Source organism: Amphiprion ocellaris, chromosome 4, assembly GCF_022539595.1.
Source record: "Amphiprion ocellaris isolate individual 3 ecotype Okinawa chromosome 4, ASM2253959v1, whole genome shotgun sequence".
Taxonomy (NCBI): Eukaryota; Metazoa; Chordata; class Actinopteri; family Pomacentridae; genus Amphiprion; species Amphiprion ocellaris.
In genome coordinates this window covers 22,881,301-23,005,903 of record NC_072769.1, presented here as the reverse complement: position 1 = coordinate 23,005,903, position 124,603 = coordinate 22,881,301, and the positions used below count along the sequence as shown (strand labels likewise).

The 124,603-nt window shown below is 40.4% G+C and overlaps 4 protein-coding genes and 1 long non-coding RNA gene across 15 annotated transcripts; 2 read left to right on the top strand and 3 right to left on the bottom strand.

The window, feature by feature from the left end:
- Positions 1-5,072: 5,072 nt before the first annotated feature.
- Positions 5,073-9,649, bottom strand: LOC129348676 (uncharacterized). Of its 2 annotated transcripts, XR_008601304.1 has the most exons (3): positions 6,875-9,649; positions 6,341-6,517; positions 5,073-5,450 (listed from the first exon to the last, which is right to left on the bottom strand). It is a non-coding gene; the product is annotated as an uncharacterized LOC129348676 (long non-coding RNA). The 2 variants fall into 2 exon arrangements; XR_008601303.1 differs by having other exon boundaries at positions 6,341-9,649.
- Positions 9,650-11,514: 1,865 nt separating this feature from the next.
- LOC111567268 (CREB3 regulatory factor-like) lies at positions 11,515-57,977 on the top strand. 8 transcript variants are annotated; one of them, XM_035947232.2, is made up of 11 exons: positions 11,515-11,647; positions 12,093-12,313; positions 20,039-20,101; positions 20,218-20,282; positions 20,409-20,525; positions 21,072-21,846; positions 29,577-29,750; positions 31,647-31,836; positions 37,281-37,354; positions 40,438-40,566; positions 50,776-57,977. In XM_035947232.2, the coding sequence occupies exons 4-11, from the start codon at positions 20,274-20,276 to the stop codon at positions 50,787-50,789; spliced, it is 1,482 nt and encodes a 493-aa protein (XP_035803125.2). In that variant the 5' UTR covers positions 11,515-11,647; positions 12,093-12,313; positions 20,039-20,101; positions 20,218-20,273; the 3' UTR covers positions 50,790-57,977. The 8 variants fall into 8 exon arrangements, with proteins under 8 accessions (XP_035803125.2, XP_023124026.2, XP_023124024.2 ...); XM_023268258.3 differs by lacking the exon at positions 50,776-57,977 and adding an exon at positions 41,343-48,537 and having other exon boundaries at positions 20,221-20,282; XM_023268256.3 differs by lacking the exon at positions 50,776-57,977 and adding an exon at positions 41,343-48,537.
- On the bottom strand, positions 54,869-71,861 carry LOC111567266 (ectonucleoside triphosphate diphosphohydrolase 7-like). Of its 3 annotated transcripts, XM_023268254.3 has the most exons (14): positions 71,437-71,848; positions 70,257-70,362; positions 69,961-70,140; positions 67,959-68,164; positions 66,130-66,280; positions 65,641-65,744; positions 65,410-65,469; positions 65,052-65,200; positions 64,753-64,919; positions 63,336-63,537; positions 62,445-62,564; positions 62,270-62,355; positions 60,603-60,764; positions 54,869-60,142 (listed from the first exon to the last, which is right to left on the bottom strand). In XM_023268254.3, exons 2-14 carry the CDS (start codon positions 70,262-70,264, stop codon positions 59,926-59,928), a joined length of 1,812 nt encoding a protein of 603 aa, XP_023124022.1. In that variant the 5' UTR covers positions 70,265-70,362; positions 71,437-71,848; the 3' UTR covers positions 54,869-59,925. The 3 variants fall into 3 exon arrangements, with proteins under 3 accessions (XP_023124022.1, XP_054865566.1, XP_035803137.1); XM_055009591.1 differs by lacking the exon at positions 65,410-65,469 and having other exon boundaries at positions 71,437-71,861; XM_035947244.2 differs by lacking the exons at positions 70,257-70,362; positions 71,437-71,848 and having other exon boundaries at positions 69,707-70,098.
- Positions 71,862-74,749: 2,888 nt separating this feature from the next.
- Positions 74,750-85,325, top strand: LOC111567263 (mitoferrin-2-like). Its single transcript, XM_023268250.3, has 4 exons — positions 74,750-75,250; positions 79,552-79,780; positions 81,078-81,134; positions 82,297-85,325. Exons 1-4 carry the CDS (start codon positions 74,909-74,911, stop codon positions 82,887-82,889), a joined length of 1,221 nt encoding a protein of 406 aa, XP_023124018.1. The 5' UTR covers positions 74,750-74,908; the 3' UTR covers positions 82,890-85,325.
- A 16,789-nt stretch (positions 85,326-102,114) lies between these two features.
- Positions 102,115-105,068, bottom strand: LOC111567264 (homeobox protein Nkx-2.5-like). Its single transcript, XM_023268251.3, has 2 exons — positions 104,391-105,068; positions 102,115-103,226 (listed from the first exon to the last, which is right to left on the bottom strand). Exons 1-2 carry the CDS (start codon positions 104,806-104,808, stop codon positions 102,586-102,588), a joined length of 1,059 nt encoding a protein of 352 aa, XP_023124019.2. The 5' UTR covers positions 104,809-105,068; the 3' UTR covers positions 102,115-102,585.
- Between the last annotated feature and the right edge of the window lie 19,535 nt (positions 105,069-124,603).

Sequence of the window (124,603 nt, the reverse complement as noted above, 5' to 3'; positions counted from 1 at the left end):
AACTGGTAATTGTATATGGGTCATTCCAGAATTGGAGGATATTTTACCATCAAATATCAAATAATCCATGTACAAAATACTAAAACAGGCAGTTGTTGTGTGAATGTACTTGTCCTGAGACCAAATATAAAACACGAGGAGAAAAGAATGTTTGAAAAATGTTTTTTAAAATGCCAAATAAATCTGGAGTTCTACCTAAAATACCATTTTTCTCGTCCTGCCCCCCGATGACCAAATTGAATCTCAAATAAAACAGTTAAAAGGAAATTTAAACCTCCTTTTTTGGTTTTTTTTTTTTTTTATTGACGTCTCTTGTAATTGTGGGAACATTTTTTTAATCAACAAAATACTTTAAATGATAGCTAGCTAGCAAGTTAACTAAATATCTAGCTTCAACTCCTGAGAAAAAGCTAACATTAGCATGGATTAGCAACCCTGTTACTGTGATTAGAGTAGGGTTAGCGAACAACAAATAAAACATGGAATAAAAATGGTACCATTGTTGTGTAAGCTGGGCCAATCCAGCCTTTGATAGTTTATTATCTATTATTGATGAATATGAGGCAGAAAACTGTAAAAAAGAAGGATTATTTTTCAAACATTTTGAAGCCCAAATGTCCTCCAATTCTGGAATGAATCATAATGTAATTGTACTGATTTATATCCACTGTAGCATCAATCAAAAACTTCCTGAAATCCAGTCATCTTCTACTTTTTATTTTCAGATTTCACAGCCTATAAACATGAGTTCTTTTAAAGTAGATGGATTGTCACTCAACTTATTAAATTAGCTTTAACAGATTCCCCAGCATGCATTTTTTCAGTCAAAACTCTCCATCGATGCTTTAAATGATGGAAACCCGCTGTGCGTCTTTAACATGTGTTAGTTAATCACTGTTGTTCATGAAAATGCAAACCAAGAACAATGATGGATGTTAATTTGAATTCAGCCCCTACAGCTTTAAGCTTAATGAATTCAGTGTGAGCAGCTTCTCCTATTTTCAGGACTGACACTGATGCAGAATGGCTCCACAAGTGACTCTTCAAACTGAGACATTTAACTGGAAGGTAAATCTATCTGTACCTGTATCATTGTTAATTCCATTTGAGGTTTTTGAACTCATTTCTTTGGTTTAGTATTTCTACAAACTCATAAAATTATGTTAAACAAGTGCAAACTGTATTTATATGGCACTGTTCAAGCAAATCAGATGCAGTTTAAAGTACTTTACAAGCTGAAGTTGAATAAGATTAAACAAGCAGTAGGTAGTGGTAAATGTTTTGGAAAATCAATTATGTAAATGTTAATGGATCAGAGAATAATGGGTGTTTTTGGCTGATACACTGGGGATTTGAAAATCCTACATAGAAACAACAATGCCACACATGAGTACTGATGATTCATTTAATGATTGTTTTGCATCTTTTGGTCATTTTTCTGTCTCTTTGTAGTCATTTTTTTTTGTCTGTTTTTGCAAATATTTTTCCAATTAGCTGTTATTGTTGCATCTCTGTCTTTTCATTTTTCACCGGTCTGTGGTCATTTTGCATCTCTTTGTGTCTCTTTGTAGTTGTTTTGCAACTCTTTCAAACCTCTTTGCAGTCATGTTTCGTCTTTGTTTTAATTTTTTGTCTCTTTGGGTTTGTTTTGTGTCTTTTGGTCATTTTGTGTCTCATTATGGTAGTTTTGCATCTTTGCAGTTTCTTTGTGGTTATTTTGTGTTGTGGTTTCTTTTGCATCTCTTGTTTTTTGTCTGTGTTCGGCTTATTTTTTTCAACTAGTGGTCATTTCACATCTCTCTTTGTTCGGTTTTAAATACTTCAAACTAAATGACTGAGATCATATATGGGTCATTTTTGATCCATGTCTGTAAATGTGACATAGAAATACAAAAGCTGTTTATGCTCATGAGAGTTAAAAAAAAAAAAAGAAGAAGGAAGTGGAAAAACAAAGACTTGTGATAACCAAAAACAAGACACTTAATGATCACTTGTATTCTGAAATGATAAATTAAATTGATTTCAAAAGATGGAACAAAGAAAAGCTCAGTTGTATATGAAATTACATAGGAAACCTACACTGCCGTTCAAAAGTTTGTCGTCACCCAGACAATTTCATGTTTTAAATGAAAACTCACACTTTTATTCATGTGCTAACATAACTGCACAAGGGTTTTCTAATCATCAATTAGCCTTTCAACACCATTAGCTAACACAGTGTAGCATTAGAACACAGGAGTGGTGGTTGCTGGAAATGTTCCTCTGTACCCCTATGGCAGGGGTCACCAACCTTTTTGAACCTGAGAGCAACTTCAAGGGTACTGAGTAGTACAAAGGGCACCTTGTTTGATACAAACTTCCTCAATAGCAAATGTGTGCCATCATCTTTACACAATAATAATAATAATGAAAATAATATGTAAAAAGACTGTCTGATCACATTTATGTTAATTATTCCTTACAATAATTATTAACAACGATTTCCACAACAATGACGGTAGGAAACACACACACACACACACACACATATATGGAAATCTGTTCCAATATTTAAAAGTCAGAGGTATCCCATCTCTGAAACTTTGGTAAATATCTTTCTTGGCAGTTGTGTATGAATCAGCATATTTGCAGCATTTTGTTCAAAATCACACCAGTTACATTTCTGTGCAAATTGTCACTTGTAACATTTTTAGGAAATCATTAACTGTCATCAAATCATGCTTCATTTGTGCAAACCCCTACCTTTGTAAGATTTTTAAACAATTCATGAACTCTGTCCCATGTTTGTATAAATTATCAGTTATGTAAGAAAAAAAATCAACTCTTTCACATTTTGAAATGAATCCTATCACATTAGTTCTAATCACCAGCATTTTTCACCAGCATTGCAACATTTTTAAAAGATCATAAAAACAAATCATTACATGTTTTCAACAAATTATTTTTCACATTTTTGTGTAATGGCACAGTGTTTTGAATGACAACATATGTCACCTCTTTCTCTGTCTGTAAATGTGTGTTAGTGGGAAGCCTGGCATTGCAGAGCTTATCATGTCTTACCTTTACCTTGCAGCTCACACTTCAGATGGTTCAGTTTCCCAGTGATGTCCGTTAAAAATGCCAGGGCAAGAATCCACTCAGTGTCCTCAAGCAGCAAGGTGTCTTCCCCTTTGGATTGCATGAACTCTTTGATTTCGGCCAAAAGTGACAAAAAACGCTGCAAAACTGGTCCCCTGCTGATCCATGGGGTTTCTGTGTGTAGTAACAGGTCACCATGTTCAGCTAACAGCTCCTCCAGCAGCACCTTCAATGTCCTGGTTGTCTGGCTTTGGAGCCATTTATGATCTTCAGGACACGAGTCATCACATGATCAAATCCAGCCACTTTTGTACATACATATGTCCAGCTGGTGAATGATGCAGTGGTAATGTAGGAATGTTGGGAAGTCTGGATCACCTCTGCATCATACAATGAAGCCTGTGTTCCAGTTTAACTTGTGATCAGGTTAACTGGCGATAGTTTCCGTCTCCAGATGATTCGTCCGCAGATTCGTCACGATCAGACCTGGATTTACGTGAAATAAAGATACCAGATAAAGAAGACCTCGCCGAAAAACGTCGGCATCACTACTTAATAAAGTCTGTATCCATGTGAATATTATCTACAGACAGTAAAAAGAAATGTGCGGGCCGAAATAAAAAACACGTATTTTTCAAGTACGGTGAGAGGATTCGAAACCACGTAATCCAGCGATAAAATTATAAGAGCACCGTTTTACTCGTTGTGCTACCGATCAGCTCGACAAGTGTTCTGCTTCATCCATATGGATCACTGTCATTCTGTCAGGTGTTTAACACCTGGTGAGTGTTCAGGAAACACGTCCATGTCAACTGGGGATAATCACAACTTAACACAGGCTGCATGGTTAAGAACGATTCAGAAAACTATTTATTGTCTCACCAAGAAAACCCACAACACAGAAGCACGTCCACTGCTGTGTTGTGTGTTAGTTTGTGTGTTCAGTGGAACAGATCCAGAGCAGAACTTCTGGTTTAACTCGGGTTTGTTCTCAGAAACACTCAGACCCTCAGCAGCCTCCCATCAGAACAACACGCGGCACGACATTAGCTTTATTTGCTAAAATGCATCGGAACAAACTGAGACCGCGTTGTCAAAACTAGTCACTCAGAAAACAATAAAAACTCGTTCAGTCATCCAAAGTCCCTTAACGTCATTTGTGTGCGACACAAACGCAACATAACGGAGGCGATGGTTCACCTGCTGCTCGGTCTGTGGCTTTCTCTCAGATTCAAAGTAATAGAAAAGTCGGAGAAAGCTGAGAGCGGTGAGTCGAAACACTCAGGAGACACTCAGGAGAGTTTGGGAGGGGATGCAGCAGTATCAAGCTGAAGACAGGAGGATATGAACGAGACGACATATGAGGTAAGCTAATGCTAGTTCGCTAGCTATCGTGTATCAGTCCTGTGAACGACCCTGTAATGGCTGCTGTTTGTCGCTATTAGGTATTAAAATATGTATGCTGTGTATGTGTTTCAGATGCTCTCTTATGAGACTTCATGGGATTTACCTGAAGCAGCAGCACATGAGCCTGCAGTGGCACAAGGTGTAGAGGAGGAGGACAAAGATGTACAGGATGCACCGATGCAGTACATGCCATGCAAAAGTTAAGTTATTCTTCTTGTTATACTTCTGTTTGTCTGTCCCCGGACCGCTATTGTTTTCTTTAATGCAATTCTGACAATAAACTTTTGTACCTTTTGCAGATGTGTCTATTGTTTTATTTGTGAAGGTTATCAAGATTACATGACAAATTAAACACCAAAACGTTAAAACAGCTGTTTTAAGAATATTCCAGTTTGATAAATCAGTGTTGCTTTGGTGTAATTCAGTCAACGGAATTATGAACCATAAAGGAGTTTGTGTTAAAACATGTTAAATCCCATTACACATAAATGCATTATTAGGGAATACAGAACTGTTTGGTTCAGACTGTTGACTCTTTCCCTACCAGTGTCTTAACAGACAAAATGAAAAGTTATGATGCAATCACATAAGTCACAAAATAGTTTATTAGTCAGCAGCAAAATCAAAACTATTTACAATGTGCAAAGTACAAACTGTGGTGGGCCTGTCCTACAGTGGAGGGCTAAAAGTAAAACTATATACAACTAAATCTCAAGTCTCTGGGAGGTGGACTCGCTGGCTGCCCACTACCTGCACCAGCTGCCCCAGTACACCCAGGAACGACTGGTTGAAGGCAGCATTCTGGGCCATCTCCTCCCACTGCAAGGCCGCTTCATTCTCTCTTGCCTCGCTGAGGAGCAACCAAATGTTCTCATCATGCTGGGCACGGTTCCACTCCTCCTCAGCCTGCATCTCCACAAGTATGCTAGGAAGATCCAATTTTCTGTTGCCCCTTTTCCTCTTGCCTAGACCAAAGACAGAAAAGTGATCAGAATCACCTTTAATGGCCAAGTAAGTACACAACATACAAGGAATTGGTTTCGGCTGTTGGTGTCACACTAGGGATATGGAAAAGAATAATAAAAAATAAAGAAACTATAGAAAGAGGAACAGGGAGGAAAAAGAAATAGCAAAATTAAATAAAACAATATATACAGAAATTTAGAGCTAGACTGGAATAAACACATTAGCAAAACGATAATTGCTATAAACACAGTAGTGCAAAAAGCAGAGAATGCTGTTCATGGTGAAAAAAATGCTGTACATGTCCACAGGAATACTGACTATTGTACAGGTGTGTAGGAATGGCTCAGCTGTTTATTTAGCTGTCCATTGATTTTCAATCATGATCATGTCTTTGATTGTTTTACTTTAATAAATTTTTGGCACTCTTTACTTTAACTGAAGCACAAATAGTATCTCCTCCACCACAACTAAAAACAACGTGGTGTGAGCTTCATTTCATCTTGTGCACATTTTGGAGTTGCTAAGAACAGCTGTGTTTTCTTACTTCTATGTATATTTTCATCCAGTCATTCAGTTTCACAGCTACCTAGTGACTATAAGAAGAATGGTTGCAATACTACATTGCACGAGAAAGTAAATTAATTATAGTGACTTGCTTGTTAAGTCAATGGAAAAAAATGCAGCTGCATCTGTTCTGTTTATGTGTCACTGTAGCTACATGTAGCTTTCATCAGGCGTTCCTGAGCTGGCTGCTGCACAGTTTGCATTTACACCTGCCTGAATTCTTGGTCGTTGGTCTCGCTGTTCTGATCATGCTTGCAGGCATTTACACCTGTAGTAATAATAATAATGCGAAAATCAACCATGCTCTCTGTTTACCGTGTCTTACCAGTGATAAGACGTTGCTGTTACGTGCTGGAGGTTGCTGTTGACAGGGTCGGTGTCCGAGTTGGTACTGGTGTCGAAGCTGGTGCTGGAGAGGAACCGCTGCTGGTGGTGGAGAGGAGGCAGGGGAGCTGGGGGCTCCGCGACGGAGGTGGAGTAGGCTTTGTACGTGGAAAGGATTCTTGAACAGAAATAAACACTCACCCTAAGTACATGAAAAACACGACATTGTAACTTGTGAAAAAAATAAACCTGTACGACCACTACCTTAGTTCGTCATGCTGACTGATGTATTAGATTCTGAGAGCTAAACGTCAGAAACAGCAGCACGAAATACAAGCGGAGCACGGAGTTAGCGCTGATGGCTAACTAGCTAGCGCCGATGGCTAACTAGATACGCTGATGGCTAACTAACTAGCTTATTGTCTGCTACAGGAGACAACAACGTTACTTTCTAAATATACTTGTTTGCTTAAAAGAACCTCGCCACCAATTGGATATATGATGTAAAAGTTTCCTGAAGTCACAAAACACTCACCGTCCTCGAACGTCTCCAATAATGCAGCAGCTGAGTCTCCCTCTTGTTGCTCGCCGGTGCAGTGCCAGTAAATAGCTTCTATTAAACCTCTTCCAACACCTCCTGGTTGACCCACACCGGCCGCTGTGGTCCTTGGTGGACCGATAGTTACTTTTGAGCTTTTTCAGCTTCTCCCTACACTGCTTCTGTCCTCTTTATATACAGTCTACTGTATACGTGGGTGGCCATCCGCTCTGAGACCTCCTGATAAACTTTCTATGTCCAGCTCCCTCTGTATTCTTTGGTCCGCCACCAAAGACAGAAAAGTCTCGACCTCTTCATTCACCCACGGTACAGGTCTGGCTGTCATATTAAAATTATGAAGAACAGAGAGTTCCGTGAAGAGCAATGCACACCGTCGCTGTTTAATTTTTTTTAAATGTCGGTTTTGTTTTCGTGCTGGAGTCGCTCTCGTGTGTCGTCACTCCCTGGTCCAATCAGTGGCCTGCACTTCTGTCCAATCAGTGGCCTGCACTATGTAGACGTCACATCTCGGCTCACTTCATCTCGCTTGGAACCTCAGCCGAGAAGGTACGGAAAATCGTGCCTGATACCATGCACTAATCCATATGGAAACGCTCGCAAACAAAGACGAGCCCAGCCGCACCGCGCCGAGTAGGTGCTTGTGGAATCGCGGCTTAAGTCCCGGGTTTTTCCTGTCCGTAGTGCGTATTTGCCGACGCAATAGTCGCCCCGCAATACGACACATACATTTATCTTTCACTGTCGTGAAAAATAACTCTTCCTCCCAATCGCCGTGAAAATAGTGTTTTCTCTTTCACTTCTCTGTCATGTTTTGGGGGGTAAAAACCACATCTAACTTCCCAAAGAGTCTGCACCCGGACGCGTCAGCAGAGTGACGTGTGGTTTGGCATGCGCAGTGAACTTTGACTCGGACAAGGTCAAAGTTCATTTACACAGAAGACATTTTTGTTTTTTAAATAAATGATAATAAATATTGTAATTTAAAATCTGCATTAATGTAAGTATTTTTGATTTAAAAAGAACAGCAACTATAATTTTTTATAAGGAATTTCATGGTGACTAGTGTTACTTTTAGAACGTGTGGTGGGCAACTCACATGGTCTCTGCGGGCAACCAGGCGCGGGCGCCGTGTTGGCTACCCCTGCCCTATGGAGATATTCCATTAAAAATCAGCCATATCCAGCTAGAATAGTTATTTAGCACATTAACAATGTCTAGGCTGTATTTCTGATTCATTGAATGTTATCTTAAATAAGGACATTTCTAAGTGACCCCAAATTTTTGAATGGTGTGTATATGTTTGTTTTGATCCATGTTGTGCATTAGAGCAGTAGTGATAGAAAAAATATTTTTCTTTAAAAGTCCAAACTAAATTTTTCTTTTAAAAGGAAAGAAAATCTCATCCAGGCGACATTGGACCCATGTTGTGCATCAGTTGGTCAAAAATGACCCGGTGAGGTCATTTTCTTGCAATATCTTTGTAATGACAAGTTTTTATCACTTCATTTTCCAGCTATTCCTCAAAAAATATGTTTTTTATATCATAACATTTACATTTTTAAGTTACCTTTTATACTTTTAAAGAAATTGTAATATTTGTATTACTACCGCAAGCTCTTTATCACTGATAATATCATACAAGAGGGAGGGAGTGCAGCAACAGCTGGAGGAAAAGAGTGAAAAAATGTCAACAAAAAAATGGATGTTGACATTCTTCTACTGCTGTTCTGTGTAATATTCTTCTTTTTCAATTATCAAAATATTCAAAATTTGTTATAAAGTGAAAATTAAACATATTTCAAACATGGAATCATTCTTGTGTGGACAGAAATATGATACAAGCAATAATACAAATTATTATTCTCAACCAAAATGACAAAAATGGTACAAAAACATACTGATTCTTATACTTATACTTATCCTTTTTGACCCACTTATAGAAGAGTGTAGGGTTCCAAACACTGGAGTATCTAAGGGTCAAGTGGATTTTACTAATATTTGGTTATCCCCATTTTATCAGCTATTACTATCACAAAGGAAACCACGAGCACCCGCATGCACAGTGCGTGTACAGAGGTTAAGGGTAGTTGCGTAACGGCAGCGTGGCTGCAGTCGGCTGTGGTTCCGCCTCTCTTTTAACATGTTGGTCTGGGGGATGAAGCGATTCCAGCGGGGCTCGGCTCTGAAGCTGCCCGGGGACGCGCAGAGGTCAGCGGGTTCGCAGCCTCAGTCTTCCCGGTGTCCTTAAAGACGGGTCATGTGACCCCGCCCCTCTGACGTCCTAATGCAAACCATATCCGTTTTCAGCGCTTCAACACAGTCAAGGTAGCGTCAGTGAACCAGCGCGCACAAGCGAACATGGAAGGAGGCTTTTCACAACAAAAGAGGACAGTTCTGAGGCTTTGATACTCAAACGGACACTACCGTTTTCTAAGTTTGGGGCCACTTAGAAATCTCTTTATATGTGTCCCTGGTATAGAGCAATTTGAACTCATTGAGAGCAACTTCAGCTAATTTAGAGCGACTTTAATATATAACAACTTTAACTAAAAATGTCAACTTTAGCTAAAGTAGGGCAACTTTAACTCATTTTTGAGCAACTTTAAATATTTTAGAACAACTTTATTCCATATACACTCCCATTCAAAAGTTTGGGGTCACTTAGAAATGTCCTTATTTTTGAAAGAAAAGCAGTTTTTCCAATGAAGATAACATTAAATGAAACAGAAATCCAGTCTAGACGTTAATGTGGTAAAGGACTATTCTAGCTGGAAATATCTGATTTTTAATGGAATATCTACATAGAGGGCTGCACAGTGGCGTAGTGGTTAGCACTTTCGCCTTGCAACGAGAAGATCCCTGGTTCTTCCTCCCACAGTCCAAAAATATGCTGAGGTTAATTGATTACTCTAAATTGCCCATAGGTGTGAATGTGTGAGTGCTTGTTTGTCTATATATGTAGCCCTGCGACAGACTGGCAACCTGTCTAGGGTGTCCCCTGCCTTCACCCGAGTCAGCTGGGATAGGCTCCAGCCCCCCCCCCCCGTGACCCTAGTGAGGATTAAGCGGTGTATAGATAATGGATGGATGGATGGATATCTACATAGAGGTACAGAGGAACATTTTCAGCAACCATTACTCCTGTGTTCTAATGCTACATTGTGTTAGCTAATGGTGCTGAAAGGCTAACTGATGATTAGAAAACTCTTAAGCAATTATGTTAACACATGAATCAAAGCGTCAGTTTTCATGGAAAACATGAAATTGTCTGGGTGACCCCAAACTTTTGAACGATAGTGTATATACTCAGACATCCTACACATCATAAGTCAGAGCTCTCATATGGTAACACTACACCTATTTTATCCACATTAAGATTTTGAAGTTAGGGTGAGCATGTTCTGCTTCTGTCGCCTGGCCTGGTATCTTCTGCATGTCCTACCTTGACAAATCCTGAACCTATAGACGGCACGACCCTCTGAACATATAAACAGTGTCCCAGGAATTTCAATTCCATAGTGGCTGCTCTGATAGAAATGCAGGTGGAGAAATTGAGTTTCTCAAAAAGTTCCTGTTGCCTGGTAGTAACTCATTTTTAAACATGAACAAAGTTCTTTTAAGATGTATTTTACGAACACTGGGCTGCACAGTGACTCAGTGGTTAGCACCGTTGCCTCCCAGCTAGAAGATTCACATCCTGGCCTGGGATCTTTCTGTGTTGAGTTTGTATGTTCTAACTGTACATGCGTGGGTTTTCTCCGGGCTGGATCAATGTTCTGCTTTTTGTGTCATTGGTAGTATAGTTTTAATCCATACATCCAATCATTATCTATACACCGCTTAATCCAAATTAGGGTCATGGGGGGCAGGAGTCTATCCCAACTGACTTAGGGTGAAGGCAGGAGACACCCTGGACAGGTCACCAGTCTATCACAGGGCTACATAGAGACAATCACACTCACAATCACACCGAAGGAAAATTTAGAGATATTAATTAACCTCAGCATGTTTTTGAACTGTGGGAGGAAGCCGGAGTACCCAGAGAAAACCCACACATGCACAGGGAGAACATGCAAACTCCATGCAGAAAGATCCCAGGAAAACCGAAACATGAACCGAGGATCTTCTAGCTGCAAGACGGCAGTGCTAACCACCACGCCACTGTGAAGCCGTCCAAAAACCTGCTGGTGACTTGTCCAGATGTCTCTTGTCTTCACCCTAAGTCAGTTGGGATAGACTCCAGCCCCCCATGACCCTAATGAGGATTAAGCGTGTATAGATAATGGATGGGGTGACTGGGTGTTCTCTGCAACAAGCTTTGATTTTTTTCCGTCCTAACTTTTAGATGTATATTTTAGTGTGTTTCATTGCTATTTATTTTAATTGTTTTATTGTATATTTTACTGCTGTCTCTGTTATAAGTTATTGTATTGCTTTAAAGTTTTCACTGTGAAGCACTTTGGTCACCCTTTGGGCTGTTGTAAAGGGCTGTAAAAAATACATTTTGACTGATTGATTGACCATCATTTTTAAAAATTTGTATTTGCATTAAAAAGTGTTAAATCATAGACCATTAATGAGCGCCTTACACCACTTTTATTTTGAAATCCTCCCGCAGCAGTGTGACAGTGTAACGTGCGCGCACTGACGCTCAGCCTGTGGGATTATTCGTAAACTCAAGTGCCCCCCAATCCTCCGAGAGAACTCTGCAACTGTTGTTACAGCTGACACACTTCCCGTTTGGACCAGGTCAGTCACTTACCGCTGCTTTCTGCACCTTTAAAGAACCCTGGAACATGTAGGGAACCTCTGCGTAACCAACAACAACAACAACAACAACCAGCCACACAGTGACAGCACACAAACCACATCCAGCAGCGCGGATCCACGCCCTCCATCTCTCTCTTTATGTCTCCAAAAAAAGTGGTTTTAACGCGCGGAGCCGGTGCACCGAGAGTCCTGTGTGGTTGTTTGTCCCGCATAGAGGAGCTCTGCTGCAGCAGGCCGGTAAACTTTATTAATAAAGCTCTAGGGGGGAGAGATGAGGGCTTTTATTCTCCCACCCTCTCATCTCTAAAACGGTAGGCTTGTGCACCAATGGAGGGGAGGGAGAGGCATGAGCAGGAGGAGGAGGAGGAGGGGGTGTTTTACAGTTCTACAACCATCTTTTCTGTCCCGTTTATCCGCCATACAGGCCAGCAGCTCCGCACCACTGTCAACTAACTTCCTGCATGCGGCTGTAGGTTCAACGGGGTTTCGGGGCTGAGCGGCCGCCGCTGCCGTCCATGCGTGATCCCCTGCTCTCCCCTCCGTGGATGGTGCGGAATAATATCATCTGGAGAGGCCGAGGCCGACATTTTACCCCGGTCCGGAGGAGCCTTAACTCCGAGGGGACATCCGAGGACACGCGTTGAGGTAAAGCCAGTCTCTTGAGTTTTACGCATTTGGGCAAATAAATAAAGTTTAACGACTCAGAAGTCACAGTACGTTTAGAAACCATGTCCAGGAAAAAAAAAACGTGCGCTTTTAATGGTGTCCTATGATACAAAAAAATGGCCACTTTCACATGGATACAGCAGCATGCGTGACACACACTTGATATTTTTAATATTCAAACATTAATTGGAAAGAGTGGGCTACTCCTGAATGTCGGCTTTATTTCCAAACCGGTGCGCAATTCCACTTTATACAGCCTTCTTTCTACTTAAAGCTACACTATTCCACTGTATTTACCATATTTTTGCGTGCACACAGGCGGATAACATTACAGGCTTTTTTGTTTGTTTAACAGCCAAACTGTGCAGTTTCACGGTGATAAAGCTGCATTTTGCACCGAGTAGAAGTTGCCTCGGCCTGCAGGCTAAAACTACCAGCAGCACCTGCAGGTGGACGAACAGCAGCCAAAGTTGTTCTGCGGTTTATTCTTCGCCTCAACTTAACTGAAGTCCGAGGCGGTGTTGGTCAGGAAAAAGCAGCCGTTCCACCTGGATGCAGCTGGAGCCGCTGCGGCCGATCCACATGCTCACAAATCGGCCGTATTAACAATTAATATTGGACATCCGGTGGCAGTGCCAGCTGCGCCCCATTTTTATTGTTGTCTGTGCGCTGAAAGGATCCCTGTTGTCTCGGCTGGATACTCCTCGAAGCGTGGTGGCCGCTTTTTGGTAAGAATTTACGCGTTATTATTTTTTTTTAAAAAAAACCCTAAATAAAGTAGAAATGCAGGAGATGAGAATGTGCAGCGGGAAGCAGAGCGGAGGGGCTGGATGTGGAAGCGCGGCTCCTCGGCTCGCCGTGCCATGCGGGACACACTGCTGGCTGCCACCATGGCACCTTCCCTTCGTGCTCTGGCTCTGCTGCTGTTCATTCCAGCTGTGCGGACACCGTCGTGCCCCATCGGCTCGCTCGCACCGATCGGTTCATGGCCAAATTGAAAGCTTTATTGTGGGGGGATATTGTGGACGCGCACCGGAGGGACAGGGAGCGAGGCGAGGGGCGGCGAACGGGGCCACTTTTGCTCTCCATCGTTACGGGAAACGGAGCTCCAAGGACACAGAGAGGCGGGGGCGCATCCAGGTCGTTAAGGATGTTTGTTCATTTTTGTTCTCCTTTGTAGTTATTCAGATGTTTTTACTAAATTAGTGCAGAAAAGGGAAGGTTTCCCAGGCGAAACGGAGCGTTGTTCGCCGCCCAGATTTTTTGGAGCTTTAATTTGGCAAATTGGCTTCCCAGACAGACTGACAGCCAGGCCGTCTCTCCTCCCTGCTCTCCCGCCTCCTCCTCGCTGTTTTCGGCCACACTCTCTGCCATCACAGCCTCTCCGCGGGCTTCTGCTTCATTTACTTTTTCCTTGTCAGTCCCCGTTCTCTTCTCTTCGTGCGTAACCTCCATCCATCCGTAACAGGCTGCCCGCGATCATACTGGAGTTTTGTTCTTCTTTCTTTCATTTTTTTGAAGAGGCCTCCAGCTGCTAAAGGTTCATTGTCTGGTCAGACTGCTCATGCTCTAAATCTAACCTTTGGTCTACTGTCAGTGTTTTGTGTTTGGCACATGTTTGGATTAGATGATTTGTGCGTTATCTTCAGCTATAATAGACTACCAATATTTAGAAAGTTTTTTTTTGAAGAAAGTAGTGATACTACATGTGGCAGAAACACCTTAAAATACTACTTGGTTACTAGAAAACTCATCAGACTACTAATGATAAAGTGTATAAACTCACTTTAATTTACTTTTTACTTCTTGCTGGGCCTATATTTGACCACAAACACACTGTATAGACACCTCATTTGAACACAATGGGGATTAATAATTAGTCAATTATTCAATAATGTCATCAGCAACAATTCTTCTGATAAGTGAGGAGTCATTTTTACACTAACCTACTAAACATCTCCTCATTCCAGCAGCATGTCATTGATAGTAAATGGAATCCTCTGCTGTTCATTTGACAAAACGAGAACTTTGAAGACTTCACTTTTTATTTAACGAAATGTAAAAGGCTTTTTAAACTTAAAAATCAATAAAAATGTAATCACTGGTTACAGATCTTGAGTATAGCGATGTTTTGATGCAGATTCTTTTGTCCTGTGTTGCATAACAAGCTGTTGCAAGGATATGGGTTCATTTTTATTTTCTGTGCCCACATGGTGTTCGCAATAATTGTTCCAGTGCATTAATAAGTCACTAATAGAGGAGTCATTTGCAAGTATAGCTGTGGCTGGAAAAGGACTGCAGTTGTTGTCAGGTGGAGGAGTCCTTTAGAATGAGGAAAAATGACTTCTGTCAGTCACAAACTCCACTGCGCCAACCGTAATCTCACCACGCTACGAGTGTTAGCATATATGTTTGCTCTTTCCGTGTGTACTGGTGTCGTTACATAAGCTGCAGTTGTGTTGGCATCCACTTTGCTTGCAGAGTCTTGTTTACAGAGGACTAAATGGATCGTTGGCTGAATATAAAGCCACTAGTTATTGGTGGTTATTGACCTAGCATGGTTTGAGATGTAGTGCTTTCATTTTGTGTCCCTGTTGCCTTACCATGAACTCTGCCTGTCAGTGTGTTTATGAGCAAGGAGACCTTTGGACCGAGCCCTATGTTGAACTAACGAAACGACTGCAAGGTTGTTATTGCAGAAAGGCACGCCTGGCTTCTATATCAGCCGCAGCATGAACAAATACAAACAAGAATGTGTCGTAGTGCATCGGTTTTACTGTGTAAATTTACCTCGTGAATGCAGCAAATACCTAGAAGAGCACTGTGATCACATAACAGATGAAAGGAAAATGTAAATGTAAAGAACGTCATTAACCCTTAGATGCATAAGTGGGTCAAAAATGACATTGTTTTCTTGTAAAGTCTTTGTAATGAAAAGTTTCTATCATTTCATATTCCAGCTATTCCTCAAAAACATCACTTTGATATCATTCCATTTAAATTTTTAAGTTACCTTTTATACTTTTAAAGAAACTGTAATATTTATATTACTATCCCAAGCTCTTTATCACTGATAATATCATACAAGAGGTGATGCACAAACTTGGAGGAAAAGAGTGGAAAAATGTCAACAAAATGGATGTTGACATTTTTCTACTGCTGTTCTGTGTAATATTCGTGTTTTCAATTCAAAATCTGTTATAAAATGAAAAATAAACACGTTTCAAACATGAAATCATTCTTGTGTGGACAAAAAAAAATAATACAAACAATAATACAAATTATTATTCTGAACCAAAATGGCATAAAAACACGTTGATTCTTATTTTTGACCCACTTATGGAAGAGCGTAGGGTCCATTCACTCGTGTATCTAAGGGTTAAGGTGAACAGATTTGTTCTTGTTTGCACTATGAGACATAAAATAATAGGTGGCTGCTAATAACAGAGTGATAGCTGGCACTGGAACAAGTTATTTTGCTCTTACAGGCAAACTACTGATATAAAAATGTGCAAACTCACAGTGCTTTGTGTCTCAAATAGTCCTGTTGTAATGTTATGATATAAATGTGCATCATTTGTGCATCTGTAGCTTTGCTGGGATTATTTAATTCATTCCACCACTTGGTTATGTACTTCAAAACTCTGCATGTGTCTGATAAGTGTTTGTGTACACAGTATGTTGGTAGCTGGCTTGCTTTGTGTGCCAAATTCCAGTTTTCCGTGTGGCGTGCCAAGGCAGTGTCATAACCGCTCAGCCAATCCTCATTTCCTCATTCTTGTGTGCCTGAGGTCAATCCACGGAGAACATATCATGGCATTGTTCTCAAATCACTGAACCCGAGTCTGTGTGAGCTGCTTTTCCTTGGGTTTTCCACAGGTATTGAACAGTAGGTCCGCATTGTTCCCGCAGTAAGTGTGTGTGTGTGTGTGTGTGTGTGTGTGTGTGTGTGTGTGTGTGTGTGTGTGTGTGTGTGTGTTGGTGTTGCTCGGTGTTTCATCATGTTGCCATCTGAACGGAGCCCAGTCTGTTCACTGCTTGCAACGTGGCTTCCTTTCTTCTCCTTTAAGGCAGAATTGGAGTTTTGGTTGCACAAACATTAACTGATGCAGTGCGGCTCAAAAACAATGTCATTGGTTGAGTTTGACCGTATTGGGCGGAGTTAACGAAGCAGTTCTTTGAGAGGGCAACTTAGCTAGGTTAAAGAATAAGGTCGGCCATATTGTACAATTTTCTTACTGGCAACGACTCCTGTGAAAAGACCGAAGCCAACAATGAGTGGATCCTAGAACACATTGTGTGTGTGTCTATCCAAGGCTAGTTATGTATCACTCCTCAGTGCCACAGAGCTGGTTTGTTGCTCAAAAACATTTAAAAACATGGCAGTTAGTCACACTATTGCACTCGGTGATATTTTTCTTCATTCTCACGGACAAACTCGCCGTTATTATTTTGTCTCAGTTTCACATCCACTGAAAATAGTAACCAACAAACACTATTTCTTCCTGTTTAAGCCACATTTTCTTAAAAACTACAGTGTCCATCTGTTGAACACTGAGCTACCGGGTCATTCCAGAATTGGATGACATTTGGGCTTCAAAATGTTTGAAAAATGAACCTTCTCTTTTACAGTTTTCTGTTCCATATTCATCAATAATAGGTAATAAACTATACAAGGCTTGATTGGCTCAGCTTACACATCAATGGTGCCATTTTTATTCCATGTTTTATTTGTTGTTTGCTAACCCTACTCTAATCACAGTAACAGGGTTGCTAATCCATGCTAATGTTAGCTTTTTCTCAGGAGTAGAAGCTAGATATTTAGCTAGCTGTTACTGCTGACCAATAGGACAAACTGATGGACTGATGGAAAACAGTCAAAAAAATTAGTCTTATCCTGATAATATGAGGTAGAGTGAGACATTCAATCAAGGCTGAGAATGTTATCAAAGTCTGAAAAATAGAAGAGAGTAGATAGCTTTGCTCTACCAATTCTTTTGGAAAACTGTTTGTTGATGTTAATTCCAGCATTTCATGTTTCACAGTTTTCTTCTTCTACCAGCTAAAAGGTTATGCTAACAGGGTAGCATGCATAAAAATTATTACGTAAAATATTATGTTGATTAAAAAAATATTCCCACAATTACAAGAGACATCAATGAAAAAATAATACCAAAAAAAGGAGATTTAAATTTAATTTTAACTGTTTTATTTGAGATTCAATTTGGTCATCAGGGGGGTGGGACAAGAGAAAAATGGTATTTTAGGGGGAACTCCAGACTTACTTGGTATTTTAAAAAAATATTTTCCAACATTCTTTTCTTGAAGTTTTTTTTTTAGATTTGGTCTCAGGACAAGTAAATTTACACAGCAATTGCATGTTTTAGTATTTTGTATGTGGATTATTTGAAATTTGATGGGTGGGACGTAAAATGTCCTCCACTTCTGGAAGGACCCATAGCACAGGAGGAAATACTGGTTTGTGTCTTTTTCATTGGATATATCAAGAAACACCAGTTTTCTCATTCCCAACTGTGTTTTTAAGACCAAAGTTTGAATGGTAATGAGTTGTTTTCTGTTTTTTCAGGACAGCGATAGCTATGGTACAAGCTAACAGGGCTAAATTCAACGTTTCAGCTAAGCTGGCTTGCTTTGCACATTTTCCAGTTAGCTGGAGAAGAGCTAATGTTTAGCCTCACAATATTAGCTTCCCTCCTTCACTCTGCCTGCTTTATCCTGTGACTGGACAGCATTACTAAGCAGAAAAACTGGACTCCTTCTACAGAGTTTTTGCCTGACTAGTGAACTGAATTTTTCCTCTGAGAAATATTTAGCTTCAGCTCTAATCTATTTGAATGCTCTTGCAGATATTTCTAAACTCTTCTCCATTCCAGCGCCTTCATTTCGTCCTCTATGGGTCATGTATTTTTTTAAACAAATTAACATCAAAGTTATCCTTCTTCACTGCATCATGTGAGAATAAGAACACATAGTATTAAAATAGCAAACGTTATCTGATAATTATTCAAATTGAATCTACAAATGCCACATGAGTGCCGTGCCACACAATGAAATCCAACCTTTATCTACCGCATGAAAGCTTTTGCATTTGCTATTTTAAATACACATTGTTGGCAGTGCTTTCTCAGGAAGTGATATGTCCTACATTCCTGGCAGCAGCAAGTTTTTTCATGTTGAATAAATGGATGTATTAATAGAAAAACTAGGCAGCTAATGTAAGCAACGATGGCCACGGTGGTTGAACAGACAATAAAGAGTTCTGAATGTTTCGCTTCACACGCTGAACATATAAGAAAGAACATGTCGCAAAAAAACAAACAAAGCAAAATAGAATTTCACAGATTGCTCCTGTGAAATGTTTTCTGTCAAAGAAGTGCATTGGTCTCGGAAGAACACCAAGGTTTGTTGTTAAAATGACACATTTTAGAACCTGCACTTTATCATCGTCACTGCTGTCATCTCTTCTTATTGCGCTGATCAAACAAACTAAATTCAGCAGTAACCAGCCAACGACTTGTGCTGCATCTCGCCAAGAAAATAAAATATTTTAGCTGACAGTGTGCATGTTATGCTCATACTTAAGTCTTGCCATCGATACACATTACACCCTTATATACACTACCGTTCAAAAGTTTGGAGTCACTTAGAAATGGCCTTATTTTTAAAAGAAAAGCATTTTTTTCAATGAAGATAACATTAAATGAATCAAAAATTCAATTTAGACATAGTTAATGTGGTAAATGACTATTCTAGCTGGAAACGGCTGATTTTTAATGGAATATCTCCATAGGGGTACGGATGAACATTTCCAGCAACCATCACTCCTGTGTTCTAATGCTACATTGTGTTAGCTAATGGTGTTGAAAGGCTAATAGACGATTAGAAAACCCTTGTGCAGTTATGTTAGCACATGAATAAAAGTGTGAGTTTTCATGGAAAACATGATATCGCCTGGGTGACCCCAAACTTTTGAACGGTAGTGTTCTCATATGCACTTAATCTTTCACCCTAGCAGTCTGTGGATATTTGCATGTCTGTAGCAGCTCATGGGTGAACAGTGGGAGGCCATAGATCTGAAACACAGATGCTTATTTCTTTGTTGCAGATGTAATGATGATAAACTGGCAGCTGAGACGCACCTCATGGCTCTAACAAAACAAAGTCAGTCGTTTCTGTCCAGAGTCGAAACCAAAGCCAGGTCGTTGACATGAGCAGGAAAAAGACTAAAGAAAAAGTCTTAATAGATATTAAATAACTGTCTGCGTGACCCCAAACCTTTGAACAGCTTGATGGTTAGCACTTTCACCTTGTAGCTATAAGATCCCTGGTTCGTGTTCCGGCCTTCCTGGGATCTTTCTGCATGGAGTTTGCATGTTTTCCTAGTACATGAGTGGATTTTCTCCGGGTACTCCGTCTTCCTCCCACAGTCCAAAAACATGCTGAGGTTAATTGTTAACTCTAAATTGTCCATAGGTGTGATTGTTTGTCTTTATGTGTAGCTCTGTAACAGACTGGCTTCGCCCCAAGCCAGCTGGGATAGACTCCAGCCCCCCGCGACCCTAATGAGTATTAAGCGATGTTTAGATAATGGATGGATGATTTAACAGTGTGCTTTTCATCACTTTTTGCTGTTCTACTTTGCCTGCATTGAACTTCCTCCCTCCTCTCGGTTTTTTCTTTCAGGCTGAGAGATTGCGACATGTGAAAAGAGCTCGACCCCTTCACCTTCTCAACTATCAACCCTAGGTAAGTAGCATCCTCGCCTCCTCCTTGCCTCCTCTCATTCCTCCATCTTTTCCTCCCATGTCTCCCCTTTGACGCCTCTCAATGCTCTTATCTGAATTTGGATACGTTATTTGCAGCAGAACTCACTTAAGCTGACGTTGTGACCGCGACCTGACACCCTCCTGCCTCGGGCATGCCTCAGGTAAAGTACGAACGCTGCTGCAGCCTTAAAGTGGTTCTTACCCAGCGTCTCTGGATTATAGTCCTCCTTGTCTCCGTGTTGGATGTGTGTCTTACATTTTGTCTTTGTGTGCTTCTTTGCTTTTAGCCGGGTATGAACGGGATGGAGCCTGCGTTTGGCGAGGCCTACGGGGGACACAGGGGTCTTCTGAGCCCCTACCCCCTGGCCATGTCGCCACAGGGGGGCAGGACTGAGTTTGATCAGGTGAGACAAATGCTAAAATTTCACCAGAAACATAGCTCATTTTAAGACTTCTCGAGGGCTTTGAATGTCATTGAAAACATTTCTTTCTTTGTGAACAGCAAAATATGTCCCTTTGTTTTCTGGAGAATGTAGCAGCTTTTTAGGTCGTCAATTTTTTTTCATAAAAATTTGAATCCAGAGTCCTTCAAATCATTTGTAAGCATCATTCCTTACCTTACAATCCTTGAATTTCACCAGCAAGACCTTGAAAGAAACAGAAACCCATAAATGAGGCACAGTGGATGTTTTGCACCTTTGCTGGTTAGCCTGGCAGTGTTTGTAATTGCAGCTAATTTAATCCACCAGGTGTGACTCTGTATATGAGGGCCAGCTGTTCAACAAATACCGCATTAGGCTCTATTCGTTTGACTTGTTACAGCAGGGAATGTAATAAAAATACAACACACAACGTGGTTCAGGGGTAATGTCAAAAATACAGTATGTTGCAAAAAGTTTATATTTGGTTCCAGATCAGCCGTTTTTAAGCATACCTCTGCCCTCTTTCAGAGTGTGCTCCTTATGCTGGGCTCCCCAGCATCGCCAAGGAAACGGCCCTTTGAGTTGCTAAGCGACCTGGTGGACGACGGAGGCTTTGGCGAGGACCTTCACCCGGAGCGCTGGGATGTGTCTGCGCTGGACGAGATGGCTCGCTACACCAAGCTCGGTCTGGGGGTCGGGGGGGAGCTGCTGGCCTGCTCCGAGGAGGCGGTCCTGATCGGCCGCTGGGGGAGGAGCCGGGAGGAGCAGGAGGAGGAAGAGGAAGAGGAGAGGAGGAGGAGCAGACAGGCATCCCCTCCTGTCACCCAGGAAGTCCAGGGGCCTGCTGCAGCTGCAGGGGAAAAGGAGGGGCATGTCTCTGTTGCCACGACAACAGAGAGGGAGTTATGTGTTGCAGGAAGGGCGGCAGGAGGAGGACAGGATGGGGGGATGTCACGGGAGCGCACGGTGGAGGTGTATCAGGTGGCGCAGGAGGAAGAGGAAGTGGTGGCGGCGGCAGCGGCGGCTGGGCTGGCTCTGGAGCACTGTAGCGAGGAGCACAACTACTCCCTGAGCCAGGGGGGCGAGCTGGGGGCAGGACCTGGTCACAGCTCCCAGTCAGAGGAGGTGCAGGAGGTGGAGACACAGCAGGAGATGCACAGGGAGGAAAACCAGGCTAAGACTGAGCTGGAGGAAGAGGACGAGGAGCAGGAGGAGGAGGAAGAGGAGGAGGAGGAAGGAGAGGAGGGAGCAGAGGAGACGGCGGTGGAGGCCGAACTCTCAAGTTCCTCAGAAACTGAATGTGGTGAGTTCTGGCTTGAGTTTGTGTGTGTCAGTGAGGACATCTCAGCTCATCACGGCGCTGCCAGCAGCCCGTCTGCCCACTCAGAAGCCATTTAAATCTGTCTCCGGTTCAGACAAGACCTCAGACCGCCTCGTCTGACTGGGCTGGCTGAGCAGAGGCGCATTAAATACCAAATTTGCGGGTGTAATTCCCAGACATCATACAGTGTTACTGTTATGAAATGGCTGTGAGGGTTGGAGTCTTCTCATGTATTGAAACACCATCTGTAAGAGTTTTTTTTTTTTTTTGCTTTGTCCTGAGGATGAGGTGGGGGGCTTGTAGTTGAACATGTTAAATAGGGTATGAAATTTGGTACAGATTGTTAAACAACCGTTACAGAAGAACTGGGTTTTTAAGCAGCTTCAAAAGCAACACAAACATTCCAGACTGCAGCTGGTGGCTCATTATAGAATATTTTTCTTGCCTCATTATTTCTTTACGCCTCACTTATCATTCACAAATATTGAAGATACATAGACTAACTGAAGCAGTAACTTAAACAGTTAAATCGACAGATATTTTAACAATTACTTAACTGTAGGGATGCCAACCATTTGATTGTTCCAGTTTTTTAATGTGACGATTTGTGGCTTTTCTGTGTTGTGTCCTGGTAAACTGCTAATAACTCCACCAAGGAACACGGCAGAGTTATGTGACAATCGGTGTTGGTTTGTCTGTCTGTCTGTCTGTCTGTCTGTCTGTCTGTTACCAACATTACTCAAAGACGGACAAATGAATTTGGATGAAATTTTCAGGGAAGGTCAGAAATGACACAAGGACCAAGTGACTAGATTTTGGCAGTGATGCAGCTTATAGTCTGGATCCACAGATTTGTTAAAGATTTTATGCATCATTGTGAGATAGCGGCATGGCGTCACTGTAACTACGACAACAAGTGAACACTACATCAGCTGCCTGGTGACGATCACATGACTGCGATCCTACTACAAATCTACTGCTGCGGACTTATCAGAAATGATACAAGGAACAATTGATTAAATTGTGGGGGTGTTTCCGAGTCCCATCAATTCCCGCCGCCCGCTACAGATTTAGGTCACATGATTCGGTGGCTACATCTATATCAAATGGCTGCATTCTATGTTGCCATGATTTATGCCACGGTTTTTGTCAAGATTTCATCAGTCTGAAATGATATGACTGAGCAGCCCTGGTGGAGTACTGCGCTCACGGAGTGCTTTTCTAGTTTTGTCTTTGTTTTGGTTTGAAATGCTGTTGCTCTTGTGACATTCTGAATGTGAAGCCTACCATTCCCATAATGCAACCTGACAAAATCTTTCATTACAGCCTTCATCTGTGGTAAACACAGAAATGTTTTAACAAGAATCTGTAAGGAATTTGACGTCTTCCAGAGCCACACGAGACGTTATACAACAGTTTTCACTACCCAAACAATCTAATCCACGTTGTTGGTAGACTGATTCACATCTGAGTGCACCTTAAATCAAAATCAGTGAAGCCATGAGTCAGATAAGTGGTCGATTGACAGGATGTTTTTGAAGACTATTGTCTAATTAAGTACTACAGTTGCTGGTATGTATAAAAGTACATCTTGTGTAATCACTATGCCTAGTTTTCCAAGTCTGAGGGGAGTATTTACTTTTAAGGATGTAGAGAGGATTTTAGAAATGTGTAGGTCATGGTACCAATTCCTTCTATGCACTACAAAAAAAATAAAGTTCTGGTGTAAAAAATATGGATTTATTTATGGCCATCAAAGTTTTTAAACTTTTGATGTAAAAGACAGAACTGTAATCATGTAAGGCAAAAAATATTCACATTCGTAGGGGAAATCCTGAGGCCTCAATGGTAACTATTGCCCTAAAATCCACCTTAACATGTGGCAAATGTGGGTTTTATAACCAGAGAGGATCTCAATTTTGTTCACTACTTTAGCTCAAACCTAGTTTTTGAAATCTGACAAAAGCAACCACAGATTCAGTCAGTAACAGCTCCACAGTTTGGCCATCATGACAACTCTGTGCTCTTTGTATAATGAGTGTCTGTGTTCCCGTCACCAGACCAGAGTGAGATTTGACAAACTTCAGCAAAAAGTGACAGTTTCTCATCATCCGCCTACTCAAAACTGTAAATTAGAGAGTAAATCACAGCCTCATAACAATGAGTCAGCGACACTGATGTTATTGAACCTGTTCTAATAATTCTCAGCTGCAACTCGACCAAAGTTGATGCGACAGAAAAGAAGCTGAACACTGTTTTATTCAGTTTAGTCACAGTAGTAATAGGCAGCCTCTGCAGTGAACGTGACATGTTTGGCAACCTTCAGAAAACAGTGCCTGGTTGCATTTTAATAACAGATACAGTTCAGTCTCAGTACAGAGAAATCCAACAGCAACTGTTTATGTAGAGACATAGAAGTACACCTGCATAATGCAAGTGTCTACACTACCGTTCAAAAGTTTGGGATCACTTTGAAATATCCTTATTTTTGAAAGAAAAGCTTTTTTTTCAATGACGATAACATTAAATGAATCAGAAATACTTTGCTAGAATAGTCATTTACCACGTTACCAATGTGCTAAATGACTATTCTAGCTGGAAACAGCTGATTTTTAATGGAATATCTACATAGAGGTACAGAGGAACATTTCCAGCAACCATCACTCCTGTGTCCTAATGCTACATTGTGTTAGCTAATGGTGTTGAAAGGCTAATTGATGATTAGAAAACCCTTATGCAATTATGTTAGCACATGAAAGAAAGTGTGAGTTTTCATGGAGAACATAAAATTGTCTGGGTGACCCCAAAATTTTGAACGGTAGTGTATATTTGATCATATCTGTGTGAAGTCTCCCAACCCTCTGGATATACAATAATAAATCGCTTTATTTCTTTTATGATATTGTACAAATTAACATTCAGACAGAATTGTAGGCATCTTAGCAGAGTTAATGCGATGTTCTAATACAACTGTTAGCACGTTACACCAGACTAATCCCATCATGATGAACTGCAAGCTGCTGTACATATGAGGCCATTGGTAGCTGCTAGCATAGAGCGTTAGCAGACTACAGGACATGAACTATATATAAACATGTACATTCAGTGACACACACATAAACCGACTTCACTTCAGATTACCATCTTTTCCCAGGCTCTCTCTGCTCTGATCGTCCTTGCGTTGGATAAACAAATCTCAGGCATCTTGTTGCAAGGTAATGGAGAGGTCGCTGACTCGCTCTCAGAGACCAGTGTGGGTCATATTTCAACAGTCGCAGGACACCATTGTTGCTCTCTATTGTTACAGCGGTGTGTGTTTTTGTGTTTTTGTGTGTGTTTGCCCGGTCAAGCTATTCTTACCATTAGCCCATGGCGACTGCAGCGGCCTGGATGATGGATGGAAACGTACGTAGTGTGTTCTCAGAGAGGGGTAGTTTAGGAGATTGTAAGAGTGTGTGTGTGTGTGTCTGTACGCATTTGTGTGTGTGTGTGTGTGTCTGTACGCATTTGTGTGTGTGTGTGTCTGTGTGCGTGTGTGTGCATTTGTGTGTGTATGAGTGACCGTGTACATGTGTGTGTGCATGTGTCTTGGTGCGTGCGTGTTTGAGTGTGTCTCTGAGTGTGTGCGTGTCTGCGTGTTTGTGTGTGTGTGCGTGCGTGTCCATGCGTGTTTGAGTGCGTGTGTGTGTGTGTATAGACACGTACACAGAAAGCCATGGTGCAAAAGATGGAGTTGAGGGGAGAGTGCAGACAATGGCGTTATCTGTAGACTGGACCAGATAACATGATTTTACATAAGCCATATGTGTGTGTGTGTGTGTGTGTGTGCGTGTGTGTGCGTGTGTGTGTGTGCGTGCGTGCGTGCGTGCGTGCGTGCGTGCGTGCGTGCGTGCGTGCGTGCGTGCGTGCGTGCGTGCGTGTGCGTGCGTGTGCGTGTGTGTGCGTTTGTGTGTCCATGGACTGACCAGGCTTGACTAATGGAGATTCGGACTTCATGGTTATTGGGTCTGAGTGTGATTTAATCCATCTGAAAATTACTTATTTTCATTACAGCGGCGTATTGTTTATTTTTTGAACGCTGTAGCTCTGGTGGTTTCGAAGAAGCATCTCTTCTGTCCTCCTGCTGGTGGAGCTTTGCACGTTGTATTATTTATGATGCCATTATTCATGGCTCTGCGCGCCTGAGGCTAATCCTCTGTGACGTGTGTGTGTGTGTGTGTGTGTGTGTGTGTGTGAGTGAAACAGCATACATGCATACAGTTTTGGCTGGTGGCGCCTTTGTCATTAGGACATACAGCATGTGCTGGTGGATTAGGGCTCACCGCGTGATTTCATAGCAGGCAAACGTAAGCATTAATACCTGTCAGTTATGATTACGGTTCATCTGTCATTTTAAGTTGCAGGGTATTTTTCTGATAATAAGTATCTTGTACACGGCCGTCAATGCTGTCCACCTCCGCAGTAACGGATGAGATTCAGTTTTCCTCCTAATAAACGATAAATTGGCTTGGAGCATTGATTCTGTGTTTGGATAATTTCATTACAGTCTCTCTATATTAGTTTCCAAATCTCAAGTGATGCTGCTGCAACATCTGGACCAAATTAGATTCCATTTTTGGGTCAAAATAATGGGGATTAATAGGATATTGCACTTTTCAAAAATGGTAATTGTAACGCTTTAAATTTGTGCTTTTTGGCATTATAAGGGGTGTCAAACTCATTTTTGTTCAGGGACCACATTCAGCACAATCTGATCTCCAGTGGGCCGAACCAATAAAATCACAGTATAAGAACCCATAAATAACCACAACTCCCAATCTTACCTTTTTTTTAGTGTAAAAAAAATACATTCTGAAAATATTCACATTTGAGGAATTATCTTTTTACAAAACATCATGAGAAACCTGAAATTTGTGAAGAAAAATAAATTCAATTTCAACAACATTATGCCTCAGTTTATCATTTACACATTACAACTTACAGATCACAGTGTCTACAAAGACACAAAACATTTAGTCACAGATATTTGGAACTAAATGATATAGTATTTTACTGTATGATCGAAACGACCAGTCAGACAAAGAAAAGACAAATTATTACAAAAACAAGACACAAAGCAACACAAAAATGGACGAACGACACAAGTGAGACAAAAAACAACGCATAAAGCAAAACACAAAATGATAAAAATAAGACAAAAAACAGAAGCGAGACAAAGGGAAACATAAAACGACAAAAGCGAGAAAAAAACAACAAATACATGAGACACATAACAAAAGTCAGACAAAAAGCATGACAAAGGCAACAAGACAAAATATGACAAAAATGAGACACAAAGTGACAAAAATGAGACACAACAGCAAAAGCGAGAAACAAAATGACAAAAAATGAGACAAACAACATGAAACTAAACAAAAGAGACCAAAAATTAGACAAATGACACAAGCGAGACAAAAAAAAGACAAAATGACAAAAACGATACACAAAACAACGAATAAAGCAAAACACAAAACGATAAAAACAATACAAAAAACACAAGCCAGACAAAAAGGAAACGCAAAATGACGAAAACAAGAAACAAAATGACTAAAACAAGAAAAAAAAAGTGAGACAAATGACAAGTCAGACAAAAAAAACACAAAAGACCACAAAAACATGACAAAATATTACAAAAATGAGACACAAAATGACAAAAGAACAATGAACAATCTAGTATTTTACTTTATGATCAAAACAACTTGTCATGGTCTAGAAATTATTTTAAATTTATAGTTTTACAAATTTATAGTTTGCAGTTAATGTCTTCTCTGTAATTTTTACACTTTACAAAGTCGTCCCACGGGCCAGATTGGACCCTCTGGAGGGCTGGTTTTGGCCCACGGGCCTCATGTTTGACACCCCTGGCCTTAATGATTAAAGTTGCACCAGTGATGCAGTGTGACGAGTTTGACGTCAGTCGGTGTTTAAAGAAACTCTTTGATGGTTCAACAGTTCTGTCACTTGTATTCGTAGTTCTGTGTAATTTAGTGTCTCACTGTGAAATTAAACCAGTAGATAAGATCAGACAAGACAAGAGAAATAGAGCAAAACAGAGCTGGTGTCGACTTCCAGAACGAGACTAAATCACTTTTACCCGATGAGCAGTGATGTGCCTGTTTCGGGGGCAGCACCAGAGGGAAATACTGGATCTCAACCACTGCTTGATGGATTGCCTTGAAACCTGATCCAGACATTCATGCTGCCCAGAGGATGAATTCTCATCATTCTGATGATGCAATGACTTGTGAAAACATGGAATCCCAATCGTTTTATTACGTTTCTTCTTGCCTTTCCTCACTCATGTCAGACAAGAGAAGACTCCCTGCTAATTCCATAATTTTGCTCGATCTCAATCTGTTGTACGTGCAAACGTGGTCTTTTTATTTTCATTACTATTTATGCTGCAGAGTCTCACTAAAGGCACTGATGATCAGAAATCACGGCACTATAGAATGTGACCATTTAATATAGATGTACCCACAAACAAAATGATGTTGCGCTGAGCACAGGTGTGTGTTATGCATGTGTACGTTATGTACAGATACTGAATCACGTGACCTAAACATGTTGCGGGTGGCCGGAATTGATGGAACTCAGAAACACCCCCACAATTTCATCAGTTGTTCCTTGTATAATTTCTGACAGATAAGTCCTGATAAGTCGGCAGCGGGAGGATCGCAATTTTGTGATCATCAGCAGGCAGCTGACGTAGTGTTCACTTGTTGTCATGGTTACAGTGACGCCATGCCACTATCTCACAATGATACAGAAATCTTTAACAAATCTTTGGATCCAGACTATAAGCTGCATCACTGCCAAAATCTAATCACTTGGTCTTTGTGTCATTTCTGACCTTCCCTGAACATTTTTATTCAAATCTGTTTTTGGATAATACTGCAAACAGACAGACAAACATGCCCCGATCATCACGTAACTCCACCACATTCCTTGGCAGAGTAATTATGTAGTAAACACAAAGTGTGAAATAAGTCTAAACATGTTATTTATATTTTGGATTCTATAAAACAGCCGCCCTTTGCTTTGATTACTGCTTTGCACACTCTTACCTTTCTCTCCATGAGCTTCATGAGGTAGTCACCTGAAATGGTTTTCCAACAGTCTTGAAGGAGTTCCCAGAGATGCTGAGCACTTGTTGGACCTTTTTCCTTCACTCTGTGGTCCATCTCATCCCAAACCATCTGGATTGGGTTTAGGTCAGGTGACTGTGGAGGCCAGGTCGTCTGACCTAAGCAGCACTCCATCACTCTCCTTCTTGGTCAAATAGTCCTTCCACAGCCTGGAGGTGTGTTTGGGGTCATTGTCCTGTTGAAAAATAAATGATGGTCCAACTAAACACAAACCAGATGGGATGGCATGTCGCTGCAGGATGCTGTGGTAGCCATGCTGGTTCAGTGTGTCTTGAGTTTTGAATAAATCCCCAACAGTGTCACCAGCAAAGCAGCCCCCCCCCCCCCCCCCCCCCCCCCCCCCGCCCCCCCAACAACCTTCACACTTTGGTTTTTCAAAATGTCTGTTAGCAATAATCACATAATAAAAATCTAGTAAGCTACATTGAAATTATAGAAAGCAAATTTCCAGTCTGTTGCTTGCAAAACTGAAACGTGTTGTCCTTGTGCACAAATTACCAATCCTGTGTCTGTCTGTACCTCCAGAGGTGGAGGCGGAGCCAGCCAGGCAGCCAGGCGAGCGTCCATCGAAGCGTCGCTGTTTCTGGGAGTACAGACGCGCTCGGGAGTCGGCCACGAAGAAGAAGCTGGGTGGTGACGTCCACTGGTCCCTGTCCTGGAGCTCCAGCACTCTACCCAGCACACTGTACCGCAGAGAGGGTGAGAATGGTTGTTTTTTTGGGGGGTCAGACAGATTAATTGATATGAAACATAATTGTTAGATTGATTGGTAATTGCAGCCCTAATCACAGAGGAAGAAGCCAGACGTGAAAGTTCAAAGCTCCACTGAATGAGAGCCTATTAGCAGCAGGAGTCGTTATTAACCGACACTCACGGTGCCGTTCAGAGCGTCCCATTTCTTTTCCCTCATGCGACACAAATCAGTTCAGGACCCTCAGGTGTGTGCCCTACATATAACTTTCATGTCAAAATGTGAATTTTTCAGCACTCCTCTGATAAGTGAATCTTGTGTCAAGCGCAACTGTGGCTGTGCAGCAGTTTGGCAGCTTGTGTTCTGCAGAACAAGCCAATATGACACGGCCCATTAATCTAACCCAGCAGAGCAAAATCACAAACTACTGCTTCAAAAATTAACATTCAGCACTGTCATCCATTCTGTCAGTATTATATATCACTCTATTGAAATCTAGAAAGTCGTTTCTGTAGCTGCTCTGTTGCAGCAAATGGAAGAGAATTTGCATGTATTGTGCACGTTTATACAAATATACTACCGTTCAAAAGTTTGGGGTCAACCAGACAATTTCATGTTTTCCATGAAAACTCACACTTTTATTCATGTGCTAACATAACTCCACAAAGATTTTCTAATCATCAATTAGCCTTTCAACACCATTATCTAACACAATGTAGCATTAGAACACAGGAGTGATGGTTGCTGGAAATGTTCCTCTGTACCCCTATGTAGATATTCCATTAAAAATCAGCTGTTTCCAGCTAGAATAGTCATTTACCACGTTAACAATGTATAGACTGGATTTCTGATTCATTTAATGTTATCTTCATTGGGGAAAAAAATGCTTTTCTTTCAAAAATAAGGACATTTCTTCCAAACGTTTGAAAGGTAGTGTACAAGAATTGAAGTTCCTCTATATTAGCTTCAGTTGCTCCATATTAGTTAAAGTTGCTCTAAATGAGTTAAAGTTCCTCTATATTAAAGTTGCTCCATATTAGCTAAAGTTGCTCTATATTCAGTAAAGGTGCTCTATATGAGTTAAAGTTGCTCTATATTAGCTAAAGTTGATATTATTAAAGTGACTCCATATTAGTTAAAGTTGCTCTAAATAAGTTGAAGTTGCTCCATATTAGCTAAAGTTGATATCATAAGTTAAAATTGCTCCATATTAGTTAAAGTTGCTCTAAACTGAGTTAAAGTTGCTCTTTATTAGCTAAAGTTGATATTATTAATTCAAGTTGCTCTAAATAAGTTAAAGATGCTCCATATTAGTTAGAGCTGCTCTAAAGGAGTTGAAGTTGCTCTAAAATGAGTTAAAGTTGGCCTACAGTATACACGGTGATCAGCCACAACATTATAACCTCTGGAAACTTTTGTCCTGGCATTCATGTGGATCACACGTTGACCACCCATCTAAACTAAATGTTGCAAACCAAGGACAGCCTTTGACGACAATGTTCCCTGCCACACAGTAAAAACTGCTCAAGAATGGTTCTCCGGATACAATAAAGAGGCCAAGGTTCTGACAAGGCCTCCAAACTCCCCAGATCAGAATTTGATTGAGCATCTACAGCATGAACAGATCCACTAAAGGCCCCACAGGACCCAAAGAATCCACTGCCAATGTCTAATAAAGTCCAATGTTCATAAAGGTCACTACTGTATTAGCAACATGATGTGGAAGTTCGCTGGTGGTTTCAATGCTGTGGCTGATCGACACATTTGGAATCTTAAGAAAAAGTTTGGTGACGCTGTATAGTATTTGTCTGCACAGCATGATGGTGGGTTTATGGAAAAAAAAACTGAACAGTGGAAGGTCTTTACAGACAGCCAGTGAATTCATTCTACTGTCCTTTGTTCAGGCAAAAAAGGGCGCCGCAAAGCACGCAAAACCGACGCCAGCGACCTGACACCGAACCCCCAGAAGCTCCACAACATCGGGGAGCAGTTGCAGAAGCTCAACACTGCCATCGATGGCATGGGTCCAGTCAACGACCTGCCTGCCGTGGCCCGAGCCCGGTCCCGCAAGGAGAAGAACAAGCTGGCCTCGAGGTACCAGAAGCTTTCTGCCGCCCTCCTACATCTTCTGCACCAAGTCAGATCCTCGGAAACTTTCTGTTATTGATTTATGAGGCATGAGTGGGAATTTTGAGAGGTTTTCTGTGTTTTTAAATAGTTGGCAGAAAAGAGAATCCTGGAGGGCTCTGTGGTTTAGTGTGTGCAGTCTTTAGCCTTGTCAAGATTGGTTTTCAAATATGTTGTGCATTTAATGGTTGACCCGCTAATGCTGTTTCTGGAGGCCGTGGACAGAGGAGGACACAGCGAGGAAAACATCTGTGTGGAGTTTAAGGCATTACTTAAACCGATTTGATTGAAAATCTGAGGAAATTAGTCTGCCCAGTGCCATTTACTTTTGCTTTCACATGTCAGTAAAGATTTGATTGCAACTCTCTATGACAGGGGTGTCAAACATGAGGCCCGCGGACCAAAACCGGCCCTCCAGAGGGTCCAATCCGGCCTGTGGGGCGACTTAATGAAGTGTAAAAATTACAGAGAAGACATTAACTGCCAATTGTAAATTTGTAAAACCTTAAATTTAAAGTAATTCATAGATCTTGACAAGTTGTTTTGATCATAAAGTAAAATACTAAATTGTTCATTGTTCTTTTGTTGATGTGTCTCATTTTGTAATATTTTGTCTTGTTTTTGTTGTTTTTTGTCTGACTTTTGTAGTTTGTCTCATGTTTTGTCGTTTTGTTTCTAGTTTTTGTCGTTTTGTGTTTCTTTTTTGTCTCGCTTTTTTGTCTTTTTTTTATCATTTTGTGTTTGCTTTATTCATTGTTTTGTGTAATGTTTTTGACATTTTGTGTTTTTTGTGTCGCTTGTGTCGTTTGTCACATTTTTTGTCACTTTGTAACTTCTTTGTCTAATTTTTTGTCTCTTTTTTTGTGTTGTTTTGTATTGTTTGTCTCATTTTGTTTCTTGCTTTTGCCATTTTCTGTCTCGTTTTTTAACGTTTTGTCTGGTTTTGTTGTCTTTTGTCATGTTTTTTGTCTGACTTGTCGTTTGTCTCATGTTTTTATCGTTTTGTTTCTCATTTTTGTTGTTTTGTCTTTCCTTTTCGTCTCGCTCGTGTTTTTTGTCCTATTTTTCTCATTTTGTATTTTGCTTTATTCGTTGTTTTTATGTGTCATTTTTGTCATTTTGGATCTTTTTTTGCCTTGCTTGTGTCGTTTGTCCATCTTTTTGTTGCTTTGTGTCTCGTTTTTGTAATATTTAGTCTTGTTTTTTTGTTTTTTGTCTTTTTTGTTGTTATTTTGATCATAAAGTAAAATACTATATTATTTAGTTCATACCTGTAAGTGAATTTTTTGTGCCTTTATAGACAATCTGTGATCTGTTTGTTGTAAGGCACATGTAAACAAGAAAAGCACTCAGAGAGCGCAGTACTTTGCCAAGGCTGCTCAGTCATTGTGTCATTTCCGACGGATGAAATCTTTAAAAAATTTGAGGCAGAAATCATGGCAACGTAGAATGTGTCCATTTAATATAGATGCACCCACAAACAAAATGACCTTGCGCTGAGCACAGGAGTGTGTTATGCATGTGTACGTTATGTACGGATACTGAATCACCTGACCTAAATATGTAGCGGGCGGCTGGAAATGATGGGACTCAGAAACACCTCCACAATTTAATCATTTGTTCCTTGTATCGTTTCTGACAGATAAGTCCTGATAAGTCCACAGCAGTGGATTTGTAGTAGGATCACAATCATGTGATCGTCAGCAGGTAGCTGACGTAGTGTTCACTTGTTGTCATAGTTACAGTGACGCTGTGCCGCTATCTCGCAATGATACAGAAATCTTTAACAAATTCGTGGATTCAAGTAATGTCAGGTCATAATGTTTTGTGAAAAGCTAATTCCTTAAATGTGAACATTTTCAGGTAGAACTTTTTTGCACTGAATCAAAGGGAAACATTACTCTTTGTTATTTCTCGGTTACTTTGCAGTGGTTTTACTGGTCATCAAATTGGACTGAATGTGGCCCCTGACCTGAAATCAGTTTGACACCCCTGGACTATGTGAAACACAGCAGATGACCTTTAAAAACCTTCCTCTGAAGAAGCTGCCATAATATGCTTTTATACATTTCAAGATATTTAAATATGTCCCCAAGAATAACACATACAACATGTATGATTTAAGACGGTACATCGTGGATGGAATTTTCAGTTGTTGGCTCTTTTTAATGGATTGAACTTGGACATTGTCATGAAAGAGTAGGGGAAGGAAGGATGGAGGGAAGCAAGATGAAACGCTGAATAGGAGGAAATCAGTCAGGATTGAAGAGGCAGACGAGGAGTTAGATGTGGAGGAAAAGATGGGTCATATGAAGTTCATCTGTGCAGGGAGGAGGGAGCGTTCAGAATCCAGGACATTATTACAGGCAGTTTAAAGAGGAGAGGGACTTTGGGAATATCTTGTTATTCCAAACGACACAAACACACCATCAAATAGAAAGTTGACAAGGAAACAAGACTAGAAAGATAAAGACAGAAGCAGCGAGGGGAGAGGAGGAAGTGTGTCTTCCACTCATACGGGAACATGGCTGAGTTCATGCTCTAATTTAATATGCAGGAATTTCTCCTGTGAAGATTAGCTTTTTCTATACTGTCATACTTGTGGCTGCCAGTGTTAGCCTTGGGATTATCCTGACCGCTTCAAGACCTTCCCTCTCTTTCTTTTCCGTAATCATGCTCACACTAGTTCTTAGCGGTGACGCCTGTAGCTTCACTGAATGCTTCAAGATCAAGTCCTGGATGCCGACCTGCTGACTAGTCCGAACAGGAATGCGCCAACTTTTTTGGAAATAATTGCTTGCTTTCTTTGTGAGGTGAATGCCGTCGATTTCACCTCGGTGTCTTCAGTCCAAAGGCTAATATGTTTAATGCAATGGTGCTTTGAGGTTTAATCTTCGGATGCACCGATAGCTCATCTGGTTGCGGTGAATACATAAAGGCTGAAGGCTTGATTCCTCACAGGGCTACATGCTGCATGTCATCCCTCCCACGTTCCCTTTTATGTGTGTCTTCAGCTGCCTCTCAACAATAAAGGCCTGAAAAGGCCTTCATTCGTGTTTCATTTAGCTTAGCTTAGCGAAAAGACTGGCTGCAGGTCGAAACAGTTCAATCACAGTGCTGAACAGTTACACTGCATGCTACGCACACGAATGTTCAAAAGTTTGGGGTCACTTAGAAATGTGGTAAATGACTATTCTGGCTGGAAATGGCTGATTTTTAATGGAATATCTACATAGGGATACAGAGGAACATTTCCAGCAACCATCACTCCTGTGTTCTAATGCTACATTGTGTTAGCTAATGATGTTGAAAGGCTAATTGGTGATTAGAAAACCCTTGTGCAATTATGTTAGCACATGAATAAAATCATGAGTTTTCATGGAAAACGTGAAATTGCCTGGGTGAGCCCAAACTTTTGAACGGTAGTGTCTGTATTTGAGCTAATTCCATAGTCAGTAACCACAGCTTGCACGGCATTTTGTGTCCACCTAAGAGTCCGTCTGATCTTATTTATTAATTTTCAGCTGATATTTTACTGCAGATATTTTTCAGATGTCTTGCAGGTGCATCATATTTAAGATCTAATCACATATTTTAGACATGTTCAAATCAGCGGACTGCGAGGAACACTTCTGAAGCGTCAGTCAGTGTTTCTTGAAGCGTTTCATGGTAGATGTTGAGGTCTATAGTAGTGTGATGGTAGTGTACATATGAGGTTTGTTCTAATAGTCAGCAGAGGGTGACTCCTCTGGTGTTTGACAGTCGCTAAGTATCGTCTTGTACAGTGTCCTCGAGTTCTCAGTCTGATCCACTCCTCACCAGTTATGTTCGGTTCTAAAGACCCAGCTTGCAATGGCCAAATGTCAAACTTGAGGCTTCACAACAGCAGTCCACAAACCATCAGAATTCCTATGTTCAACTTTTGTATATAGTCTCTGGTTGATATTTAGCTAGGTGACGTGTACACTACCGTTCAAAAGTTAGCCTTTCAACACTATTAGCTAACACAATGTAGCATTAGAACACAGGAGTGATGGTTGCTGGAAATGTTCCTCTGTACCTCTATGTAGATATTCCATTAAAAATCAGATGTTTCCAGCTAGAATAGTCCTTTACCACATTAACAATGTCTAGACTGGATTTCTGATTAATTTATTGTTATCTTCATTAAAAAAATCTGCTTTTCTTTCAAAAATAAGGACAATTCTGAGTGACCCCAAACTTTTGAACAGTAGTGTAGTCTCTGGCTGATATTTAGCTAGGAGACATATGTAAAGTAGTCAGTATATGTCAGATTTACATTCCCTCTTATTCCCACTGCCCTGTTCTTCTCCCATGCTTTTCATGTTCCTGTTCATAAAGTCAGGGCTGGGTACAAACACCACTTTTGGCTTTTAGTGCACACACAGAACACACACCTAGAAGGCCATGAGGAGATGTTCAGTTGGTCTATTACACTGCAGTGTGGCAGCCGTGTCATCATTGTCCTAAAAACACAGTTAGCTTCCATCATGTGATTTGTTACTAGGTTCATCTCTAAAGAAGGTAAAGCCTTAAGTTTGCATAGGCTTCCTGGCATCTTAAGACAAACCTGCTGAAACCCTTTTTCCAAAGCTGTGCAAGTAGCAGAAGCTTTTAACTTGGTGAATGTATTTTTCCTACCCTCAGGCAGCCGTTGTTTTTTTTTTTTTTTTACTTTCAGGGCACCAATTAAATCAATTTGCAGCTGCAGGTAATCCATCACAATGAACAGCATGGCTTCTGTGGGGCTATTTTTAGATTCACATTGAGAGCTGGGACTGTTTCAAATACTCTATACCCCATAATCACATATACAAATCTAAAAACCTGCGGTACATGTTGGAACATCATCAGTGCTTTGATTAGGGACAGTTTTTGGTGGTGTGGTCGTCCACATCGTCCTCAAACCAGCAGGTTTTGTGTGGTACAAAAAGAAAAACCTGGCAGAGGCAGAACCCAACATGTGGAGGGAATATTCTGTCCAGCACTACTGACCTGCAAGTATTTAGTTTCCTCAACTTTCATTTAGCTGACTCACAGCTGCAGGAAAAGAGAAATTCTCTGCAAAGAATAGTCCCCATGAGACGCATTAATATTTAACACGCATTGATTGTTTTACTCTCAGCTGCCTTTTTTTCCACCAAATACTCTGAAACCAAGCCGGCCGTATCCCTTCGGTGCCGCGGTGTCAAATGGTGCTTCAGAGGGGTGAGGGAGGTTTCCAGTCAATCTCCCTCACAGTTTGGAAATACATCCTCCACTCATCGCTCTCCAGCTGCTCTCAGTGTGAGCCTGCCGACTCCTTAACAGGATCATGTGGAGAATGGGAATGCTAGAGCAGAGTTTCCTGTTCCACAGAATGACAGTGTTTTATTTTCCTCTGTTTTCAGGGCCTGTCGGCTGAAGAAGAAGGCCCAGCATGAAGCCAACAAGATCAAGCTCTGGGGGCTCAACCAGGAGTACGGTCAGTACCGGACTCATACAGTAGCTCTTTCCCATTTTGATGAGTTTAAGGTTGAAGGATTGTGTTCTGCCAAGCCTCTTTATTAGTTTTTTTAGAAGATTTTTCAAGAACTCAAAAAGAGCATGTTTACGAATAAGACATTTTATCATGATGGCATGGATTTGTAAAATATGAAACAAGAAAAGCACTCAGAGAGTGCAGTACTCCACCAAGGCTGCTCAGTCATTGTATGATTTTCAATGGATGAAGTCTTTAAAATATTCGTGGCAGAAATAACGGCAACATAGAAGGTGGCCATTTATATAGATGTACCCACAAACAAAATGATCTTGCGTTGAGCACAGGCATGTGTTATGCATGTGTACGTTATGTACGGATACAGAATTGCGTGACCTAAACATGTAGCGGGTGGCGGGAATTGATGGGACTCAGAAACACCCCCACAATTTAATCAGTTGTTCCTTGTATCATTTCCAGCGGATAAGTCCCGATAAGTCCGCAGTGGTGGATTTGTAGTAGGATCACAATCATGTGATCGTCAGCAGGCAGCTGACGTAGTGTTCATTTGTTGTCATAGTTACAGTGACACTGTGCCACTATCTGGCAATGATACAGAAATCTTTAACAAATCCGTGAATCAAGACTATAAGCTGCATCACTGCCAAAATCTAATCACTTGGTCTTTGTGTCATTTCTGACCTTCGCTGAAAATTTCATCGAAATCTGTTAGTCCGTTTTTGAGTGATGTTGCTGACAGACGGACAGACGGACAAGCCAACACCAATCATCACATAATTCTGCCGTTCCTTGGCGGAGGAACAATACTGCAAAAAGTGATTTATGTCTGAATGATAGAATGCCATCACTTAAACAGGTTGATGAAGTTGGAACACCATGGTCATGTAGTTGTTGTTATTGCATTAGTTTGTAGTTCGCTGTAGTTTTCTTAGACCTACTGGGCCTTAAACACAGGACCTCAGGTTGTGTACTGTAGTGTCTGCCACCCAGGACGTTGGCAGCTGATGCTTTTAGTCTTGTGGGTTGTCAGGTGGAGTCTCTGTGGAGAGGGCTTCTTCCAGCTTTGTCATGTTCCTGGAGTTGTTTCAGAGCAGTTTTTGTGGCATGGCAGGGAGCATTGTCCTGTTGAGGGAGTGCTTGGTCTGCAACAATGTTTTAGGGGTTGGAAAGAGTCAAGGTAGCATGCACATGTATGCCACGCGTCAAGGTTTCCCAGCAGAACATCACATTGCAACAAGCGATCAGCATCTATCGTCAGCTGTAATGTGTCAGGTCGGTGTAGACATGGATGGAGACACCAGGCGTCTTCTACAGAAACTGAACTGTGGTTTTCAGGATGTTTGTTTGATTGAGAAGCAGCAAAAAATCACAACAGAGCATACAGCAAATAACTGTAGAGTGGTAAAGCCGACATGTTCACAATATAAATATAAACTATGAATCAAGCTAAAAGACCGTGGAACCATGTTTTCAAGACACTTTGACGACGATCTGTTTAAGAAGCCAGTTTCGTGCAGAAAGCTGGTAGTAACAAGACCACTGAGGAGCATGTAAACACTCTGAGGGAAAACCTAAGAAGTGTGAAGTCACCTCTTTCCCGATAATCAACACCTCGACTTTGCCAAACCTGTCAGCCCAGTCCTGCCTACCTCCTCCTCCTTGGTTCCACCTCTTCCAACTTTACCAGCATCCAACTTGCTTTGTCCTTTTCTTCTCTGAATTTTTTAGCATTCCAGTCATTCCTGATCCCAGCCTGGCATTTCATTGCAAAGGCTTTAGTCGTGGCTCCCACAAATTTTTGTCCTCCTGGCAAGAAGCCAAAATACACAGGGCTTAACCTCACACATTCCCCTGCTTCCTCTTTCCCTCCTCTCCCTCGTCTCCTCGTGCAACTCTTAAAAAAAAAAATAAATAAAATTATTATTCTCTCCCATTCACTCGCTGTCTCTGTCCTCTCTCCCCATCACTGGAATTTGCATCTATACAAAATACACTTTACATACTTAGCCGCGGATTCTACAGGAAACTTCAAACAAATAGGATGTTGGCATCGGGCCAGCGCTTTGAAGCCTCCAGACTTTCTGTTTGTGTGTGTGTGTGTGTGTGTGTGTGTGTGTGTGTGTGTGTGTGTGTGTGTGTGTGTGTGTGTGTGTGTGTGTGTGTGTGAGTGCGTGAGTGCGTGCGCGTGCGTGCGTGTGTGCGTGTGCATGTGTGTGTGTGCAGCTGGTCAGACCCACTGTGGTCTTTCGCCCACACACACTCCCTGCTGAGACAAGAGCTGGGCAAAAGAGAAATCACATCAGTACGAGAACAATGCACACTGACAGAAGAGGTGTCCTGGCAGCATCGGGTCACATGAGCTCACAAGGGGAGAATCACAGGATGATGATTCACACCTTCAGCATCGGCGATAAGCCTCAAACAATTTATGTTTTGTAGATGAACAGATAGCTCATGTGGAAAAAATACTACTGATCAAAAGTTTGGGGTCACCTAGAAATGTCCTTTTCTTTGAAAGAAAAGCATTTTCTTCCAATGAAAATAACATTAAATGAATCAGAAATCCAATCTAGACATTGTTAATGTGGTAAATGACTGTTCTAGCTGGAAACGGCTGATTTTTAACGGAATATCTACATAGAGGTGCAGAGGAACATTTCCAGCAACCATCACTCCTGTGTTCTAATGCTACATTGTGTTAGCTAATGGTGTTGAAAGGCTGATTGATGATTAGAAAACCCTTGTGCAGTTATGTTAGCACATGAATAAAAGTGTGAGTTTTCATGGAAAACATGAAATTGTCTGGGTGACCCCAAACTTTTGACGGGTAGTGTATGTGGCCAGTGATGTAGCCTGAAGTCCCAAACAAACTGTGTTCCCGTGAAAAGGTTAAACGTTGTAGTTTGACTTGTATGGGTGAAGAAAAAAACATTGGCTTCAGTGGTGTTGGCACAGATGTTGAAAAATCATTGCAAATGTTCTCCATCAAATTTCAGATAAAGAATTCCAGCTTTGGCATCATGTTTCTTACACACAGAGCTGATTTTTTTAAAATTTGTTTACAGAAAACCTGTTGGGGGCACTGCTGAGGATCAAGGAGGTGATCAGACGACGCGTGGAGAGCAGCGAGGAAGAGGACACAGACGAACGAGGGATGACCCAACGCCTGGAAGGCATCCTCAGGGAGTCCAGCGGTGAGAAACACACTAACACCACTAATCAGTAGTTAGCGAGTTTAAGCCGCTTCACTGTCATGACTGACCTCACTAGCATGTTAGCTACACTGTGTTCACTGAGGATTAGCAGTCTGAGCCACCTCAACAGGGAATCTAGTGAATAATCTTAAATGATGCACAACCATTCAAACATTTAGGGTCACCCAAACAATTTCGGATTTTCAATAAAAACTTGCACTTTTATTCATGTGTCTTGTGTTAAGTTGATAGTATTTGTTAAAGCTGCTCTATATAATTTAAAGTTGCTAAAAAATGACTTCAAGTTGCTCTATATTAGCTAAAGTTGCTTCATATTAAAGTTGCTCTATATTAGCCAAATTTGATATTATTAGTTAAAAGTTGCTCTGTATTAAAGTTGCTCCATATTAAAGTTACTCTAAATGAATTAAAGTTGCTCTATATTAGTTAAAGTTGTTTTAGAGGAGTTAAAGTTGCTCTATATTAGCTAAAGTTGCTCTAAATGTAAGAAGGAAATTTCTAAGCAACCTCAAACTTTTGAACGGTAGTGTACATGTGCTATAAAACTCTTTGATTTAAAATGTTTTCTTTATTTTCTGTTTTTTTTGTATTTCTGTTTCTGGTTTAGTTTTGTGGTTTTGACCGCAGAGAGTTTACGTATAAAACAACTATTCTGAGACATTTTCCCTCAGGTTTTGCTTTGCTTTAAGAGTTATTCCCGTCTCGTCCCTTTCTTTTGGTCACTCTGCCCCGATTTGTTTCCATGATGCCTTCAGGTCCCTTAGTTGCTGGGCGGACCAAAGACTTTGTGCAGAGGATTTTGGCAGCGAGCGCTGGCGGTCAGAACCAGCGTAAAGATCCCCAGCAGGGAGGAGACGAGGCAGCGGGGTAAACCTCATCCAGGTCCCGTCTTCTTCCACGCCCTCCCCTCCCAGCACCACCAACATGACCAGACCGAGCTTCTGCACGCCGTCTCCACTCACACCGAGAGTGACGAGACGGAGAGGTGGAGAGGCTGGGGAATAAGAAGAGGAAGGAGTAGCCTAAACAAAATGGTGGTAAATTGCCACCTTTCTCCTGGTCCTCTCCAAACAGCAGCTGTCTTCACCGCTCTGTCTCTGCAGGCTGCACCACAACCACCGCCAGGCCAGAGCTGCTGCTGCTGCTGCTGCTGCTGCTGACGTCTCTGTGTTCCGTGTTCTGTCTGTGCGTGCGTGCGTGTAACATACTGTATGAGCGTGCATAGTGTTCCTCTTTCCCTCCGTGTGCTGTATTTGTATCCCATTGTGCCTATGAATAGACATTGCACTGTTTTGTAGATGGTCGTAGTTGTCGGCAGGGGACCGGTAGTGAGCCGAGGGTGAGGGGGCATTTGAGGATAGAGGAAGTTCTAAAATAAGGAAGTGGGAGGAGCCCGAGCCTGGAAAACAAAGAAGCGGGTGTGGGTTTTTTTCGTTTGGCTGGGCTCCTGCAGAAGCACTGCATACCATTTGGATTGCATTGGCATCTGAAATGTCAGTAAGTGTTGCGACACACAACAAATACACAACAGCCTGCTGCTTGTTGCGGAAAAGTCCTTGGAGCTTTAATAGACCCCCAACCACCCCTTCTTTAACATCCCCTTCACCCCCATCAAAATGTAAGCAAAGTTTAAAAACGAAAGAGAAAACTGCACCTTAATTCAAACTGACCAAAGATGTTGCTGAACCACTCGGACACCAAAACCTCTCACTGCTTCAGATGCTGCCAACCATTAACCCGTCATTAAGTTTTGCAAAGTGAGGGATGAAGTGACTGGTTGTTGTCATGTTCATCCACATGCATCCTTTAAAGACCATTGATTCCCTTCATGTAAATGCACTACCGCCGCAGATCTATGAGGCCGTGGTGTGGCAGGAAGGAAAGGACTGACGGGTCATTATTGGGTCAGCCTTCCAGCTCTGCAGCCCGGTGCTCCTTCACTTCATCTGCAGTGGCTTTATGTTCACCCACAAAAGGGAAGTGTCCTCAATGCCTTCCCCAAGCCCTCTCCTCAACCCCTGACCTGATTATGTAGCGCAACTTCCTGAATTGCAATGACAAATAGAGAAAAACACTTGTAGATCTAGAGAGCAAATAAGTCTAATTTGTTTTGTTTTTGAATGATTTCTGTTGTTGTTTGGCGATGCCACAGCCCACAAAGTGGGCGTTAGTCTTGAGAGTTTTGAAATCTGCCTTTCTTCTGTGGTCTTTGCTTGAAGCTGTAGACCAACTTGTCCACGCTCTCTAAATATTGTTGGACGTAAAAAAAATAGTCAAGGACCCTTTGAATTGCACTGTGGTAAGAGCAACCAAGCACCTTCGAAGAGGGCTTCAGATCCTCCAAAAGAGAAAAATAAGAGACTCTTGGCACCTTTTTCTAAAGACAGTTATTGATTGAGAGACTTGAGGATGCCCAGCGCTTTGTGACCGACTGGTGGTTTCGGTTTGTTGCAGTATGGTGCTACTATATGTTAAAAAAATTGTAAAAAGCAATGCAAACCTGCGAGGAGACATCAGGCAGTAACTGCTGACTGGGTTTTGGCCTGCGAGCACGTCCTGTTGTAATAGGCAGTTTGTTTGCATAATGACGCCTTTCTAAAGTGCCTGGAGCTTAAAGCCACAGGGACCTGTGTTATTATGCCTGATCTCAAATCCAATTACAAGGTAACCCATGACTACTGCTCCAAGCTCGGCCTCGCTTCACTTTAGTTGGAAGGAAAAAAAAACTGCAGGCTGTGTAGGATATCATCACTGATTCAGCTGAAAAAAAGTGAGCCAAAATATTTTCCTTACAGATTGAACCTACACATGGAAACAGAAGCTGGTTTCTGTGAACATCATCTCTGGGAAACATACATGGAGGAGTGACTGTTAGCTGAGCTGAACCCTTTTGTTCTTCAGCCTTGACAAGCTCCCATCTGGGCTGCATTCCAAAGCTGCTGTTCTATAACACACTGTTCTCCTCCTATGGAAGATCCATTTCCTGTTTGGCCCAGGAGAGGAGGAGTTGACCTTGAACCTTCACGTCCTGGAGGTCTTGCTTGCGGTCATTTTGAAAGCTGTGGAGTGCTGGGGTGTTTAGTGGTGCTCCGGTTTCAGTATCCTTTTCATTCTGGGAAGTGTTGCTCATAAGCATGAAGCTGTACTGTAAACAGAGGATTCCTGTCGCTCAGCTGGAATGGTTTTACCGTGGAAGTCTGCTGCTGGTGAACGGAGCTTTTAAGCTCTGATGCCAAACACCGATAGTCTGCGGCTTCACAAAAAAATAAAGATGCAGCAGCAGGAGGCTCTGGTGTCACTGCGGCCTCTTAAGCGTTACCACAGAAACCCCATCAGGGTTTCATGCGATCATTTTACAGAGGAGAAAGATGGATGATCGAGGACAAACTCATTACTGTCAGCCTGTTTGGTTAAAGGTGTGCGCTACACTTTCTCTGCTGCTTACCTCCCTCCTCCCACTTTGTCTTGAGGGTTAGGAAGCTGGCGGCGCTGCCAGCCGAGTCACAGGATCTCATGCTGGCGGCGGCTCGTGCAAAAAAAAAAAAAAGAGACGAAACAACAGAAAACAACTGTACATATCATCGAGGTTTAAAATGTTGTACAACCCATCTGTCATGTCAGACGAAGGCGACGGGTTTAAGAGAGATTCCCCTTTGATTTCACAAGTTTATCCAGATATTTTCCTTCCTCCAAAGCGGTGTTATGTAACGCAAAACACCATCTGCTGTGTACATTCATCTATATGCCAAGAACTGAACTGAAGCGAAAACTGTTGTGACACAGTGAATTCCTGCCTCAGATCCAAACAGCAAACAAGACATGACGGCAGATTTAATGCAACTTGTGAGCTCATACACGAGCTTTAATTGATACTGTAGCATTCACCCCTTTTCAAAAAACATACATTGACACTTTTGAGTCAATGTGGAATATCCCTTTAACTGTAAAGCTTTAATGGGGAGTGGCCAGTCTTGGCAAGGTCACTTGTCTCTGCTCACATTCCTGATTCAGTTTCCCAGAAAGTCTCTATTTATGTGCACCTGGAAGCAGGAGGCAGGAAATGAAATGACCCAAAGACATCAGCTGTTGGGTCACTTCTCTGTAGCTGTTTTCCTGATCCTGGCTCAGGCCAACCAAGGAACAGCTGAGGTTTCAAGAACACAAAACTAATTCTCTCAGCTTACAAATTTGGCCAGCTCTGACCTAATATGGATGATGACTCTGCATAAACTGGACGATTCTTATCTGAGTTGCTTCCTTGTTGGGTGTCACCGTCTGCTGGAGACACAGAGAAGTAAACAATTGGTCTCTGATGTGGCCATTGGGATTTTCTGAGAAAGTGAAAGTTTGTTGGAAAGGGGAAGTTTTGTATTGATCTCTATCTTCATGGTAAAAGCTGCTGAAGGGACAGTGATAGGTGGAAGCTGTACACCAACAGAACAGATTTAACTCACAATCTACTCCGGATGTCAGGTATATTAGGGAGGATGCTAATGAAAACATCTGGCAACAACAAAAGCACTCAGAGCACAGTACTCCTCCAAGGCTGCTCATTCCCCCATATGGCATTGTCAGAAATGAAGCATTTTTTTTAAAAGAAATGCAGCATTTGTTTTTAGTTATTGATGATCAGAAATCACAGCAGCATAGAATGTGTCCATTTAATATAGACGTACCCACAAACAAAATGACCTTGCGCTGAGCACAGGCGTGTGTTATGCATGTGTATGTTATGTACGGATACCGAATGACATGACTAAATATGTAGCGGGCGGCGGGAACTGATGGGACTCAGAAACGCCCCCACAATTTAATCTATTGTTCCTTGTATCATTTCTGATGGATAAGTCCCGATAAGTCCACAGCGGTGGATTTGTAGTTGGATCACAATCGTGTCAACAGGCAGCTGACATAGTGTTCACTTGTTGTCATAGTTACAGTGACGCTGTGCTGCTATCTCACAATGATACAGAAATCTTTAACAAATCTGTGGATCCAGACTATAAGCCGCATCACTGCCAAAATGTAATCACTTGGTCCTTGTGTCATTTCTGACCATCTCTGAGAATTTCATCCAAATCAGTTATTCCGTTTTTGAGTAATGTTGCGAACAGACAGACAAACTAATGCCAATCGTCACATAATAATGAAAGGACAGCAGCTTCCATTACTTCCTGTGTGCAAATGCCCACTGGATGCATGATAGAACAGCTCATACTGGTTGTGATTGCCTTGTGAAACCTGACGTTTGACAGTGCTTGGATTCATTGAAAGCTGACATAAATTTCACATTTAATGATGCATTACTGAATTTGAGAAGGGTTCTTCTTCTCTCGCTGCACATTATTTCAGAAATACGGATTAAAAATGAGTAAAAGATGGTATGCTGCTGCGTGCCGTAATTACGACGAGAATTGCATCTGCAGAACAAAATAAAATCACTGCAAATGTCTATTCAATATGCTTTTAAAACACAGTAAAAAATGTAATTGATATTGAGGAAAATAGCTGCTGAAGGACATACTGCTCTGAAGTGCTCTGCTTTAAAAGGCCTCCAGTGGATATTTGAAGTGCAAAGACATGATGAAATTATTCAACAGCAATTCTGATCATCAAAAAGGTAATTTAACAAGCAAATAGTCCAGCTTCTGTGGACAGGATTTGCTGCCGTTCTCCATTTACATCTGTGTAAATTGAATATCTGTGGAAGGTTCTTAATTTGGCTCTCATTTTCTACAATTTTCAGACATTTTCTAGACTGAATAATCAATAGATGAGTAGACTGTGAGCATCCTGGCTGGCTTGAAAGATTTGACATTTGACTGAAAGATGCATTGTGCCCATGCTGATATGTTTGGGGTAACTGCTTGGAGACGGTGTCGGAGGCAGAAACGGTTCACTTTCCCCAGCTTTCATGGTGGGTTTTTGGTCGAGGCGCTGAGGCGTGGTGGGCCTGGCGGGGCTGAATAGACCCATCAGTAAGCCTACACTGGTGGGACGCCGCTGACCTGCGGGTGCCCGTCCCCACTCTGCTCCAGTGCTCACATTGTTGGAGACACTCAGGCTTCTCTGGTTTCAAAGGCGAAGGGCCTCCAGGCAGAGGAGGCCGGGGAAGCAGCACTTAGCCGGGGCCCCTGAGTAGTTTATCCAAAACCTTTTAATCCCCACCGCCCCCTCCACCTCCACCCACTGTCGCTCTCTGACAGCTGCAGAGGAGGACTTCAGTCGCTGCACCTCCATGCCCTCGCCTCCTTTGTCACTGATCTGGAAACCTCCATCTGATGGGGGTAAGGTGTCAGCTTAGAACCTGCGGTTCGATGGTTGGGTTTGCGGCTAGCTCCACTTAGCACCTCTCATGCTTTATCATTACGTTTAAATCACAGAGCTTAACATCTGCCTCTGCAGAAGATTAAAAGCCCACAAGGTTGCTTACAGACCCTGAAAACCCATTTCCTTAATCAGCTTCTTGCTAAGAACAACATGGGTGCACCATGTTCTGCCAAATTTAGAGCAGTTTAATTATATTACGAGAGATTATACTATACAGTGGGATAGAAAAGGCTGGATCGATGCATCACCAGTGAAAAGCATTAATTGAGATAAACAAACCTAATTACATTTTGTCCAGGAAGCAAGATACCATAGTTTAAATGTTTAAGGGATTAGGGGAATATTTTTTTTCATTTTCTTGCCAAGAGTTATATAAGAAGGTTGATGCTGCTCTCATATTTCCCATTGAAGTTACAGCCAGCAGCCAGTTAGCTTAGCTTTGACTAGAAACCAAAATCTGCCCACTAGCACCTCTGGATCTCATTAGTTGATGCGCTGTATTTCATTTGTGTAATCTTACAAAATAGAAGTGTAACCTACACATGCACTACTGTTCAAAACTTTGGGGTCACTTAGAAATGTCCTTATTTTTGAAAGAAAAGCAGGTTTTTTTAAATGAAGACAACAATAAACTAATCAGAAATCCAGTCTAGACATTGTTAATGTGGTAAATGACTATTCTAGCTGGAAACAGCTGATTTTTAATGGAATATCTACATAGGGGTACAGAGGAACATTTCCAGCAACCATCACTCCTGTGTTCTAATGCTACATTGTGTTAGCTAATGGTGTTGAAAGGCTAATTAAGGATTAGAAAACCCTTGTGCAATTATGTTAGCAGGAAAACCTGAAATTTTCTGGGTGACCCCAAACTTCTGAGCGGTAGTGTATTCACATACACTTAATCTTTCACCCTAGCAGTCTGTGGATATTTGCATGTCGGTAGCAGCCCATGGGTGAACAGTGGGAGGCCAGAGATCTGAAACACAGATGCTTAGTTCTTTATTGCAGATGTAATGATGATAAACTGGCAGCTGAGACGCACCTCATGGCTTTAACCAAAACCAAGTCAGTCGTTTCTGTCCAGATTCGAAACCAAAGGCCGGTCGTTGACATGAGCAGCAAAAGAAAAAGTCTCACTAGATATGAAACGATACTTTGGTATCCGAAAGAGAAATCCTGTGGCGAGAGTAAAGACTGAATAATCACATCCCCGCTGGTTCTTTAATCTGTCTGAAAACACGCTGAATGACGGGAAGAAAGGAAAACCAAGAGACGAGCAAACATTCCACAATGCCATGTCATATACTGTACAGCAATCCTTTCTCCTCCTCCCTTTTCCTCCCCCTCTGTCTGTCTCTCAGTAACCCAGTAATCACAATACTACAGTACTACTTTGGACCTGTTAACACATTAACACATCTTTATGTACAACTCCTTTGTCAGTAAGTAACCTTTAAGAAAATAATACAAAAACAAAAAAAAATACAAGAAGTGCCGTACAAATAGAAGCCTAATATTTTTTGTTTTTGTTTTGTGTGAGTGTACTGTACACCTGTATAATGTATATTTTAATATTTATATGCAGCTGTTGTATTAAAGTATATTTTTAAAATAAAATTCGTGAGTCGTGTTCTTTTAACATACAGCATAAAACACTGAGCATCGACTATGTGTTGATGTTTTCCTTTTATAAATTCTTCATTTAATTATCAGAATCAACCTTTTTGTGAATTTTGGAACACAAAGTGATGTTTTACCCGATAATTACGTTTGCAACTTGTTAGTGTTAGCTGTTGCACACTGAGGTGAAAGTGTGACCAATTTAAAGTGTTGCTTTTTATCGGTTTCTGTTCACATCTTGTGGCAATAGGAGTCAGGATTCAGCGGCTGATAAATGATGCACAGCTCCACCATCAGGTATCACAGAGTTACAGCAGCAGTCATAACTAGATTTTACATAACTTCCTCCTGAAGACGAGGGTTTTTGGCGTGCACCGACCGGCAGCCACTGCCTGTGATTCTCACTGCAGGATCCAGCTCATGTCAGTTTTACGTGGACTCAGCTTGTGGGGCCTTTCAGCCCTCAGTGTCACCTTACAAAGTGCTCTGTCCGGCTGGACGGCCTCCAACTGTCACCATCTCGGCTAATTTACTTACCAAAATCTTCACCCTGAGCAAAACTCACTGAACCCAACTTAGAGGATCAATTCACCAAATGTACACTACTGTTTAAAAGTCTGGGATCACTTAGAAATGTCCTTATTTTTGAAAGAAAAGCATTTTTTTTCAGTGAAGATAACATTAAAGTAATCAGAAATCCAGTCTAGACATTGTTAATGTGTTAAATGACTATTCTAGCTAGAAACGGCTGATTTTTAATGGAATATCTCCATAGGGGTACAGAGGAACATTTCCAGTAACCATCACTCCTGTGTTCTAATGCTACATTGTGTTAGCTAATGGTGTTGAAAGGCTAATTGATGATTAGAAAACCCTTGTGTAGTTATGTCAGCACATGAATAAAAGTGTGAGTTTTCATGGAAGACATGAAATTGTCTGGGTGACCCCAAGCTTTTGAACGGTAGAGTACATGACACTTGTGTTGACATATGCATTTTTAAGGGTGGTGTTGTGACTTTAGTCTACCTGCCAAAGACTAGTGATGATCAGGAAGCTTTGTCAAACATGTAGTCAAAAATCAATTCTGGATCAAAAGTTGGAGTCTTCAAAAAGTTCTCAAGGAAGAGTCTTCAAGTAATTGTCAGAGTCCGATGCGAATAATGTTTTTTCAATACAGAGGCTGTAAGAACAAACATGAGCAAAATCTTGAGATTTTATATGACCACACAAAGTGTTACATCATCTTTTATACCGATGCAAGCTTATCCTAAACACTCCTCTTCCGTTACGGAAGGCCACAACCCAATCAGGATGTGTATGATTTATTCGTATGAAAAGTTTAAACCACCTCCTCTTTTTTTTATTTCTCCTAAGTTGGCATTAATTAAACTTAGCTCAGCGTTATCTTGGTTTCAATTCCCGAGTGCAGACGAAGATAGGCCATGCACTTCTGCCTTATATAGGCTCCATGGGCTTCCATTGGGTTGCCTTTTTCCACAGGATTATTTAGTGTATTCATAAATTCAGTTGACACGTTAGGTCTTCCAGTAGTATCAATGGTTGTTCTTAAATCTCATTTACACATCCTATTTGCCTGGTTTTAACATTTGTTCCATCTCAAAATGCCACTACAGTGACTTCAGCATCCAGATACTGCTGTGGCTGCACAGAAACGCCACACTAAAAGGCAGCTTTCCCTCACAGGCGTTCATCGTGTTGCACTCAGTTCTGTGCATTAAAAGTGATGCAAGTAAATGTATAAAAGATGAAAGAAGAGTGAGTTCAAACGCTGCCTCATCTCTAACCTTCACAATCACTGATTGAAGCCGACATGCTTGTCAGATTGTTCAGTTACTCTTCAGATGAAACTCTCTGAAACATTGGGGGATGTCTGCAGAAAATCCAAACCCTTTTACTAAAAAACACGAGAGGTGAAGGAAGCTTTTGATCATAGAACATAAATCTTCATGAGCAGATGCAGCTGTCAAATCGTAGATGTTCCCTTGTTCACTTCTCATTCATGTTACCTTAAAACACCCTAGAAACTCACCGTCTGGGTCCTCTGGATGGTATCGCTTTGGCCTCCAGTCCTCCTGTGCAGAACCTTGGAGTTATTTTAGCCAGGATGTGTCCTCTAACTTGGCTGTATAGTCATGTTCAGGAGGCCTCTCTACTTCTAGGATTTTCTTTTTGATAAACCTGACCCTGAACCATCCATTACTTATGCTGTTACAGGCGGTTTCCCATGATGCACTGAGCACCTCTCCTCCACCCTCCGGCTGTACGACCTCCAACTGTCACCATCTCGGCTATTTTCCAAAACCTTTACACCTGAGCAAAACTCACTGAACCCAACTTAAAGGGTCATTTCACCCAAATGTACACTACCTTTCAAAAGTTTGGGGTCAATCAGACAATTTCATGTTTTCCATGAAAACTGACACTTTTATTCATGTGCTAACTTAATTGCACAAGGGTTTTCTAATCATCAATTAGCCTTTCAACACCATTAGCTAACACAGGGGTGGGCAATTAATTTTCATACGGGGCCACATGAGAAACTTTGACGGTTGTTAAGGGCCGGACCAGTACACTTAAAAGCTCTGCTCAATATATATCTCAATAAAAACAATAAATGAAACAATACAATGATATAATGAAAATGTGGAACACAGAACACAAGTATTTAATGAAAGATTTTGTTTTTTCATTCAAACTATGACTGCTGCCTATTGAGTTGTAGATATTTACTATCATAAAGACACACTTAAAATGTGAAACTGATTTTCCAAGTGCTTTCATTACTTTTCAGCAGTCACTGTTTTTACAAATGAAGTAAGTATGCCATCACTCAGAATTTATTCTAAAACAATATGACCATCAGCTGGCAGAGATTTGAAACTTGCCTTATCATGTCAGTTTTTGTTCATCATGAACGCTATGAGGTGTTGTCAGTTTTTCTAAATCTACATTAAGATGACTGTGAAGCATAAAGAAAGACAACAGCTCCCCAATACACTTACAGCAATGTTCAATATATCTCAATAAAAACAGTAAATTACACAATACAATGATGTACAATGCCCAACTGTTGAATCTCTGCTCTCAGATCCCAAACTCGTTTAAGCACCTTGTCCAGGCTGATCCATCTGACAGCTGTCTGGTAACCAAGGTCACCATGTTCACCATCATCTCCTCCAAAAAGACAACAAACTGTCTGTACTTCAATGCTCCTGCCCTGATGAAGTTAACTACTTTAGCTACAACATCAGTCACGTGGCTGATTTTTAGCACTGACTTACACAGCACCTCCTGATGTATAATACAATGCAAAAATATCAGTTTCTGTTCTGGGTTTATTTCAGTCACTTTATCTTGCATCCGTTTCAAAAGTCCAACATTTTTCCCCTGTCAAATTTGGACAGCCATCAGTTGTAACACCAACCAAATTCTCCCATTTTAGTCCCAGCTTGTTCATGCATGTATTTACCTCAGTGAACAAATCACTCACCGTCGTGGTTCCCTTCATTGGCTGCACAGCTGCCAGCTCCTCCGTCATCTCAAAGGTTTCTGTTAGTCCACGTACAAAGATGAGTAACTGGGCTGTGTCACGGACATCACAGCTCTCGTCCAGAGCCAAGGAGAAAACGTCAAAATTGTCCACTTTGTTGTGCAGCTGAAGCGCCAGATTTTCGGCGCTGCTCTCCACCGGCCTCGCTACGGTTCGCCTCCAAAGGGTCACATTAACGAACGCTCCTTTCTTCTCCGGGCATATAAACGCTGCAGAGTCCACCAGACTTTCTTTTATAAACTCTCTATCAGAGAATGGTTTACTGTTTTTGGCGATTTTGTAGGATATTAGAAAACTCGTCTTGACTGCTGCATCCCTTGATGTGAGCTTTGGTAAAACAAAGTCATTGCTGCTTTAGCAGTTTAGCTAGCAAACCTTCAGACATCCTCCCTGCTCTGCATCAGTCAAATGTTTTTGGTCTCGCAATGTCGATTCAGGTTATAATCCTTGAGCACCGCGATCTGTTCGCCACAAACTAGACACACAGCTTTACCTCTGACTTCAGTGAAGAAATACTTGGAAGTCCATGCCTTGTTAAAAACTCTGCATTCGGAATCAATCTTTCTTTTTTTGCCGTTAGCTGACATCTTCCCGGGCTGAAGCTAACCAACAAACCAATCAGCATAAACCTTATGCTAAGTACGGAAAGCACGCGCGAAAAAACGTTAACTTAGCAGATCTTTCAAAATAAAAGCAGTGCAGGCGTATTGCTTGCATGTATTGTGATGATATATATTTGCATTGAATTTTAGTATTTTCCAAGGACCTCATACGAGCCAGTCAGGGTCGTCCGGCGGGCCGGATGTGGCCCGCGGGCAGTAGGATGCCCAGGTCTGAGCTAACACAATGTAGCATTAGAACACAGGAGTGATGGTTGCTAGAAATGTTCCTCTGTATCTCTATGTAGATATTCCATTAAAAATCAGCTGTTTCCAGCTAGAATAGTCATTTACCACATTACCAATGTCTAGACTGGATTTCTGATTCATTTAACGCTATCTTCATTGAAAAAAACGTTTTCTCTCAAACATAAGGACATTTCTAAGTGACCCCAAACATTTTGAACGGTAGTGCACCTTCAGTGGTTTTGAGGTTTATGCAGTTATTTCTTAAACTGTGAAACAAACAGTGATGTAGGAAGTATTCAGATCCTTTACTGAAGTAAAAGTACAAACACCACACTGTAGAAATGTTACTTAAAGTAAGTATAATCAGGAAAATGTACTTAAAGTATTAAAAGTAAAAGTACTCAATGCAGAACAATGTGTCCAGTAAGTGTTATACTATTATATATTATATAATTAGATTATTACTCCTCTATTAAGGTCAAAACAGGACTTTACTGTTGGAGTTGTTTTTTTTTTTAAATATCAGTTAATCTAAAAATTATTTTCTTTCTTCATTACAGTCATAGTTACCCAGACATCTTCACAGCAACTAACTGTTTACACCTCGAAATAATTAAAAATACATTCAGATGATTAAGATAATTAAAAGTAAAAGCAGCACCTTGTCACCTTTGTAAAGGTGGAACAATGACAATTCATTCAAAATAGCAAAATAGCTACTTACTAATTTAGTGATTGATATATTGGCATGAACGTATTTAAGTTTAATTAATACCAACATGTCATTTTCTGTAAGGGCTTCATATGTTATGTGTGTGATGAGTAACTAAAGCCATCAGACATGGGTCACCCCAGAATAGGAGGACATTTTACCACCAAATTTCAAATAATCCATGTACAAAATAATAAAACATGCAGTTGTTGTGTAAATGTACTTGTCTTTAGACCAAATCTAAAAAAAAAAAAAAAAAAAAAAAAACTATGACAAAATAATGTTAGAAAATATCTCCTTTTTTGGTATTATTTTTTTCATTGATGTCTTGTAATTGTGGGAACAGTTTTTTAATCAACATAATATTTAAATAATTATTTTGCATGGAGCATGTGTCCCACAACAACCCTGTTAGCATAACCTTTTTTTATCTGGTAGAAAAAGAAGAAAAAAGTGAATCACATGAAACGCTGGAATTAACATCAAACAGATTTCCTAAAGAATGGGTAGAATAAAGCTATGTCCTCTCGTCTATTTTTCATAACAATGTCAGCCTTGATAAAATGTCTCACTCTACCTCATATTATCAGGATCAGATTAATTCTTTTGACTGTTTTCCATCAGTCAGTTTGTCCTCTTGGTCAGCAGTAACAGCTAAATATCTAGTTTCTACTCCTGAGAAAAAGCTAACATTAGCATGGATTAGCAACCCTGTTACTGTGATTAGAGTAGGGTTAGCAAACAACAAATAAAACAAGGAATAAAAATGGTACCATTGATGTGTAAGCTGAGCCAATCAAGCCTTTGATAGTTTACTACCTATTATTGATGAATATGGAACAAAAAACTGTAGAAAGGAAGATTTATTTTTAAAAAATGTTGAAGTCCAAATGTCCTCCAATTCTGGAATGACCCATATAGAGACAAACAATCACTCACATTCACACCTTCAGACAATTTAGTCACCAATTAACCTCGTCATGTTTTTGGACTGTGGGAGGAAGCCAGAGAACCTGTAGTAAACCCACGCATGCACAGGGAGAACATGCAAACTCCTTGCAGAAAGATGGATGTGAACCGGGGATCTTCTAGCTGAAAGGCGACAGTGCTAACACCAAGCGCTTCAATTCCCTATAACTCTAATTTCAACCACCTCCTGTCCTGACTGCTGTGGGAACAAACTGGCAAAGTCCAAACTTTATTCCAAAAGGATTCCTTTATTGGATTGAAATAGTTTCAGTTCACATTTATGTTCCAGGTACCTCAATTATAAACATTAAAAAATCAAGTGTCCCCTTCAGTGGATTACTCTTCAACATTGCACGATGCCCAGCTCTGGAAAACACAGTCAACGATTGGTCCTTTGTCAGGAGTCGAAACACAAGAGAAGCAGCAGGAATCCTAAAATCCATATCAGGATGGATCACAGAGAGATTTGCAGTTTTTGATTCATTTCGATAATAAAATATCAGACTTTCGGATGCTGCTACTGATTGAGGATTCACAGGTGGAAAGTATTTCAGAAGGGTTACACGCTCCCGCCGACAGTTTGACATGACATGTCAGGACTCATCTGTGTTGAGACAAGAAGAAAAGAGAACAACTGCGTCTAGAACGGCTTTAGCTTCAATCTCACGAAGTTCTCCAACACTTTCCCTTCTCCTCTGACAACACAGCGTTCATAGTAGCACCACAGTACAGCTTACGACCTGTCTTATGAAAGGATGAAGTCATCATCACCCAGTTTGATGAATCATGCCTCTGAATAGAACCAGTAAGATTAAATCATAAATTCAAACATTTTAAAACAATCTCCCGCTGCGGGATCAAGATTATGAAACTTCTCAAGAAGTTTCACCAGGTGCTGCTCAGACACACATTTGCATCATCGTGGTTTGTTGGACCAGCCTGTCAGCACAAAACATGACACTAAAAAACACAAGCACTGGCTTCATTTTACATCTAGGAATTACAGTAGACACAGAAACTGAAGAAAACACAATTGGTTTTTAGGGTAAGGCTTTTTTCCTCAAAAAATGGCTTTTAAGTAATTCATCTCACATGTTGAGATGTGTCCGGTACTTTTTGCGGTGTCCCAGCAAGACAAGTTTCTTCCCTTTCTCTGAGTTATTGTGTTGAAAAATCAGACAGCATCTGCTTAAATCAGGCCTCCAGGGTCTTCGTCTGCTTTCAGCGCCTCCATCCAGACGCTGAGCAGATCTCTCAGCTGAAAACCTTCTTGGCTCCGTCTCTGCTCTGATAAAAATCTGCGCTGGACGGGGGTCTTGGCAGGACAACAGTGGTGTTCAAGCATCAAAGCACAATACGAGGCCAGAGTTCTGCAGCTGAAATCATCGGCGTGTCGGATTGCTTTCGAGGAAATCTTCCCATTGGGACAGACAGAGGTGTATGAAACAGTCTTTGAAGGCAGCCCACTAGGATCTCACCTCACACAACTGAGCTGCTAGATGGTGGTAACGGTCACCAAGACTTGGGGTGAAACAACAACAGCTTCTTTGGTTTTGTTATTTGCAGCCACTTTAAAGACATTGCTTTGCAGTCAAGTACACCCTACACTCCTCTAACCTCTAAACCTCTACAGGATACGGGTAAAGCTGATGGACAGATGCCAACAGTATGAACAAGTAGCCCCACTGCTAACTTGTGTAGAAGACATTTTATGTGGAAAATACAAGCCGATGTTTATCAGTCATGATTCCGTTTCTATTGAATCTTTAAGCTTGTGTGCTAACCAACAGCAACACAGATTGCGCTGACTAGCTTGTGAAACTAACGGCTCTAGCAGAAGTGTTTCAGAAACCAAGATACCGACTATTAAATGTTTGTGTTGTATATTGTTAGGGTTTGACAGCATCCAAAGCATGTATTTTTGTTTGTTAATTTTTGTATTTTATAGAAAGTCAATGATGTTAATGAAACCTTACAAAAACCTTTTTTAGCAATTGAGATATTTTTCATTGGATGTGTTGAAATTTGCACGTACACTACCATTCAAAAGTTTGGGGTTGTTCAGATGTTTTCATGTTTTCCATGAAAACTCACACTTTTATTCATGTGCTAACATAACTGCACAAGGGTTTTCTAATCATCAATTAGCCTTTCAACACCATTAGCTAACACAATGTAGCATTAGAACACAGGAGTGATGGTTGCTGGAAATGTTCCTCTGTACCCCTATGGAGATATTCCATTAAAAATCAGCCGTTTCCAGCTAGAATAGTCATTTATCACATTAACAATGTCTAGACTGGATCTCTGATTAATTTAATGTTATCTACACTGAAAAATCTGCTTTTCTTTCAGAAATAAGGATATTTCTAAGTGACCTCAAACTTTTGAATGGTAGTGTACATTTGGGTGAATTGACCCTTTAAGTTGGGTTCAGTGAGTTTTACTCAGGATAAAGAATTTTGGAAAGTAAAATAGCCAAGATGGTGACAGTTGGAGGCCGTCCAGCCGGAGAGCACTTTGTAAGGCGACACTGAGGGCTAAAAGACCCCAGGACGTGAATCCACGAAAAACTGACATGAGCTGGATCCTGCAGTGAGAATGACTAGCAGACGCTGCCGGTCGGTGCATGCCAAAAACCCTTGTATTCAGGAGGAAGTTACGTAAAATCTACTTTTATGACTGCTGCTGTAACTCTGTGAGACCGAGAAGACATGAACTGTAAATGGTAAATTTGTAAAACCATAAATTTAAAATAATTTCGAGACAATGACAAGTTGTTTTGATCATAAAGTAAAATGCTATATTGCTCATTGTTTTTTTTGTCATTTTGCGTCTCATTTTTGTCATATTTTGTCTTGTTTTTTTTGTCTATTTTTGTCTCACTTATGTCGTTTTGATCATAAAGTAAAACACTATCATTCAGTTCCAGATACCTGTGACTAAATGTTTTGTTCCATTGTAGACACTCTGGAATCTGGAAGTTGTAATGTGTAAATGATGAAATGAAGCATAACGCTGCTGACTTCTTATTTTTCTTAACAAATTTCCAGTTGTTCATGATGTTTTGTAAAAACATATTTCCTTAAATGTGAACATTTTTGCACTAAAACCAAGGAAAAAATTGGAGTTGTGGTTATTTATAGGTTATTATACTCTGATTTTACTGGTCACTTGAGATCAAATTGGGCTTAATGTGGCCCCTGAACTAAGTTTCTGAGTTTGACACCCCTGGTCTAAATGGATGGCAATGTTTACCAGTTCTTCATTTGTTACAGTTAGCATGACCCGTAGAGTCACAATGTTGATGTGAAATAAACCAGAATGCTCTTCTAAACTCAGCTGTGCTTTGATCTGAACGCTACCATTCACACATTCAGTTCTATTAGCATGCTACGTAAAACTGTACTCATGAAACATTGGAGTCACTTGTAAAGAACTCAGAACTGGGGTTTGTGTCAACATGTCATAAGTACGAATGAGTTGTTTTTGTGAAAGCTCTGATAACTTAAATTGGACCCTTTTTAGTAAATGAGGCAGGCAATGATTTATAATCGTATGGTTCATACAGCATCCAGGCGTGTCTGTACACAATCTATCTCTCACATTGGGTGGTCCATATAAACATCTGGCGCCCGTTCAGTTAGCATTACAGCAAAGACGTCCTGGCTGCTGCTGCTGCCTACTGTCAGGCCTCCGCTGCCTCTTCCTGCACTAGAATCTGGTTGTACATGAACTTAATGTTTTTAATGTGTGCGTTGTATATCTGTAGCCACGTTGGGGGGGCAGGGATTTTTGAGTTCAGGGAATGTCTGGGTTAGATTTTACCCACAGCGACATATTAGCAAATTAAAATGCCGCAATGAACGGTCCAGTTTTCAGACTGAAACCGGCCTGGAAAAAGTACACAAACGTGTATTCCTAGTGTCAGCTGGAGCCAATTACTGAACATAATCAGAACTAAAATGACCAACCGTGCAATCATCTACCATGAGTTGTTGAAATAAATAACGCTCATAGATGCAAACATGGGATTTGATCCTGTACAAGGGTGTCAAACATGCGTCCCGCAGGCCAAAACCGGCCCTTCAGAGGGTCCAATCCAGCCCACAGGACCTCTTCATAAAGTGTAAAAACTACAGAGACGACATTAACTGCAGATTATAAAGTTGTAAAACTATAAATAATTTCTAGACCATGACAAGTTGTTTTGATCATAAAGTAAAATACTAGATTGCTCATTGTTCTTTTGTCATTTTTTGTTTTGTGTCATTTTTGTTGCTTTGTTTCTCATTTTTGTTGTTTTGTGTTTCCTTATTGTTTCGCTTGTGTTTTTTGTCTTATTTTTGTCACTTTGTGTTTTGCTGTATTTGTTGTTTTGGGTATCGTTTTTGTCGTTTTTGGTTTATTTTGGCTCACGTGCTGTTTGTCTATTTTTTTGTCTTTTTCTCGCTTTTGTCATTTTTTGTCCCATTTTTGTTGTCTATCCATTTTTTGTCGCTTTGTAACTTTCTTGTCTAATTTTTGGTCTCTTTTTTTGTTTTGTTTCATGACGTTTGTCTCATTTTTTTCCATTTTGTGTCTCATTTTTGTAATATTTTGTCTTGTTTTTTTTGTCTTTTTTTTGTCTGATTTTGGTCGTTTGACCATAAAATAAAAACTATATCATTCTAGGAAAGCTATGTTAGCCTTTCAGAGGTTTCCGGTCATGGACCAAAATTTGGGCTGTTTTAACTTTTGTTTAACTATGAGAAAAATATAAATCCTATCAGGGCTGTAAATGAATGAGTTGCTTTTGATCTGTCCTTTTAAGTGACATCTCTTGAATTAAGTCCTCAGTGAGCTCACATTGCTGTATTTCCTCTCCACGGGTGCCTCCTTGCTCAGCGGAGAAGATGTTAAATCCTGGTTAACTGTCCAGACTGCCTTGAACTAAGAAACTAGATCCTAAATGAAATGGGTGGTAAATAAATTTTAGTTTGATCCAGTAATGCAGGGTGATTCTTTTCATCCAAAGTTGTTTTGAAAAGAAGAAGTGAACCCAGAGAACTTTCCGGTCTGAGGTGGGCTCTGTGTTTAAAGCTGCACAATCAAGGAATATACAGGCGAGTGATACGTCCAGGCTCATTAAACTGTCCCTGTGCCGTGATGTTTTTCCACGGAATCAAATCCTGGGTCAGTTCTTACATTATTACTGACCAAAGTCACAAGCTGTTCTGATGAGTAATTTCCATGTCTGTCCTCCAGACTCTATAAAGTGTCAGTCTGTAGCCTCACATCACATCTCAGGGGAGGAGAGCCTCTCCCTCTTCAGCCCAGAGGAGGTTCAGGGCCTCGGCCTGCCGCTGCTCCCGCTGGTGGATCCTCCGCAGGCGTAGGATGTAGAGCAGGATGGCCAGGACCACCACCAGGATGCAGAGTGAGAACAGGTGGTGGTTGTAGACAAAAGAAGAACGCAGCCAGCTGGGGTGGTTCTGCCGCAGCGTTTCCTGCTGCAGGTCCCTGGAGAAACACATGGGGCAGAAGGAGACAAGAGCAGACAGAGCAGCACATGTTAAATCCTCATATACTAATGAACATAACAGCACCAGCAGCCTTATGTTTATCCACAGTGGCAGGATTTCTGATTCATTTAATGTTATCTTCATTGAAAAAAAATGCTTCTCTTTCAAAAATAAGGACATTTCTAAGTGACTCCAAACTTTTGAACAGTACTGTATTATACACTGTGCCTGTAACAGGGTACATGTCCCATTTCCTGATTAAACATTAGCTGCATACTTCATTCTAACCTTGGGGTTTTATTTCACTATGAATGACTTCAAGATGACTTTTAGTAGATTAGCAGGAATAAATCACAAGTTTCAAAGGTCAGGACAGGAGCCACTACTATCAACTAATGCGTTCACAACATTAAACCATGATATATTTGATCATGAGGTTTTAAGAGATGCTGAGTTACCTGAGAGGTAGGAAGCGGGTTTTGAACAGGATCGCCCCCAGAGTCCACTGAACCTCTTTGTCATAAACCAGCTGGGCAGTTTTCAGGCTCGGGTAGTCGGAGGGGAAACGGAAACCAGAGTGCAACACTTCAAACATCCAGGCTGACTTGAAGCACTGATATCTGAGGTAACAAGAGAGAAAGAAAGAATGGGTCAAACAGGGACGAAATATGACAACTATATAAATAACCAGCAATTTCCAGTTGTACAGTAGGACCACTAGCTGTTAGAAGTCAACCTGCATCATGTCGGGGCCAGAGAAAAAGCAGATTAGTAGCAACCATGGAGACATGTAAATACACACCGTTCGTACGCTAAGAAAGGTTTTGGAATTTTAGCAATCTCCATCAACAGTTTATTCTTTTGTAAAGCTGCAGTTTGTGTGTGTTTGAAACATTTTATTAAACATGTTATTGGTGCAGGTTGGCTAATTTCTGTCTCAAGGGGCTGGATAATATTTATCTGTATACTAGAATGTTACTGAAACAAAAAGATAAATACAATAAAATAAAATAAAAAAGGAACGAAGTCGTGGTTTGCAGATATTACGGGTATACCTGCGCCTCCTGGTGATCCCGTGTAACCAAATTAAATCAGTGTTGTTCACTGGTGGTTAAAGTCTCTGCTAAGACCTCTCAAGATGAATGATTTTCTATGTAGCAAGTAAAATAAATAATAAACTCATTCATTCACTAAATTTAATTAGCATTCAAGCCTTTCACATAGGATTTAGGTATGATATATTTAGAATATAGGTTTTGTTAAGTGTACACAACAGTTCTACAAAAAAAAAACTTTGCTGGTTTCTTTTTCTGTTGGTGACACGTTGGCAGGTTGTAGTGAATGACTGAACAGCGCCTCCTCGTGGAGAACCTGCAACATGCTTTTTGCAAACTGGTGAATTAAAGACTAAATGATATCGAAACACTGATGTGTAACCATTACAAATAGAGGGGAGCATGTAGTGCGCTTAGCAATGCATTCTATAAAGAAACAGTTAAACTTTTAATATGATAAGATTTATCACCGATATGATTTGACAGAACATTAAAATGGTGTATATTAATCTTTAGCTGCTCTAGTGATTGGACCCTACACTCTTTAATAAGTGGGTCAAAAATGACCCATATAAGAATCAATGTGTTTTTATGTCATTTTTGTTGAGGATAATCATTCGTTCATACAAGAATGACTTTGTGTTTGAAATATGTTCATTTTTCACTTTATAACTGATTTTGAACATTTTAATAACTGAAAAAGAAGAATATTAGAACAGCAGTAGAATGTCAACATCCATTTTGTGGATATTTTTTCCACTTGTTTCTTCAAAGTTTGTGTATCACCCTAAGTTCACAAATGCCAGCATATGTGTTGCTAAATAATAACCTGGTAGCTCTTTCTGGAAAAAAAAAAGTGATAAACAGCGGATGCCACTGTCGAGGTGTGTGTTTTACTAGGGAAAAAAACTGAACAGGAACTAGCATAAGAAACGCCAACCAGCTTGTATGAACAGAAGAGTGCCTCATACAGAAACTCAACATAAAGAGACATTGACCCGCCTTATTCATGCAACATCTGCAGCAGAGACTCTAGATCAAGACGAAAAGAGCTGGAAAGGTGAGCTTACTTTAGTCTGCTGATGTCGGCCTGCTGAGAGAAAAGCTGGTTGTCCAGGCGTTGTTTCAGTGTCGACCACTTGGTGGAGCAGTAGTCCTGTTAAATATACCAAAACAAATAAATTTTCTATCAACAAACATAAATAAGCAAAAATCTGATACTGGTGCTATGCAGTGTCTGTATACCGTAGCAGCTTGGGAGTATCTCTCACTGTTGTACTGTCCTCCCATCCTCAGCACGTCCTCCATACAGTAAAAAAACTCAGAGAAGCCGTAGAACTCACTGTTGCTGAAGTTGATGGGAGCCTGAAAAAAGCAGAGGAGTGCAACATAAAGCACAATGCAATATTTGTCCTAAAAACATCTCTTTCAAGTTCGGGTCAACAAACAGCTTGCCCCACCATATATCATAGATGCATATATAAACAAGAAAAGCACTCAGAGAGCGCATCACTCCTTCAAGGCTGCTCATTCCCCCATATGGCATTGTCAGAAATGCAGCATTTGTTTATTAGTTATTGATGATCAAAAATCACAGCAACACAGAATGTGTTCATTTAATACAGATGTACCCACAAACAAAATGACGTTGAGCTGAGCCCAGGCATGTGTACGTTATGTACGGATACCAAATTGCGTGACCTAAATATGTAGCGGGCAGTGGGAATTGATGGGACTCAGAAGCACCCCAACAATTTTATCAACTCTTCCTTGTATCATTTCTGATGGCTATGCCCCGATAAGTCTGCAGCTGTCGATTTGTAGTAGGATCGCAGTCAACAAGTGTTCACCTGTTGTCATAGTTACAGTGATGCTCCTCAAGATCCAGCTCCCTTCCAAGAGTCATAAATTCCATCTCTAGTTCTCATTTTTAAAATGGAATATCGAATGAAGGAAAGGCATCAAAGAACCTGGTTTTGTCCGGTCTTGAATTTCTGAACTTACCGAAAGCTATTTTCTATTATCACTATTAGACTAACATGTTGCCTGTTTTGGGTGAAATCTATGTTTCTGCAGCTCAGTGAAATTAATTACACCAGTATTTGAATACTTAATTTTACAGTAAAGACTTTGTACCTGGTAGACGCCCCCTGGTGACATGGTTCCATTGTGGAGGCCCAGGAAAGGTCGCACAGCCTCCTGACATCGAGTCCAGTCACCCTGGCCCCTCAGAAACAACGTGCGGTTGTCTCGGGTGACCGTGTCCGACAGGCCAACCGGCAGACAGGGGTCCAGGTAGGGTTTGTCCTCACTCATACCTGTCTGTGTGGTTAGTAACCTGGACAAGAACATGAAAAAAAAATTACTCTACCCTACATGACACAAAAAGAACTTAGAAGTTGCAGTCAGTGTCAGATTTATTTATTTTTTAATCAATGAGACAGAATTAAATATGCCAGACTTCATCGGTTACAGTTTGTTTACAAGACTGAATCACCACCTTCATTTGAAGATATTAACATAATTGTCATAAACAACAGACTGCAACTGCTGACCTGACCAGCATGTAAACTATATTTTACATAATGTGCCACCTGGTTGGATTTCCAAGAAAATATGCCTCTGTCTGGCACAAACCAAGACGAGATCGAGGACAGCTAAACATTTCAGTTTCTCATGATACCTGGTGTTGGAAGAAATGCTGACTAAAAATTTACAACATTTTTATAAGCTTCAGAGAATTCTGAGTTAAAACAAGAAGTAAATCGTCAGCGACTGTGGAAAATACAGTTCTGATTTTGAATAACATTAATAATACAAATGGCATGAGAGAAGATAAATAATCCAATATTTTAGACTCTGGTCTCTTGATGTTTTGATAATTTAAAACTGTTAGATGCTCCAGTGATTGGACCCTACACTCTACCGTAAGTGGATCAAAAATGACCTGTATAAGAGTCAATGTGTTTTTGTGAAGAAAAACAATTTGTATTATTGTTTGTATTATATTTGTATCCACATAAGACTGATTTCATGTTAGAAATATGTCTATTTTTCACTTTGTAACAGATTTTGAACATTTTGATAATTGAAAAAGAAGAATATTACACAGAACAGCAGTAGAAGAATGTCAACATCCATTTTGTAGACATTTTTCCACTTGTTTTTCCTCCAGTTGTTGCTGCTCTCCCTCCCTCCAAGTTTGTGCACTACATCACTTCTTGTATGATATCAGTGCTAAAGAGCTTGGGGTAGTAATACAAATATTACAATATCTTCAAAAAGTGTAAAATTTAACATAAAAATTTAAATGGAATGATATCAGAAACTTGTTTTTTGAAGAAAAGCAGGAAAATTAAATGATATAAACTTTTCATTACAAAGATATTGCAAGAAAACGACCTCACCTGGTCATTTTTTAACTACTGATGCATCTAAGAGTTATGCAAGTTATCAAATGCAGATATTTTTAAGTGTCACAAAGCAACTCAGACACAGAGGTATGCCTGTACAACACACACACAAAAAAAAACCACATCTGTGAGTGTCTAACCTGTTCTTGGCGAGTGTGTTGTTCACTAGCTGGTCCTCGTAGCGCTGCCTGGCCATGTTTCCTCCAAAGCCAAGAAACGTGGTGACGTAGACTCGGTACACGTGTTGTGTGTGCTCAACATCGCAGCCTAGATTAAAGTCTGCAAGAACACTCTTCCCTGCTTCCTCCTGAAAAAACACATTGTGACATTACACTGCTGTAAAAGAGAACATCTCTCTAGACTAATACACCAGCTAAACATGTCAATAATGATCACAGCGGCTCCGAGCTGTGACTGATACTTCACTGTGCTTCCTTACTTCTTGAGGTGAGCTGAAGGTGATGGCACTGGGAACCTCATAGGCGATCTGAAGTGAAGCTCCACCCATATCCATGATGCCCACCGTGCGACGCCGACTGATTGGCTGCTGGTTTTGAGCCCCTGTTGTCACCTCTACTGTGGCGTCCTCTAAAAACACAGATTTAACAATTTTGCATGTTTGACTGTTGCTCAAATGTTCTGGCACAAAAACAATGATTACACAAAGGAGAAGTAATGCTCCTATATTTCCTACTTGATTAAAAGCAGTATTTGATGTCTGATGCGATTCCAGTAAACATAAAACAAACTGTAAGCGTTTCAGACATGTCAGGTTAACATTTCAACTTCACACTCACCCTCATCAGCATGATCAAAGCGGCCCAAAACAAAGTTAATGCCAATCCATGCATACACTCCTTGTGTGTCGAGAGGCAACAGGAACATGATGGGAGGCACAAAAAACGGGCAAGCAGCAGTTAGAAATACCAGAATTAAGAATAATTCCTCATACTGAGAGTCTTTCATTCGTATAACTCTGTAAGTCATTACAAATAATAAAAACCCAGCAAGTAAGCAGAACACCTCACCTTCCTGTTTCCCAGAGATGACCTCAGCATGTGAACGGGAAAACAGGAAATCAAACTCCAGGGGAACATCAGTGACCAGGTCCTCCAAGATGGCTGCCTGTTGACTACATACAGAGACTTTAAGCATGTAAACAATATAGATGCAGAGAGATGGAGAACAGTGAAGTATAATGCAAGAACTTCACCATGACTGACATTTTTCTTATTAAGTTTGTGCTGACATTAAGTCTAAATAAAACGAAGCATGTAGTTTGTGATGATGCTGAATTCCAGTGTTCTGCAAATTCTGCAAAGAACAAAGCTTCTTCAGTGAAAAACACATAAAGATAAAAACAAAGAAACAAGACAAAGTTTTCCATGACGATTTGAAAAGACATTAGTGCAATCTTGAAATTAACTGCAGATCATTTAAAAAACAGAACTGTACAACGCACATTAAAAGAACACTGTGTGAAAAGCTGATATGCCATCACATGTTGTTCTATCTACCTGTCGGGCAACAGCCGCATGCCAGCAGTGCAGAGGATGTAGAGCGGTGTCTCTTTGTGTTTGGTCTTTGGGACATGAGCAGCAGCAAAGCTGAGCAGAGGATGGAGGTAGTCACTGGCCTGTGTTGGTGTGTTTGCCAGGGTGGAGATGCCTGAGAGAACACAAACACATTTCAGAATAGTCAGGTACAAAACAGACTTGAATTTACTTATTCATAGAAAAAAAGCTAATTAAACAGTATGAGGCGAGACATAAATAGAACAACAAATTACAGTGGTCACTGAAATAAAAATTCTCTTGGGTGCTTTAAAAATCAGATGATTTCCTATTCATTCATTCAGGCATTTATGTTTGCTCTAAAAACACAGAAAAATCTATGAGCTAATAACAATAATAATACCAGTTAACCCGATTCATCAGGTAGACTTTGATTAAAATAAAGTGACAATTAATTTGTTCTATTTATTTACACTTTAGATTCCCAAAACTATCACTGAAGATTGATTATCGGTTTGGTTGATTATAGGATCTGATGTTTATCATTTTTCTGATTATCAGTATCTTTTTCTTTATATCCAATTACCCATACAATGAACTTATTTAAAATATGCTACTCCAACTTTAATGCATTCAGGTACTATCTGTAGCTACTCTGAGGTCTCAAGCAATGTCTCACCTCTCGCAGTACATGGATACACGTAGATGATTTCACTGGAATCTGTGGTATTTAAATTTCAACAACCGGATTTTAATTTTTACTCTAAGTACATGGTGGTTCCAAGTGTTTGGTATGAATAATTGGTATCGATATCGGCCCTGAAGGGGTCAGCCCTCATGATCACTACTGTAATAGGTCACAAATTATAATCATGCAGACCCTGGCAGTCATGAGTCCTGGGGTTCAATGTGTCACACAGCCTTTAACCGCTGCTACTGGAACTAAAGCAGACTATCTAATCTGTGTATTGCGACTGAGATAAAGCAAAGACACGGAGACTGAATGGTTCTCACCACTGACAGAACTAATTAACTGAATTAACATCAGAAAAAGTACTATTGATACACAACTCAATGCAAGACAAAACAAGAAAGTTTTCCATACAAGGAAAAACCATTGCAGACAGGCTTGTAAAGTAAAATTGTTTTCTGTAATCCATGTGTGTTCTCTCTTATCTCTTTCACACACTCTGTCTTTCACTCTCTTGGCAATGAGCCAGAGGGACAGACAGTGAACAGTAATGGTCACCCTGCTGGCACCAAAATGTTCAACAACACTGAGCAAGTTGTGACTAACTGGCTCTGCATCAGTGGTATCATTGTAGTCACTCAGTGAAAAAAAGAAAGAAAAAAGCAGGAATTGTTGCAGCAAACTTTGATCAAATCTGTCTTTCACCACCAATTTTGCACATAAATTCATGATGTCAGTCCAGTTATTTAATTACTACTGAAATCAGATAAACTGAATAACCGAGAGCTGTTCTGCTGTTTCTGGCTTGGCAGATTCTTGATCAATAACTGATCCATATTCTCACAGAATGCACTAGAAGTAATGAGTCCGCAATACACAAAGGAGCTACAGAGCTACAGTAACAGAAGAATCATTCATGCATCAATGAACAGATTGAAATCCTTATGAAACCAATACCCACACTTTTCTGCATATTGCTCTGCTTGTGCAAAATTAAATCAAGGTAAATGTGCAAACTCTCAAACACTTTAACCGGGAGAGACAAACATGCTCGACAGTATTATCAGCAAACATAGACAGCAAACATAGAATGATGACAGGACAAAAAACAAACAGCTACAACCGAGTGCCCCTTCCTCACCAGGTTTGATTTTTTTGACGACAGGTTTGCGGTCATGATCTCTCATCTGTCGTATGTCCAGCAGGGTGTGGGGGTTCCCGTTGTGGGGGGGCCAGTAGTACACGAAGACCCTGGAGCCGCTGCTGCCACAGTCCACCACGATCCCATAATTTAGAGCAGGGTTGTGTATGTCAGTAGTTTCCATGGACTCAGCAATAGAGAGGTATCTGGGGTGGAACAGACACAAAGAGATGAAGAATATACTCCTGTACAGCAAACTGTTTTTATACAGCAACACAAAATCCATCCATCTATTGTCTATACCTGCTTAATCCTCATTTGGGTCGCTATGAACAATTTAGAGTCACCAATTAACCTCAGCATGTTTTTGGACTGTGGGAGGAAGCCGGAGTACCTGACGAAAAGCCACGCATACCCAGGGAGAACATGCAAACTCCATGCATGAAGGCCGGGATGTGAACCTTGGATCCTCTAGCTGCAAGGCCAAAGTGCTAACCACCAAGCCACTGTGCAGCCCTGTCATTCTTGATTTCTTCTTCTGATGTCTAGCTGGCAAGTTTAATTTGGAGGGTTGTTAAAGTAAATTATCTTCCAGTCAGCATTGCAGAAACTAAGCGGAAGGAAACATGGCTCTAAAAAAATCTGTGCAGTGAAGCGGCACTAAAACACTGTAAGGGTTATCGAGCTGGTCATGTTACAGGATGGTGAGGGAACATGCTGTAACCTGCTGTAACTGTTGGTGCATTTCATAATCAGCCACACAGACAGGATTATATAGTTAAATCATGTTAAACTCTAAAATAAGCTCTTCTGAACTTCCCTCCCCCCCTATCTTTCCTGTCAACACACAACTAGAAAGTTCTTGGTAAACAGTAACAGTTGATAAGCTTTGTGAAAACTGCTGGACAGCTCAAGGTGACTTGAACTCAGTTTGTGAGACTGACTGCAGATGTTCTTTATATTATCCAGAGAAAGATATAAACACACACATAATTTGTAAAAGGAAAAAAAAACAACTCTGCAATGTTTTGTATGCATTTTACAACATGTAGTTGAAGTAGGGTTTAAAGACAGATTAAAGAGCGGTGCAGATGATTTTCCCATTTGTGCATGAAGGCTGAGATTCGCGCAATCAGACGCAATTTGCTCGCAACTCGCATGTTTTTAATCTGCTGAAGGATCCAAAACTCAATGAATATTTTGTCACCACTGTCCACTGTGAAATAAACACGCTGCTGACTGAGCTCTATATGAATGTTGAACAGAAGGTAGTAGAAAAATACACCATATATAAATATTTTTTTTAAAAGCCTGACAAGGACTATTTTTTAAAAGAACTTTAATCATGTTTATAAAATAGAAGAATATAGAGTTAATTTTGTAGACAAAACACTGCTAATAGATACCAATAATTTGTGTATGTTTTAAGATGTTGATTTTGTGCAGGGAATGCCCAGTGGCTTGGTGGTTAGCACCGTTGCCTTGCAGCTAGAAGATCCCCAGTTCACATCCTGGCCTGGGCCTGGGATCTTTCTGCATGGAGTTTGTATGTTCTCCCTGTGCATGCGTGGGTACTCTGGTTTCTTCCCACAGTCCAAAAAAATGCTGAGGTTAATTGATTATTCTAAACTGTCCTAATGAGCATTAAGTGATGTATACATAACGGATGGATGGATCAAGAATGATCAAATTCAAAATCAACTCTGGGATCTTTGAGGCCATTGTTGATGGTAATTGTGAATATGTACCTAGGAAGCTTATGTTGCAGATATGTGGAAAATTTGTTACAGAAAGCTTAACTCAACACACAAAACACAAATCTGTCTGACTCTCCATCCATCCACCTTCTTAAACTTGTCTGGTTACACTCCCCATACAGCTCAAACTTAATGAGCTTCAATTATTCAACAGTCAGTTACATCTGAAGATTGTGTGTGTTCCTAATTATCCAGCTATTTCTTTCATTTCTGATCTGTAGTAATTCCTTGATCCGTCCATTCACTTGTTGACTCGGGATCCAGATCGCCTTTGGGTGCCCCAAAGCTGCCTCTGGTAGACTCCCAGGAGCAGCGCTGAGGTGATGAACAGTAGCAGCAGCAGCAGCCTCTGCCTGGGGGCACAGCCCAGAGACAACAGGGACACGCTGCAGTACCAGGAGGCTGGCAGGCAGGACAAAGTGATCCTGTGGAGGCAGAACAGATGAACAAAAGCTACATTATGAATTGTACAGAGATTAATTGGACAAGATATTATAAAAGTGCCAAATGTCAGTAATAGAGGCTGTTATCAGTTTATTACCGTGCCATGTGTTCAAGTCAGCAAAAGGACAAGACGTCACAGTCGTCACCTCATGGTGGCTGCAGTCTAACCAGGATCCTCTCTAGAGATTTGGCTTTGTCTCTGTCTGAAGAGAAGAAAAGGGAGAGGCTAAGCTGCTGAACGATACTGTTTGTACTGTAACACAAACTTGATTTCATTAAAAAACATAAAAGGTGATTCCATCATTGAGTAGCACTTTTAGGTATATTCTATTATGACAAACAACCCTAAAATGTCCCACATATACTGCCATCATGACTTGAGTCCCCTCCAAATTGTGAGAGGTGGCCACTGAAGGTTTTCTTCCTGATAACCTCAATGGATTTCTCTATCATTAATATTAATCTCCAACACTGTCTGCTGTTCCCTTGCACTTTTCCCTCTAGGTAACAGTAGGACAACAAGAGGTGTAGATACCTCAGTGGTATTATTATTAGTTCTTTCTATTATCTTGTGTCATATCCCTGCGTACTGCATAACGTACCTTAACTTTTCACTTACATTTATATCTGTCCACTGTAAAATTAATTCTATTCTAACACTTGCAAGCACACACCAGGAAACCGCTTTCACTATTTTCAGACAATCTATGGACAACACAATGGACAGATTACAAAAATTAATCATTAGGTGAAGCATTTATGGTTGCTATTTCACAGTGTATATTAAGGCCCTCGTTTAATTTGCTGGCATCCTACTTATTTTTTTCTAGTATTATCCCAGAAAAACACACAATTTGTTGGGATTTATGTGACGTGGCTGAATACTGATCTACTACTCATGCCTGTCAATATACCATGCCTCTAACTCCTTAGTATATAGATTTATGATATTTTTAACTTCTTTATTGTATTCATGGTAAATCCCTTTATAGTGATGTTTCAGTATTAACTCTGCTTTCTTCAATCCAGGCCAGTATAAAGTAGGCAACTGGCTTATCTCTTAGTTATATAAGCTAAAATGGTCGTATAAAAACAAGGCAGTTATCAGTCAGTCAAGCCAAATAATAGGAAAAATACATTTTACATATATTTACCCATTAATAATACGAGAGGCTAATATTGATAACTACTCGATTACAAACCGGCTAACGGTCGGTTTACGGTAATGCTAACGGAACATATGCTAACTGAACATATGCTATCTCATACAAACTTACCTGCAGAAGACTCTCCCCCGCCATGACAGTGAAGGCCGCCAGTAAAACCTGGTCTTTCTTCGACAGAAAAATCCGATAAAGTGTTTTGTTCCGTAGGGGTACTTCACGGAGACAGTGTTTTAAAAGAACACGGCGAAACGGCGACGAGGAAACGAACGAAACATTCAACGGGTTTCCCATCGGCCCCTTGGCGACGTGAACAGCTGCTACTTTCAGGGACTGTAGGAAAAGTTACGACTACACACGAGAACCACCTGTTCAGAATGTAAAACTGTGTTATTTTCCAGTGTAAACATTTCTGTTCCTGGTCGTTTTTTTTATTATTACAGCAGCCTTTTAATCATTTTTGCTATTATTATTGCTCAGCCAAGGAACGCGGCGGAGTTATGTGACGATCGGCGTTGGTTTGTCCTTCCTTCTATGAATCCGACAGTCTGTTTGTCCATTAGCAACATCGTTCAAAAACGGACCTACAGATTTGGATGAACTTTTCAGGAAAGGTCAGAAATAACACAAGGACCAAGTGATTATATTTTGACAGTGATGCGGTTTATAGTCTGGATCCACGGATTTGTTAAAGACTTCTGTATTATTGCGAGATAGCACTGTAACTATGACAAGTGATCACTACATCAGCTGCCTGCTGACACTGCGGACTTACCGGAACTTATCCATTGGAAATGATACAAGGAACGAGCAGCCTTGGCTGAGTACTGCGCTCTCTGAGCGCTTTCCTTGTTTTCTAATATGTTATAGTGGCCGTCTTTAGTAGAGGCCCTTGTAACATTAGAGTTAGCAGCGAAACCAGCAGCAGCTCCGAATTTATTTATTTTTCTTCAGAGGAGATTTTTTTCAGGCTTTAACAGATTTGTGCAGGTTGATGGTGTAGCCATCTGGAATTACCTAGTGACAAGAAGTCAGTCAGTCAGTTGCATCCAACGGAATCGTTGACATAAATCGATAATATAGTAATATTATTAGTAATAATAAAGTTCTTCCTCCAGCTCCCTCCCTCCAACATTGCAGTCGAAAGTTCTTTGCCTTCCAGACCAGTGTTTTCTCCTAGCACCTTCCTTAATGTTATACCGAGCCTGCCAGCACTTTTGATACTATCAGGTTTCCATAACAGCTGCTTCGTTGTGTCCCAGTACATGTCAAGCAAGGGTTAGTCTACGTTGACAAACGTAGATGTGAGTCATGCAGCGACTTGTTGCTGAAGTGTGGTTTCCAGGAGATGTTTTGTACCATCCGTAACATTCTGGTATAAGTCTCATCGATTCTTTTTGTCAAATCCATAACGCAAGATGGATTCCACTGACACCTTGAATACTCTCATTTTGGTTGCCATTTTATTTGAAGACACCCATATTCAGTGGTTACAACATATACTTTAATATACAGGGTGGGTCAAAAGTAGGCTTACAGTTGTTTCACTATTTAGTTCACATTTTAGATTTAATTTATCCAAACCATAATTCCAAACCAGTATTCCATATCCCTTATTCACATTTTGGAAATGTTATTAAGCTATTTTTTTCAATTTAGTTTATTATTATTATTTTTACAGGGATTGTGAGCAATGGCAAACTAATTAAATCAAGAGCAAAGAAAGTGGATACTAAAGCAGTATTGGAGGTGTGAAAATGCTTACCAGGTGCATACATCATGGCAAGAAGCCTTTAACAGTCCCCGACCTTCAGCCAGGCAATTTATACCTACTTAGCACACCAACTAGGTATAAGCTTACTTTTGGCCCACCCTGTATATGTGTACACCGATCAGGCATAGCATTATGACCACCTGCCTAATATTGTGATGGTCCCCCTTATGTGGTCAAAAATGCTCTGATGTAATTAAAACCAGCATATTATTAAAATACAAAGAAATTAATTAAGAGTTTCATCGTGTTTGTTATGAGAGAAAACTCACTGGCTGTGCAGGGCTCTCAGACATTATAGCCATTTTGTTTGTAGTTTGTTTTTAATGCTCATTGAAAACTGATTGTTTGCTATAAAGCGGTAGATTACATCAGTTTATTCTTCGTTCTGCTCCCTTTCATTCAGAAGCTGGAAACTTTTGTTTTTGTATTGTATTGAATTGCATTTTCTTTTGTCAATGAATGAAACAAAAACTAACTAACCATTGGGCCTGGACCAGAGGACCTCTCAGGGCGTCTAGAGGGGTCTGACACCAGAACATGGGCAGTGGATCCTTTGGGTACTGTGGGTTGTGCAGATTAAGCATCACCTAAGTCGTCTTTGAGAACGCTATCATATAAACTGATCAAATATCAGACTGGGATAAAAATAACATTTTCTTGGCAGACTAAAAGTATCCTACAACATGAGAAAAAAATAGAAATAACATTAAATATACTAAAAGTTAATGTCTGGCATTACTTGAAAATGTTTAACCTGTCAGCTGGAAACTTGTGAATATTTTAATTGATTGTTAGTCTTGTTAAGGGACTTTCCAAGGTCTTTTTAGAAGCTGGTCACCAATGAAAGAAATGTAATAAATGTACATGGAGGTGGGTGAGTGTTTCCAGGAAAGGAAACTGACCATTCAAGAATTTGATAAAACACCTGGGAGTGGTAGCAAACTCTCAAAATGAAGCAACATTCAGTACATCTGTTTACTTTCAGTTCACCTGTTTCTTGTTACTTAGTTTGTATTTTGCGTTATTTTATTTATTAAGTTTCATTTTTTAGACACCACACAAACACTTAGGCACTTTGCGTTTTGTACTTTGTATTCTTATTTGATTTCTATTTAACTACTAACCTCTTTGTAACTGTGTATTTCACTAACCGTTGTTTATTGTGCTCTGGCAAAAGAGTTTCCTCCAGGATGAATAGAGCTGATCTTATTTTATCTCATCTTAACTACGCAGTTAGTTGTCTAAGACCTTTCATAACTCTTATTTTCCCATCTGATCATTTTTGACTTCGGCTTTTTGAAATTTCTTTCATTACATGACAGCTTATAGCCTGTATTATTTAAATGTTTTCACACTGACACTTAGGCAAGTTACGTTATAATTCTGGCTCTTAATTTTACATTTCATGTCCCTAGTCATGCATTTTTAAAGTAATTTATAACCCACTGTTCCGGTCATAAACTCTTCCTGCACATACATGTGACCTCATGATGTTACAAAATCGTTTACGCCCACTGACGCTAAAACTCCGTCCACTTTACATGCCCGCCTTCTATCAAGACGAAATTGGCCAATTGAAGCTGACGATTAATGATTGACAGCTAATCCATCGAATTGACTCAGTGGCAAACCCTCCCATCTGGTCTCCCGGTTCCCGGACTCTCCACAGCTGCCTGCCCGCCGCGCAGTTGCAGCGCCCCGCCAAGACTTTCTCCAACCGGGTCCGGGGTGGTCATTAAGCCGCTGGGAAGACGACACAAACAGGCCGGTTGCCTGGTCCAATACACCTGACAGGGAAATCTTTTCGTTTCAATGGAAGCGGACGGTTTCGTGTCCCGGCGAACGTCCGTGGATACGACAGGCGTCGACAGCCGGGTCACGGGCGCTGCAGCCGGGGCAGAGCTGCGAATGCTGGGCGGAAGGCTTCTGGACGCCACGGGGGGATTCGTTGGGTCTTTTTCACCACGAATGGCGGGGGAGCACGACTTTGTCCCGATGCTGCATCGGGCAACGCCGGAGACCTCGACCTCTGTGGAGCCAGAAATAGACTATGAAGGACTGCCTCAAGGAGCAGCCACCAGCACACACATGCTGGCAGGAGCCGTGGCTGGAATCATGGAGCACTGCCTTATGTACCCCATCGACTGTGTCAAGGTATCAGAGATTTAAAGTACAACATATTTTTGAATTTGAACGTGTTTGGGTCTTATTTATGTCACAGTCAACGCTGCCACTGGTTGCATAAACCTTGAGCTAACGTAGGCCTAATTCAAGCCTGAGCTCTATTACCGTTAGCTTACAAGCTAACAGGGGTAACCTTGCTAACAGAGGTCAGTTAACCAACAAATATTAAATAACGCCACGCATGGTTGTCAATATGAATGTCTAAAGGGCAGAGTGTACATTTACCTCCGTCCAACTTTAATTTTGACACGTTTGCACATTAATCTGGACAGTACCTTTATCTGCCACTTTTAGCCGGCAATCCCTTATAGTAGCCTTTAAGCTAACACGTTTCCATTATCGGACACATGCATGTTAATTTTACGTCTTTATTCTCCCTCCTGCTGAATTATAAATCTCACTTCTCGTAACGTTACTGCCATTAAAAATTGGCTTGAAAACTAGATAACACGACTTTCTCCACAACCTTTCAATTCAGTTAGTTACAGCCACGAGTGACTAAACTCAAAGTTTAATAGACACATTGGGAGTGCTTGCCGGACCATTGAAATAGCTTTTAAACACGTAATTGTAGAGTAATGTTAGTAATAATACTCTTTTTAAAAAACATCCAACATTTTAAGGATTACATTTGTGCTCGACAGTTAAAGCAGAGGCTCGTCAGAGTCCAACACCAAAGGAATCAATAGGTTAAATAAACAAAGGGGGGTTTGTAGGTTAATTTGCTTGGTTTGTTAGAGGTTTGTACAGAGCAACTCTGATCGTTTACTGTGGAGAATAAGTTGGAGTTAGGTCATGTTTCAAAGTTCATTCAGAAGAGATAAAAGTACAGTTGAGTAACTTATGTGTGTCACCAGTCACTAGGCTAACAGTCAGTAGTGAATGAATTAATTAAATAATGGATATGAAACACCTTGGCCTGGAAGAAGAGGTGTGGTAGTGTTCACCTTTATCTACCAATTCAGTCATCGTTTATTGTGTCAGTGACATAACTGAATAGTTATGTAATTGTCAAAACACGTCGTTCCAATGTCTGTGTCAACTCTAGCCTTTAATGCAGTTTAGATTTATTATCCGCCCTGTTAATATTAACTTACTTTTAGTAAGGCTGCTGCTTTGAACTTTTAGTTTCTAGTTGTGTGACATATCCACAGTTTTGAAGAGAATTGTTGTATGATATGACAGCTGTGCATGTCAGGTCCCTCTCCAATGCAAATCTTACATTAGCCTTAACCTGTCTGCGTTCTTAACTGCTCACTGCCTGTTCTAGTGAAGGGCATATATCATGCCCAAACTGGAAAAGAGACGAAACTGAGTACATGAAACCATGAACCACTAAATTAACCTCATTCAGTTGAGCAACTTGTCCCTAAAGCAGTGAACAGCCGAGATAGCAGAAATTCAAGGGAAGTTGTAGACGGTGCTGACAACAGGAACATTCTTGGAGAACAAACAAGGAAAAAAAAACTCTGGCAAAACATTTTGCTTATCTGTTTGGTTTATGTTTATTATTTCCTGGTTTACAAAATGGAAAGGAACATTAATTTCCTGTACCCAAGCTATGACGACAATATGCTTATGAAGCTGAGCATTTGCAGTCCAGATTATACAGCTTTAGCTTTTAGTATGAAAGTTCGACATATATTCTGTGTCAGCTGATTTTTTTGGGACTGAATGCGAGCACCAAACTCACCACTCATTTAGCCTCACTCTTTTTGGACTTTGAATATTAACTTTCGTAAGACCTTTGCATGTGCAAAAACTACTGGACAGACATTTTGACCCATTTTTACCAAGGACACGTGAATTGGAATGGGAATTGACTGGTCAAATGAATCAATGTGACTAGTCAAAAGGCATTTTCATAATCTGTCTGTGTAGATTCTCAGTCAACCAGGTCATGGTAATCATAGGAGCTTCAGTAGAAAATCAAAGAGAAGTCTGGTTAATTTCTACTGAACCTCTTACAATTTTAGCAATCATTGCAGTGTTACTATTTGTGTTCGAGCCGTCTCTTCTGCTCTTTATGCCACCTGTTATTTCCTCATGTTACATCAGAAAATAAACAGGAAAAGCACCCTGAGAGCGCAGTACTTCTCCAAGGCTGTTCATTTCCCGATATGGCATTGTCAGAAATGCAGCATAGGTGTGTGTTATGCATGTGTACGTTATGTACGGATACCGAATCGCATGACCTAAATATGTAGTGGGCGGCGGAAATTGATGGGACTCGGAAATGCCCCCACATTTTAATCAGTTGTTCTTGTATCATTTCAGACAGATAAGTCTCGATAGGCCGCAGCAGTAGATCTGCAGTAGGATCACAATCATGTGATCATCAGCAGGCAGCTGATGTAGTGTTCACTTGTCATAGTTACAGTGACGCCGTGCTGCTATCTCGCAATGATGCAGAAATCTTTAACAGATCTATAAGTCACATCACTGCCAAAATCTAGTCACTTGGTCCTTGTGTCATTTCTGACCTTCCCTGAAAATTTAATCCAAATCTGTGTCTGTTTTTGAATGATTTTATAGACGGACAAATGTACATCGATTGTTACACAACTCCGCCGTTCCTTAGTGGACTAGTAACTCTCAGTTCTGTGGTTTCTCTGAACAGGTCAGTCAAACAAAGCTTTTATTCACTCCAAATTCCTTGACGACCTGTTCGTAGCCCTCTTTGGCAAACAAAAAAAAACAACTTCCAACTTAATCAATCTCTTGTTTCCATAGTATTTCCCGTTACATAGCTTCACATCAGGGTAACATATTTCGATCTGTTAATATTCTCAAATCAGGCTCACAAAGTCAGAGTTAAAGATGCTTTTTCAATCGAATAGAAATTGAATTATTGTCACAGTTATTATCACAGGCAAATATCATTTTGAATGGCCACATTTAGATTTATGATGGGTCAGAATGCAGCAAACAGCGTGTCAAGCACAAATGTCGACAACTCTATCATTTTTCGAAAGCCTTTAACAAACAAAGAAAGGAAAGCTAAAATACTAAGTCTCCAGCATGGTTAAAGGTCAGGTTGTGAAGTCTTAACCACATGGAAGAGATATGTTCGCAAAAGGAAGAAATAGCATCGGAAGCACACTGTAGCTGTGTAACTCAAAGAAAGAGGAAGAATATTTCTAAAAATCTTAGCCTCTAACTTGTCTTACTTCATTCCAGACTGTGGGTCGCTGTTTCAGCCGCAAAGTTGAAGTAGGGGAAGGAAGTGCATTACAGATCATTGCGAGTGAATATCTTTTTAGTTTAAGGAAGTCAGTTTGGATTACAGTAACGTCTGCAGACAACTTCCTTTAAGCTGTGGATTCTTTATTTTCACAATCTTGGTTTCCTGGTGCCACTGCACCCAGTTGACTAACATATTTATTTATTAATGTTAATGACCTCTCATAACTGAACCCATGCCCTCTTAAAAAAAACAGGAAAAGCAGTCCCAGACTTGCAGACACTAAATGACTAAGCACATTCCATGTGAGTAACCATTTCCCAGAAGCAGGAGTGTTCATGTAAGCCTTGTCTGCTGTAAACATTGCAGCTGAGGGGACAGGGAGTTAGCCAGTTGCATATTCTAAAAAGTTTAGGAATTGCACCATCTTTTCCTGGAGTTCAGCAAATTTCTTCACTGCTCTGGTAATGTGTTCCCTTTGTTAGCTGTGCCCAGATTCACTGAGGTTTCTCGTGCGTGAGCAAATAGAACCGCTTATCTGTGAGCAACACAAGTGACAACTGAGTGCTTTGATAAGCGCCACATACTGCACAGCTATTTGTTTCTGCTTTGTGGTTAATGGTTTGAGTGCAGTCTCAGTTTGCATTCATGAAAAGCAAGCAGTGATCGTGGCCGGAAGTTTGCATTGTTTCTGTTCACCAAGTTGTCAAAATGTAATATGAACAATGTAGGAACACAAACATGCACACTGCATGAAGTATGGACACACTTTTTTGAACTGCTACATGTCATTTAAACTAGTTCTGTCCAATAGTTTACTGTAATATGGGTTATATTTGTGCTTGGATGGGATTTCCACACTTTTTCAGAAAATTTTTAGAGTTGAAGTTCCAGCTGAAATAATTTAAGGGCCTTTTCTTTTCATGTGTACTTTCTGACACAATTTTTCTTTAAGATTTGCAATTGTGCAGAATTACAGTTGTTAAATTAGCCTTCGATGTAATGCAATATTGAATTTTTAAAAAGAGGGCCTAAAACTTAATCTGACATGATTTTAGTTTATTTCTATGTTTGTGTCTTACTCCAGACTCGCATGCAGAGCCTACAGCCCGAACCAGGAGCGCGCTACAGGAACGTGATGGATGCCTTGCGGCAGATCGTACGAACCGAGGGTGTGTGGCGACCAATCAGAGGCGTGAACGTGTTGGCGGTGGGGGCGGGACCTGCACATGCTCTCTACTTCGCTTGCTACGAGAAGATCAAGTTCTCGCTCAGTGACGCTATTCATCCTGGCACCAACAGCCACTTTGCGAATGGTAAGATGCCTCCGAACACACAGACACAGATCTTACTGAAAATATAAGCTTTTATTCATGATGCTCACGTTTTACTGCACTTGCTTTTCATTTTTCTGTTCAAAGCAGTTGAATAGAATAGATCAGGGGTATTAAACTCATTTTAGTTCAGGGGCCACATTCAGCACAATTTGATCTGAAATGACCAGTGAAATCAGAGCATAACAACCTATAAATAACCACAACTCCAAATGTTTCCTTTGTTTTAGTGCAAAAATGTTCACATTTAAGGAGTTACCTTTTTACAAAACATTATGAACAACCTGAAATTTCTCAAGAAGAATAAGATCAGTTTCAACAGCATTATGCCTCGGTTTATTATTTACACATTACAAATTACAGATCACAGAGTGTCTATAAATGAACACAACATTTACTCACTGGTATCTGTAACTGAATGATGTAGTATTTTATGATCAAAACGACAAAAGTCAGACAAAAAAAAGACAAAAAACAACAAAAGTCAGACAAAATATTACAAAAATGAGACACAAAGCGACAAAAAAATGGACAAATGACACAAGCGAGACAAAAAAAAGAATAAAGCAAAACAAAATGATAAAAAATACGATGAAACAAAACAACGAATGTGAGAAACAAAATGACAAAAAATGAGACAAATGACATGAAACAAAACAAAAGACAAAAGTTACAAAGCAACAAAAAAATTTGACAAATGACATAAGCGAGACAAAAAATTACACAAATATTACAGACGAGACAAAAAAAGAAACCAAATGACAGAAATGAGAGAAAAAAATGACAAAGGCGAGAAACAAAAAATAGACAAACCATGCAAGCGAGGCAAAAAAAAACGCAAAACGACAAAAAAAGTGAGACAAATGTCAGACAAAAACCAACAAAAAACAACAAACGAGACAAAATATTACAAAAACGAGACACAAAATGACAAAAGAGCAATGACCGATCTAGTATTTCACTTTATGATCAAAACAACTTGTCATGGTCTAGAAACTATTTATAGTTTTACAAACTTACAATTTGCCGTTAATGTCTCCTCAGTTATTTTTACACTTTACAAAGTCGTCCCACAGGCCGGATTGGACTCTCTGGAGGGCTGGTTTTGGGACCCCTGGAATAGAGAATGTAGTATAAGGAAGTTTAGTATCTTCTTTAATGGAGCTAATGATGCAAATCTTTTGCGTCACTTTAAGGCGCGCACTGAAACAGTTTTCAGTTCAGTGAAAATGTAAGCGGGAGGAAGTGGTTTTAACTTCTTCTATTCTGTGCTCTGCAGGAGTGGCAGGCTGCATGGCCACAGTGCTGCACGACGCCATCATGAACCCAGCTGAAGGTAAGACCTCGTCCTAGTGTGATGTGCGTTCTGTATGTCAGTGTTAGTCTTTTTATACAAGCTCTCAACCTGCTGCAGAGACTATAGAAAGTCAGAGCGATGCATTTTGTGATCTGGACACTAGGTGGAGTTACAGACTCATCTGTGTTTGGGAAGAGGCTCAGACGTTCCACCAACAACTGAACTGCTCTGTTACTGACATTGAAATTGAGAAACGCATTTACCTGGAGTTCTTGTTACTTTTTGTAAAATTAACTAGAATTACAGTAAATGGATCATGATTATTCCCTGTGTATATGTGGGTATAGATAATGGATAGATGTAGGGCCGTGTGATGTGTCACAGAGGGCGAAGAGGCTTCATTATCAAGGGGTTTAATTGGCAATTATGAGACTTTCACGGTAGTTTGCATCTAAAAAGTGAAACTATCAAACATTCTAATGCTGTTAATGGAGTGTTGTCCATAGTTCATAATGAATCGTTTTATCATTGAGTCTAGAAGGACTGACTGATAGAGAATGGGACCGTATATACATCGTACAAAAGTTTGGGGTCACCCAGACAATTTCATGTTTTCCATGAAAACTCACACTTTCTTTCATGTGCTAACATAACTGCACAAGGGTTTTCTAATCATCAATTAGCCTTTCAACACCATTAACTAACACAATGTAGCATTAGAACACAGGAGTGATGGTTGCTGGAAATGTTCCTCTGTACCTCTATGGAGATATTCCATTAAAAATCATCCGTTTCCAGCTAAAATAGTCATTTACCACATTAACAATGTCTAGACTGGATTTCTCATTCATTTAATGTTATCTTCATTGAAAAAAACTGCCTTTCTTTCAGAAATATGGGCATTTCCATGTGACCCCAAACAGATAAGCATTACCAAAAGGTCCAAAAGTTGATGTATTTTAAGATTTCTGATGCAAGCGGCATGTACAAAATAATAGGAACACCCCAGAATGTTTATGCAAACTGGCACAACAGCCCTGCAAAAATAAGTACCTTGCTGAAGCTGCCTGAAAATTATATATACAGCTTTTTCTGGGAGTATTTTAGGTGTCTTTTTATTATTTGTGTATGTGTCAGATCATTTTTACATACTTCAGTTTGATGAGGTCTTCCTGACTGTAGCCTTCTTTTGTCCTTTTAGTTGTGAAACAGCGTATGCAGATGTTTAACTCACCCTACCGCGGCGTGGTGGACTGTGTGGGTTCTTTGCTGAGACGCGAGGGCCCTGCCGCCTTCTACCGCAGCTATACCACCCAGCTGACCATGAACGTGCCCTTCCAAGCGCTCCACTTCATGACCTACGAGTACCTCCAGGAGCTCCTCAACCCTCACAGACAGTACAACCCTTCCTCTCACGTTGTGTCCGGTGCTCTTGCTGGAGCTCTGGCTGCCGCTGCCACGACTCCGCTCGACGTCTGCAAGACCCTCCTCAACACGCAGGAGGCTCAGGCTATCCACGTGATCCAAGCAGAGGCGGCGACGGCAGGCGGAGCGGTCGGAGCTGCCACCGCCTCGGCCTCGGGCGGCCGACACATTTCTGGCCTGGGCGAGGCTTTTCGGACGGTGTACAGGATGGGAGGCATGCCGGCCTTTTTTAAGGGCGTCCAAGCCCGGGTCATCTACCAGATGCCCTCCACTGCCATCAGCTGGTCCGTCTACGAGTTCTTCAAATACATCATCACCAAGCGGCAGCATGAGAGACGGCTGCGTGGAGATCGGGAAGGAGACAAATAAACACCTGGCAAAACAAAGGTTTATCTCTCCATGCTGATCAGTGGTGTCAGTATTGATTTCTAAACATCTGAAGGAATAAAAAGCTCTTAGATTATCTGAGTGAAAAGTAAGCTTATATCTTGTTTACTAAATTATAATGGTATCTGCTCTAGTTCAGTGCAGGTGAGGACAGGTAGAAGTGAGGCAGGGCTTTCATTAGTGCATCAGTACACATGCATAAGAGGAAGGCCTCGAAGTGGCAGGAAGTTCTGGTTCCAACTGTTCATTATCATATTCAACTTGACAAACTCCCTTATTGGTTTTCTAGGAGGAAGAAACATTGTGGAGGCATAGCGAAGGTTGAATTTGTCCCTATGAATTAGAGACGCTCACTTCCTCTCTACCACAGTGCAGTTGGTAAGAATTAATAAATGTCTGATTTAAGCCCTCACATTGGAATTAAAAATCAAAGATAAAACTGTCTCAGAGCTTTAGTTTTAGGATCTTTACATTCACTTCGAATTCATTTATTGTAGTGACTGGAACAGTTTGATGCATATTCCCTAAATTGATTTAAAAAGAAAAAGTCCTGCAGTGAAAAGACTCAGACACTTAAACCTTGTAGTTACAATTTAGTGTATTCAAACCAAAACAAAACTGCACGTTAATGTCCCCTTTCTGACCACGAAGGGGTGCACGGTACAACTATACTAATTTTCTTGTACTATTTCCAGATGCTTAAATAGTACAGAACAACACATTTTAATTGAATTTTTTTCACATTGTCAACTTGCAGAATCTGTAATGTCAGATCAGTTATTGTGCTACTCTGCAGTAATACTCCACTCAGCAAGGAGCAGAAAGAGTAAAGGAACGTTTATTTTAATGGAATAAGGAACTCAGTGACGTTAGATCCCAGCCTGTCAGGTATTTTCTCAATTTCAAGAGTCAGATTTAGTTTGGTGCTAGAAAATGCTCAAGTATTCAGCACTTGAGTTGAGCAGGTCTGAGTGTGTGAGAGAGTGACTCTGACTGGACTTGATCTCAGTCCAGCTTCACTGTGCTTTTCACTGCTTAACATAAATTACTGAAGATTAGGGTCAAATAAAGGTTAGTGAGTGAGAGTTCTTGAGATGACTGTAGGAAAAGAGGTTTTATGTTGCACGAGCATCTTCCACAGGTGCTAGCGTTCAAAAATTTGGGGTCACTTAGAAATGTCCTTATTTTTGAAAGAAGAATGTTAACATTAAATGAATGATAAATCCAGTCTAGACATTGTTAATGTGGTAAATGACTATTTTAGCTGGAAAAGGCTGATTTTTAATGGAATATCTACATAGAGGTGCAGAGGAACATTTCCAGCAACCATCACTCCTGTGTTCTAATGCTACATTGTGTTAGCTAATGCTGTTGAAAGGCTAATTGATGATTAGAAAACCCTTGTGCAATTATGTTAGCACATAAAAAGAAGTGTGAAATTGCCTGGATGACCCCAAACTTCTGAATGGTCATGTACATTTTATTGGCTTTTCGATTAGAGGATTCGTTACCGATGAGCTCATAGATGGTTCTGCCAGACTTTATTTTCAGAAACTTATCCATCAAATGGAAATTGATAGACTCTGAAACTCAGTGCAACAGAATATTGAACAGATTAATAAAATCCAATGAAGCGGAAATGGTTCTACTTCAGACTAAAGCTGCTCATAAACTGAGGAGTGCAGTCCGTGCATATTGAAAGTTTTGAATGAAAATTATTTATTTTTCTGGTTTTCATTTTTTTTAAAAATCGCACAGCATTCTCGCACTTAAAAGCTACTTTATTATATTTAGGAGAGAATTAAGTTTGAAGAGAGAATGCTTCTAAACATGCCTTCAGTTAGCAGCACAGTTAGATCCTCAGTGAGACTTAACATTGTGTTTTGAAGCCATAAAACATAAAGGAATTGTACATATATATAAATCTGGGCAAATATAATCTCTAACCAGCTGAGCTCTGAGACTTGTATGTTCAGTGACATAAATATGAAATTGTACAAGTTTTATTAAGACTATGCTGTAAAAATGCAAGTTGTTTCAACGCACAAATTCCTCATCTGGAAAGTAGCAAAAAGGAAAGCCTGGATTATTTTCAAATCAAACAGACCATACGTGTGTGTGTGTGTGTGCGTGTGTAGGGGGAATAAATGGACAAAGTATTAAAAAATGATTGTAGGAGTGTTCCTCATGTGAAGCCAAGTTTCAAAATTGGGAAACCAAAGATGGAGAGCAATAGAGAGTGAGAACAGGAGAGGAACCAGTGGTTTGTCAGACGACGACACTAATGTGAAATGCTTGAACACTGTTTGAAAGCGACACCTGTATTTTGTGAATTGTAAATAAACTTGCTAAGGCAGCTCCTCGCAGAAGCAGGGTCTTCTCTTGGTGCTGGCTCTCCAAGCGCTGAGAGACTATGAATTTTGTCTACTCGTCTTTCTTTTCTTTCAATGTGATGCAACGAAAACATGCACTGACTACTTGATAAGACTGAAGATTCTTCCAAGGCACAAGTGGTTTCAGTCGAGACCTCAGCCACTAGATCAGGGGTGTAAAACTCATTTTAGTTCAGGGCCCACATTCAGCCCAATTTGATCTCAAGTGACCAGTATAATCAAAGCATAATAACCTATAAATAACCACAATTCCAACTTTTTCCTTTGTTTTAGTGCAAAAAAGTACATTCTGAAAATGTTCCCCGAAAAAGTTACAAAAGCGACAAACATGGAGACAAATGACAAAAGTCAGACAAAAAAATGGCAAATCAACAAAAACAAGACAAAATATTACAAAAATGAGGCACAAAGTGACAAAAGAACAATGAGCAATCTAGTATTTTACTTTATGATCAAAACAACTTGTCATGGTCTAGAAATTATTTTAAATGTGGTTTTACAGATTTACAATTTGCAGTTAATGTCTTCTCTAACTTTTACACTTCACAATGTCGTCCAACGGGCCGGACTGGACCCTCTGGAGGGCCGGTTTTGGCCCGCGGGCCGCATGTTTGACACCCTTGCGCTGGACAGTTGTTATTTTAACAGACTCCAGTTCAGTGGGTGAAACTCCTAATTTGGAATAATTTAAGTAATGTTTGTTCCTCCAGCAGCTTGATGAATAATTGCCTGGTGATTCCAGATTTTCTTCTGAGCCCTCGTCATTCGTATCAAATTGAAGAGGATGTGAAATTTTCCTAAAATTAATAAAATATGAAACAGTTCTGCAGATGTTGAGGGTGCAACATGTCCCAGCAGCAGAGATTCCATCCCTCTCTGGCTTCCCACCAATGAACACCAGAATTTGTCATTTTATTTTAAGAGTCACTCCAAAGGTGTTAAAAGCAGGAGACTGTGGAAGGCCAGAGATAAAATGAGGATGTTTTGAATTTGGACTTTCTGGAAAGAGAGACAAAGCAAAAAGATAAGATTACAAACAAAAGCAGATTCAATAAACAGTGTTAAAATTAATTTTACTGGGTAACTGGTAGATATCCGTAAGGGTAACGTTGAAAAGTGAAAACCCTTTCAGGGCTTTAGGTCCTAAGATTAAAATATGAGACGCCAGAGTTTTCTATTTTATTGAAATCTGTAAACTAAACCAAACGGTTACAGCTGTTTTCAGGAAGACATCCATCTATCCATTATCTATGCACCGATTATTCCTTATTAGGGTCATTGGGGGCTGGAGTCTATCCCAGCTGATTTAGGGTGAAGGCAGGAGACACCTGGACAGGTCACCAGTCTATCACAGGGCTACATATAGAGACAATCACTCACATTCACAGTTTAGAGTTACCAATTAACCTCAGCATGTTTTTTGGACTGTGGGAGGAAGCCAGAGAACCTGGAGAAAACCTACGTATGCACAGGAAAATCATACAAACACCATGCAGAAACATCCCAGGAAGGCTGAGACTTGAACCGGGATCTTCTAGCTGCATGATGAACCTGCCATCTAGAATAGTCATTTACCACATTAACAATGTCTAGACTGGATTTATGATTCATTTAATGTTTTCTTCATTGAAAAAAATGATTTTCTCTTTAAAATTAAGACATTTCGGAGTGACCCCAAACTTTTGAACGGTAGTGTAATATTAATACAAAGAATGTTCAAGAAGGACAATATATGAAGGAAGAATGAAGGTAGAGTGGATTTCAGAAGCTCAGATTAAAATTTAAGTGAATCTGCCGGGTGGTTGAGGAGTCGAGTTTACATTTAGTTAATTAAACAGGATTAATAAATAAGATTTAATAATAAATCATATATATATAGCACGTCATAATGATTTTAAAAAGATGCAAACATAATTAAACAACGACAATAACACAGATCAGGGCAAATGTTAATTTTTTTCTTTGAAAGATTATTGTCTTATCTGTGTTATTTGTATATTCGCAATGCTTCTCTATTGGAGAGTTGAGCAACTGCAGGAGTCATCAGCTCAGTATTTGTGATTCTGGGTTTATCTCTGCTTCACCCTCCGCAGCGGTAGGTGGCGCTAAAGTACCTCGAATACACTGTTGCTGCTTTAGCGGTGTTTAAATAAAACACAGAAGAAGAAAAGTCGGAAGAAGGCGGATTCAAATAATTACTGCAGCAAGGTGGACTTAAGCTCGGAATTATTGGCCTCACGGTAAGTGTTGAAAATGTGCATTTACTCACTTTTTTTTAGATATTTCTTGACTTGTTTGTTAGCGAGAGCTACAGGTGTTCAAGGAGCACCAAACTGGGTGGGTCATTCCAAAACTGGAGGACATTTTACCATCAAATTTCAAATAATCCATGTACAAAATACTAAAACATGCAGTTGCTGTGTAAATGTACTGGTCCTGAGAACAAATCTAAAAAGCCTAGGAGAAAAGAATGTTTGAAAATGTTTTTAAAAATACCAAATAAGTCTGGAGTTTCCCCCCTAAAATGTCAGTTCTCTTGTCCCATTGAATCTCAAATAAAACAGTTAAAATCAAATTTAAATCTCCCCTTTCTGGTATTTTTTTCATTGATGTCTCTTGTATTTGTGGTAAATCAACCTAATATTTTAAATAATAATTATTATGCTTGGAACCCTGTTAGCATAACCTTTTTAACTGGTAGAAGAAAACAGTGAATCACATGTTTATATTCATTTATTTTTTAGAAGTCAACCAGGGGTAACTGTTTTATCAAGGAAACAATCACTGGTAGCAGTTATAAGATACGATATGGATCTGAACAATTCAAACTTACACATCCCACCTATATATATATATATATATATATATATATATATATATATATATATATATATATATATATATATATATATATATATATATATATATATATATATACTCTATTGGTGGGACTAATTATGAAATATTGATTTTAATTTCATTGGGCTTGTGTTTTCATTGTAAACATTCCATAAGGTGGTGCCATATCTCCATGCTTTGAATTTTCCCTCACCTAAAAGAAACGTTGTGGCACAATAAAAACTATGTAGGCTACAGACAACTTCCATGCACAACAGCTTTACTGTAAAATTCTTCCACACAAGAACATTTTAACTAGACAGAATTTTTTTTTAAATGTAAGGATAACAAATATATATGTATGTAAATAAAACTAGAAAAGCTAACAGTAATGAAATTGTTGAGTTGTAAGTATCATGTAAAATTCAGGTCTGAATGTTTCTGATGGAGGTCTAATCTTTGTCATTTCTTCTTTGCCTTTCCGGTTGCTGGTTCCAGTACGATCTGGTGGTGTATGTTGTGCACAGCTTCTTTCAGTTCTGAAATACAGTTATTTAAACACTGCAGATTGCAGCGCAACCACTTTTACAGAGTTATCTCTCTTCCATAAGTCTATTACTGATTATATGTATGAGCTCTTACAAGTGTTCAGTCATGTGTGACTTGCCCAACAGCACAGGACAACAGCTACCACCTCTTTGAAGGTGCATTTTCCTGTTGCATGCTTGTTGGGATGCATCAGGACTTGTAGCGTTGTGATTTAATGCATCCAGAACACCTAAGCAGGTGGTTTTGAGGGATCACATCACAATGCATCTCATATTTAGTGCTGTCCATTTATCCTACTGCCAGATAGGGGTTTTAAAACCAGGTGTAGACAAGGAGGAACCCAGGCCATTTTTTGGAAAACATTTTAAAAAAAAAATCTTCTCTTTTACAGTTTTCTGCTCCATATTCATCAATAATAGGTAATAAACTATCAAACACTTGATTGGCTCAGCTTACACATCAATGTTACCATTTTTATTCCATGTTTTATTTGCAGTTTTCTAACCCTACTCTAATCACAGTAACAGGATTGTTAATCCATGCTAATGTTAGCTTTTTCTCAGCAGTAGAAGCTAGATTTTTAGCTGTTACTGCTGACCAAGAGGACAAACTGACTGATGGAAAACAGTCAAAAGAATTTGTCTGATCCTGGTAATATGAGGCAGAGTGAGACATTCAATCAAGGCTGATAATGTTATGAAAATATGAAAAATAGAAGAGAGGACATAGCTTTGCTCTACTCATTCTTTAGGAAAACTGTTTGATGATATTAATTCCAGTGTTTCATGTGATTCAGTGTTTTGTTTCTTCTTCTACCAGCTAAAAAGGTTATGCTAACAGGGTTTCATGCATAATAATTACTATTTAAAATATTATGTTGATTAATTTGTTTTCTCCCACAATAACAAAAGACATCAATGAAAAAAATAATACCAAAAAGGGAGATTTAAATTTCATTTTAACTGTTTTATTTGAGCTTCAATCTGATCATCAGGGGGGTCGGACAAAAGAAAAAATATATTTTAGTTGGAACTCCAGACTTATTTGGTATTTTAAAAAATATTTTCAAACATTCTTTTCTCCTATTTCTTTTTTTAAATTTGGTCTCAGTACAAGTAAATTTACACAACTGCAAGTTTTAGGATTTTGTACGTGGATTATTTGAAATGTGATGAGTGCGACGTACACACACACACACACACACACACACACACACACACACACACACACACACACACACACACACACACACACACACACACACACACACATAAATGTAGGGTAGTTCCAGCCATGCTGACACTCTCTGGGAGTAGATACACTATCGTTTAAAAGTTTGGGGTCACCCAGGTAATTTCATGTTTTCCATGAAAACTCACACTTTTATTCATGTGCTAACATAACTGCACAAGGGTTTTCTAATCATCAATTAGCCTTTCAGCACCATTAGATAACACAATGTAGCATTAGAACACAGGAGTGATGGTTGCTGGAAATGTTCCTCTGTACCTCTATGTAGATATTCCATTAAAAATCAGCTGTTTCCAGCTAGAATAGTCATTTACCACATTAACAATGTCTAGACTGGATTTCTGATTCATTTAATATTATCTTCATTGAAAAACACTGCTTTTGTTTGTTTTGTGCAAAAATAAGGACATTTCTAAGTCACTCCAAATTTTTAAATGGTAGTGTGTGTGAATATATATTCATGTGTGTGTGTGTGTATGTATATATGTATATATATATATGTATATATATAGAAAGTAGATGAACAGAAAATATTTATTTGCTAATACTGCTGCTTACAAAGTATAACAAAACTAAGATCTTAATTGTGAAAAAAATGCCTTAGACTGAAACCAGAGAAGATGCAGGTAAAATGTGATTTTGAAATATTTTTTTTGATTTATCACAAATGTAGTACACATTAAAAGCATCAGTAGTAAAAAAAAACAAAAAACAAAAAAAACATTGTTTTCCTACTTTGGCATAGTAAATCTCATGACCTTGATCAGTGTTAATTTTGTCATCAAGAACTACCAAAGCGTTGCAGAATAATTCATTGGCAGGAACAGGACCAAAAAAAACTTTAAAAAAAAAAAATTTACAAAATAGCTATCCCACTTTCCGTGATAAACCTTTCTGCTGTGGGTATCAGTGCACCCATGCTGCCTGATTAAAAGCTAACAGTCGGGACTCCACAGAAAAACCAGCACCTCCACCCTCCCTCTACAGCGGATCCTGTTTCACTCAAGGCCCCCTGTTTGTTGTCATTCCCTGCGGCCTACAAGCTAAAATGTTGTCTTTTCATGTCTCTCGTCTCACTTTACCGCCCTGCCATCCCTTTCCTCCCTCTGTTGTTCTTATGCAACGTCGGTGCTCTGAAACGTAATGGGATCCATTTAGTCGGACAGGAAGGTCTTGGCAAGTGAGGTCACGCCCTCGTCTTCGGGGCACACGGCAGCAGGCCTGGTCAGAGCCAAGGTCACCATCAGGCGTGTGCATGTGAGTGAAATACAAAGACAAATGAGGTGACTTAGACCCGGCTCGCATTCTGCAAATCCCCCAAACAATCGCCAAGAGGATATATTAGTGTCTGTTTAGCCGGAGAGATTTGGACCAGCGGGCTCCTCCTCTACTGTTTGATAAATGGTGTGTCGCTGCTGTTTAAATGTGGGATGAGCTTCCTAATCTCTCCATCGGTGACGCTCCACCTGCAGGTCACACAAATACACGCAATGCCACACTTCATGTAACTGTGAAGATGACGATAAACAGCATTAATCATAATTCAGTTGGCAATGTGGCATGTCGCGGCATCAGAGACTCCACGTGCCCGCTGCTTTATGAAGTGTTTTACAGCTCAAGGACTCCGAGGGAACACCCCATTGAAGCTCGCTGAGGATGATGAATGTTCATTCTCATGCTGTGATGTACACTCAACCCAAAATTAAAAACTACAGTGGGTACGTAAAATATTCAGACCAAAGTTATATTGCAGCCATTTGCTAAAATCATTTAAGTTAATTTTTTCCTCATTCATGTACACACAACACCCCATATTGACATAAAAACACAGAATTGTAGACATTTTTGCAGATTTATTTAAAATAAAACCTGAACTATCACATGGCCATAAGTATTCAGACCCTTTGCTGTGCCACTGGTATATCAGGTGCTGTCCATTTCTTCTGATCATCCTTGAGATGGTTCTACACCTTCATTGGAGTCCAGCTGTGTTTAATTTATATTGATTGGACTTGATTAGGAAAAGCACACAAAACTGTCAGTAAATGAGCAACACGAGGTCGAAGGAACTGTCCAAAGAGCTCCAAGACAGAATTGTGGCAAGGCATAGATCTGGTCGAAGTTCAAAAAAAATTTCTGCTGCACGGTTCCTAAGAACATAGTGGCCTCCATAATCCTTAAATGGAAGACATTTGGGACGACCAGAACTCTTCCTAGAGCAGTTGGGGGAGAAGAGCCTTGGTGAGAGAGGTAAAGAAGAACCCAAAGATCACTGTGGCTGAGCTCCAGAGATGCAGTGGGGAGATGGGAGAACGTTCTAGAAAGTCAACCATCACTGCAGCCCTCCACCAGTCGAGTGGCTCAACAGAAGCCTCTCAGTGACTCAAGATTCTCTGGTCTGATGAGACCAAGATTGAACTTTTTGGCGTTAATTCTAAGCGGTATGTGTGGAGAAAACCAGGCACTGCTCATCACCTGCCCAATACCATCCCAACAGTGAAGCATGGTGGTGGCAGCATCATGCTATGGGGGTGTTTTTCAGCTGCAGGGACAGGATGACTGGTTGCAACTGAAGGACAGATGAATGCGGCCAAGTACAGCCATATCCTGGAAGAAAACCTCTTCCAGAGTGCTCTGGACCTCAGACTGGGCTGAAGGTTCACCTTCCAAAAAGACAATGACCCTAAGCACACAGCTAAAATAACAAAGGAGTGGCTTCGGAACAACTCTGTGACCATTCTTGACTGGCCCAGCCAGAGCCCTGACCTAAACCCAATTGAGCATCTCTGGAGAGATCTGAAAATGGCTGTCCACCAACGTTCACCATCCAACCTGACAGAACTGGAGAGGATCTGCAAGGAAGAATGGCAGAGGATCCCCAAATCCAGGTGTGAAAAACCTGCTGCATCATTCCCAAGAAGACTCATGGCTGTATGAGCTCAAAAGGGTGCTTCTACTCAACACCGAGCAAAGAGTCTGAATATTTGTGGCCATTTCAGTTTTTCTTTTTTAATAAATCTGCAAAAATGTCTACAACTATGGTTTTTCTGTCAATATGGGGTGCTGTGGGTACATTGAGGGAAAAAAATTTAATGATTTTAGCAAATGGCTACGATGTAACAAAGAGTTAAAAATGTAACAAGGTCTGAATACTTTCCGTACCCACTGTACATTTTATTGAATTTGTCGCATTTTCTATCACTAAAATACACTGCATGTGTTTTAGGTGTCTATTTCCTCCTAAGATTTGAATCCATAATAACTAAAGCAAAAAGAACCACTGACTGGCATGGCTTGCAAATGTTTCTTCTTTATCCTTTGATCTTAGTTTTTCGGTTCCTCTCCTTTACTGTTGAGCCCCGTGAGAAGGGTGTCTGGACCAGTCTCCTAACAAGTATACAACCACAGACAATCCAATATGCACAAGATCCTTTTCACACATGGCATTCTGTAGTGTGTCCATGGCATGTTGCGACAAGAGAGAGCTTCATTTGGGTTTATTTCCACTCAAGCCTCTAAACAGACCAGCTCCATAAAACTTGAGCTACACTACGTTAACTCTTCATTCAGACAGGAGTACTCTGTTCTTCCTTTGTGAGGGATTCAAAGGTCCCACATTACCTGCCTTGCTTTCTATTTTTCTTCATGACTACATGTTTCTCCTCAGACCCATCTTTATGTTGTACTGGTTTGTTTGCTCTGATCAGCTTTGACTGGCCTGCATGACTTCTTTGAGGACTGAGACTGATCACCTCCATCAGCACCTAAGAGTGTTGTTATGTGTGCTCATGTACCAGCATGGACTGTGATCCACATCCACGTCTGTGAGTCTGTGGATCATTGATTCAAACGCTTTGCTTCACAGCAGAATATTTGCTTTCATCCACTACAAAGATTTGTGATCCCCAGAAGATACATCCCAGTAAATTTGTTGATTCCGATGAGCTGTTTTCCATCGAATGCTTCAATTTCTGCCTCTGATGCCTTTAAATTTAATCTTTACACCATCAACACCCATATGATCTGAAAATCATGAAAATCTTTTTCAAAATGCCTTTTTATGAATGGCTGTAAGAGTGTTAGCACAAGTCACTAACACACTAAACATCCATCCATCCATAGAATACAGTAAGTCCTCGGTTTACGACGTGTGGCGTTTCGTCGTTTCGTCAGAACTGGTTATGTGGAACTAGTTGGCAAACGGAGCGGACGAATACGTCGTCATGCTGTGCTATAAGACAGCTTTGTTTACATTCGGCAGTTGTACACCACCTTGGATTGCGCCACATTTGCTAACTTTTTGCCCTTCATTATGGCTCCCAAGCACAAGTCAAACTCTTCTGATGGAGTTCCGACTTATGGCAAAAATCGACCGCAGGAACGGAACTCCGACATAAGTTGAGGAGTAGTCAATTACCACCTTAACAATGTCTAGACTGTATTTCTGATTAATTTAAAGTTATCTTCATTGAAAAAAATGCTTTTCCTTCAAAAATAAGGACATTTCTAAGTGACCTCAAACTTGTATCTCTAAGCATTGTTTCAAAAGAACTAAAAAACAATATATGACATGAACTGGGTGGGCTAGGTGAGGTGGTAATGAATTACCTGTATGACAGTATTTAATAATATTTATTAGCCTCAGTTGAAAGTGGAAATTTTTATCACTGAACCCATGGTTGGTGTAAATTCAGACTCAGTTGATGAAAAACAGCCTGAAGAAACAGGCTAATTAGGGCTAATTTAGTATTGACAAAGTTTGTAAAAATGATCAGTCTTACGAAAGCAGTCCAACATTCAAGATGTTACCAGTATAAAACCAAAACAAATGTATATACTCACAACCAGACATATTTTATGGCCTTAAAATCCCATAAAATGAAGTGGATGATATATTTATGATAAACGAATACACCAGTTCACCAGTTTAGAACGGCCTTAAAGTGTCTATGCGTATGTATTAGTCTATGTTACTAAAAGCTTTGTTTTCTTAACTGCCAACTTGAGTTCCTGGGGTTGGTTTTTGTGCCACACTCTGTCCGTGGATGTACGCCTAATTTCTTCCACTTAAAAGTAACACTCACCCCTTTTAGGAGCCTCTATGTTCAATGTTCATTTATTTCCACACTCTCGTAACTAGTTCAAACTGATACATAATCGAGTAAAACTTGCTGACGTGCTGCTTTTTCACACCGTACCTTTAAGTTTCCCAAACCAGCAGCGATCCTGTCCGGTTGGTTAATCACGTATGTCAGCTTTGAGTTAAGTGCCTTGCTCAAGAGCACCTGATATCAACTGCTGATGCAACCGTTACTCATTCACTTCTCCTGCCCAGATTTTCCCAGCTGCTGCCGGCCTCAGATTAATGACTCTAATGATTTTTAGGGAGAAACACACACACACACACACACACACAAACACACACACACACACACACAGACACACACACAGACACACACACACACACACACACACAGCACAATTTATGTATGTTATTGCAAATCCTGTCAGTTTAGGATAAATCTCTGTGGGTAGCATTGGATAAACACTGTATACTCGTGTATCTTCCCAGAAACATAGCGTTTTAGACCCAGAAAGCTGCAGCGGTGAATGGATAAATGTGGATCACAGGATAAATATTTAGATATCTTGGGCTGATGGACGAGCTGAAGCCGTTCTCTTGGCTGGTCTTCCTCCCGTCTCCCCCCCGCAGGACACGGGAAACCAGTTAAAAAGACATTTCCAAACATCCACATCCATTGCAAAATCTATTACGCTGACGTCAGTGAGCATTACATGTTCGCGGGTTGACTGAGAAGACACAGTGCAGCCTCTAAAGAGCACTTACACAGAAAAGCTTGTAGGTGTCAACTTTTAAATTGGTGAATATCTCATTTTAGAGCCAAACTCCCACAGGCTGGGATCACAGAGAAGTCTCTAACGATATTTGGCTTTCAACAATGTATTTGAAACAGTTGTCCTTGCTCCTTGTATATATTTAGCAGCCATATCTCTTTTTTTGCCATTACTCATAGGTCAGTGTTTGTGTACTAGGTGTAAGAAACATCAGTAGGTTGTTCACATCAGATCTGTGAGGATGCAGTAAAATCAGATATATTATTTGCCTTTTTAGGATTGTCAGGATCAACGCTACCTCACCGGACTCACAAAGTTCATCGTCTGTGTTCCCTTAAGGCTCGCTGACATAGTTTTGCTGCAACATCAGTAAATTCCAGTAGATTCACTGGTGTGGGCCAAATAAATCTGCACAAATAATGTGCACAGAGTCCAACTGTGATGAACTTTGATACGCACAGCTTGACAGTGTTGACTTTTGATGGAACGGCAAGCCACACGGTCCGACATGGAGGATAACTACTGCCTCATAACTGTCTGCAAATTATTTCTCTCTTGTGGAGAAGTTTATATAGAAGAGGCTGAATACAAGTAAATAGTTCAACTCAGCTGATAAGCTACAATCACTTTCTACATATCCTCATTCAGCTCTGTCAAGAAGAAATACCTCCAGGTGTAGTAAGGTTATTAAATTTCATTTTTGACAATTCTAATCTACTGTGCGTTGTTCTAGAGGGTGTCCCTAAAGTCTGGACACTCAGGAAATCTCATAAACTATATTTTTTTGCCTCCACAGATTAAATATGGCTTTGTCGAAAGAAGAAAGAGTTGAACTGGTACTTTTCAGTGGACATGAAGGATAGATGTATAAAAAGACAGGGTTAGTGAAGAATTTTTTGGGGGCTAGCATGAATTTTGGCCATGACCGATCATTTAGTTTCGGCTGATACATTTGGTCGTCCAGAACAGGGTTTGTCCATGACACTGCCGGTTTCTTTAAACTTTTTAACCACCTTCACCACTGTGGAAAAGTCAAGTGGAATCCTTAAATTCATCTGCTGTCTTTCGCTCTGTCCATCCTTCACGTCCACTGATGATTCTAAATTGTCCGTAGGTGTGAATGTGAGTGTGGTTGTCTCTATGTGTAGCCCTGTGATAGACTGCTGACCTGTCCAGGGTGTCTCCTACCTTCACCCTAAGTCACCTGGGATAGACTCCAGCCCCCTGCGAACCTAATGAGGATTAAGCGGTGGATAGATAATGGATGGGTGGGTGTTCAAAGGGGGCTCGCAGCACATTTTTGTTCCCTAACAGTTTAATCTGCCCTTGAATGGCTGCTTTAGACATGGATACAGTCATCGTGGACGTAGGATCCATAGGTGGGGCAGCTGTAGTGGCCACTTTTTGCATTAGCAGTAGCAGCGCTAACACTGTAGCATTCATTACTCTGGTGTATGTTCAGATGGCTCTCCACTATAAGCTGAAGTGTCTCTGAGTGTGAACGCAGCCTGTCTGGGCCTGTCGGGACTCGGCTCTGCAGCCTGAGCACCTCGTTGATCATCCACTGATGGGAGGAGTGTTGCTCCTCGATGACCAATGGTGAGAGTTGTGAGAGTGGAAGCAGCAGCGTCTGCAGCAACATGTGGGTGTTGTGACAGGAACAGAGAGCAAGCCAAGAAACACTCTCCAAATAACTGATAACTAGTAAGAGACAGCCATGATCTCAGGGAAAATGTTTTATGTAATGATTTCATATACTCTACCGTACAAAAGTCTGGGGTCACCCAGACAATTTCATGTTTTCCATGAAAACTCACACTTTTATCCATGTGTTAACATAACTGCACAAGGGTTTTCTAATCATCAATTATCCTTTCAACACCATTAGCTAACACAATGTAGCATTAGAACACAGGAGTGATGGTTGCTGGAAATGTTCCTCTGTACCTCTATGTAGATATTCCATTAAAAATCAGCCGCTTCCAGCTAGAATAGTTATTTACCACATTAATAACGTCTAGACTGTATTGCTGATTCATTTAATGTTATCTTTATTGAAACTTAAGTATTTTATTTCAAAAATAAGGACATTTCCGAGTGATCCTAAACTTTTGAGTGGTAGTGTATCTACTCCCAGAGTGTCAGCATGGCTAGAGTGGTGGGCTAATGTTGAATGATGTGCTGTAACTGCTTTATTGTCGGTAAGGTATTTTATGCATAAAATATTGTGAAATGATGATAAACGGTGCCAGTGTCCTCAGAGCAGAGACGTTAAAAAAGTTTGGGTTTTTTTTGACGAGAACCTGTGTCAGCAGAGGTTAGATTTAGAGATTAAATCACGTCTACACATATAAGTGCGGCTTGTGTTCCAAACTCTGATCCTGGACACGGTGCAACCACTTATGTGGTTTTCCAAACAGAAAATCTGCTGACATCTCCGTAGAAAGCCAATAGAAAAGAGATTCAACAAGTCAAACACAAACACGCACAGTGATGACTGCTGATCAGACAGCAGCTGCAGTTAACTGCTTCACTGTAGAGTAAACAAATCAGCAAAGCCAACAGATGGTGCAAATAATACCACATGTGATGCGAGTTGGTGTGTGTGTGAGTGTGTAAAGGTGAATCCTATTCTACTGTCAGCTACCACCGTTCCTGTTGTTGTCATGATGCCTGCAGAAATAGCTCTGGAAGCAGAAACAATAGTTCACAGTAGCTCCGCTGGAAACGCTAGCTGTATAATAATACACCATGTATTGTTAGCAGTGATGGAATGCTACTTAAGTACAGTTTTGAGGTACAAATACTTTAACGTTTCCATTTTGACTTTAGAGTTTGCACTTTTAGAGGCAATCCTTTAAACCATCTAATAAAACATTAATGTTACACATTTTATAGACTGCTAACCAGAATGTAGTTAAAATAGACACCAGTAACAATGTGTGAACACCACAAATATTTAATTCAATACAAATCTGACAGGACTGTTTGATGAAGATATTTACTACTGATGTTTGATAGCATACTGAAGGTTTTACTGAGGTGAACTTGGGAATACGTGACTTTTAATATATTTCTTAATTGTCCATATCTTAAAGAAAAGCACACTGATTATTAGTTATGATAATGGCAGAGATCAACCTTTGTTCTAGAAGTTACATCTAGACTGTAAATAAGGACATTTCTAAGTGACCCCAAACTTTTAAAATGTAGTATAAATTAATTGAAGTTGCTCTATATTGGCTAAAATTTCCTCTTAATGAGTTGAGGTTGACTTACACTACCATTCAAAAGTTTGGGGTCACCCAGACAATTTTATGTTTTCCATGAAAACTCACACTTTTATTCATGTGCTAATATAATTGCACAAAGGTTTTCTAATCATCAATTAGCCCTTCATCACCATTAGCTAACACAATGTAGCATTAGAACACAGGAGTGATGGTTGCTGGAAATGTTCCTCTGTACCTCTATGTAGATATTCCATTAAAAATCTGCCGTTTCCAGCTAGAATAGTCATTTACCACATTAACAATGTCTAGACTGGATCTCTGATTCATTTAATGCTATCTTCATTGGAAAAAATGCCTTTCTTTCAGAAATATGGACATTTCCATGTGACCCCAAACAGATAAGCATTACCAAAAGGTCCAAACGTTTATGTATTTTGAGATTTCTGCTGTAAGTGGCATGGACAAAATAATAGGAACACCCCAGAATTTTTGTGCAAACCAGCACAACAGCCCTGCAAAAATAAATACCCTGCTAAAGCTGCCTGAAAAGTGTATGTGACTTTTTTTCCTGGGTTTTTCTGAGTATTTTAGATGCCAGCTGGATTTTTATTATTTATATCATTCCTTGGATTTTATTGTTGTTAGGGAATAATGCCATATAATGAACTTTGAAACCCCAAACAAGATGATGATTATTATTATTATTATTATTATTATTATTATTATTATTATTATTATTATTATTATTATTATTATTATTATTATTATTATTATTATTATTATATTTGTTGTATGTGTAGTATCCCAGCAGGTCGTGGTGTTTACCTGTCAGACGCCTCTCTGTCTCGTCTTTATTTGCCTCCATCAGTCTGCGTCCTGCAACCCGGCAGCTCTTCAGGGCGCGGAGCTTATCGGCTTTCTGTGTTTACCTCCCAATTAATCCCCATTAGTAAGGAGGAGGCATTAGAGAGCTCTGGTAGACTTTTTTGTCCCGAGCAGCAGATGAGCTGTTTAACAGGTCTCACGGACAGATCTCAATCTGAACTCAGAGACTGACAGTCTGGAAGGAAAGGAGCCGCAGAGACGCACAGATCAGCGCAGATAACAGCGACCTTCATACGGATGTGACTTCTGTCTGTCTGGTCCTAGTAAATCAGATTTGAGGCCAGTTTTGCAGATTGAATTAAAGAGACAAGTGTCAGTAAATTACTAATAGAGAGAAGGGTCAATGTATTTTAAAAATATTACGTGATGTTCTTTCCAAATTCCACAAATTTGGAACGACGGCTGAACTCATTCATCCTCAGTTCCAGTTTAATTCACAAGTGAACATAAACGAGGTATGGAGCTTTCGGTGGGAAATGTCCTGATAAATGTGGCTCCTGCTGTTTGCTCTCGGCCTCGCTGCTGTTTCACATTAGGGACATGAGTGTGTGGCTGTAATTATACAAGAATGGGTTTGGGAAACAACAGGCCGGAGGAACAATTACGCGCAGAGAAAAACAGCAATTGATGCTTTCCCTCTCTAATTTCCACGCTGCTCCCATGATAATTTATCTTCTCGGGAATTATTTTAGCAAATAGGTGGGCAGTTTTTGTCCCAACCGTCGATAAAACATCAAGTCTTGGGTTTAGCTTTATTGTGAAATTGACCGAGTTTTTAGCGTCCATCTGTGCGTAATGGCTAATTAACGGAACTGTTCTGTGTCAAATACCTGCCGTTATTTAACTAAACTATTAATGTCTGTCTGTCGACGCTTTTTTGAAATAATTTGTTGCTGAATTTGCATCTAACATCTCAAGAAATAGTGAAAAACGCGCATCATGAAAATGTCCAACGTTGTCACCTTTACATTAAATTTCTGTCGTAACTCAAACAAAATCAGAAAAGGTGGTGTATATATCGTTCAGTTAACTCTTCAGAATTATGTCTTTTCTAAATTATTAGTCAATGAATCGACTTATTTTAGTACTTTGTTGCTTTTAGTGCCAAACTAAACTCTTAAAGATAAATTTCCTTTTGATAAAAGTCCTTTTGTGCGCTTCTACCCACTGAATCTGAAACCTAAATAATGCAATACTTCTGTCAGGGCTTTCACTACAGGTGCGTAATAATAAGGCTCCTGTGAAATCACTGGGTTGATCGAGTTTTTTTTATTGCAAATGTCTTTTCGAAATATCCATTATATGATCATTTTGGCGTTTTTGCTTCCAGGATTAGTCTGTTACCTGGGAGAATAACATCGGCCTGGCCTGAAATAACACCCTCACATTGAAATAATAGGCTACAGGACACGAAGCTCGTTCCCTCCTCCCCCTTAAAATTCTCCCGTCCATTTTCCTCATCGGGATAAATGGTGAAACTTGTAGCAATAATACCCCCTTCTTTCACACAAGCGCCTCCCCGCTGCCATCACCTCGAGCCCGGCCGCCGGGCCCTGCCCCCGAAGCCTCGCGGCTGGGGATCTTGGAGAGCCTTTCTCCGCGAACAAAAAAAGCCTCCTGAAGGGGAACAAAAGTGACCACATTTTTCCTCCGTGTCCCCTTCTCTGCGTAGAATAACCCGCTGCCTGTCGCTCAAATGGGAATATTAGGACGTCAATCTCACGGCCCCTGTGCGCTTTTGTCTTTGCTGAGTGCCAGGCTCTGCCTACCACACACCTTTTGTCCGACAATCCAATAAGAGCCATTATTCCCGCTCCCTCGCCCGGCTGCAACTCGCTCTTCGGGTGTATTTTAGGTGCTTAATCGCGTCCTTTAAAGGACCACAAATGGAGAATAACTTCCTCCTTTCACGTCGCCTGGCACAGGGACAAAGAGTTCCTGTGGCCTGGCCTCCTCCAGCAGCTTTCCCCTTAACATGATTATGAGCAAAATTTGCCACCAAGCATCTGATTCAGTCTGGTTCACCAGCAGAGTCACAGTGAAGGAAAATATATAGATCATTATTTGCATTACTTAGAGGAACATACAGTTTCAGTTCTGTAGCGGTGATATATTTTAGTATTCAAATTTTCATTTTTTCCCCCAAACACCACACTGCAAATTTGACATCCCATACTTTTGTCCAAATACAAAATCAAAACGCACCTTGTTTAATCTCTCCGGTTTATTTGAATAGATGTGAAATAGACTAAAACAATTCTCTGTTGAACCAAAAACACGTTAATGCAGTTCAGTCTTTCCATAGCCTAACATATACCACGTTCAAAACATTTCAAAATCCAATCTTCTTCTGTTTGAGTCCAGATAATAAGAAAATGCGCAAACTTGTGCTTCAGTCCTGCCGGTGCCAAACTACAGCACCATCAATTATTGGGCCGCAAAAAAATCACCCAAGCTGAGGCTGTTTAGATGCCACTGTGTGACAGCCAGTCGGGGCGCGCACTCATTCTGTTTGGAATTCTTGGACAGGTGGATCCAAACGCACATTCATTATATAACCAATACTGCTCTGAGACATTTTGACCAGGTTAATACACACGTCTAAAAAGGTTGTGGGTTGACCAAAAGTAAAAGAGCTCCGTAAAAATGGACCCTAGTTCCGTTCTGGTGAGGCTACCAGGCCCGGATGCCCTGCAGGGAGCCCTGACAGGACGTGACCGCTGTCCCTTGGTGTGTTTGGGGCTGTGGGGAGCCGCCGAGGCCGCTCACGTTTCCCAAGTTCATGTTCATGAAAGCGTTCTGGGTGCTGGACGGCGGAAGGGCGGGGATGCTGGTGTACGTGCAGCTGTAGTTGCTGTTGTAAGCGGGGCTGTTGTATGTGTAGGTCGGATATCCGTTATAGCTGTACGGGTTGGATCCGTACGGGGCAGCGGCGGCGTAACTTTGCGCGCCGCCCAAACACGGCTTCCCGTCACGGACTAGCACCGGCACGGCGACGCGCCGCGGCGGCGGAGGGTGGTGTTGCCCCGCCGCTTCCAAAGACTTGTCCTGCCGCTGCCTTTTGCACTTATAGCGGCGGTTCTGAAACCAGATCTTCACCTGGTTCGAGGTGAGTTTGAGGGTGCTCGCCAGGTGCTCTCGCTCCGGGGCGGACAGGTAGCGCTGCTGCTTGAAGCGCCGCTCCAGCTCGAAGACCTGCGCCTGGGAGAAGAGCACCCTGGGTCTCCGCCGGCTTCTCTGCTTCTGCACCGGCCTCTCCGAGTCACCCTGCCCGCCCTCTGATGCCTCTTCCCTGGATAACAGCCCGCAATTCTCTGGGCAGGGTGAGAGAGTTACATAAGAATCATTAATATCTCCACCACCATGTTTTCTACTATCGTGCGTAAAAGGAATGTTGTGGCAATTATTCCTGTCCACAAATGCAAAATTAAGGTGTAATCAGTGCTGTCAGAGCGAAAAAAACGTGGAGCATTTTCACTATCCTCTTTAAAAATTAAAAAGTTACAAAAGCTTTTATCTAGGCTGCACAAATATACACTCAAATATAAAACAACCAGATTGGTTGAAAAATCTGAGGAGGAAATACAATCTCTTTTACTCTAAATACAGACTTCACCAAATATAGTTTGAGGCAAATTGTTTTACTTTGAGACTCCCTGAACTGTATTGGAGCACAAACAGTTCCAAACGTAATTCTTTTAGCGGTTTATCTCTAATGAGTGATCCTAAGTGTCCTGGAGGAGCGCAGGCCGCCGTCTCTGGCTGTGACTGTGTTTATTAGCGCTACTTCTCGGTGTCATTTCTTTTACAAGCCTCTTTAAACTAATTGCCGGTTTATGGTCCACACATCATAACAGACTCCGAATAGCTGAACCACTAGAAAGTGTTTGACATCTCCAGACTTTACTGGATTCGTCTCTGACTTCCACCATTTGATAGCTCTTTATGGGGATAATGTTTGGCGGCCGCAGGACAGAAAGTGCTCTGAAAGAAATCTGTGGAAGTCAAACAGATCCTTATTTTATTTGGCCTTTTGCACAACTTATATTTAAGTGGGGTTGCATCTTTAAGGTCACAAACAATTATACAAATAAATATGGAGCAGCAGGACTTTTTAAAACATTTTTAGTGGTCTCTCATTGTGTTTGAAGCTTTAACCCGTTGGTCCTGACTTATTAAATGCTATGAAACCGTTACAGTTGATTAGATTTGTATTTTTCATTTACAAAGCTGAATTACAACGCACCTAACATTTCTGCAGGTTTGTTCAGTTTGCTATTATTTTTATGGTTAAATATGCTAATCATTTTGTAGCTTTTGTTTAAAAGAAGACATTTGCTATTGAACATAAACAGCTGCTTTGTAACCGATCTTGTAAATAAAACGCTATTTTTAAAAATTTTGCTCTGATAATTATTGTTACTCGTGTCTTTTGTTGCCTTTTGTCTGCTCTTTACAGTACAGCAGCTTGAACTCACTGCTCTCCTGCTCCTCCAGCTCGGCGGCCTCCAGCTTGGCTCCCTGCAGGCCGGGATGGACGTACATGTCCGGGGACAGGCTGGTCTCCCCGCGGTCCTCCTCCCGCACCGCCAGCGCGCTGAGGTAAGCCAGGTTGTCTTCTCCGTCCGAGAAGGAAGGGCTGTCCCGGGCTCCGGCCAGCATGCAGGACGGCGGCGTTTGGAAATGCTGCCGCTGGGGAGGAGAGGAGGCCAAGTGCTGCTGGCTGTGGACCCGGTGCGTCAGCTCCAGGGACCCGGACTGCTGCTGCTGCTGCTGCTGCTCCAGCTTGAGGATATCCTTGACAGAAAACGGCGTGGAGGTGAGCGGACTCTGCAGCATCATGTCATCCAGCTCCTGCTCTGCAGCATCGAGGAAATGAAGCCCGCCGAGTAACATGCACTCCCCTTCTGCTTTTCCACACTTTTTCTAACAAATAATCGAGCCTAAAAGCCCCTTCTTTGGTAATTGGAGGTGCGTTAAGCCTCTGGAATCCCTCATCGCCATAAATCGCACGAATACATAAGTATTAGTCCCGGGTTTGTCCATGCAGGTCTCCTCGCTGACAGATAAAATGTAGGGCTTTGTAAGTGGAGTTTGGACCGAAGGAGCGCCTCTGCCTCCTGTGATGTCAGGGGGAGGGGTGAGTGTGAAATGGAAAGTCTGTGCGCCCTGGAAGCATTTTGGGAGAGAGAGGGGAGAGGTGGGGCGTGTGTGACGTACCTGGTTTTGTTTTCTGACTTGTGTGAATATGGTGAACAGATGATTGTGCTCTCAGCCGCCGTGCTTATCTCTCTGAACTTGATGGATTTGCTTTAATAAGTCGTTTTTACGCACAAGAGGCGCTGTAGCGGCCCTGCTCTGTGGCTGCAAATAGAGGACCCATACGTTTACAATGTTTTTAAGCATTTTCTTCACGATTTTTATCAGTCCACTTGGGTCAAAGACATTGTTGTCCTTGTATAGGCTCGTGCGTAATTCCGTGCGCTCTTTGGAGATGCGCACGGTCCGATTCAGCCAATACGAGCAGCACCACGTCAAGGTCAACGGCCAGGTCAATTGATAATTAAGTCAGCGGGATCTTTGTAGATTAACCAGAAAGTGTTGTTTCATATTATGGAAATGAATGTTGGGTGATTCGGTTTGTCTTGTGAAGGAGGTGCAGCCAAACTTGCGTTCTTTCTTAAAATTGATCTCAGAAGTAGGTTAGTAAAGGTTCTGTTACAACGCAGGCGTCGAAGACATCCCAATAACCAAATTAAATCTAATCTAAAAGATCTATTTATGGGTCATTCCAGAATTGGAGGACATTTGGGCGTCAAAATCTTTGAAAAATAAACCTTCTCTTTTACAGTTTTCTGCTACATATTCATCAATAATTAGTAATAAACTATCAAAGGCTTGATTGGCTCAGCTTACACATCAATGGTACCCTTTTTATTCCATGTTTTATTTGTTGTTTGCTAACCCTACTGTAATCACAGTAACAGGGTTGCTAATCCATGCTAATGTTAGCTTTTTCTCAGCAGTAGAAGTTAGATATTTAGCTAGATGTTACTGCTGACCAAGAGGACAAACTGATGGGAAAAAAGTGAAAAGAATTAGTCTGATCCTGATAATATGAGGTAGAGTGAGACATTCAATGAAGGCTGAGAATGTTATGAAAATCTAAAAAATAGAAGAGAGGACATAACTTTTCTCTACCCATTCTTTAGGAAAACTGATGATTTTAATTCCAGTGTTTCATGTGATTCACTGTTTTCTTCTTCTTCTACCAGATTAAAAGGTTATGCTAACAGGGTTCAATGCATAATAATTAGTATTTAAAATATTGTGTTGATTAAAAAAATGTTCCCACAATTACAAGAGATGTCAATGAAATATATAAGACCAAGAAAAGGAGATTTAAATTTCATGTTAACTGTTTTATTTGAGATTCTTTATGGTCATTGGGGGGGTGGGACAAGAGAAAATATCATTTTAGGGGGAACTCCAAACTTATTTGGTATTTTAAAAATCTATCCTCAAACATCCTTTTCTCCTCTTTTTTTTTTTTTTTTTTTTAGATTTGGTCTCAGGACAAGTAAATTTACACACCAACTGCATGTTTTAGTGTTTTGTACATGGATTATTTGAAAATTTAATGGGTGGGATGCAAAATGTCCTCCAGGTCTGGGATGACCCTGTTGTACTTTCAGAAAGCCATCCTTTAACTGGGTTGACTGAAGGCCGGTGGCTCCTTACAAGGATATCTCACCAAGCTTTTTCAAACCTCTATTCCTTCCTCTAATTTTTTTTCAGAGGAGATGGCAAGCATTCAAATTTGTCAGACTGTACATCGGGGAATCGACTCCAGAAAGCTTTCCCATTTCATAAAATAACGGAACCATAAAAATGTCTGTTTGAGTTTTAAATCTGTCACTCACTCCTGAGGCTCAGTCCTCTGTGTACTGCTGAACACTGAGCAGCTATAAACTCTTTACAGACTGGATCTATGTTGGATTTTACAGCCTCCTCGTCCTCCAGCAGCTGCTCGGTGTCCCTCCGTCCTCTTTATCGCGGGTGTTGTATTAATAACCGCTGCGGGTCGATAAGCAGGGCCCCCCGGGGCAATTAAAATTCCTCCAAGAAAACTGACTGACGTTTTTAGCCCGGTCTAATCTGCTCCTATCAGCTCCCCTTTCCGTTTTGCAGCAGGACCCCTCGGCCTCTGTCACCCCTCTCCCTCCGCTCCTCCTGAGGGTTTTTCCTCTCTGGACACTCGGCAGGTGGAGGAGACTTCTGGCAAACAAACAGCCTGAAATATTAGGAATAAAGCGTTTAGTTTTTAACCCAAACACCAGGATGTGTGTCACAAATTTACACTGTTTTGTTCAACCTGCTTAAAATGCTGCAATACTTCATCAGAGAAGTTTCTATGAATAATAGAGGCCTAAACTTTAACACTCTCCTAACTTTTTCTTCAAATAATGTCCTAAGTAGTTTGCAGCTCACTGGAAAAGTTTTAAAATTAAACTTCTGTATTAGTAAAGTGGATCAACTCAACAGTACATATTCACTGTAAATCCCAACTCACTGTCATTGATTAAAGATTGGAAATGGATTCCAGAAACAATAACATGAAAGTTTTGAGCAGAGCTGATAAAATTATGCACAAGAACAGGGATGGAACCACTGTTCAAAAGTCTGGGGTCACTTAGAAATGTCCTTATTTTTTGAAAGAAAAGCAGTTTTTTCAGTGAAGATAACATTAAAGGAATCAAAAGTACAGTTTAGACATTGGTAATGTGGTAAATGACAACTTTAATAACATTAACTTTAACTAATATAGAGCAACTTTAGTATAGAACAACTTTAACCAATGTGGAGTAATTTTAATGTACTTTAATGGAATATCTACATAGAGGTACAGAGGAACATTTCCAGCAACCATCACTCCTGTGTTCTAATGCTACATTGTGTTAGCTAATGGTGTTGAAAGGCTAATTGATGATTAGAAAACCCTTGTGCAGTTATGTTAGCACATGGATAAAAGTGTGAGTTTTCAAGAAAAACATGAAATTGTCTGGGTGACCCCAAACTTTTGAACAGTAGTGTAGGTCAACTTTAACTCATTTAGAGGAATTTTAGCAATTATAGAGCAACTTTAACTCATTTTTGAACAATTTTAGCTAACGTAGAGCAACTACAGAGGTATTGTTTATTCATTGATGTCTCTTGTAATTGTGGGAATATTTTTTTAATAAATGTTTTAATTAATAATTATCATGAATGGAACGTGTGTCCCACAACAACCCTGTTAGCATAACCTTTTTAGCTGGTAGAAGAAGAAAACAGTGAATCACATGAAACTCTGGAATTAACATCATCAGTTTTCCAAAAGTATGGATAGAGCAAAGCTATGTCCTCTCTTCTATTTTTCATATTTTCATAACATTCTCAGCCTTGCGTCAATGTCTCTCTTTACCTCATATTATCAGGAAAAGACTAATTCTTTTACTTTTTTCCATCAGTCAGTTTGTCCTCTTGGTCAGCAGTAACAGCTAAATATCTAACTTCTACTGCTGAGAAAAAGCTAACATTAGCATGGATTAACAACCCTGTTACTGTGATTAGAGTAGGGTTAGCAAACAATAAATAAAACATGGAATAAAAATGGTACCATTGATGTGTAAGCTGAGCCAATCAAGCCTTTAATGGTTTATTACCTATTATTGATGAATATATAGCAGAAAACTGTAAAAGAGAAGGTTTATTTTTCAAAGATTTTGATGCCCAAACATCCTCCAATTCTGGAATGATCCAGATTCAGAGAAGGTTCATGCATACTGGGGCCTAATTTCAAGACCTGGAGTTTCCTGGTTTGCACACTATTCTAACGCTTTTGTCAAAATCAACTGAACAAACAAGAATGTGAAATTCTGAGGTGTTGGAACAAAAGTATTTCCATCCATCCATTATCTATACACCGCTTAATCTTCATTAGGGTCATGAGGGGGCTGGAGTCTATCCCAGCTGACTTAGGGTGAAGGCAGGAGACACCTGGACAGGTAACAGTCTATCACAGGACTACATATAGAGACAATCACACTCACATTCACACCTACGGACAATTTAGAATCACCAGTTAACCTCACCATGTTTTTGGACTGTGGGAGGAAGCTGGAGAACCTGGAGAAAACCCAGGCGTGCACAGGGAGAACATGCAAACTCCATGCAGAAAGATCCCAGGAAGACAGGGACGCAAACTGGTGATCTTCTAGCTACAAGGCGACAGTGCTAACCACCAAGCTACTGTGCAGCCACAAAAGCATTCATTTAAAAAAAAATATACCATGCATGCAGACAAGACACTGCATTATTTTTGTCTCCTAAACTGACAGTTGTGCAAATTTTCCAACCAATAAAGTTAAATGTGGATCTAAACTAAAGCACAAACAGCTAAATCCTGCTTCAGACCCCTCTCAGACCAGGGCTGGGTCTGTGTTTCTCAGCCAGCTGGTAGTAAATATCCTGCTCTGTCTCTCTATCTATGGAGCTGGAAACAGACAGATATATGTGCCGTTGACCCCGCAGACTCCTCGGCGACTCTCTCCGATTCACGCTACATCATCATCAGCGCGTCCTCGTAAAAAAGTGCCAAACAAGGCGGGATAGTGTTTAGACTGGCACCCAGCCGCCTCCATTTACTTTAAATAAGCATTAAATCCAATGACGCCAGGCCCAGCGCTGTGTTTTCTGGACGCTCCAAAATAAAACTAGTGAAGTGACGGGACGTTTGGTTTGGGTCAGAGGATTATTCCAAGAAAAATCTCCAACTGGGATGCTTAGATGTCCTTAAAGGGTCTGGGGGAATGAATTATTTACTTCACATGTTGCCCCATCTCAGCTGAAATTTAAAACTTTTATTTTTTCATGTGATGTGAGCAGAGTTTGCTCAACTTAAGCAACGAAGGAAGCAACAACTGGGCATCTATGAGACTCAAAATGGAGCAAGACTGGTTGCATATTAATGCTTACAAACAGCAAGTAATGCTATTAGGTCAACTTTAACTAGTATAGAACAACTTTAATCAAAATAGAGCAACTTTAACTCATTGAAAGCAACTTTAACAAATGTAGAGCAACTTTAAGTAATATAGAGCAACTTTAGTATTGAGCAGCTTTCACTCATTTGGAGCAACTTTAATGTAGAGCGACTTTAATTCATAAAAAGCAACTTTCAGTCATTTAGAAAAACTTTAAATAATGTAGAGCAACATTAACTAATATCAACTTTAATATTATAGAGCAACTTCAACTCATTAACAGCAATGTTAACTAATATAGAGCAACTTTAATATAGAGCAACTATAACTCATTTAGAGCAACATTAACTAATGATATCAACTTTAGCTAATATAGAGCAACTTTAACTAATATAGAGCAACTTTTACTAACATAGAGCAACTTCAATATAGAGCAACTTTAACTAATATAGAGCAACTTCAATACAGAGCAACTTTAATTCATGTATGGGCACCACTTGACACTGGATTTTTTTTTGGAAGCGCCATCATCAAAATAGTTCTGATTAGTATTTCCACACTGGTGAGAAGGAAGTGTCGTGACTCGTTGCTTTTAAATCCATTGTAGCTACACGACCTGCACAGCAACAAGGGGCCTGATGCTGATGAAGAAAGTAGGTCATCTAGCCACTAAAAGGCTTAATATTCCCCTTTAAACGTCGGTTATCCCTGGTGGTTTATATATGTGAACCTCAGGGATCCTGACAGGGACCTCTGAAGTTTTCTCGTACCTCAGATTTCCTCAGATCCATCAGGAGGTTGTTGTGTTTGTGGTGCTGACAGAGCTGGAAGGAAGACTCTCTGAGCTTCTGATTGGATTTTTATCTTTAGCACAAACACAGATAAGGTTAAAATGTGAGTGAAAGCATGTCGGAGCTCTGAGGGGCTAAATTCTTCAGTCTGCTGCCATGCCTCCATTTACTTTTTTTTCAAACTTTTTTGTCTCTTTTTTGTTTGATTTTGTGTCGTTTGTCTCATGTTTTTGTCATTTTGTTTCTCACTTTTGTCGTTTTGTGTAATTTTTTAGCGCTTTCTAACTTTTTGTCTAATTTTTTGTCATTTTGTAACTTCCTTGTCTAATATTTTGTCTCTCTTTTGTTTTGTGTCGTTTGTCTAATTTTTTGTCATTTTGTAACTTCCTTGTCTAATATTTTGTCTCTCTTTTGTTTTGTGTCGTTTGTCTAATTTTTTGTCATTATGTTTCTCGTTTTTGTCATTTTGTGTTTCTTATTTGTCTCACTTGTGTTGTTTGTCTATTTTTTGTTGTTTTGTTTCTCGCTTTTGTCATTTGTCCATTTTTTTGTCACTCTGTGATCTGTAAGTTGTTATGTGTGACTGATAAAGTGAGGCATAATGTTGTTGAAATTTAATGTATTTTTCTTAAAAAATTTCAGGTTCTTGATGTTTTTCAGAGTGGACTATTTTTTGCACCAAAACAAAGGAAATAATTGGAGTTGTGGTTATTTATAGGTTATTATGCTCTGATTTTACTGGTGCAGCCCACTGGAGATCAAATTGGGCTGAATGTGGCCCCTGAACTAAAATGAATTTGACACCCCTGGTTTATGTAATTATATTTTCTGTTTCACTTTTTTGAGCGCAGGCCTGTGACTGGACATGGTGCAGCTTCTCTCTGATGTCCTCTTTCTTTTCTTCCCCCTCTCTCTTTGTGTGCGTTATGGATGGAGGGGGACACAATAGGAAACGCTACACCTCTTGTCTGCTGTCGTCTGCGGCCCGGCGGAGGCGCCAGGCGGCTCTGGATGGTTGGATGGAGAGAGGAGGAGATAATCTCAGCCATCCGCTTTATGTGTGAGTGGTGTGTTTGTGCTCGGAGGACAGTTTGGGTTAAATGTGATGATGTCTGAAGGAGCGTCCGAAACAAACTTTACTGGGTAGTTAAGGAGCAATAAAACGCGCTCTAACGGATGCTTTACGCACCCAAGCTGAGGTTGTGGAGACAGAATATGAGCAAAACGTGTCAGAAAAGTGTCAATTTGCTTTCAGAGCAAAGCTGCGCAAAATGTGCTACTGAAAACATCTTTTAAACATAGAAATACGACACAAATACATTTGTTCTGCCGCAGATTTAAACTGAAATGTGAAGCAACACGTGGGGAACTGTGCGATCCAAGGCAATGTGAATGTATAGTATTTAAAGGGAATATATATATATATATATATATATATATATATATATATATATATATATATATATATATATATATATATATATATATATATATATATATTCCATTTAAATACTATACATTCAACTGTATAGTGAAAAGAAAATTATGTACCTCCTATTTTAGACACATTTTAAAAAAATGTCATGATCAATTAAAAGCGTTTTTAATTTGAAAACATGAACGAACATAAACACGTTTGAAACAAACGAATTATTAAATCTTATAGAATAGAATAGAATAGTGTAGAATAAAATAGAATAGAATAGCCACTCGTATTGTCAAACAGAACAGAGCTGGTGCACATATTGGATGAAATTTCGATGCAAAAACTTACAATCGGACTGGTGAGAAACAAAAACAAAAATTATTCAAGATAGAGTATAAAATACATGTACGAATATATATATATATATATATATATATATATATATATATATGTATATATATATATATGTATATATATATATATATATATATATGTATATGCGTTTTCAATTTGTCCTTGTAAAAAAATCACATTAATACTTAAAATATCTTCAGTTTACTCTGTTTAGACGTGAATTTGTAGAGGATTCCCCACATTAAATCTAGCTGCGATCTTAATATTATGAGACGCTCCAAAAAAATCATTTTATTTAAAAGAAAAGCCGAAACACTCAGACGGTTCAGTATATATGAGGATCAGTATTTGAGGAAAAATCACAACAGTATTCCGTTCATTTGTAATATTTTGCACATGTAAACATCCAAAAATTAAGATTTTTTTTTTTTTTTTAAGGTAGCATTTTTGCAGTGATTTCACTCTTCTCTCTTCGCCTCCTTGTCCGGCCGCCGTGCGTAAAAGTTTTGCGCGTCTTGGCGCTTGGTGGCTTAAAAGCTGTCCGTGCGCGTGGCTGCTCGCGCGTGCGTGCGTGTGTTTAGATAGCTGAGGCCTGCAGCCCAGTAATAGCTCCATTAAGCAGAGTGGGAAGACGCAGTGATCCGTAACGTCTGTGTCCGCCCGGCAGGACCGGACCGGCGGCCGCACGCCTCTCCAGAAACACGTGGTGATCTCCAAAAGCAACGCCTGGATTTACTGTGGAGATGCTGAAACAAAGCTACCTGGAAAATTAAAGCACCCCAGGACTTCCCTCTCACTTCTTGTCCGGCATTTATGGGTAAAAGTCACAAAAAGAAAAAAAAATAACGGCAGCGCGCGTTTTTTTTTGTTTTTTTTTGTTTGTTTGTTTGTTTTTGGCTAAAAGCGCAGATAACAGATTTGTCATGATGTGGTGATTTTAACGTCAGGCCTGCTCTCTGCTGATGAGTTTGTTCGTCATTCAGGCCTCTAGATCTCTCACACACAACCCCAAATACACCGCATGACGCAACCGGCTGTGTTTATGAACCCGCCCGGCCTGCTGTATAAATTGCGGCGTTGAATGGTTTACCTAATGGGACTTCTGTTTCTCGTTTTCTGTCACCCGGCACGCCAGACTCCACTGACAAACGACCGACTTTTACCGGCAGAGGAATTCCTGATTTATGTGGGAAATGAAGCGAGAGCGAAGCGTTTTTTTCCCCTTCTTAACCATGCAAATAAAGTAAATTATCTCCACCCCGCGACCATTAAGGCCGAGAGATTTGTATATAAACGCGCCAGCAGAGAGGAGGCGACGTCTTCCAGAGTGATAGATGTGTGTTTTGTTATTTTGTTTCTCTTATTGTAGCGCAATGAAGGAGGAATAAACTGGAGCTGGACGCGGGGAGGGAGACCCGCCGCCCACTATATCGACTCCTATAAGCCTCCACTTCCATTGTTATTACTGCAGAGGAAACAAGTCGTTACGGCCACGGCGCTCTGATTTATTACTGTGTTGTTTCTTAACCTAAGTAGAAATTTCCAGAGAGGCTTGTTGGTCTAATTAAATGAGAAAACCACGCAGAGGCTCAGATAGTTTTGAGGCTCCTTCGTCTTATCACAGCCAGGGATTCGTTTTGTCAGAGTTTTCGAGAAGTGGAGCGTTTTTATGATGAATAATTTCCCCCAGATAAACTCGGGTTCATGTGATGATTCCTCCCCTCTGTCTGTGTATAAACTGCGGGGCTTCGGTGCCTCCAGGGGGGAGACAGACCACTCCATCACGGCGCAGACAGTCCGGATTCCCCCTCCTGCACCATTAGAGCCCCTTCGCCCTTTTTTTCTCTCTCTCTCTTCTCAGAGCTTCTCCTTTATCAGCTCTCTATCTCCTAAACAGCGTCCAACCTGGCTGCTTTACAACCTGCCGAGGGTTTTAACCATCAATCACTGCCGGGCTGAGTCCCAGGATGCTGCCTGGGAGCGCACAGAGCCGACACACATGGCCTTACATATCCCATATATGAAACTATGTATTTGCGTCAGTTTTAATGGTATAAATCGGAGCCAAACGATGCATAAATGTCCTAAATTTAGGCGCGCAATATGTGACATTTTGTAACACATAAATAAGAAACGTGACTTTTGTGTTTTCCATACCTTTGATCTAAATAATAATAATAATAATAATAATAACAATGTAGAGGATTCATATTTTGTCTCCAGCACTGCGCCAGTTGTTGGATGATTTTGCAAAAATATTGGAACATTTTATGAAATATGAGCTCACAGTTTAAAAATAAAATCCTAAAAGGCCCTCTCTCCTTTTGTTTCTCTAAACACAGGCCGCATTTCTTCCTTTTTTTAATCTCTGGTGCATTATCCACTAGAGAAAATGCTTTTAAATCTTATCAAAGTGGCATCAGAGTTTTTCTTTTTCCTGTTTGGTCTCTAAAATACAACCTTCAAAGAGCAACTTTAAAGCTCAGGCTTTTAGTGTGCTCTAGCTGTTCCACGAACCAAAAGAAGCATCAGAAAACCTCGGGACGCACCGTGTTTTCCTCCAGAGCTGCTCCTCTGTGCTGTAGGAACTCACTTTAACAGAAGATGCAGAGAAAGTTCCCACTCACACGACCTCTGTCATCCTGATGGATGAACTCCGACAGCCTCTGCAACTTCTCAACCACCAGCTGAAGCTTTAACCTAATTCTGACTCAAGAGAAACATCAGACCCAACTCCCAAATTTCACATCACGTCTTTTATGTCACGAAATTTAAAATGCAATCTTAGAAATCACATTTGTTTTGTGTGTCTTACGGTTCAAACTCCGTCAGTGCGCTTGGTTCGCTTTTACGCACAGGTTTGGATTAAGGTGGTGCCCGTTCATGTCATGTCGTGCGCGTCCTCGTTGACCTGCCGGGCCTCGCTCCCCGCAGCACGCCGCTGCTGGTCCCCAGGCGGCCCTCCGTGTTTAGGCGGAGGAAGGGCCTGTTTCCTGGACCGGGCTAAACACGGGCCTCCGGAGCGCCGCGCTGCAGCGGGACGGAGCCGCTTCTGGCCGGACGGACACCGGCAATAGATCACTCCGACCAGCGGGGCCCCGGAGGACCCAGGCGGGCAGAGGCTCACAGCTGGGAAGGGTCCGGACGAGAAGGGGGGTCCGGGGCCCCCCTGCACCGCTGCAGCCCGGGAGTTTGTCATCCTGACTCCCCAGGATGACAGCAGGGAGGAGGATGTTTATTGCTGCTTCTCAGGGACGCTTCCTGCCATTAACTTTCACTTTCACTTCCACACGACATGAACAGAGTCTCCAGGTCAGAAACAAGCGCTGATATTCTCCCTGTTCATATATACATCCATTCATTTATTTACTACAGAGCCCCAAACTCTAAAAAGATAAATTATGATATGAGGGGAAAGAAATGGTCGACTTGAAAAATTGAATTTGAAAGAGTTAAAAATTAATTTTGATATTATATTAAATAAGAACATCAGTTAAGATGTCATTGAAAAATACAGATTTTTCCCAAAACGTGCAGCTCAGATTAAAAGATCTAACTGTGCATGTGGGATAAAAATCTAAACTGAAAGTGAATAAAAATAGTCAGAAAAGAATTTGCTCAACAGCAGAACTCCTTATCATGTTATTCAAGAATGACGCTTTTGTCACTTTTACTTATTTCACTTCACATATTTTAGTTTCAGTTCTGATTATTTTTTTGTTGTTGTTGTTGTTTAAGTTGTGGCACAAAACTCTCCTGTTACCTGAGAGCTACAAGTGCAACAGATTTGTCCTTCCTTTGGAAAAAATAACCATGAAGAATACGGTATTTGTTGAAAAGAAATACACAATAAATTAAAAATGGAGCTGTTTCAAATGTAAGAAATGTGGATTTCTGTGAGTTTTGAGTTATTTAAGATATGGCTCAAGTTATTTGGGACAGTTTTTTAGTCATTTTGGACAAATTCAAGTAGTTTTGGGAAAATTTTGAGTCATTTTGGAAAGAAATGTAAATTTCTATGTGCATTTATACAGATATTTAATCATATTTTGACTTTGTCTTTTCCTTTTGCTCACCTTTTAAAATCATTTGCTTATGCACAACTGCCACGTAGATCATGATTCCTATTATTTAAAAAATGTAACCCTTAACGGATTTCTAAAGAAATCTGCAGAGGTTGTCCCAAGTTATGCATTTTTTAAATGTTGATATTACAAATTAAATTAGGATATAACTTCAGATCTATGTGTCATCCTCTAACAGGCTTTACTGCTGGTTTTCTGGGGAGATCAGACTTTACTAACCCTTGGATCTACTCCTGGTTAAAAGCTGCTATTTTCAGTGGAGACGTTTATCATTTGTTGTTGTTAGCAATCAGCCCCAGACCAATGCCAGCTCTGTAGATTTAGGTCTAGTTAGCATGTAGCTGATTAAGGACAAAACAATCAGTGGGTTTAAATGCAATACTTTCAGTAAAACTATACAAGAGTGCTACAATAGAAGACAATCTTTTCGCCTTTGTGTCACTGATCAGGAGTGAAACTGGAACAAGTGACTAAAAAAAAAAAAAAAAAAAGGATATTAGATTCCAATGCACCATGTCTTGTCCAATTTTAATGCATTACTGCAGAGACTGAATAATGTGACTGCAGAGTGTTAGATATCACAAATGGAAATCATTTCCGTGACTTGGTGGTTAGTACTGTCGCCTTACAGCTACAAGATCCCCGGTTCGCATCCCAGCCTTGCCGGGATCTTTCTGCATGGAGTTTGCATTTTCTCCAGGTTCTCCAGCTTCCTCCCACAGTCCAAATACATGCTGAGGTTAACTGATGATTCTAAATTGTCTGTAGTTGTGATTGTGAGTGTGATTGTTTGTCTCCATATGTAGCCCTGTGATAGACTGGTGACCTGTCCTCCAGGTGTCCCCTGCCTTCACCCTAAGTCAGCTGGGATAGACTCCAGAACCCCATGACCCTAATGAGGATGAAGTGGTGTATAGATAATGGATGGATGGATATTGTGTCCTCACCAAACAGTATGTACTATTCATTTTCTGATTTTCCTTATCCCCTCCAGTGAAAATCTGTTTTTACCTTGTGATGGTTTCCACATGGTGTTTGCATAAAAACAGAAGATGAGCAAAATAGGCTCAGTGTTTCCCACCTTCAGACTGCAGTGTACAGATTCAGGATGCACTGCAGGACAAAGCATCAGCAGCAGATGGGTCGCCTCATATGAGCCGGGTTCTGCTCAAGGTTTCTTCCTGTCAACAGGAAGGATTTTCTTGCCACTGTTGCCTTCAGGCGGCTTGCTCTGGGGGTTCAGGCAAATGGGTTCTGTAAAGCGTCTTGAAACAATCTGAATTGTAATTGGCGCTACATACACTGCCATTCAAAAGTTTGGGGTCAACCAGACAATTTCATGTCTTCCATGAATTATTCATGTGCTAACATAATTGCACAAGGGTTTTCTAATCATCAATTATCCTTTCAACACCATTAGCTAACACAATGTAGCATTAGAACACAGGAGTGATGGTTGCTGGAAATGTTCCTCTGTACCTCTATGTAGATATTCCATTAAAAATCAGCTGTTTCCAGCTGGAATAATCATTTACCACATTAACAATGTCTAGACTGGATTTATGATTCATTTAATGTTTTCTTCATTGAAAAAAAAACTGCCTTTCTTTAAAAAAATAAGGACATTTCTAAGTGACCCCAAACTTTTGAAAGGTGGTGTGTGTTGACAGTCCTGCTTCTGATTCAGAATTCATTAATGAAAACCACAACCAGCTGTCATTTGCTTCATGGATGAGCCTCAAGAGTTGTTTTCACTTGAAGTCATCTCTGACCGCAGTGACAGGAAGCGGAAGAACAGGTTGAGCTAAAGCTCTCCACTCGGCGTCTCAGATCCTGCAGCTATTTGAGAAGAGTCGGCGAGTGTTTGGATGTTTACCTGAACACACATCCGTACCGTGGGCTGTGTGTGAAGGGTGTGTTATATGCATACTGTACATGCAATGCAGCGTGTGTGTGTGTGTGTGTGTGAGAGAGTGAGCTCTTGGAAGTGTGTGTCGGGTATTGTGGGGTCGAGTTTCTTTTTAGCTGAACTTGATGCTGTAACTCAGTCTAGTGAATCAGCTAATGAGCCTGTTGGACTTGTAATTAGGTTTAGAGACATGTAATGATGCTAGCAGCCCTCCATCTGACACTCTATTAGTGTGTGTGTGTGTGTGTGTGTGTGTGTGTGTGTGTGTGTGTGTGTGTGTGTGTGTGTGTGTGTGTGTGTGTGTGTGTGTGTGTGTGTGTGTGTGTGTGTGTGTGTGCGTGTGTGTGTGTGTTGTGTGTGTCATTGTGAGTGTTTAACACCACAGGCATTTTCACAGCGTGCTCCTTCCTCTGTTATACGTCTTGATCCAAACATTCCTAATGGGTTGATTTATGCTATAATCCATAAATTCTTAGTCCTCCCGTAGACAGGCTGCCTGATATTTATAGATGTAAAATACAGTAAGAGAAAACATTGTGTCAGTATCTAACAAATCATTAAATGGTCATACATAAAAAAAAAAATAAATCCCAATTTTTGCTGTTTAGCTTTAATTATAGAAATTGACTTCCAGTAGCTCAAAAACATTCATCATGTCTTCCTGATACTTTAATTTCTGATTCTTTTGTTCAGACATTAAGTGTTCTTCATTTTAACCCAAAAAAAAATTTAATACAGTGCTGTGAAAAAGTATTTGCCTCTTTCTCAAATTCTTTTTTTTTGCACATTTTCCCCACTTTAATGTTTAAGATCATCAAACAAAGTAAATATCAGACAAAGATCACCCAAGTAAACACAAAATGCATTTTTTAAATTCTGATTTTATTCATTAAGGAAAATAAACTATTCAAAGCTACCTGGCCCTGTGTGAAAAAGTAATTGCCCCCTAAACCACCTAACTGGTTGGGCCATCCTCAGCAGCAACAACTGAAATCAAGCGTTTTCTAGAACTGGCAGTGAGTCTTTCACATCTCTGTAGAGATATTTTGGTCTGCTCTTCTTTGCAGAATTGTTTTAATTCAGCAACACTGGAGGGTTTTCCAGCATGAACGGCCTTTTAAGGTCATGCCACAACATTTCAATTAGATTCAAGTCTGGACTTTGACGAGGCCACTCTAAAACCTTCATTTTGCTTTTTTAAAGTCATTCAGAAGTTGACTTGCTGGTGTGTTTTGCATTGTTGTTCTGCTGCAGAACCTGTGTGCTTCATGAACTGATGGCCTTTATCAAACCATTAGCGCTGTAAGATTATTGGCTTCAAAACTGCAGTTAAACACGTGTCTGGTTGTCTGTCTCTGTGAGGACCGATTTGAGTTTTGGACGTTGGGAATGAAGATATCTTTGGTCCTCACTGGTGAGGGGCTCTGCACCCATGAATCATGTCAATGATAATACTCACAAAGGTTAAACTAGTGTGTGTGTGTGTGTGTGTGTGTGCGCGCATGCGCATGTCGGCAGACACAGTACCTCTGCTATGATTAGACCTGAAGCATGACTCCACAGATACACTAGCTGTTTAATCCAGTGCAGGTCAGCGAGGTCACACACACCTGCTGCCTGGTGAAGATGTGTGCAGAAACGTGTACAATACAGCACATGCCTCAAAAACACACAACCCATGCTTAATGTATGTGGAGCCTGAAGGATGTTTGAGAAAAAAAAAAAAAAAAAAATATATATATATATATATATATATATAGGTCTTGGGGCTAAAGCTGAATGATGATTTGCTTCTTAAAAGGACAGGAGGGTTTTACATGTATGAGTTAAACACGCACACACATTTCCCACTCAGAGCTCTTTCTCCACACCCTGAAACAGTGTTTGGCCTGACAGAGAAAGAATGACACACTCTCCTCAGCAATGCAGCGGTGCTCACGTCATGTACAGGCCTGCCTTGGCTGCTTTGTGTGTTGGGCAACAGATGACAGTGCTGGAAACATGACGGCGTTCTCTCTCGCTGCATCTGAGCGACTGCAGGAATGTCAGGAAGTGTCGGCCATTTTTTCTGATGCTCTGATGTGAAGGTATGCAAGCACCCGGAGTCACATTTCGTCTGTCCCACCGTGTGGTCATCATCAATCTGCAGGATGTAAGCAACCAAGAAGATGAAAAGCTGAAGTTTTCTTTGTGTCCGGAGGCTGAGATGGATCCAGTCTTCCAGTTTGTATTAAAATATAGAAAGGAGATCCTGGGCTGCGCAGTGGATTGGTGGTTAGCAGTGTCGCCTTGCAGCTAGTAATATATGTCGTTATTTCTGGCTTTGGGAAGCACTTATTGACATTTTCTGGCATTTTAGAAACAAATAATGGAAATAATTGTGAGCTGCAGCTTTAATAGTCTGAGATTGCCTTGTGATATGCTTCAATAACAGATAAACTACATGAAGAAAAGGAGCTTTGATCTAATTAGACTCTGCAGAGGTCTGAGAGTTATTTAGATGTTTGGTTTTTTGCAGATTTGTGCCTGACTCACAGCTGAGGGTTTAACGCCTTCTGCTTTAATATCAGAACTCGCATCTGAGATCGTTGAGAGAAAAAACAGAAATAATCCCTTCATGTGAGAATCTTCTTCGGAAACGTAAACTGTGTATTTCTGGGGTTTTTAGCTGCTCAGCAGGTTAAACTCCATGTTTGAAGACATCAGCAAGAATTTAAACTATTTTTCTGTTCGATTAATCACAAAAATTCAGTAAATTATTGTCCGTTTTAGTCCAACAGCAACCACACAGGTCACTTAAATCAAAATTGTTCACAGATGCAACCAGTATGTTCAGTTAGAAGATCTCCGGTTCGAATCCCAGCCTTCCTGGGATCTTTCTGCATGGAGTTTGCTTGTTCTCCCTGTGCATGCGTGGGTTTTCTCTGGGATTTCCAGCTTCCTGTGACAGTCCAAAAGCACAATGAGATCAATTAATTATTCTAAATTGTCCATAGGTGTGATTGTGAGTGTGATTGTTTGTCTCTACATGTAGTCCTGTCATAGACTGGTGACCTGTCCAGGTGTCCCCTGCCTTCACCCTCAGTCAGCTGGGATAGACTCCAGCCCCCCTGTGACCCTAACGACCATTAAGCCGTATATAGATAATGGATGGATGGTGTCTCATTTAGAGAAGCAAGTGCTGCCTGGCTTCCCTGTAGTTTCCACACTGGTGACACAATAAAATTATAAAGTGTTCTTTCAAGCTGTTGCTTCTCCTTAGTTGGTTCAAGCTCTGCAGCTCTATAAATGACAGGCTCAAACTTCATCACTTTTGTGAGATCAGAAGAAAGAATCGCATCAATTGACACAATTCACAAAAATGTGAGACAAATGACAAAAGTCAGACAAAAAGTATGAGAAAAAACAACAAAAACCGAACAAAATATGTAAAAAATAAGATGCAAAATGCCAAAAACGAGACGCAAAAGCAACAAAAACATGAGACAAACGACAAAAGTCAGACAAAAGACAACAAAAACAAGACAAAATATTCCAAAAACAAGACACAAAATGCCAAAAACAAGACTCAAAATGACAAAAACATAATACAAATGACAAAATTCAGACAAAAAAAATAAGACAAAATATTCCAAAAATTAAGCACAAAATGACAAAAACATGAGACAAAATACAAGTCAGACAAAAAAAAAAAAAAAAACAAAGAACAAAAACAAGACAAAATATGACATGTTTCATTTATTTGCCTTACCAAAGGAGACCTGGCCGAGGTAGCAGTCATACAAAATGTAGAAGTTATATAAAACAGACATATGATACACAAATAAACAGTCACACAGTAAAACAGATTGGTGGCTATTCAGTGACCTCTCAAGAGAAACACTGACATTCCTCCTTCACTGATGATCTTAAACTCATTAATGGATGTGAATGCTTCTAGTTTAAGAGGTTTTTGAAGATTATTCCCTGACCGTGGTGCATGATGGGAGAATGCTGCTTTGCCAAAGTCTGTTAGAGTCCGGAGAACAATCAAAGCAATGACTTGAAGGCACGACTAGAGCTGAAAGTGAGAAGGGTTTTCTTAATATCTGGAAGAAAAACACCTCTAATTGACACCTTTTCACATCAAACACGTCATATTTATTCAACGTTGAACCTGATTGATCAGGAAAATGTCTTGATTTTGACTGTCATCGTATGAAAGACAATGGTGTGAAGGGTTAACTTCTTTTATATTATGTGTATTTATCATGACATTGTGCAGTGTTACCACAAACCGGTCAGATGCCCAAAAGGCTGCACACAAAGCAGATTTAAAATGAAGAATAGTGATGACTGCAGACTACTTCCTGAAACAGCTACTTTCCTACTATAATTATTTAAAAGAATTGTGTCCGCCTTTAAGACAGAGTCAAGGTTCCTATGTAACATTTTGTGCAGCAGCACAAGGAGGAAAACTGTCCTTCAGCTGCCTCACAAAACATGCATCCGCCCTGCTGCAGTGTCCTTGAGCAAGACGCCGCCCCCCTACACTTCCTATAGGCTGCTGACCTCTGACCCCCATGAGGAGAGAACTCCCTGTTTTAGAAATCAAGGCTACATTAATGATGAGGGGCTGCTTGGTAGTTAACACTGTCGCCTTTCAGCTAGAAGATTCCCGGTTTGTGTCCCGGCCTTCCCGGGATCTTTCTACATGGAGTTTTCATGTTCTCACTGTACATGTGTGAGTTTTCTCCTGCTTCCTCCCATAGTCCAAAAACATGCTGAGGTTAATTGGTGACTCTAAATTGTCTGCAGGTGTGAATGTGAGTGTGACTGTTTGTCTGTATATGTAGCCCTGTGATAGACTGGTGATCATTTCTAACCATCTCTGAAAATTTCATCCAAATCCATTGGTCCGTTTTTGAGTAATGTTGCTAGCAGGCAGGCACCGATCGTCACATAACTAATTCTCTGACTCTCTGTCAGAACTTCCTTCTGTATAAAGAATCGTTTCCTTGTCGTGACACCTCCTGTTCTCCTGGACCGAGCTGGGCTACCTGAGAGCTCAGCTGTCGCAGGATGTGGGAAACCACAATCCTCCCCCAGGACCAGCCGGACTCACAGCCAGCAGGTGTGTTGCAGCAGGAAGGCTGCAGTGTTGATAGCAGTCAGGCTGTTTGTGCTGCTGCTCTTGAAATCAAGGAAGGAATTTCATGTCTTCCTCCACACGGAATTTCACATGCTGCATGCAATGCGAGTTCATTTTATGCTACAAAATTTCCCGGTACAGTAAAAACATCTTGAGGCTGTAAGTTTATTCATCTAAATATTCGGATTCCAATGATTCGATCAATGAATGAATTGCAGAGGAAAGCTGAAAACTAAAAAACTGGAACTAGTAATCGACTATTACAAAACTTAGCAATTCATTTTCAGTCTATTTTTTTTTTATTTTAGTACAAATGATATTAAATAAATCCATAATAATGGTAATAATAGGATTAACATGTTAAAATTTTGCTACTTTTTACTGTTATAAATGATTAAAAATTATGGTTTAATTCCAGAATAATCATAATAAATGTATTTGGGTCGTTACAGTATGTGTATAAAAATAACTACTCAAATATTTAATTGTTCCTGAGCAAAAAATTTATTTTTTGAACCCATTATGGCTTTAAAAGCATGAACCATGCTCTTATGTACACAAATGTAAGATGACTTATGTAACAAAGGTAAGACAGAACAAAAAAAATGAAAGAACGATGCAGGAGTTACTGAAGTGAAGCATAAAAAACCCTTCATGGTGACTGGATTCTCTGATACACTTCAGGACAGACTGGGTGATTTCCCCTTGTGGTTTCAGATCAGCCTGTTTGCGGTGAATCGGCTTCCTTTCACATGTTGAGTTGAGCTTTGATTCATTAATTGTTTCACACAGTCATAAATCTGGGTGACTTTAATCCTAAATCCCTGATTCACCATCTCTGTCAATAGAGATTTGAATGGAAAATCCTCACTGAATGGAGTGTAAAGACACTACTGAGCTCTATTTGTGATCTTACTGTTGTGTGATAAGCAGAGCAGCCGCTACAAAGATGAGGTCTTCTTAGGATTGT

Excerpts from the sequence above, each read along its gene's own strand:
- LOC111567268 (XM_023268258.3), top strand. Across the intron at positions 37,355-40,437 it reads GGGGCTCAACCAGGAGTACG|AAAACCTGTTGGGGGCACTG; the intron begins GTCAGTACCGGA and ends ATTTGTTTACAG. Across the intron at positions 40,567-41,342 it reads CATCCTCAGGGAGTCCAGCG|GTCCCTTAGTTGCTGGGCGG; the intron begins GTGAGAAACACA and ends TGATGCCTTCAG.
- LOC111567266 (XM_023268254.3), bottom strand. Across the intron at positions 65,470-65,640 it reads CATCTCTGGGAAACAGGAAG|GAGTGTATGCATGGATTGGC; the intron begins GTGAGGTGTTCT and ends TCGACACACAAG. Across the intron at positions 62,565-63,335 it reads CACCAGGGGGCGTCTACCAG|GCTCCCATCAACTTCAGCAA; the intron begins GTACAAAGTCTT and ends TGCTTTTTTCAG.
- LOC111567263 (XM_023268250.3), top strand. The coding sequence starts at position 74,909 with ATGGAAGCGGACGGTTTCGTGTCCCGGCGAACGTCCGTGGATACGACA. Across the intron at positions 79,781-81,077 it reads CAACAGCCACTTTGCGAATG|GAGTGGCAGGCTGCATGGCC; the intron begins GTAAGATGCCTC and ends TGTGCTCTGCAG. Across the intron at positions 81,135-82,296 it reads CATCATGAACCCAGCTGAAG|TTGTGAAACAGCGTATGCAG; the intron begins GTAAGACCTCGT and ends TTGTCCTTTTAG.
- LOC111567264 (XM_023268251.3), bottom strand. The coding sequence starts at position 104,808 with ATGTTACTCGGCGGGCTTCATTTCCTCGATGCTGCAGAGCAGGAGCTG. Across the intron at positions 103,227-104,390 it reads GCTGGAGGAGCAGGAGAGCA|AGAATTGCGGGCTGTTATCC; the intron begins GTGAGTTCAAGC and ends CACCCTGCCCAG.